This window comes from Eubalaena glacialis, chromosome 1 (assembly GCF_028564815.1).
Source record: "Eubalaena glacialis isolate mEubGla1 chromosome 1, mEubGla1.1.hap2.+ XY, whole genome shotgun sequence".
Classification (NCBI taxonomy): domain Eukaryota; kingdom Metazoa; phylum Chordata; class Mammalia; order Artiodactyla; family Balaenidae; genus Eubalaena; species Eubalaena glacialis.
Genome location: NC_083716.1, coordinates 78,244,026 through 78,388,204, shown reverse-complemented (window position 1 = coordinate 78,388,204; position 144,179 = coordinate 78,244,026). Strand labels below are relative to the sequence as shown.

General features: G+C 41.1%; 1 protein-coding gene across 4 annotated transcripts; it reads right to left on the bottom strand.

Moving 5' to 3' along the window:
* Positions 1-26,399: 26,399 nt before the first annotated feature.
* On the bottom strand, positions 26,400-94,097 carry RHOBTB1 (Rho related BTB domain containing 1). Of its 4 annotated transcripts, none has more exons than XM_061181589.1 (11): positions 94,020-94,090; positions 91,127-91,177; positions 62,131-62,332; positions 61,510-61,613; positions 45,014-45,199; positions 41,433-42,409; positions 39,614-39,732; positions 33,384-33,534; positions 30,147-30,235; positions 27,379-27,484; positions 26,400-26,836 (listed from the first exon to the last, which is right to left on the bottom strand). In XM_061181589.1, exons 3-11 carry the CDS (start codon positions 62,320-62,322, stop codon positions 26,667-26,669), a joined length of 2,094 nt encoding a protein of 697 aa, XP_061037572.1. In that variant the 5' UTR covers positions 62,323-62,332; positions 91,127-91,177; positions 94,020-94,090; the 3' UTR covers positions 26,400-26,666. The 4 variants fall into 4 exon arrangements, with proteins under 4 accessions (XP_061037572.1, XP_061037566.1, XP_061037589.1 ...); XM_061181583.1 differs by lacking the exon at positions 94,020-94,090 and adding an exon at positions 93,274-93,499; XM_061181606.1 differs by lacking the exon at positions 91,127-91,177 and having other exon boundaries at positions 94,020-94,097.
* Positions 94,098-144,179: the final 50,082 nt, after the last annotated feature.

Below are 144,179 nucleotides of genomic sequence, written 5' to 3'. Positions count from 1 at the left end.
CTGATTGCCAAATGCTTTATGTACCAAATGCACTGTAGTCCCAAAGAACGGGAAGAAGGCAGGAGGGTGCTAGTAAATGTTTAGTCACGGGTTCTCCAGAAAAAAAGAAGAAAGTTTCTGATTTATAGTATTTTTCACTTTCTGTGGTATAAATACTTCCACCATGGCTGATTGCAAGCTACCAACTTGTTGTCAGCTGGCTTGCGGAATTCCTGAGACATTAACAGGTGCAGGTCAGCCCCAGCACACCCCTGGAAAGAAGTTTTCATTGTTTCTCTTTGTCATTCAGAGCCCCTGCTTCTTGTGAACAGAATGCATTGTGAGAGCAGACACTGGGTTTCTGCAAGTGGCACCCTTTTCCACGGGGGACCAGTCTGAAGTTCTGGGGCAGGCTTAGGGGTGGCATGCCCTCTTTACTTCTTTTTTTTTTTTTTTAATAAATTTATTTATTTATTTATGGCTGTGTTGGGTCTTCGTTTCTGTGCGAGGGCTTTCTCCAGTTGCGGCGAGCGGGGGCCACTCTTCATCGCGGTGCGCGGGCCTCTCACTGTCGCGGCCTCTCCCGTTGCGGAGCACAGGCTCCAGACGCGCAGGCTCAGTAGTTGTGGCTCACGGGCCCAGTTGCCCCGCGACATGTGGGATCTTCCCGGACCGGGGCACGAACCCGTGTCCCCTGCATTGGCAGGCGGATTCCTAACCACTGCACCACCAGGGAAGCCCTGTAAGTCCGTTCATTTGTATTATTTTTCTAGATTCCACATATGAGTGATATCATATGATATTTGTCTTTCTCTGTCTGGCTTACTTCACTTAGTATGATAATCTCTAGGTGCATCCATGTTGCCACAAATGGCATTATTTCATTCTTTTTGATGGCTGAGTAATATTCCATTGTGTATATGTGCCACATCTTCATTATCCGTTCCTCTGTTGATGGACACTTTAGGTTGCTTCCATGTCTTGGCTATTGTAAATACTGCTGCTATGAACATAGGGGTACCTGTATCTTTTCAAATTATAGTTTTCTCTGGATATATGCCCAGGAGTGGGATTGCAGGATCATATGGCAACTCTATTTTTAGTTTTTTAAAGGAGCATCCATGCTGTTTTCCATAGTGACTGCACCAATTTACATTCCCACCAACAGTGTGGGAGGGTTCCCTTTTCTCCACACCCTCTCCAGCATTTATTATTTGTAGACTTTTTTTTTTTTTTTTAAATATGATGTAATTTCTAGTTCCTTTTTTTAAATTTATTTATTTTTTAAATTTATTTATGGCTGAGTTGGGTCTTCGTTTCTGTGCGAGGGCTTTCTCTAGTTGTGGCAAGCGGGGGCCACCCCTCATCGCGGTGCGCGGGCCTCTCACTATCATGGCCTCTCTTGTTGCGGAGCACAGGCTCCAGACACGCAGGCTCAGTAATTGTGGCTCATGGGCCCAGTTGCTCCGTGGCATGTGGGATCTTCCCAGACCAGGGCTCGAACCCGTGTCCCCTGCATTGGCAGGCAGATTCTCAACCACTGCGCCACCAGCGAAGCCCCTGTAGACTTTTTGATGATGGCCATTCTGACCAGTGTAAGGTGATACCTCATTGTAGTTTTGATTTGCATTTCTCTAATAATTAGAGATGTTGAGCATCTTTTCATGTGCTTCTTGGTCATCTGTATGAACCATGTGTTCCCAGTGACCATCACCCAGTGCCACTGGGCTGTGGCTGGACTTTCCCTCGGGCTCTGCTAACCCTGCCCTCCTCCCTCATCCTTTCTCCCTAAGTCTTCCTCGGCACCTTGCATGCCTGCTGCAAAGCTTGGATACTGCGTTTCTCCACAGGGCAGAGGAGCTTTCTGCTCAGCCTGGCCTAAGAGAGAATGATATCAGACACAGGCAAAGAAGAGAGAAAGGGCAAAAGAACTAAGGGGGCTGTAGTGGGAAGAGACCGGGGTGAGGGGAGGTCTGAAACGTTTCAGAGTCCTCACCCAAAGTGACAACCCAGGCTACAGAGCCTGCTATGAGCAAGATGGGTTAGAACAGCAAGGCCGTTTACAGGAAGAAGGCTGAGGGCTTATGGCTAGGGCTGGGGATAAATCATGAATGAAACCTGGGTAAGACTCTCACTAGCCATCTGCTCTGCATGTGGAACCTCATTCCCTCTGCCTCTGATCTAGTCCTTCTCTGAACTCTAGCACATTCTGTGCTAACACACCAGCGTTGATTACTAGGATTGCCTACTGGGTTCACACTGATGGCCTCCTTAAAGACTAGCTAGCGTTTGGTTTACATGACCTCACAGGTCCCTTCCATCCTCCTAGTTTCCAAATTTGCTGCCAAGACACTTGAGGGCGGGGAATAGGTTTTCTGTGTCATTGTTACCTCTCCCAATGAAGTGTCTCCTAAACAGGGGTTACCGGAGAAATACCGTGTCTAGCTGGCCTCCTACCTCTCCAGAGAACACAGATGCAACTGCAGAGCCCACATCTGCCAGACTCGGGGCTCATCTGTTACCTATAGCTGCAGATTACAGCTCTGGTGAACTTTGGATGACTTCAGAATCCCATCAGAGGTTAAAACTTTAGCCAACTAGTGAGGTGGAAAGGAGATGCACATTTCATTCAAAGGATCCTGGAACCTAACACTGGGTTCTGTGCACATAGTGATAAGAGGGCTTTGTAGGTGTGAGAGACAGTTTGCAGACGTGGCCTCAAGAAGAGAACAGGAGGGTTATGGGCAGTAGGAGAAAGTCACGGGGGACAGCATATGGAAGTACCCAAGAGTGAGGTCAGAGAACCTGGCCTTACCCTCAGGAGCTTACACTAACTCCCTGTGGCCTGGGCGACGTCACTTACATTCTCTGGCTCTCAGGATAGAATTTTGATTTTATATAGGTGACACTATCAGTTGCTTCTTTTATTTCCTAAAGATTTGAATCAGACTCATAAATGTCATCCCACTCTCAGGAAATTCACCCACAGTTTTGTATTAGTTCGCTCTAGTTATATTTGTTTTATTTTTACATTGAGATCTCTAAAGTTAAAAATGATGTGGAAGTATGGATGTGTTTCATTTTTTCTTTGCAAATGGCTATCCAGGTGTCCCAACACCATGTATTAAAAATTCCATATCTTCCCCAGTCCTGTGAAGTACAACTTTAATCATAGGCTAAATATACTCTGCAGGTGTTTATTTCTAGACTTTCTATTGTATTCTATTTTTATGTCTGTTCTTGTGCTGGTATTAACTGTGTTAATTGTAAAGCCTCCTTAGACATTTTCATATCAAATAGGGCTATCCATCTCCTATTTTTTTCTCCTTGTTTTTAGAGCTTTCATGGCGTTTTAGTTGTTTGGGCTGCTATAACAAAAATCATAGACTGCGTGACTTATAAACAACAGAAATTTATTTCTAACAGTTCTGCAGGCTGGGAAGTCCAAGATTAAGGCAGCAGCAGATTCTGTGTCTGGTGAGAGCCCACTACCTGGTTCATAGATGGCTGTCTTTTCTCTGTGTCCTCGCATGGCAGAAGGAGGGAGGGAACTCTCTGAGGTCCCTTTTACAAGGGCACTAATCTCACTCACGAGTGCTCCACCCTCATGACCTAATCGCCTCCCAAATGCCCTACTTCCTAGTACCATCACACTGGAGGGTAGGTTTCAACATATGAATTTGGGGGTGGCACACAAATATTCAGCCTATAGCACGTGGCTATTGTTCTCTGTCTCTAAGAACTTTAGAATAAATTTGTCTAACTCTGATAAAAAAAAGTAAATAAGTAAACAAACAAACGAAGGGTGCAAATGAGGTACTGAAGTGAGTTAAAATCCCTGCTCTGGTACTAAGTGTGGAAACTTGGTGAATTATCCCGCCTCTCTGGGTCTGGTTTCCCATCTGTAAAACAAATAGGAAGATGTATTGCAGAGCACTATAAATTGTTGTGAGGACAGTGTGGACTCTTAGTGAGTGGAAAGAAAAAAAGGTAGTTGTGTGCCTGGGGAGCCATTTAGTCATCTCTTCCTGTCTGCAGGTTCTAAGCACTAGAGGAAAGATATAAGCACCCAGAAGGCGATCATTGTTAGCTACACGGTGTCAAGTATGCAATAATCCTGAATTTCAGGGTTTCCTGGTGAAGTTGGACTGGAGACCAAGCGAGGGCTTCCTGCTGCTTCTCAAACCCAAGCCTTCGTCCCTGTCTGTGGGGAGCGCTGGGTGGCACAGGGGGCTCCAGGCACTCTTACCCAGTGGGCTTCAGCAGGGCGGGAGCCTGCTCACTGCATCCGTTGCTGGCAGAGAAAGGAAGGTCCTTGAGAGAATGGCGGTCCCCAGGCAGCCTCTTGAAGTCCTGACCCAGGTGTTCTCTCCGTTGGGGCAGGGAATAGAAAGAGTCCTTTCCCTTTCTGCACTTCCTGGAGGCAAGGGAGACAGACTGAGACATCCTATCCTCTGCTGCTCTGTGGGGAGGAGCCACAGGGGTACAGAGATGCTCCGGGCAGGACTTTTGCTCCAGGAATCCTCCGCTGTGGAGAGGGCTGTGAAAACTCTGCCGAACCACGGACAGGAGGCTGAGGGTTCCCGTCTAAGATGGTTGTGCCTGTGGTGATGAAAATAACAATTAGACTCTTATGAAGAGCTTGGGCTCAAGGTATTTGCAAGTCTGGCAGTTGGGTGGCACCAGGAAACCTATTGGATGAATACCCTTTCCGCCACCTGTCTTAGACATAATCTGCCATGTGTCCATCCACCTTGCATGGTCTGAATATCAGTTCCTGTTGAAGTTTGTGAAAGCCAAGGGCAGAACAGCTGGAGCTTTAGAGTGCCAGATGCCCAAGAATACATAATGAGTTGGTGATTTTGATAGAAAGAAACAGGATGTCTGTTGTTGGAAAGGGTACCCTGGGGGAAGGGGGACTTTTTCCTCCCCAACATGCCCGTCCTCTGGCCCTCATTGCTATACTAGGGCTTCCTAGCTGGTCTCCCTGCTGGTCATTTCTTCGCCCTCCACTCCTTCTGCACCTGCGTTCAGCCTCCTTAGACCCAGAGGGAGGGGGAAGCCGGAGAGCAGCTGGGGTTGCAGCCAGGCCAGAGGGCTGGCTTGAAGGTAGAACCATGAGTTTACCTAGAAATCATCAGCACTCTTCTCAGGCATGTGGGAGACTGGGTTGCTGCTTCGTTGCACTGATGGTAAAATTGACAAGCGAGCCGTGACGTGTGTAATTACAGAACTTCCAGGCTGAATTCTTTTCAACCCTAAGCTGAGATGGTTTCTTCTAGTTATCACATGAGCCTCTTGGGCCTCCTTGAAGATGGTTATACAAATAGATAGAAACTCAGTGAGGTTTATATGGTGGGACATCCAAGGAGCAAGAGGGGGTGCTTCTTGAAGCTTTATGGTTCTGGCGCAGGTCCTTGAATTGAGGAGTGAGTCGAGCAGATAACCGGGGAAAGAGCATCTGATGGCTGAGGGAACAGCATGTACAAAGATCACAGGACAAGGGCACAGCCTAGTAAAAGCTCGTCAGGAAGACCTGTTTGGGACTTCCCTGGTGGTCCAGTGGTTAAGACTTCACGCTTCAACTGCAGGGGACCCGGGTTTGATCCCTGGTCAGGGTAAGATCAGGACGGCCCCCAAAAAAAAAAAAGAAAAAGGAAAAAAAGATGTGTTTGACTATATATAAAATAGATAACTAATAAGAACCTGCTGTATAGCACAGGGAACTCTACTCAATATTCTGTAATGACCTACATGGGAAAAGAATTTTAAAAAGAGTGGATATATATACATGTATAACTAGCACAGCATTGTAAATCAACTACACTCCAACAAAATTTAATTAAAAAAAAAAGGAGAAGAAGCCCTGTTTGGCTGAAGCACGGTAGGCAGGGGAAGCAGGGTCAGGAAGGGAGTCAGGACACATCAGATGGACAGAGCTACTCAACCTCCATGTACATTAGAATCACCCGGAATGCTTTCAAAACACAGATATCCTGGCACCATCCCCTCAGCAGTCTGAATTGACTTTTGGGCTGTCTGGTTCCTCCACTGAAAAGAATATTGTTGCTGCTATTGTTGTTTGTGAAGAAATATTTGTTCTTTGAACTTTTACTGAACAAAAGGCCGTTAGCTCAAGAAGGTCAGACCCTCTCTGAAGAGTTTGTGTGAGGATAATGAGAGGACATAGCCTTTAAAGAGGTTGTGTCTTTCGTGGGAGATCCAATAGGAAAATAGCTGGGCCTCCAGGTGAATAATTTTCAGACAGTTGAAGCTGCTGAAATACAGTAGCTGCCCCTCTTGGGGAGGTAACCATCTTTTTTTTTTTTTTAATTTTATTGAAGTATAGTTGATTTACAATGTGGTGTTCATTTCTTCTGCACAGCAAAGTGACTTAGTTATACACAGATGTATATATATATATTCTTTTTTATATTCTTTTCCATTATGGTTTGCCACAGAGTATTGAATATAATTCCATGTGCTATACAGTGTGACCTTATTGTTTATCCATCCTATATATAATAGTTTGCCTCTGCTAATCCCAAACTCCCAATCCTTCCCTCCCCCTTGGCAACCACAAGTCTGTTCTCTATGTCTGAGTCTGTTTTTGTTTCATAGATACATTGATTTGTGTCGTATTTTAGATTCCACATATAAGTGATATCGTATGTTATTTGTCTTTCTCTTTCTGACTTACTTCACTTAGTATGATAATCTCTAGGTCCATCCATGTTGCTGCACATGGCATTATTTCATTCTTTTTGATGGCTGAGTAATATTCCATTGTATATATATATACCACATCTTCTTTATCCACTCCTCTGTTGATGGATATTTTGGTTTCCATGTCTTGGCTATTGTAAATAGTGCTGCTGTGAACACAGGGGTGCATGTATCTTTTCTAGTTTTCTCTGGGTATATGCCCAGGAGTGGGATTGCTGGATCATATGGCAACTCTGTTTTGGGGGAGGTAACCATCTTGATGACCAGAAGCTTGGGTGAAGTGGGTGGAGTTCCTGTCACTTAAGTGAACGTGGGTTAATGCAGGAATTGGGCAAGGAAGTACAGAGAGTGGTCCAGGCAGTAGCTTTTCAAGCAAAAGAAGATGTCACATAATAAAGCAAGCAGTGGCAGAGCTTTTCTTCCTTGCTCTGAGCCCTGACTCCACCTCAGGCTCTCCTTTTCTCCCTTTGGGCATAGAGTATTCTTCATGTCTCTCCATCTCCTTTTTCTCTCTCCTCCAATCAAAAGCCAGCTCTGGAAAACCAGTGAACTCTAAGTTATCGTGGCCGAAGACAGCAACAATATCTCCCATTCCACATGTTCTTCTTACAAGTTACCACTCCTCCCATTGAGTGGTAAAGTCTGTGTCCTTTCCCCTTGAATTTGGTGGACCTTTTTGACTGCCTCAAACAATAGAGTATCATAGAAGTGACACCATGTGAGTCCTGACACTGGATCAAAAATATACCATGTACTTCTACTTCTTTCTCTGGGTACTCTCATTCTTAGAACCCAGCTGCCATTCTATAAGAAAGCCCAAACAAGCTCGTGCAGAGAGACCAGATGGAGAGACCCTATAGAGGTGTTGTAGTCAACAGCCCCACTGAGGTCTCCTCCAAGAAACAGCATTAACCACCATATATGTGAGTTAGACACTTGTAGATGATTCCAACCCCTAGCCATTTAGTAACCCCTGACCTCCAATTCTTGGCTAAGGCCCAAACATAGGGAATTAGAGACAAGCTGGCCCTGCTATGGCATCTCTGAATTTCTGACTCATTTAATTTGGGTCTCTTCTCCAGTAATACCTCCTTGGAGAGGACTTCCCTCACCACCTTTGTCTGAAATGGTCTTCTTGATTATTTTCTATCCTCTTCCTTTTTCCTGCATAGCAATTATCTGATAAAAATACATATTGGTTTGCTTTCATTGCATGCCTCCCACAATGGAATGTAAACTCCATAATGATAGGGGCATTGGTACTTAGAAAAGTGGCTGCATGTATTAGGCAGGTATCTGTGCAATAAATATTTGTGGAATGAATAAAACTTGACAATTATACTACCAGCTCATTCTCCCAGTCATGTCAGACACATGATATGTTAAGCTATCCCAGCACTCTTTGCCCTGGAGCCTAGATTATGCTTCAGAGGAACTCACAACATAATCATGCATTACTGAGTATAATTTTGGCATGTTTATTCTTATTGTTGTTATTATTTGGGTGTGTCCAACCAAATTTTATGTGCTCACCCGGGTCATAGACTGAGTCTCATACTATTTTGGGCACATAGTAGAAGTTCAGAAAGTCCTAGGTGAATTGAATTGATTTGTGATAAGCTTTAGATCAACCCTTTGGCAAAGTAGAAGGAGGACTAAATCAACATATAATCATGAGGCTTCCCAAGATAAGGCGTGGATGATTTGCACCACACCAGTAGAAGACATTTCTAAGACTGAATGAAATGAAGCTACCTCCTGGCAAAATATGGTAGATGAGAAAGTCAGTTCTGATGTCAGAGATTTTGGGTTATAAGGTGTTCAGTATGAACCTCTGTAGGATTTGGAAAGTGGACCTTTTTCACCTATCCTGCCACAAGGCATCCAGACCTTTATTTGCATCATCTGTTTGGATATGGTATGATGTTGGTCAAATGGGATTTCTACAGGGCCAGGCCTAGAAGCAGGGTCAGGCTTGGGGCGAGGGAGAGGGTGGGATGGGAACGTGATAGCTATAATGCATGGCTTCAGACTTGAGGATCCAAGGGACCCTGTTAACAGATTTTGCTGGGAATGGGTGGGGTCTGTTTTAGGAGAAATGAGATGTGGAATGATCTTGAACGTGGAAGGCCCTAACTTGCTGGGTGGATTTTGGGTCAAGACACTCTCAATAGAAGCAGGTTTTCATGGCTGTCATCTGAGGGCCTCACTCATACCAAGTGTTTTTAAGAAAGGGGAGATATATCCTAACTGGTTAAGAAGGCAATCATTTCTGTTTTAGGGCATACATAAGTCGAGAAGAACATCCCTGTTGAAAATGAGAGATGAATGCCATTTTCGTTTTGTTTATTTTTTGTTTTTTGTTTTTTTTGTTTTTTATAGTTTTTATTGGAGTATAGTTTCTTTACAATGTTGTGTTAGTTTCTACTGTACAGCAAAGTGAATCAGGAATATATCCCCTCTTATACATATATGCCCTCTTTTTGGGATACATCCTCATATACATATATCCCCTCTTTTTCGGATTTCCTTAAACATTTAGGTCACCACAGAGCATTGAGTAGAGTTCCCTGTGCTATACAGTAGGTTCTCATTAGTTATCTATTTTATACATAGTATCAATAGTGTATATGTGTCAATCCCAATCTCCCAATTCATCCCACGAACCTCTTTCCCCCTTGTATCCATACATAACGTTTGTGAACACCATTTTTGGGAAGAGTTAGTTTCAACAAAGATGATCATCACACATAGAGACATCATTCACCCTTATTGCCAATATATCCATCAATCAGAAACAACCCAAACTCTGAAAACAAAAAGATACCCCATTGGGAAGAGCACAGATATTTACTCCTCCCAGCCTCCCTCAGCAAGTTGCAAGAAGATATATGGACCGATAAAACCGTTCTCTTCCCACAGAATTGTCTGAATGAACAGAAAAATGATCCAAGGGGAGGCATTGCCCTATGGCTGCAGCTGGCAGCATTGCTTAGCGTTTGGGCAGTTGGAGGAATACTCTGTTAACTTCCTAAAATGAGGAGTTAGGTCTAAATTCCACTGTGTAGGCTCTGAGCAGCGACTTGACTTTAGGTCCTATGGTTAGCTCAGTAAAAATCAGGCAGTGAATGCCGTGGAAATCAAGCAGTTGGTATTGAAATAAAAAATTTAAAAGACTTAAAACCTTTAGACTTTGATCATTTCCTCTGGACTGATTCTGGTGTGTGTAGGGAGATGGTGGGTGTGTTGAGGGAGAATCAGAATTGCCATCCTGGGCTTTTTTCCGAAATTGCTGTAAATCTAGAAAACGCTGTGTGGCAGAAATTTGTTGAGGTTCAACTAAATCGTTATTAAATTTGTTTTGCACAATCTAGGGGAAATTCAATGATGCCCTTTCCAATAAGGTCTTGTGTACATTTTGGGGGAGAATGATTATGTTTGAGATTTGGTAATTTTGAAAAGTTAATCCAAGATGAATTTCTCTTCTGATGCTCTTCAAGTTGATTTCTGAAGCGTTTTGACAGGAAGCAAAAGAGGATGCAATGTTTTGTCAGCACACAAGACTTCCATCAGTGTGCCCCATCAAATAGTCCAGGTTGTTTTTCAGAATTTCAAGATAGAGGTTAGTGGCCAGAGTAACCTGACGCCCTTAAGTCCTTTTCACCGGTGTCCCTCCCCGGCTTTTGTGTTCTTCTGCTTACCTTTAACAGCCTACACCCATGACTCACCTCAGAGGATTTCCTACATGCTACTGGAGCCATTTTCTTTTTCTTTTTCTTTTTTATAACTCATTTTAAAAAATTGAAGTATAGTTGATTTCCAATGTTGTGTTAATTTCTGCTGTACAGCAAAGTGATTCAGTTATATATGTTGAATATAGTTCCATCGGCTAGACAGTAGGACCTTGTTGTTTATATATACATAGTAGCTTACATCCGCTCACCCCAACCTTCCACTCTATCCCTCCCCCAACCCCCTCCCCCTTGGCAACCACCAGTCTGTTCTCTATGTCCGTGATTCTGTTTCTGTTTCATAGATAAGTTCATTTGTGTCATATTTTAGATTCCACATATAAGTGATATCATATGATATTTGTCTTTCTCTTTCTGACTTACTTCACTTACGATAATCTCTAGTTGCGTCCATGTTGCCACAAATGGCATTATTTCATTCTTTCTGTTGGCTGAGGAATATTCCATTGTATATATGTACCACATCTTTATCCATTCCTCTGCTGATGGACACTTTAGGTTGCTTCCATACCTTGGTTATTATGAATAGTGCTGCTATGAACATTGAGGTGCATGTATCTTTTTTTTTTTTCCACTCTGTAGCTTTTTACTTGCACCCTGTGTGCATACATCTACGGCACAGAGGGCGACCAACATGCGCCAGTACAGTGTAGGAACCCTGCATTACATCCATTAACTTAAACATATCTTTAAGATCATGCTTTGAACAAAAAAGAAAGCTTAGAAGGCAATGTGTTGAGTGGGAATAAACATTGAAATATAGCAATCATGTCTTCAACTTCTACAATTGTCTTTACGTGCCAACTAACATTTATGCAGCCTCTTACAGATCCTTTACCGTGTAATTTAAGTTTTAGAAGTTTTGATAAAATCGCTAGTAGTATATAACCATGCAGAAAGCACATCACACTGACAGCACAGAGGCAAAGATTTTGCACAGGTATATCAGCTTTCCACATTGTGCAGGTTACACACAATGCAATATCAATCTTATTCCTAACAGATCCTAAAAAGATATTTCAAGGCCTAGCTGTAAACTACAGTACTTTATATCTATATTCTTAATAAAAATAAAATCCACAAATCCTAAAAAGGAATTTTAAATGCACGGCTATATTGAGTTGGTAAACTGCAACATAAACTGGCGCAACAGAGGTAACTGAATACCAGTCTCACTCTATGTGATGCAAGCATGCTACTTCCCCACTAATTTTTTTTTTTATGTAGTTTTTTTTTTTTTTACATTTTTATTGGAGTATAATTGCTTTACAATGGTGTGTTAGTTTCTGCTTTATAACAAAGTGAATCAGTTATACATATACATATGTTCCCATATCTCTTCCCTCTTGCATCTCCCTCCCTCCCACCCTCCCTATCCCACCCCTCTAGGTGGTCACAAAGCACAGAGCTTATCTCCCTGTGCTATGCGGCTGCTTCCCACTAGCTAGCTATTTTACATTTGGTAGTGTATATATGTCCATGCCACTCTCTCACTTCGTCCCAGCTTACCCTTCCCCCTCCCCGTGTCCTCAAGTCCATTCTCTAGTAGGTCTGCGTCTTTGGGGTGCATGTATCTTTTTGAATTATAGTTTTGTCCGGATATATGCCCAGGAGTGGGATTGCTGGATCATATGTAATTCTACTTTTTGTTTTCTGAGGAACCTCCATACTGTTTTCCACAGTGGCTGCACCAACTTACATTCCCACCAACAGTGTAGGAGGGTTCCCTTTTCTCCACACTCTCCCCAGCATTTGTTTTTTGTAGACTTTTAAATGATGGCCATTCTGGCTGGTGCAAGGTGATACCTCATTGTAGTTTTGATTTGTATTTCTCTAATAATTAGTGATGTTGAGCATCTTTTCATGTGCCTGTTGGCCATCTGTATGTCTTCTTTGGTGTAATGTCTATTTAGGTCTTCTGCCCATTTTTGGATAGGGTTGTTTGTTTTTTGTTGTTCAGTTGTATGAGCTGTTTGTATATTTGGAAATTAAGCCCTTGTTGTTTGCATCATTTGCAAATATTTTCTCCCATTCTGTGGGTTGTATTTTCGTTTTGTTTATGGTTTCCTTTGCTGTGCAAAAGCTTGTAAGTTTGATTAGGTCCCATTTGTTTATTTTTGTTTTTATTTCTATTGCCTTGGGAGACTGATCTAAGAAAACCTTGGTACGATTTATGTCAGAGAATATTTTGCCTACGTTCTCTTCTAGGAGTTTTATGATGTCATATCTTTTTTTTTTTTTTTTAGAAGTTGTATTTTATTTATTTGTTTTTTTAACCCCACATTTGTTTATTTTTATTTATTTATTTATTTTTGGCTGTGTTGGGTCTTCGTTTCTGTGTGAGGGCTTTCTCTAGTTGTGGCAAGCGGGGGCCACTCTTCATCGCGGTGCGCGGGCCTCTCACTATCGCGGCCTCTCTTGTTGCGGAGCACAGGCTCCAGACGCGCAGGCTCAGTAGTTGTGGCTCACGGGCCTAGTTGCTCCGCGGCATGTGGGATCTTCCCAGACCAGGGCTCTAACCCGTGTTCCCAGCATTAGCAGGCAGATTCTCAACCACTGCGCCACCAGGGAAGCCCGTGATGTCATATCTTATGTTTAAGTGTTTAAGCCAGTTTGAATTTATTCTTCTGTATGGTTGGAGCCACTTTTTTCAACTCGCCAACACAGGCCTAAAATGCTCAGAAGTTTACACTAACCCCCTCCCCTGCCCAGAGCACTTAGCCTTTGACTATCTGTGCAGGAATAGGAAAGCCAACTCCGAGGTGTAGTTTATACCGCAGGGCACACCTTAAGACCAGGCTGAGAGTGGAATTGTCTGAAACTGTACCCCTGCTTGGCTTCTTACCTTCCTGCTTCCTTCCCCCTCCCATGTTGGTCTCACCTAAGGGCACTTCCTAAATAAATCACTCGCCTGTGACTCTCTGACTCAGGGTTGGCTTCTGGGGAACCCATTACCTTTCCCATAAGACAGTGTTGTGAGAATTAAATGAGGTAAGTGCATGTAAAGCACTTATTGTTTGGCCACAATATGTACTAAAAAATGTTAAATATTATTATCATGGTTCTCATATCTGTGTCTTGGACTCTGATAGATTGGTGCCAAACTTGGAACATCAATCCATCGGGTTGGGCACTGTGAGGAAATACTGGAATAAGACTGGAAGAGCATGTGAAAGTGTATCTTAGCCTCCCAAGGCCTCACCACCCTGGCTACCTATGCAAATGTCAGCAAAATGGGTGCAAGGGTACCAGCAGTACAGAATTTGCTGGGGAGAGAGTCCACCTTATTATTATTATTATTATTATTATTATTTTTTTTTTTTTTTATTTTAGATAGTTCTTCCTATTAACTTTTTTTTTTTTTTTAAACATCTTTATTGAAGTATAATTGCTTTACAATGGTGTGCTAGCTTCTGCTTTACAACAAAGTGAATCAGTTACACATATACATATGTTGCCATATCTCTTCCCTCTTGCATCTCCCTCCCTCCCACCCTCCCTATCCCACCCCTCTAGGTGGTCACAAAGCACCGAGCTGATCTCCCTGTGCTATGCGGCTGCTTCCCACTAGTTATCTATTTTACATTTGGTAGTGTATATATGTCCATGACACTCTCTCACCCTGTCACATCTCACCCCTCCCCCTCCCCATATCCTCAAGTCCATTCTCTAGTAGGTCTGTGTCTTTATTCCCATCTTGCCACTAGGTTCTTCATGACCTCTTTTTTTTTTTTTTTTTTTTTTTCCCTTAGATTCCATATATATGTGTTAGCATACTGTATTTGTTTTTCTCTTTCTGACTTACTTCACTCTGTATGACAGACTCTAACTCCATCCACCTCATTACAAACACCTCCATTTCATTTCTTTTTATGGCTGAGTAATATTCCATTGTATATATGTGCCACATCTTCTTTATCCATTCATCCGATGATGGACACCTAGGTTGCTTCCATGTCCTGGCTATTGTAAACAGAGCTGCAATGAATATTTTGGTACATGACTCTTTCTGAATTATGGTTTTCTCAGGGTATATGCCCAGTAGTGGGATTGCTGGGTCATATGGTAGTTCTATTTTTAGTTTTTTAAGGAACCTCCATACTGTTCTCCATAGTGGCTGTATCAATTTACATTCCCACCAACAGTGCAAGAGTGTTCCCTTTTCTCCACACCCTCTCCAGCATTTATTGTTTCTAGATTTTTTGATGATGGCCATTCTGACCAGTGTGAGATGATACCTCATTGTAGTTTTGATTTGCATTTCTCTAATGATTAATGATGTTGAGCATTCTTTCATGTGTCTGTTGGCAATCTGTATCTCTTCTTTGGAGAAATGTCTATTTAGGTCTTCTGCCCATTTTTGGATTGGGTTGTTTGTTTTTTTGTTATTGAGCTGCATGAGCTGCTTGTAAATCTTGGAGATTAATCCTTTGTCCGTTGCTTCATTTGCAAATATTTTCTCCCATTCTGAGGGTTGTCTTTTGGTCTTGTTTATGGTTTCCTTTGCTGTGCAAAAGCTTTTAAGTTTCATTAGGTCCCATTTGTTTATTTGTGTTTTTATTTCCATTTCTCTAGGACCTGGGTCAAAAAGGATCTTGCTGTGACTTATGTCATACAGTGTTCTGCCTATGTTTTCCTCTAAGAGTTTGATAGTGTCTGGCCTTATACTTAGGTCTTTAATCCATTTTGAGTTTATTTTTGTGTATGGTGTTAGTGAGTGTTCTAATTTCATACTTTTACATGTACCTGTCCAATTTTCCCAGCACCACTTATTGAAGAGGCTGTCTTTACTCCACTGTATATGCTTGCCTCCTTTATCAAAGATAAGGTGACCATATGTGCGTGGGCTTATCTCTGGGCTTTCTATCCTGTTCCATTGATCTATATTTCTGTTTTTGTGCCAGTACCAAACTGTCTTGATTACTGTAGCTTTGTAATATAGTCTGAAGTCAGGGAGCCTGATTCCTCCAGCTCCATTTTTCGTTCTCAAGATTGCTTTGGCTATTCGGGGTCTTTTGTGTTTCCATACAAATTGTGAAATTTTTTGTTCTAGTTCTGTGAAAAATGCCAGTGGTAGTTTGATAGGGATTGCATTGAATCTGTAGATTGCTTTGGGTAGCAGAGTCATTTTCACAATGTTTATTCTTCCAATCCAAGAACATGGTATATCTCTCCATCTATTTGTATCATCCTTAATTTCTTTCATCAGTGTCCTATAATTTTCTGCATACAGGTCTTTTGTCTCCTTAGGTAGGTTTATTCCTAGGTATTTTATTCTTTTTGTTGCAATGGTAAACGGGAGTGTTTTCTTAATTTCACTTTCAGATTTTTCATCATTAGTATACAGGAATGCAAGAGATTTCTGTGCATTAATTTTGTATCCTGCTACTTTACCAAATTCATTGATTAGCTCTAGTAGTTTTCTGGTAGCATCTTTTGGATTCTCTATGTATAGTATCATGTCATCTGCAAACAGTGACAGCTTTACTTCTTCTTTTCCGATTTGGATTCCTTTTATTTCTTTTTCGTCTCTGATTGCTGTGGCTAACACTTCCAAAACTATGTTGAATAATAGTGGTGAGAGTGGGCAACCTTGTCTTGTTCCTGATCTTAGTGGAAATGGTTTCAGTTTTTCACCATTGAGGACAATGTTGGCTGTGGGTTTGTCATATACGGCCTTTATTATGTTGAGGAAAGTTCCCTCTATGCCTACTTTCTGCAGGACTTTTATCATAAATGGGTGTTGAATTTTGTCGAAAGCTTTCTCTGCATCTATTGAGATGATCATATGGTTTTTCTCCTTCAATTTGTTAATATGATGTATCACGTTGATTGATTTGCGTATATTGAAGAATCCTTGCATTCCTGGAATAAACCCCACTTGATCATGGTGTATGATCCTTTTAATGTGCTGTTGGATTCTGTTTGCTAGTATTTTGTTGAGGATTTTTGCATCTATGTTCATCAGTGATATTGGCCTGTAGTTTTCTTTCTTTGTGACATCTTTGCCTGGTTTTGGTATCAGGGTGATGGTGGCCTCGTAGAATGAGTTGGGGAGTGTTCCTCCCTCTGCAATATTTTGGAAGAGTTTGAGAAGGATAGGTGTTAGCTCTTCTCTAAATGTTTGATAGAATTCACCTGTGAAGCCATCTGGTCCTGGGCTTTTGTGTGTTGGAAGATTTTTAATCACAGTTTCAATTTCAGTGCTTGTGATTGGTCTGTTCATATTTTCTATTTCTTCCTGGTTCAGTCTTGGCAGGTTGTGCATTTCTAAGAATCTGTCCATTTCTTCCAGGTTGTCCATTTTATTAGCATAGAGTTGCTTGTAGTAATCTCTTATGATCGTTTGTATTTCTGCAGTGTCAGTGGTTACTTCTCCTTTTTCATTTCTAATTCTATTAATTTGAGTCTTCTCCTTTTTTCTCTTGATGAGTCTGGCTAATGGTTTATCAATTTTGTTTATCTTCTCAAAGAACCAGCTTTTAGTTTCATTGATTTTTGCTATTGTTTCCTTCATTTCTTTTTCATTTATTTCTGATCTGATCTTTATGATTTCTTTCCTTCTGCTAGCTTTGGGGTTTTTTTGTTCTTCTTTCTCTAATTGCTTTAGGTGCAAGGTTAGGTTGTTTATTCGAGATGTTTCCTGTTTCTTGATGTAGGCTTGTATTGCTATAAACTTCCCTCTTAGAACTGCTTTTGCTGCATCCCATAGGTTTTGGATCGTCGTGTCTCCATTGTCATTTGTTTCTAGGTATTTTTTGATTTCCCCTTTGATTTCTTCAGTGATCACTTCGTTATTAAGTAGTGTATTGTGTAGCCTCCATGTGTTTGTATTTTTTACAGATCTTTTCCTGTAATTGATATCTAGTCTCATAGCGTTGTGGTCGGAAAAGATACTTGATACGATTTCAATATTTTTAAATTTACCAAGGCTTGATTTGTGACCCAAGATATGATCTATCCTGGAGAATGTTCCATGAGCACTTGAGAAAAATGTGTATTCTGTTGTTTTTGGGTGGAATGTCCTATAAATATCAATTAAGTCCATCTTGTTTAATGTATCATTTAAAGCTTGTGTTTCCTTATTTATTTTCATTTTGGATGATCTGTCCATTGGTGAAAGTGGGGTGTTAAAGTCCCCTACTATGATTGTGTTACTGTCAATTTCCCCTTTTATGGCTGTTAGTATTTGCCTTATGTATTGAGGTGCTCCTATGTTGGGTGCATAAATATTTACAATTGTTATACCTTCCTCTTGGATCGATCCCTTGATCATTATATAGTGTCCATCTTTGTCTCTTGTAATTGTCTTTATTTTAAAGTCTATTTTGTCTGATATGAGAATTGCTACTCCAGCTTTCTTTTGATTTCCATTTGCATGGAATATCTTTTTCCATCCCCTCACTTTCAGTCTGTATGTGTCTCTAGGTCTGAAGTGGGTCTCTTGTAGACAGCATATATATGGGTCTTGTTTTTGTATCCATTCAGCCAGTCTGTGTCTTTTGGTGGGAGCATTTAATCCATTTACATTTAAGGTAATTATCGATATGTATGTTCCTATTCCCATTTTCTTAAATGTTTTGGGTTTGTTATTGTAGGTGTTTTCCTTCTCTTGTGTTTCTTGCCTAGAGAAGTTCCTTTAGCATTTGTTGTAAAGCTGGTTTGGTGGTGCTGAACTCTCTCAGCTTTTGCTTGTCTGTAAAGGTTTTAATTTCTCCATCAAATCTGAATGAGATCCTTGCTGGGTAGAGTAATCTTGGTTGTAGGTTTTTCTCCTTCATCACTTTAATATATCCTGCCACTCCCTTCTGGCTTGCAGCGTTTCTGCTGAAAGATCAGCTGTTAACCTTATGGGGATGCCCTTGTGTGTTATCTGTTGTTTTTCCCTTGCTGCTTTTAATATGTTTTCTTTATATTTAATTTTTGATAGTTTGATTAATATGTGTCTTGGTGTGTTTCTCCTTGGATTTATCCTGTATGGGACTCTCTGTGCTTCCAGGACTTGATTAACTATTTCCTTTCCCATATTAGGGAAGTTTTCAACTATAATCTCTTCAAATATTTTCTCAGTCCCTTTCTTTTTCTCTTCTTCTTCTGGGACCCCTATAATTCGAATGTTGGTGCGTTTAATGTTGTCCCAGAGGTCTCTGAGACTGTCCTCAGTTCTTTTCATTCTTTTTTCTTTATTCTGGTCTGCAGTAGTTATTTCCACCATTTTATCTTCCAGGTCACTTATCCGTTCTTCTGCCTCAGTTATTCTGCTATTGATCCCATCTAGAGTATTTTTAATTTCATTTATTGTGCTTGTCATCATTTCTTGGTTCCTCTTTAGTTCTTCTACGTCCTTGTTAAATGTTTCTTGCATTTTGTCTATTCTATTTCCAAGACTTTGGATCATCCTTACTATCATTATTCTGAATTCTTTTTCAGGTAGACTACCTATTTCCTCTTCATTTGTTAGGTCTGGTGTGTTTTGACCCTGCTCCTTCATCTGCTGTGTGTTTTTCTGTCTTCTCATTTTGCTTATCTTACTGTGTTTGGGGTCTCCTTTTCACAGGCTGCAGGTTCGTAGTTCCCGTTGTTTTTGGTATCTGTCCCCAGTGGCTAAGGTTGGTTCAGTGGGTTGTGTAGGTTTCCTGGTGGAGGGAACTAGTGCCTGTGTTCTGGTGGATGAGGCTGGATGTTGTCTTTCTGGTGGGTTCGTCCACGTCTGGTGGTGTGTTTTGGGGTGTCTGTGGCCTTATTATGATTTTAGGCAGCCTCTCTGTTAATGGATGGGGCTGTGTTCCTCTCTTGCTAGTTGTTTGGCATAGGGTGTCCAGCACTGTAGCTTGCTGGTCGTTGAGCGAAGCTGGGTCTTGATGTTGAGATGGAGATCTGTGAGAGATTTTCGCCGTTTGGTATTACGTGGAGCTGGGAGGTCTCTTGTGGACCAGTGTCCTGAAGTTGGCTCTCCCACCTCAGAGGCACAGCCCTGATGCCTGGCTGGAGCACCAAGAGCCTTTCATCCACATGGCTCAGAATAAAAGGGAGAAAAAATGGAAAGAAAGAAAAAAAGAGGATAAAATAAAATAAAATAAAGCAATTATAATAAAAAATAAGAAAAAAAAATTATTAAGAGTAAATTTATTAAGAAAAAAAAATTTTTTTTAATTTTTAAAAATAGATTTATTAATTTTTTATACTAAAAATAAGAAAAAAATTATTTAGAAAAAATTTATTAAGAAAAAAAATTTTTTAATTTTTTAAAATAAAAAATATGAAAAAACTTATTAAAAATTTTTTTAAAAATAGAAAATAAGGAAAAAATTATTAAGAAAACATTTATTAGGGAAAAAAAAAATTTTTAAGCCAAAAAAAAAAACAAAAAAAAACGGACGGACCTAACCCTAGGACTAACGGTGAGAGCAAAGCTATACAGACAAAATCTCACCCAGAAGCATACACATCTACACTCACAAAAAAAAGGAAAAGGGGAAAAGTTAATATATCCTGCTCCCAAAGTCCATCTCCTAAATTTGGGATGATTCGTTGTCTATTCAGGTATTCAACAGATGCAGGCACATCAAGTTGTTTGTGGAGCTTTAATCCGCTGCTTCTGAGGCTGCTGGGAGAGATTTCCCTTTCTCTTCTTTGTTCGTACAGCTCCCGGGGTTCAGCTTTGGATTTGGACCCGCCTCTGCATGTAGGTCCCCTGAGGGCGTCTGTTCCCCGCCCAGACAGAACGGGGTTAAAGGAGCAGCTGATTCGGGGGCTCTGGCTCAGTCAGGCCGGGGGGGGGGGGGGGGGGGGGAGCGGTACGGAGGAGGCGGGGCGAGCCTGCGGCGGCAGAAGCCGGCGTGACGTTGCAGCAGCCTGAGGCGCGCCGTGCGCTCTCCCGGGGAAGTTGTCCCTGGATTATGGGAGCCTGGCCGTGGCGGGCTGCACAGGCTCCCGGGAGGGGCGGTGTGGAGAATGACCTGTGCTCGCCCACAGGCTGTTTGGTGGCGGCAGCAGCAGCCTTATCGTCTCATGCCCGTCTCTGGGGTCCGCGCTGATAGCCGCGGCTCGCGCCCGTCTCTGGAGTTCGTTTAAGTGGCGCTCTGAATCCCCTCTCCTTGCACGCCGCGAAACAAAGAGGCAAGAAAAAGTCTCCTGCCTCTTCAGCAGCTGCAGACCTTTTCTCGTGCACCCTCCCGGCTAGTTGTGGTGCGCTAGACCCTTCAAGCTGTGTTCACGCAGCCAACCCCAGTCCTCTCCCTGGGATCCGACCGAAGCCCGCGCCTCAGCTCCCAGCCCCCGCCCGCCCCGGCGGGTGAGCAGACAAGCCTCTCGGGCTGGTGAGTGCTGCTCGGCGCCGAGCCTCTGTGCGGGAATCTCTCCGTTTTTCCCTCTGCGTCCCTGTTGCTGTGGGATCCGCGCTGATAGCCGCGGCTCGCGCCCGTCTCTGGAGCTCGTTTAGGCGGCGCTCTGGATCCCCTCTCCTTGCGCGCTGCGAAACAAAGAGGCAAGAAAAATTCTCTTGCCTCTTTGGCAGCTGCAGTCTTTTTCCCGGACTCCCTCCCGGCTAGCACCGAAGCCCGAGCCCCAGCTCCCAGGCCCCGCCCGCCCTGGCGGCTGAGCAGACAAGCCTCTCGGGCTGGTGAGTGCTGGTCGGCACCGCTCCTCTGTGCGGGAATCTCCGCTTTGCCCTCCGCACCACTGTGGCTGCGCTCTCCTCCGTGGCTCCGAAGCTTCCCCCCTCTGCTACCCGCAGTCTCTGCCCACGAAGGGGCTTCCTAGTGTGTGGAAACCTTTCCTCCTTCACAGCTCCCTCCCACTGGTGCAGGTCCCGTCCCTATTCTTTTGTCTCTGTTATTTCTTTTTTCTTTTGCCCTACCCAAGTACGTGGGGATTTTCTTGCCTTTTGGGAGGTCTGACGTCTTCTGCCAGCGTTCAGTGGGTGTTCTGTAGGAGCAGTTCCACGTGTAGATGTATTTCTCATGTATCTGTGGGGAGGAAGGTGATCTCCGCGTCTTACTCTTCCGCCATCTTGCCCCTCCCTCCTCTATTATTATTTTTTAAAAGATTGGTAAGCCCATTTCTCTAAGAGTTGTAAATTTCAAATGTTTGGCCATTTACTATGACTACTTACTTTTAAAGAATTCTCTCCAATACATAAATTGAAAGATATATTGGTGGTGGTCATGAGGTCCCAGCATCCCAATGGGCGTGAGGCTGGGGGAGAAATCACAGTGGTCTGAACACCCTCCATCTCATGAATTAGGTAGTGTTGCTCTGTGGTTCACCACCCAGAATGGAAAACTAAGTTTTATATTCATGTTGATATGATTCACAGAATTCAAGAGACTCTTTGAAAAATCTGTAGAATTTGTACTGGTAGGTTACTTTTTCTTTAGACTTCATATGTGAAATAAAATTAGAAGGCAACCTTCAATGCATATGCACAAGCTCTCTAGGGATTTATTTTTTGGGAAAGGCTTATTGCAGGGGCAAGCAAGGAGAACAGGTGGCTTGTGCTTAAAAACCCCGAGCTGTTTGACGGTTTGGGGGGGAAAGGTTTTTTATCTCTAGGGGTTTTTTTAAAGGCAGAAAATCAGTAATCTTAGTATTCAAGGGGCTTTTGAGATGTCATCTCAAACTTGGCTCAGCCAAGTTTCACTTTAGGGTGGTCCAGCCCTTATTCCATGGAGAGAAGGGGGGAACAGTGAGGGGCAGTGTCTTCTTGCAAAGAGCCGTACTCTCCTCCATCCTCCTACCACTTGCCTTTTCTCTTTCCATAGCTCTTATTTTCTAACTCTTTAATCACTGTCATGAAGCACTAAGCAGCAAGGCTGGCACACGGCTTCAGAGAAATGCAGGAAAAGACAATACTATTCCATTTTGTAATGTTCAGAGTTGTCCTCTCTCCTGGATTTCTTGCCTGGGTATTTCACATGCTGAGTACACAGGTTTATTTACTGAGTGATAACTATGTGTCAGGCACTGTTCCAAGTGCTTTACGTAAATCATCTCACTTAATCTGCACTAAAAACTCAGTTAACGTTGTTTCCATTTTTTTTTAGACGACTAAAGCTTGGAGAGGTTGTGTATCTTTTCCCACACCAGTTAAACTTAACATTCCATGGGTATTATCCCTCCCGTTGGCACTACCATGAATCATCAAATCAAAAAGATGTTTATTTTTTATCAGATTGGGAGGAAACAAAAAAAAAAAATGCCCAAACTTTGGTTGGCATCCAAGCAGAGAGATATGAATCAAGTTCTTTTCTTATTGATTGCCTGCTACATCTAACCATTCTTGTCTTTGGGATTGAGAATGTATTCAGACTCAAAGAATTTAAGTACTCCTTCCATGGGGCCACACTTGGGAATCACCCATTTCATCTACATTCAGGAAATGCATGTCACTAACATGTTCTGTTCCTGGAGAACTGGTGAACAACAGGAGGGAGTTGCTGGCAAGTCACTTCATGTCTCCTACTGTTGTTTCTAACACTTTCATGTCTGTGGATGTGCAACTGTGTGATTGACTTGTTTCCACCCAAGAGTTATCTGCTCCCAAATTATTTCCATATTTTGTAGACTATAGTCTGTAAATGTCTAACTGATGAGGCACCTGCACATGAACCAGTGAAAGATCCCGCATCTAAATGGCTTAAGTAAAAATACCCAACTTAAAGGCACTAGCAGCACAGGGTGAGATTTTCAAATGCAGCCAAAAGGAAGAGCATGGCTTCTCCTTTGACAGGAGGTCAGCAGTGCTGCCACGCCAGTGCCTTTCAATGGTGCATACATCACCTGCCTCCTGATTGGAAATTTAAGAGAGCAAAGTCTTCATCTGAAAATTAAGTCATGAGATATGGAATAATCTCATCAATTAGCACTTTGGAAGAAAGAGGTGCATCCAAGGCTCACAGTGCTTAATTCAACTTCGGTGGCTCTGGTCAGTGCCCCTTCTCCCTCTTTATTTTTTAAAATTGTGTTTAGCCTTTTTTTTTTTTCTTCCTTGTGTTGTTTCTTGATTACTTACACACATACACACACACACAACACAAACACATTCTCCCTGGCTAACTTTGAACTCTACATCTTTTATGCAATAGTCACATTCTTCTAGAAAAGAGGAATTATTGCTATTTGCCCACTGGCATCCAATTAGGGCATTCAATTAAAGAAATACCACATATATTTCCATAAGAAAAAGTCTGGTAAATCTTTAGCTTGCAGAAAAGCATTCATTTCAGAAATGCTGCACTCGTTAAGTTTCCAAATTCAGAATTCACTTTTTTTTTTCCTCTCACTAGTAGAATTTATTCTACTTAGCCAATGTCACAGTGATGAAAAACTGAATTTTGACAACTGATATACCATACAATGGAAGCAAGTGTGAAAAAAAATCTTAGAAGCATAGAATTCCTGCTTTTGAATGTCTATAATGAAAATACTTGAGTTACCTCTAAACCAGTAGAATTTGTGGTTCCTATAATGCTGATATAGGGTTGTTGAAATCCTTGATGGTTTGCCAGGCATTGCCATAGGAGAGATTTAGACCAAGACTTTCTATATGTAAGACCCCACTGGTATGCGTTATGTAAAAGGTGTCTGATCTGGACCACCCACCTTTAAAAGGTGTGTAAATGTATTGGAAACTCACTGTCTTTTTCCTGCAGTTATTTTTTACAGTTGTCAACTCCTTTCCATGGAGTCATAGGGAATTTGCCACTCAGAAAATCCCCCTTTGTGACCTCACTGGAGACCCTTCTTCCTTCTGATCTTGGGCAAATATTACACTACCTAGAAGTCCAGAAATTTTTTACAGATTTTTCCAAAGGCTTTTCTCAGATGTGCTTCTGAAGAAAAGACAGATCTTCATGAGTCCACCAATGCAAACTTTGACTTAATTGCTGGTAGAATCCCCCCAAATCCGATTATAAGAAGTCCACTAGGGTAAAGACATCATTTTTGTTTTTTCCAGAACTGTACCACGTCTAATGACATAACCATATTAGCCAAGAGCAAAGATCCAGACCCCTCATTTACATCATGGCATTGCACTCTGCTGGCAATACTGAAGACAAAGATGACGGTCATTCAAGCTGCCTGGTTCCTAGAGGACACACAGCCCCCATGACCCAGCACCTTTAAAGTTTTGATAGTTTTTTTAAAAAGCAATGAAAATTACACACATGATAATGACAGCAGTCCTTAAAGAAAAACTGGAAGCATTTTATAGCTAAACGATTTTACTGGCTTTTCGTGAAATAAAAAACACAAAACAAACCACCATGGTTAAAAGGCCATAATCAGCGTCAACCAAATGAACCAGCCACTTGGTTACAGCAGCTGATAACAAACACTAGTGGATATTATTGCTTATACCCAGGTTCATTTATATGTCCATTACATTTTGGCAAGATTACAATCACATGGGAGCTTTGGTTGTATAAATTCAATTCTGACTACTCATCGAAAACTCAACTTCTACCATTTTATGATGGGATATATGCTGATTCTTCCTCTCATTCTGTCTCCTTTCTCCTTCCATTAATGACTTACAACCTATTGACCCAAAACTAAAGTAGGTGCATTTACAATCATCCCATCCTTCCCTACTCTACTGCCCCCTCCTTTGTCATGAGAGGGTGGTAAAGGAGCCTCTTTATTGCTGGGCCTCTCCCAGCTTTCAAATCTGGTGTGTATCCACTGCCAGTAATAAATGTCCATCTGTAATCTGGATAGATTTTCAAATAAATTTGGCTGTCAACATTGGAGTTTGGATTCAACTGTCTCTTTTCCAACTTCAGAAAGCTAGAAAAAAAATCAACAGCTTTTAGCATCAGTAAATTGACTTCCTGATAGAAAAAGTCCCAGCCTCCACCATACAACATCCCATGGCCTTAAAATGCTCTGTGTGAGTGCTGTAACATTTTAATTTACAGAGAAGCAGTGATTGACGGCCTCTCAAAACTCCCCTGCTCAATACTTTCTATTTTAACACTGAAAACTCAGAATGACAAATGGTCAGAACTAACTCACAATAGCACCATTTCCTAGACTCTTGGAGTAAAATTCCCGTCTGTGTTGGAGAATGCAGTGACCCTAGACGACCCAGCCTCCAGCTTCGTGCCTTCACAGGCCCCGCTGAATTTCAGCAGGGGTGGGTGGTCTGCCTTGGTCTACTTCTGCAGCAACGTGAATTTTCCCTGGGAAGAGTTAAAAATCTGGGTCTTACAAAGTGAAGTTGGCCGCAGGTGAGAGACCTGAGGAAGCCTGTTTCCGGTGGGGAGGTGTGACAAGCCTGCAGACGTTGGGACAGAGTCCGGGGACCCTTTCCCTTGCCCATCTCGATTCAAGTCAGCGGAGAATCTGCATGCAGAAACATGGCAAGATCAAGGAACACTGAGAGATGTACATCCTAATACAGCAATCCGAACACCAATGCTCTTACGGTATCTTCTGTATTCAGGTCCACCAGAGAGTTTGCCCTGGATAATGCTGGGATTTATTAAGCCCTTCTAATGATTATAAAGATTATCCTCTTAAATCTAGATGTTTTACACAACAGAGGATGTGATATCACTATATTTTACATGGCACATATAACCATATAATTACTAGCACTTACATGGCAAATATTGTAAATATTACACGTTCTTGGAGTTGACTTTGTAATTATACCGATGCTATTCGGCAGAACAAAGATGAGACACTCCCTAACTTGCACTTTGGGGAATTTCATTCCAACCCTTTACTTCACGACAAAAGGATAACCCTGTAAGTAATGATGCTTGGTGGTCACATGGGCAAAGAGAATCACAGGGCGACTTCATGGTTAATGTGTGGCCTGTAAAATAAAGTAATACACAGTATTTTCATTTACAAGAGACCATATAAAAATATTTTCCAATCTGGAATTCGAAACCTGAAAGCTGGATTTGTTTTCCTTTGTATAAAAAGAAATGAGATAACGGACTAAAGTTTATTAAGCCTTCTAACAAAAAATATACAAGTTTAAGGAATGCAGTGAGCGTCAACTTCCCTTTTTGTCCAGGCTCATGGATGGTGAGCTTGTGCTTTGATCCCAACAAAGATAAATGCATGAAAGTGGAGGAAGATGAGTGCCTGACACCTGAACTACACCTTATCTCTAATAGTAAGACCAATTTTACAGTAGTGCTTTTAAAAGTGGTGTGTCAGATTTCTGATTTTTTTTTTTTCTCTTCTGCCTCAGGCGACCGCTGGAGATGAATTCCAGAAGCACCACTTTCGTCTCGAGTGATGTTTATTTAGTGCAATATCTTCCTTCTCTCTTTCCCTTTTCACACGCTGGTAGTGGTCTTCTTCCTTCAGGTACCACACAGGGGGCCAGCGGTGCCGCTCAAAGTATTCCTGGTTGTCTGGGGAAGGAAAGATGCACATGATGATACCTGCTCTTCATTCATGGCTTCTGTGTGCTAGGTTCTGTGCTTAGGCTTCTCATATAGGACTATCGTGTGCTCATCTTAACAACCCAATGGGCAGAGACTATGAGTAGGGCCAGTGGCAGGCTGTGACACCAAAGTTTTGAGAGGTAGAATCACTTGCCTAAAATCACACAGCTGGACACAGAGAGCCTGAACCCAGGATCCCTTCATTGCAGAGCGTAAGCTCGCTCCCAAGCCTGCCTCCCCGGACAAGGGCGAGCCAACAATCTCTGCTCGCTCCGCAGCAGGGCATCCTGATGCCCCCCTCCGCCCAGATCCCCCCCCCGGCTGCGAAGTTCTCCAGAGACAATTTCCAACCTCCAATTCCTTGGGTCACGTCACATGAATCTGTGACTACCGTACAAGGAATTCTCCGTGAGCTGGGGGCTGCCCGTGTTCCTTCTCGAGGGCAGTGAAGGTGAACCCTTCAGTCACAGGTGATGACAACTGGACAGATGGGGACCGCACGGCCTCACCTGCAGACTTCGATTTGATTTCCTTGCGGAACTTGGAACAAACGCTGTTGTAGTTGGTGCAGATGTGGTGCAAACACCAGGCGGCCAACTGGTGGGCATTGTGAAACTGCAGGGAAGTGACCAAAAGGGGGTCAGACTCTGTTTTCTAAAGTGGGGCTACAAAGAAAGAAAAAGCCACGGTACGGGTCAAAGAAATAAAGGGCCCAGAGGACTAATTCGGAAACCTCTTGTTTTGACTACAGGGCTTTAACTTTGGCCATGGTTCCGACGCCAGCCATGTGTAAGCGTTTGGCACACTCCTACCCTCCCCCCCCCCCCCACTGGGATATGTGCGCTAAAAATGATCACTGTATCAGATCAGGAGTCTAAAGTGTGCCTTGCCCTCCTCCTCTCCCCTTCCACCTGCCCTCTAATGATAAGTGGCCGTGGCCTCTGGAAGGCACCAGCCCACAGGAGAAAGCAGCGATGTCATCTCTGTTTAAGGAAGCCTCGGCAACAGAATCCTCCGTGTTGCATGTCAAAGCTCAGCTGGCTGGGGCCAGAGATCTGAAAGAGGAGCATGAAAGACCAGTGCAGGAGCACTGCAGCATGGGTGACTGTCCTGTACCTGTCCTTTGGTTACATAAGAAGAGCAGGCAGTGCGGGCGGGGAGGGAGGGGTCCAGACACTCGATCCACCCTCTCCTTTCTGAGCAGATGCTCAGGACGGTGGCAGCTGAAGAAGCTGTGACTGCAAAACACCCGATGCTCAAAAATCCACAGTCCACTCCCCATTCCCTCCCCAGGTTTGGCAGGTGCCCCATCCCTCACTCTTTCTGTCCAGGCCCCTTTCAGACATCCACTCTGTTGTCTGTTGCTCTTGAAGTTTCTCTGAGCAGGTGAAACCCTGAAACCTACAGTGCGCTTCCTCCAGGGCCCCCGTCGATGCCCGGAACAGAGGCCAAGAGAAAAGCCAACGTCCTCGGAAACTAACTCAAGAAACTCTCTGCAGATCACAAGCCCAACATGACACACAATTTTAGCAGGTGCTTCCAACGTCTCTTCATAATAGACTTCCTTCTGAAAGTCAGAGTAGAGCAGTGCTGGAGTTGGCTTGTACCTGCTCAGGAGCATCCCTGGGGGCGTCCCTTCTGTACTCTGAGCTCGGTGACTTCAAGTTGTTAACGTTGGCCAGGTAGGGGTATTTACACCCCGGAAACTGGAAAATGCAACCAATCAGGGTCCCACCTGTCCCCAGGCTGACTGTTAAGTACTTACCCCTCGGGTTAGGGTCTAACAAATGAGCTAAGATGTGGGAGACTCTGTCCCAAACTCTTCCTGCCAAGGCTTGTCAGAGCTTAGCAGGAATCATATTATTTCTTTGCAGGGTGTATGTGTGGGCGGGGTCGGGGGAAGGCACGGGGTGGGAACACAAAGCAAACAAATAGACACAACTGTAAATCATTACCTCAAGTGGGCTGGCCCTATATGAAGTTCTGGGTCATTTGATTGTTCTCGAGGAGGAATACTTACTGGAGAGGGCACAAGTCATAAGCTGTCCTCCAGGCCTGTTTCAAAACACCCCCAAATTCCAAATTTGGACAGTCAGTGTTGATGGGGGCTTGCTGATTTTACTTGTGATTGACGTCTGTTCTCAGTTTTAACTGTAACCTCTATGAGGTTGTTTTTCACATTGGATTCTAATAATTTGTGCTTGTGTCTGTTTCCCTCAGTGGCCTAGGATGGCCCCAAGGGCAGAGAATCTACCGAGTTTGTATCTCCATGCCCTCTTGTCTAGGGTGGTGCCTGGTCCCGGGGGAGAAAATAACAAATCCTTGCTGAATGTTAAGTCAGAATGACCAGGTTGCTGTGAAGTCCTGATCCACTGTTTTCCCTTTTGAGAAATCTCGATTGAAACTGCCTGACCTAAGACTTAGTAAACCACTGCCCTGAGAAAGGGAATGAAGAAAGCCAAACCTAATAGGCCACAGAAAAAAACTAAAGAGTTTATTCTTAGTTCCTTCAGAGTGTAAACTCATTGCCCGTAAGTCTAGGTCAGGGACTAGATAACTCTGCATACGTGCCTTGTATTATGAGAGGGCTTCCTCTCTTCGGTGCTCTTTCTGGAACATTCTCTCCCACCTGATTCTCAAAATAATCTGTAAGGTTGACAAGGTGTGAATTACCATCCTTACTTCCTACAGATGAGAAAACTGAGGCAAGAGCTTAGCTTTGTGCCTTAAGTAAGTTATGTAGTGACAAAGCCGAGGCTGGATCTCAGACCCTCTATAGTGGAAGAGGGCAAGTGTGTATGGGGATTATGGAATCACAACGTCAATAGTAACAAGTACTGATGTAAAAAAAAAAACCCAGGAGAGCTGCAGTGAGACGTGAGGCATCCATCACTGGACTTCACGAAATTCTAGAAACTGCCTGATCTCGGCCAATCCGTGTTTGAGAATTCAAAAAAGGAGAGAGAATGCCTTCTCCTCCCATGCCCCGAGTTGTTCTCCCACATGTGAAGCTGGTGCCTCGGGGCAGGGGGAGTGGGGGGGCACAAGGGGGCTGGTGTGTGGGTGGGGTCCTTGTTGTTTTTTTCAAACAAAGCCCAGCAGGGTGAACGGTGCATGAAACGTAAAACTCTCAGATCTTCTCGCTGCACACAGTGGGGGGCCTCTGTGACTCGGTGGTGACATCTTTATTTAGACAGATGCAACAGTGGAATGTTTCATCAGCGTTAAACGAACTGGTTGAACACACTGAAAAGGTGAAAGGCAAATTGCTACAAACCTGGGCCAGTTCCAAATAAGAGAGCACTTCCCCATCAATGCCCACGCCACTCATGGCGGCCTTGGTCAGCTCCTGAACAGCGTGCCGCTCTGGGGAGGAGAGGGGCAGGAGAAAGTTAGTGCCTGGAAGCTGTGGTCCGGGACCAGCCAAGAGGGGAGGAAGTCTGGGTCACAGCTCCACGTGAACTGAATCTAGGGCCCACTCTGATGCGTGGCCTTTCAGTACGGGGAGTCCTGGTCTCCAGCCAGGGCACCAGCGACTCCGGGGATACTTGTTAGCCTTCTGAAATAGCCAGAGTCCTCCAGACCTTCTCTGTCCAATATGGTAACTACTGGCCACCTGAGACTATTAAACTTCAATTAATAATTAAAAGTAAACAAAGTAAAAAATTCAGATCCTCAGCCACGCAAGCCACATTTCATGTGTATCGGCCAATGCGGACACAGAAAGTTTCCCTCACTGCAGACAGTTCTATTGGCGCGTGCTGCTCTGGACAGGCCAGTACCTGCCTAGAATCCTCTAGACTCCGTCATATCTTCCTGCTTGACAGTTTCCCCATTCACATCCCTCCAATTCTCAGTACTCTCTGACCGTGGAGAGACTGAGTAACCGGAATGAGTCCAAATGGGGAATTAAAATTGTGAATGTGTACGTGTGTCTCATCAGCAGCAGACAAGGGACGTGTTCAACCTCTCAGATTCCAAAGACTGGGGGGGAACTTCAGCCAGAAGTCAGACAAGTCTAGATGGGAGAGCCATTTCTGCTTCGAAGCTGTGTTCCAGGCTTCTAAGATGAATTCAAACTGTGGTTCTGAGACTGAGCTGTCTCTTGCCTCTGTTAGGCTGTAGCCCGCCTCTGGCACTGACGTGTGGGTACAGTCTTGGCCCGGCATTTCTGGCTCCTTGATGCTGATGTATTCTTTTTTCATCTCTAGCACTGCATCTATTCTTGTAGTATGTGGTCCGAATCATGCTTACTTTCTGCTCTGGTTCTATTGATACATACTTACTTGTTAGTCAATACGCCCCTATCTGGTCCACAGGGTATCAAGATTGGGATAGTTTCTTGACACAAGCTTCCTCAGCTCGATTGACAAACAAAGAACTATTTGCAACTGAATCTCCCAGAGGAGTCACTGGGTTACAAATTTTAGGGAACTGCAATATTTCTTGATAGTCATTTAACACTTTGCCTTGCAAGGCATTTTCACCCCAGAAACTGATTTTTAAACACTATGGTCTAAACACTCTATACTACACACCAAACACTATATAAAGGATTAAGGAATCACCTTTAGGTAAATAGGATGCTATTTACTAAATAATCATAACAGTTAATAACAGCATTTAATACAAAAAGTAAACATACATAGAAGTCTATAGTTCACACAAGAAGGTTTCTTTGGGTCAGTTTCTTTCATGGAGAAATCAGTCCCATGTTTGCATCACCACACTTAATATTTAAGCAAAAATGGCACTACTTCAAGATTGACTGCAAACCTTGTTCAACAGATTTGCCTCCAAATTACTTTTGACTATTTAAAAAAATTCAATTTATTTTCAAAGGACAAATACTTGTAAAAACTGGATAGTCAAATGGCTTGGGACTCTTACTTCTGAAAAAAAGAATTGCCCATTGCAGCCTCCTAGAGTTAGTATTTAAAAAGCAGCAATACTCATTTGAATCTATGACTTCAGGTATATTGGTTAAAAACAGTTTAAAAAACTGAATAGCAATACTTCAACCATCTCTTGTTATCCAACTGGTGAAGAAGGGAGGTAAGGAGAAAACTTTGATCTCCAGTTGGTTGAGTGTAGTAGAAACCTGGAATACAGAGAAATAAATCTTTTCTCTAAAGACACTGGCAGAAAGTCAAGGGCAGATATGACTGGTTGGTTTGTTCATACATTCATTTTCATTTAATGATTCAACAGATCTTTACTGAGAACCACATATGCTCAGGCACTTTTCTGCGTGCAGGGGATAAGCCAGTGAGCAAAGCAGGTACTATTCTGCTTTCATGGTTAATAGGAGTCAACTAAATGTAGCCATAAACACCCTTATTGCTAATTGACACCTTTGGTGAATGAAGCACAAGGTTTAAATTCAAGAAAAAAAATATTCGAAAGCGTGTATCTTATTTTGACCTGCTTTGGCTTACCAACTGAGAAAATCTAGAAATGATACATAAGAGTCTGTGAAGTTAAACCAAGTCTCCCTTTTTCTCTTTTTCCCAAAATGATCTTGACAATGTCAGAACATTTTCTAAAATAGCTTTAAGAAAACCACTTACATAACGCTTACTAGGTGCCAGACACTGTTCCTAAGGACTCTCTCTCTCTTTATATATATATAATCTCTTAACTCATTTAATCTTCATAACTCTGTAGTAGAATATTATGATCCCCATTTTAAAGAGAGAGAAAGCTGAGACACAGAGCAGTTATATCAAGTAGGAAATCATCCAGCCAGTAAATAGTGGAGCCAGGATTTGAACCCAGGCAATCTGGATCTGTAGCCTATGTTCTTAACCACTGCCTCCTACTGCCTCTTTCTTTTTTTTTTTTTCGTGGCTGCATTGGGTCTTTGTTGCTGTGCGCGGGCTTTCTCTAGTTGCAGCGAGCAGGGGCTACTCTTCATTGCAGTGCGCGGGTTTCTCACTGTGGTGGCTTCTCTTGTTGCGGAGCACGGGCTCTAGGCATGTGGGCTTCAGTAGTTGCAGCACGCAGGCTCAGTAGTTGCGGCACTCAGGCTTAGTTGCTCCGCGGCATGTGGGATCTTCCCGGACCAGGGATCGAACCCGTGTCCCCTGCATTGGCAGGCGGATTCTTAACCACTGTGCCACCGGGGAAGTCCCCTGCCTCTTTCTTAGACACTGTGTCTGAACACACATTATGGGGATAAATGAACACAACAGCTTCATTTCCAATTCTGTGGTCCACCCACAAATGAGGCAGGGGGCATAGAGCATGGGCCTTGGGGGCAGGGGCCATGCATTACTCAGCTTTAAATGTGCATCAGCAGGACCTACTACAAAGTAGGTGCTTAAAAAATAGTTGCTGAATTGAATTGGGCTGTCTGATACATTTGATCAGTTCATATCACCCTGTACCAGACAGTCCTATATTGGGTGATAAAAAATTAATTTTTATTCCCTGGAAATCTTATTTTTGCTTAAATGCGATTTTGATAAATATGACAGTCAGACACCACATGGCCCTGAGTCATCAGCCTTACCTGCAAGTGCAACCAAGTGTGGCAGGCAAAATCTGTTTGCCAAGGCAATTAGTTCCAGTGGGTCCAGGTCCAAGTTAGGTGACAACTGCTTGGTATAAAGATAATCCAGTACCGCCTGCATTGACATCTTGTTTATGTTCGGGAGATATACCTGAAATGTTATTTGAAAAGGTAAGTTCTGCTGAAGAAAGCAGTGGGCACATTTGCAGGCTCTACTGCTTGTAAATATCCCCACTGTGTGATTCATTGTTAGTGAGTCTGGGACACCTTGCTTTGAGGCTGTGCAGAGAAGTCATTTACTATTTATGGCTTTAGACATAACCGTTTGATTTGTAGATGACAAAAGAGTGGGGCTGCCTGACAAAGCCTGATTTGGAATTTTTAAATGGCTGTTTGGGCTTATAAATCAGACAAATGGGCTGTAAATGTATGATGACATTATAGGCCCTCCTTGCCAAGTACCTTATAATACTCTATTGTGGGGAAAGAAATCTCCTAGCAACATGACAGGTGTGGCAGGGGGGGGGAGCTGCAGACTGCACTGTTGCTGACACATGACAGAGCTCAGCCCTCTAAGATGTCAAAACAGAGGACGAGCAGCCACCCTAGTTGCCACAGTGACTGGCTTGATTCCAGCCTTCTTTCACTACATGCTAGCATGGAATCAACTATACGTCAATAAAAATAAATTAAAAAGTGTATGTTAGCATGACATACACACTTTACTTTTCCTATGGCATAGATATAGAACTACTGGAACAGTATCAGGTGTCAGCAGATGCAGAGAATCCAGAGAAACCTGTGCTTGGGGCATCTAGGGAAGTGGCTGGGTGTGGGGAATTGTTCCCTGGAGGATCCCCCTAATCTCCCTCCTGAGTACCCGTACTTGTTGCCCATATTCCTACATGCTAGAGTTTGCTGGGGAGCCAGGGACTGCCTGGGAAGTAGAGTTCTGAATGGCTGGACCTGGATCAACAGGGATATACACGTTATAGCAGGTATTCTTCACTTTAGGTTTCGAACTCCACGAGATGTACCCTGGCATAACACAGACTGGTGCCACTAGTGCTTGCTGTTTGGAATGATGATAAGAGTTAACCTAAGAGAAGGCCTCCTACGCACAAAGTACTGTGCTAATAAGCTTTCCACATGCACTATCTATTTTGATCCTTATATCCTCCCTAGGAGGAAGAGACTATTATTTTTGCCATCTTACAGATAAAGGAACGGAGGTTCAGGGAGGTTAAGTCCGGTGTCCAGGGTCACAGAGCTAGGAGGTTGGGGCTGATATCTGAACCCAGGAAATATGATTCTAAAGTCTATGTTCAGAACTGCTGGGCAGGACTGGAAACCCTTCATGGTAAGGAAGAAAGGTACATTACAGTACCTTATTTCACTAACAGTTTTTTAGAATTAGATTTCTAAGTTCAAAAGGATGAACAGTTATAGACTTCTTAATTCTGGTACTTAATAAACCTCTCTATACAGCATAGGAAAATATATATCTGTATATGATTACATTTATGAATTATATATGATTATATCTGTATATTATATATGATTACATCTATACTATATATCTAATCTCTCTCCATATATTTGTGTGTATGTGTGTGTGGATATATATATACACACACACACACATAAAATGCCTCCACAATCTACAAGGGCCTCGTGGCCATTGCAGTCTTCTAGTGGTGTGGCTGCAGAACTGTTTAAATTATAGCAACCATCTATATAATTTTCCTGCACAGACACCAGCCACTTCAGAGAGGGAATATCCTTTCAGACAGTTAGAGTTTCCCTAAGTGTATCAAAGGGAGGGCCCAGAAAAATTCCTAGAAATATTAAGAAAATTACCCCCTCCCCTCTCAGAGCGAAAACAATTATGATTCTATTAATAAGCTGCATGGGTTACTACCATCAATGACTTGACAAGTGTGATCATTTCAAGTTTCTAGCACAACCTCTACAATAAATAAAACCTGGCAAGTAGAAACCATTACTGATATCATTTTAAAATAAAGAAGCTGTTGTATTGTAATTGCTATTCCAGTGAATCTAACACTGGTTATATTTGTGTGTATATATGTTTATGTACACATGCGTTTATCTTATACAGACATGAATTTATTTATGGCAAATATGGCAAATGACATATGGCAAAATTTCACTTCTCTAGAATGGTGCTTGGATTAGTACACTTTTTAGATAACTGAAGGTTAATTAACTTGTGAAACTTTAAAATTTGGGCCATTGTGATAGTAAAACTATATACATTTTACAAAGTGCTAAGTGCTCTAAAGTGTTAGTGATGATAAATATAAAAAAGTCCCAGAGCTTCCTATGAGCACCTGTTCTCTCAGGGATGGGGATGTCTGCTGTTTCTGAAAATAGTGGCTTGGAGGACAGGGCAGGAGGCTGGGGCAGGCCCAGAGATGTGTTGCTAAAATGCTGTGTGACCTTTGACAAATCATTCACCCTCTCTGAACCTTAGTCTCCTCATTCGTGACATGGGAGAGGTTTGGAATAGATGACATCTAAAGCTTTTCTTCACTGAGATTATGGATTTTGAAGATACCCAGATGACTTCAGCAATTTTTGCTAAGAGTGTGTTCTACGTAGTGGCAAAATGGACATCCTAAATGAAAAGAAATTGTTTCTGGCAGCCGGAGATGACAGTGGATTCCAGCAAGCAGCCCTGGCCCAACACTTCCACTGTCTTCGGAGCATTCTGACATTTGTAATCATCCATGACCTACTGTTTCCTTCTTGCTTAATATAACTAACATTTTTTTTTTAAAGCAATGGCTCTTTTTGGCAAATAATGTTAGGGACCCTCAGAAGTAACCAGCAAATGAGAAAAAACTAAAACACTTTCAGAACACGCATTTTTTTCCCCTCACTGCTGATTCTCTTTAAAAGGCTGTTTCTGTGATTTCAACATTTATAATGAACTGAATAGCAACAGAGCGACCGGTTTTATAGAACTTTAAAAAATAATACAAATAAAAGAAATGGAATTGAAAATGTTGTGCCCTACCTGCTGAATGTAGCTTTAAAAAATATAAGAATATAATGCTACCCTAAACAACGACCCATATTCCAGTTTAGTTGGTTTAAAATTTTAATTGCGAAAATCAGCTCAGACTATCAGGCTTATAATTAGAGATGGTCTCATAGAGAATGAGAAAGTATTCTAGATCCAGAGCATTGCTTCCTACAAGCCGGGCATGCATTTTTAATGAACCACTTGCTGAGTACCTCTGGGGAGAAAATTATGCTTACTGCTACATTAAAAGTAAGGAGAAAAACAGAAGTAAAATACAGTGTCTTCTTAAATATTAAATGACAAAAAAAGTTAAAGGAACATCAGTGGGCATATTTTATTCCTTTCTGGATATGCATGTGAATTCTATTAATGCAAAAAAAAAAAGAGGCTGGATTTTGTGGAGGATGTCAGATTTTCAGAAGACAAAGAGTTAAAAGGTGGCCTAGAAAGAAAAGGCCCTTGTGAACACACGCCTACATTAACCATTAAGCATTTATTGAGCCTTTAACCAAATGCCTCTTCTTACCCCCATAACCATCTCTACTACACTTTGCTAGTTTAGGAAGGGAACTGGGGGCTCGTTACCTGAAGGCTTTTGGGGGGCAAAGATCTTGAGCTCCTCATGGCAACAATTTGACAAGAATCCTCCAGGATAATAGTCACTGACACTCCCTGAGCCTTTGCATGTTCTAGGCACCAAATCTGATGCTTTACACGCGTATCCTCATGCCTTACCTGCCCTTTGAAAAAGGTTCTCTTGGGGTCCCCATTTTAGAGATGAGGACACAGGTCTAAAGAGGGTCAGCCTCTTGCCCAAGGTCAAGCTGAGACTAGAGTTCATAACTACGTAAATTACAGTCTACCCTGGAAATCACGAGAAAGGGCAGGAAAGGCTGGACATACCCACAGCTCATGCCATTCTTCGTATACGAGGTGCCCTGGCACAGACCTTCGGTTGCTTGGTTCCATGGCCTTTGTCTCTTGAGCTGGGTTGAATCTCTACATCCCTATCAGGCTCAGCTGCAGTTCTCAATGGTGAGTGACGTAGTCCTTAGGGGGTGGGGGGCAGGGTGAAGCTAAACAGGTGCCGTCCCTGCGAGAGGCTGTGACGCCACATACACGTGTGGTTCACATCGGCTGCCAAGTTTTTGTTTTGGTCACCTCTCCCGCACATTTTAATCTGGAGACAATTACAGTCCATTCTGGGAAGGGATAAAGGGGATTAGCATTTGTGAGGTCAGCTCCGACAGTGTCCCTTTGTGGGACAATGGGCTCCTGACCTCGATCAACTTCTCTCTGCTGGGTGAAAGCAGGCTGTCTGCGGCACCCTCGGCACACACTTCAGCGAGCTGGAGAAGGAAGGGAGGCGAGCCTATGGACTCTTTATCTCAGGAGATTACTGAAGTCGGCGACGTGCCAGTTGGATGAGGTTTTATGAATTGGTGGCTTCCCCCAATTTTCTTGGAAGTGAGAGGGAAGGAATATCATCAATGCTACCGGCATCCAAATAGGACTGAGGTCATTTTGCATTTAGCGCTTAAGAGGTGCTTTGCAAGTACCAACTCTCACACCTCACAACCACATTACGGGTTACGGGTTACAATCGCGTTTTCCAGATGGGGAGGCTGGAGCTCAGCAAGGTGGTCACTTGCCCAAGGCCACTCAGCTTTTTACGTAGGGGAGTTGGGGATCTGAGCCTCACAGCCCTTTCTTCGCTGGGCGGCCTCTACCAGCTGTTGTCGTCTCAGTAACGATGCTCCCAAACACCTTTGATGGCCCAGGAAAGACTTCATTTAGCTACAGGTAAGGACCGCCTGGTTGACAAAGGCTGGCAGACACCAGAAGAGGTCATCAGGATAATTCTAACATCTTTTCCCCCAACAGCAGACAGTCTTTGGCTGGGGGTCGGTTTAGGAGCAGCTGTAGTTTTTTCTGGAAGCAGGAGGGTGGCCTAGTGACAGCTGGCTATCCTGGCTTGTGATTCTAGGATTCTGTTTCCCTACTTGGGGATGCAAATGCAGGCGTCTGGGTCACAAAGGGAGTGCTCGGATTTCTGGTGTGAGGGCCCCCCTTGGAAAAGTTAGCTATTGTTTTCTGTATTTCTGTTAAAAGTTTGGAGAGATGCTGAGATAAGCATAACAAGCCTCTTAGGACAATAAGCTTGTGTCCCCATGTTTTTTTTTTCTTAAAAATGATAGTTAAGAAACACCTGCAAAACTCGACAAAAAAAAAATGCCTACCTCTAGACTAAAGTTAGAAATGCCTGAAGGGAATTTTTCTGTCTTTTCCAACAGTTTGTAAAAAGGTGGAGATACAGGGTCTTCCAGATACTGCTTCCTCTGCTGTAAGAACATCCCTCTTTTGGAGACAGGGCCAGCGTTTGACAGGTTACCCAGTGGCTTCTACTACATGTAACAAGCACTCCCAGAGGCCTTTCAGAGGAGTCACCCTTTGCTCCATTACTGTTTCCCTAGAGCTGACAAACCCTAGAGTTGAGACAGATCAGGGCAGAGCCTCAGGGAGAGATGCAGCTCTAGGCACCTCGAGCGTGACCTAGTGCATCCCCCGTCTTGCGGATAAGGAGACCGAGGCACAAGGAGGTGGCTTTTTAAGATTCCCCTGTCTGTTACTAGCAGAGCTGAGCCCAGGACCTAAGTGACTAAAGACACTTTTCCGTCTCCACCTTCTGGAAGACAGCCTGCTCCGCTTGGATGTGATTTTGAGAGTACCTTGCATGGTGACATTTGTTAAAAAATATAGCTGAGCATGTTTTCAGGAACAAGGAGAGCCGTGAGGATGGAAGGATACAGGAGCACATAGGGGCTCACACAGAGCAAGTGAACGACAGACAACAGCTCCTCATAACTGCAGAATTAAGAAGACGGTGACCTGACACTGAAGCACTGCCTAAAAAACTATTCCGGATTTCCCTGGCGGTCCAGTGGTTAGGACTCCACTCTTCCACCGCAGGGGACCACGTTTGATCTCTGGTCAGGGAAGTTCTGCGTGCCCGGCAGTGTGGCCAAAAAAAAAAGAAAAATTACAAAAACAAACAAACAAACCTATTCCAAGTTAGCAGTTAAAGAATCGAAGTCCTCTGGCCAGTTAAACACTTTCTAATGTAAATACACACGCACATTCATGAAGATGCCGCTTGGGCTTTTTGGAAGGCACCTACCTCACTGTTGGCGCTTTCGACGAACGACCCCCCGAACATGGCAGCCATCCACTTGCAGCTGCAGATCAGCAGCGGTTTGTGGGCACTGATGGCTCCATCGTCCAACTTAAATGTCACATCTGCCCAAGGATGGAGAAAGCGCAAGCGTGAGCCAACCTCCCCGAGAGACTTCCACCCACGCGCCTCAGCCTACATCTCTCGTCTTCTCTCCTCCATACCTTCAGTCACTGATGCTGTGTCCCCCTCCCCATCCTCCCCGGCACCCCCCGACCCCCCGCCTTGGGCACACCCAATTCTCACCGCGTCCTCTGAGGATTAAGGGGTAAGCAGTTAAAATTACACACAGGGTCACAACACAAATTCTCTGAACCATAAAGTAACGTAAAGGAGAGGAATATTTTTTCATCCTTATTATGAAACATTTCAAACATAGAGAACAGTGGAAAGAATAGTACAACGACAACTTGCTTTTCACGTGCTTAATATTTTGTCATGTTTGCCTTAGCTCTACATATATTTATATATATATTTTATATTTATGTAGACATTTTTTTAACAGCATGATACTTCACTCCTACTTTATTAATAAAGAATTTTCTAAAAATAAGAACATTCTCCTAGATAACCATACCATTATTATTCTTAAGAAAATTAGGAATAATTCCCTAATATCATCCATTATCTAGTTCATATTCAAATTTTTCTAATTACCCCCAATTGTATTTTATAGGTTTTTTTTTTTTTTTAAACAGAATCCAATTAAAGCTCCCACACTGTATTTGGTTAATATACCTCTGTAGTAAGGAAAGGGAGATTTTGTCACTTTCACTTTAAGGTCTATTGTTTACTTTACTGTGGGTTTGTAACATTTCATTAACTTTCAAGACTGCTTCTGTACCATGATGGTCAATGTTTGGAGTAAATATTACTCAAAGCTTCAAAATTAATGAACAGATTCAGCTACCACCTATTACATGTGTATTACTATGACAGGCATTATGAAAGATAAAGAGAAAAATAGACGTATCCCTATAAATAGAAGTCAGGAAGTCAAATTTTTACAATGAAACATACACAGAAAGGACAATTACAGAACAAAAATAGCACAAGCCTGTAAGACAGGACAAGCATGGGCCAGTCATCCGTCTTGGATACAGGCCATCAGGGTGCTTAAGCAATTACATAAGGGCGCTGTGGGCAGCCCTCAGCACAGTTATCAAAGACAACGAAGGGGCAAGAAGGATACAGATGAGCAGGGTAAAGGAGGGTGAGAAGTGAAAGGAGAGGGATTAGAGACAGATGAGGCTTTCCAGATGGGAATGCAGAGGGTCACCGAAATGGCCTCAAGGATTTCAGTGGCCTCGGGAACAAAGGTCACTGATTTTTGTCATGGGTATGTGCTGAAGGGTCAAAACAGACTTGATCAGGGAAGGAATCCTGAAGGGCAATTGTGAGCATCAAAATGACTGGCTGAGGCTCAGGGGTAGCTCGACCTACCCTTGAGAAGCACTGTGACAGCATGGGGTTTTAGGGGGCAGCTTGCATTCAAATCCTGGCTCGATCATTTACTACCTGTATAACCATGGGCCAGTTACCTCACCTCTCTGTCCCTCAGTTTCCCCATCTGCAAAACGGAGCTCATCACATTTAACCCTCAAGTCTGTGAGAATGAAATAAGTAAAATACATGTAACTCAGGTACGTGGAGGAAGAGTACTCATGTATGCTAGCGACGGTTACCCTTCCCCTCCTGGTGTTTGGCTAACGTTTGATAAAAGGCAACCAGAGGTATCGATGACTTTGCCATTGGACCCACTCACCTGAGAAGGTCCCCTTGCTGAGACACTCTTTTATCCGATTGGCTTTCCGGACGTGAAACGCTTTCGTAATCTCCTGGTTCATGAAGGCTTCCTTGTTCATGATGTTTTCCACCATCATCCGCAAATCAAACATCTCTAGGACCTCTGCAATCTGAGCCAGGCCCACCAGATCCTTTTCCTTTTCATCCAGTTGCCCTGTATAGAGAAACTGGAGCAGGGTCCGGAAGGGGCCTGGCTGGACAGAGGGGTCCATCCTGACCACAGTCATGGGGCCCATCCGCTTTGAAACGGGGTTGACCTGCGTTTCCTTGTGCATGCCAACGAAGCCCTTACTCCAGCCCGACAGGGTCTGTGTCTCCGCCGCTGAGCCCTCGGCTTCCAGCCCCGGGGTCTCCTGTTGGGACAGGTTCTGGCTTGAGGACGCCCACTGATCGGCCTGAGGTGTCCTTGGGGTGCCCTCCTCCCTTTCCTCGTCGGGGTCGAGACTCAGGGGCCCCTGGAAACCCCTGCTCTGCTTCTCTTGCTCACAAGCTCCTTCGCTCCAGTGGGGGGTTTCTTCACATTCCATTAAAAAGAGATCATAAAATTTGGAAGAGGAGGTAGCGAGGTAAATTCGGTGTGCAAAGATCCGCTCCTGGTCCTGGAGGATGAACAGGACGTCGGCACACAGAGGACTGTCCAGTAAACAGGCAGCTTCGTTCGTCCCTGTGGAGGGACATTCTGGAACTTTGATGACCGGTGGAGGGGCTTTTGGAGGTAGGAATGGTGCCTGAAGTAAAGGTTTCTGGACTTTCTTTAGGTGGGATTTCCAGAACTGCAGGTGCCGGCGGGAAATGAGGGCGGCTCGGATTGCATTGTCAAACACATCCTTGATTCCAAACTGGTCAAATACGCTTGTTTCGTAGTAGGGTATGCCCAGTTCCTTTGCAACCTCTCGGCCTTTTTCTGGGGGCAAAATATCCCCTCTCTTTATGGGCCTGAAATAGAATATTTTAAAAATTAGAATCAATCTTATTTCAGGAAAGAAAATAGTAACCAGGGCCTATCTAAGCACCTAAATGGATTATACATTTAAAATCCTATTCAGGCTTTTAACCAGACTCTTGAAAAAAATCTACCAACCTTAAGACTTGCAAATATAAAGGACTTATGACTGCGGGGGTGGGGGGGGGTGGGGGGGGGGAGGTGGGGGGAAGGCTTCTGGTAGTAACAACAATAACTCAAGTATCAGCCATTTGCTAGCTATGTGATCCTGGGCAAGTTACTTAACCTCTTTAAGCCTTGGTTTTCCCATCTGTAAAATAGGAAGAATAATAGTGAGTACTTGCATCTTAAAGGACGATTGGAAGGTTTAAATGAGATATTTGCCCAGCATAGTACCTGTTCCACAGTAAGTGCTTGATAAATGTTAGCTATTATCATCATTGCCACCATCATCAGCATCATTTTCATCATTATCCCCTTATGCTTACATTTTGCTTTATACCTTAAAAATCAATCCATATTCATTTTCTCACTTGAGCCTCGCAGTAACTCTATGGGTGTTATATTTGTTCTACATTCTCTAGAAACTGAGGCAGACAGTTTAAAGGGTTTGCCTAAGGTCACATTTGCAAGTTGCTGAGAGACCTTTCCTAAGCACTGAGAGTCTAGAACTCCCTGGTTCTAGACTAAATGGTCCATGTCCAACAGCTCATTAAGTCTCCTCTATTAGGTTTGTGAGCCTTCTTTCACATCTCACCGCTTCCCTTTACTTCCACACTCTTCAGTCAGGCCCTCATCATCTTTTGCCTGGACTAGTACATAAGCCTCTTAACTCATCTATCTTCAGCTTCTCCACATTTTCGCTCTCGGTCCTCACTGCTGCACGAAAATTCCTTACACAATAAAAGTACGACTTAGGCGCAGTTCTTTAAAAAAATTTCCTCTGGTTCCACAGAGCCCATGGAATAAAGTCTACACCCTTTAGACTGGCACACAAGGCCCGTTTACAATCTAATCAAACCCTAGGAAGCCAAATGTTTGGAAGTAGTACTGGCAGAAGAGTGCTGTAATTACGGCATAACCGTGGTCAAGACACAGATGGATTCCAGAATGTAGGCAAGATGGGATCTGTCGTTATACTCTTCACACACACATCCTTGATTCTGAGGGGATCCCCTCTTAGGAGGGGATCTTCCTAAATAAATATTTGGCTTACAAGACCAAGGGTGATGTGTGTGACAGGCACGGGCCTTAGGAGCAATAAGAATACTGGGTAGAATTTGGATTTGAGGACCTAGATGGAAAAGAGGGAAAACTGCAGCTTGTTGTAAAGGCAGAAGGGAAGTGCAGAAAGGAAGAAGGGTTAACTTCATCACTAACTGATGAATCTCTTTAAGGCTTAGCTCAGATACCACCTCCTTCATGAGATCTCAGAACTGTCTATGGAAAGGACGGTCCCCTGGAGCTCTGTAACTCTCCTCCAGGCCTCCGCACATCCATAGTGTGAGGCCCGACTATCCTAACCTTTGAAACAGAAAGTTCCGAGGCCAGGGGCTAATCTCTCATTTGCCAGGAGTCCTCTTTCCCTCTACGTGGCTTATGATATTCAATTCCAAGTCCATGCATTTAAGAATAGAAGGAACATGAATTGTTTTCAGAACATTCATCCAAGATATACCTAGAACATCAGAAATTATCTCAACAAAGTACCATTTGCTTTTGCTGTAAGAGCATAAAAACTTGTATCTGTATAAAATTTTCTAACAACCCTATTAAGGCAAGTACCTACCTGGAAGGAAGGTATTAATATCAACATTTTGGGAAAAGCTATGCTCACCAGCAAAAAATGGAGTTAAGCATAAAACATATAAAATTATTTTTTAAAAGAGAATGTTGAAGGAGCACAGCTTTTTGAAAAACTCTTATTCCACGTCCCCGCCACCAAGATTGGTATCCACATTTTATACAGACTGAAACAAATTCTCCTTCAAGTTGTATTTTAAACGTGTGACACTCTAAACATATCACCACTAGAGCCATTTAAAAAGCAGTGTTGCAGTTTTGCAACCATAGGTCTATATAATTTTTAAAAAACTGGACACTGCCAACTTGGGAATGAAATACTCTCAGAGGTTGGATGGAGGAAAATGAGAAGATTAAAAACACCTGGATATATGTGTTTGCATGAACCTGATGTTCCTGGGGGCAAGAATTATGGCTGATGGCTCTGAATGTCAGTTAACTTTACTATAATATAATTTCCAGAAAGACATTATTATGAGTAGCTAACATTTTGTTTAATACTTTACAAAGTTCAAAGCACTTTTATACACTCCATATCATAATTAGAGAATTCACTTCAATCGCTGGTCAACCACTTTACAAAAATGGGTTCCTGCCTAAGAGGTGATGGTGAGCATGAGAGGGGTCAGGGGCACACACCCCCTCCTCATGATTAACAAGCAAACCTAAAGCGTATGGCTGATTGATGGGGCCCCAGAGCCACTGAAGAACAGAACCCAAGGCCACAGAGACATCTGCTACCTCTAAATTTTAATTTGGCCGGCACAGTGAAACACTTGAGTCCCTCGGCTTACCTTGCTAAAGGGCGTCTGGCTCTATTAACAGCCTCAAGATCAGCATAGCGGAGATCTAGCTGGCAGCCAACTAGAACAACAGGTGTGCGAGGGCAAAAGTGCTTGATTTCTTGATACCACATGGTTTTCACATGATTTAGGGAATTGGGATTAGCGATCGAAAAACAGAGGACCACAACATCGGACCTAAAAGGAAATCACAAAAGAAGCTGTATTGCCTTTTAACTTTCATTTTCTCTTTTATCATTATGGTTCCTCCCCTCCCCCATCCATCTAATGCCATATCATGTCACAGTTAAAAAAAAAACAAACCAGATATTAAAATACATCTTGGTGTCATGCAAACAGCCCAGTAAGCCTCCACATTCCAGCACCACACAGCCTGAGTGCATTTCCATGTTGCACTGCAGGCCTATGCATTGAAAGGTTTCCAATGATGTTATTTTACAGTACAGATGGTTACCCGAACTAGACTCAGGTCTGGAACCACCACATGCTGAACTATTTCTGTTCATCACAAGAAATAGTTTCAAGATAAAAGAAAATAATACCATTTACCACTGTAAACACAAAGGTGATGATGACTCAATGAGATAAAGCAAACAGTTTAAACATTACAAAAAAATGTAACAGGTATTTGCTGTACAGGGTCGGCAAATACGCAGAAGGATTTCTGCCCTTCTTCTCCCTTAAGCACACATGGAGAGAGCACAACCACTTATCTTTTTCTGAAAAGAAAAAGTCCTGAATTTGCAGGAATTTCGACTTTTTGCTAGGTATAAGGCAAGAAGGTAGTACTTAATATAAAACGAGCCAGAGTTAGTCAGACGGCTAACAAGATGGATGAGAAAATGTTGGAAGCAGATTTCTCAAATGTGATATATGACACAGAGCAGATATATGGGAAAAAGGAAAATTGTTTCATAGTCAATTGTGACATAAGGATCTTCCATGTTTTACATAATAACTTATCATTCTAGGAGCCAAAGAACTGTTTTACAAAACAGTTGTCAATGACGGTGTTTGACAGATAACTGCTAAAAGGTATCTTTAATAAGAATTATAAACCATCTTTCTAGGTTCAAATATGCAGAATGATGACTTTGAAAACATGGAGGCAGAAGAATATAAAGAATAGAAAAAGTTATAACCAAGGATTCAAGACTGTTTTGCAGCTACATTCAGAAATAAACTTACAATTTTATTAGATGTTAATTTATTGCCTTTATTGTTTCTATAATGAGAAGAATCAAATCGATGCATCAAAACACCATCTTTTAAAATCATTAATGAGCTTTTCTCCCTACATATCAATGAAGACAAACAAATATATCCAGGCAACCATAAAATTTCTAAAAATAATCATTTGCAGTGCAGCAAACTGCAGGGTGCTTACATTAAATGTAATTCACAAGTTGAGTCTTTAAATTTATATCCAAGAAAAACTGCACCAGACCACAACAAATAGAGGGGAAAATCCTGACATTAAAATATTTACAAATTATAAAAGAGGACCCTAGGACTCAAAGCAGATGAGTGTATTAATCTGCATGTTTAAAATGCCCTTGAAATAAAGATCTTATAAAAGATTCTTGGGTACTGGAAAATATAATGTGTGTAAAAATATGCATAACTATATAAATGAAAGGGAAGCATGTCTTGTCTTTGGGATTCTGATTTAGTTAGCAGAATATTCTGTGCACGGTCTTACTTCTAATCAGCATAAATAATGGTATCCAGTAAAGTCAAGAACGCTTTGAATTTTACATTTTTTAGGAGCTGAGTTTTCTATTATTCATAATCCTATTTATATAGGATGTCTGATGCAGCTCTGCTGTAAGCTTCAGCCTGATCATAAAATAAAGCTGCCAAGAATTCTGCACAGTGAGAATAATATGGCAGTATCTCAGGTTCAAAATCATAGGGAAAGAATTGAGAAAATGTATCCACCACCTAAATGTGGAACAGTACATATTGATACATGTATAAAATTTTTTCTAATTGGTGCCTTCTATTTCCATATTAAGGCACATGGCTATAAAGAAAATCATTCTCAGAGTTTAATTTATATGACAGACATGTAGCAAAATGTCAGTCAATTCTGTTATCTAATTTTATGATACAGCATGTGAGGTTTTGAAATCAGAGCTAGCTCTGTTGCCAAGGTTACCGTGATAACACTCATGCCACTGAACCTATACTAGTTTCTATCCAGATGACCTGTAAACAAGTACAGACAGGACCTTGGGGGCTGGAAAAAATGGCATCTCCTGATGATAGCAGCACAATGCCATTGCACAATACAGGTCCCGAGGGCCCAACTTCTAACTATGTCACATCAATATCTCAGTGCATGAAATGCTGTTGGAAAGCTAGAAAAATAATTCAATGCTCTGTAAATATTTTGCCTCAAAAGGATGATAGTTAAAAAGAGAAGAGGCTGTACTGAGAGCAACACTACCTCTGAAGCGAAAATAACTTGAGTCAAAATTCTATTTGCATCCTTGGAATAAAGTGATTCTTTTTCCTTTTTTGAAATGCACGTTTAGATGCTATGAGAATCTGTCCCCATGATTTTACATTAAGAGTAGTTTAAAAATTAGATCATATTTTATCTACCAACCTGCTTAAATGTCTTTAACCCTTGTTGATTTAAATACAAATTCAAGTTAAGAAACATTATGTACAGAGGCCTGCCATACGAGTGTAGTGTTCTAAACCTGATTTTAAGCAAAAGCCTGAGAATCAATGGCTGTAGGGATAGAGCTATAGAAAGACGCTGCTTTGACATATTCCTTCTCATCCCAGCATTCTTTTCTAATTCCTAATTCTCAACACATCAGGATCCTCTATGATATAAACACCTATATAATCAAGTAGCTATTTTGAGAATGCCATTTATTCCCTCTAGATTTTGAGCCATTTTTCTATCTGGTCAAAGAAGGCACAAGACCTGCAGCTAAGAATATCTCCAGCTTTAGGCAGAATTCCAAGGAGCTAGAGATACTAAATAACTTTTAATCAAAACATTCATTCCTGGGGGGAGACTGCTCAATGTCTGACACAAGCTGGTGTTTAAAAATGCCATTCCTGTGAAAGATAAAAAGAAAAAGGCAAGTTCTAGCATTTCTGCTTCTATGGGCTCTGTTACACTTTTTTACTTTGAAGAGTTGAGTTTAAAAATAATTGGGAGGGGGAGGTGTGATGAGGACATTCTCACAGATTAGGCAGCAGGGTTGGCCTAGAAATGACCTCAGGGCTCCTATTTCAGCTGTAAAAAGAATCTGATGGGATTTAAATGGAGTCCTACAGCTATTTGGAGTAGAAAGCAGGAGAATTCGAGAATGCAGAGGCAAAGCACATAGGAGACAAAACTCTAAACTCCAGAACTTGAATATTGAGAAGGGTAGGAAAGGTTTGGATTTTTTTTTTTTTTGGACTCGGCTAAGTGGCTTTATTAAAGAAAGCCAGGATTACAAAGGATTTTAGAATGTTGCTTGCCTATGAATGTTTATTTTTTGGAGAAAAATGTGATTTATTGTTTCTAAGGGGAAAATACCAATATAAAAGTTTCACTAGGGTACTGACACATCAAAAAATGCCCATGAAATAATGTTTTGATTAGACAAGTGAAAAACAATGCAAAGTAAATCTATGTGTTGAAACAATTGCCGATCTCTAGTTTCATGGAGGAGGGTGGGACCAGAGAGAGACCTGGTCATCCCCAAAATGCTTGAGCTGATAAAGCCAACCTCAGTTGTAGCAGTTCTTCTTCAGATATTAAACAAACAGAAAAGCATATTTTTTTCAGCTATCTTTCAAGGAGAACACTGGCCAAAGATAGCATGTGAAAGATTGGCAGAGATATTTGGATAACATAAGGCGTGCATGCAAAGTTGGGACCAATCTTTGTTGGAGGATTAAAGAAAACAAAATCTGAAAATAGTGCATCATACCCACATATCTTGGCCCAGGATAGACTTTTTAAAAAGTGTACTTTATTCATTACACTCTTTATTATATACAGCTATGGGTGTAGAGTGAAATTTTTTTATGTGAAGTCTTTAAAAAATAGATTGAAATTAAATACATGGCGGATTTTCCTTTTAAGGTAATAATATGTGTATATATCCTTTTTTTTTTTCTTTTTCAAGCTAGACTTTAAACATTAAATGCCACACGTTTTCATGGCCTGTCTTTATAATATCTACAGTCAAATTAGCAAACTTGGTGGGAAAAGATCAGGGAAGCAAACAGAAGCTAAGTTTATCCTTTGAAGAAGTGATTGAAAAGGGTAGATAATCAATATCAAAAATTTGCTGTTAGGAATAAATTTTCTATGTTCTTTCCTATCACAAAAATGCTTTCCATCTTTTTTAGTTTGTCTTCCCTTTTCTACTTTGCCATCATTGTCCAGCTAAGGAGCCATGGGCCTTGGGTTTTCTTATCTGCTTAGGTGAAAAAAATAATTGCTAAGTTATCCTTTATCTAAGTAAGACCAGGCCAATGTGGGCGATATGAAGGATAGTGGATCCCATCCAGTCCTCCAGATAGCTGTGAGCAGGACATCCAAGGGCCCTTCTCCAGTGTGCCAATTTTGGTTGGGTCTCTTGCTGATGAATACTTGGTAACCAAGAGTAAGCTACCAATTCTATTTACCTGAGTCTTCCTTGGAAGTATCTCCTTTTTAACATATACTTTTAAGCCTTTCTATGTCACTACTGCCTATTATTGTTTCTTTAGTAGAGACTACCATATCCTTTATATATTGGTAGAGATCATGATCACATTTCAATGGGTTTCTTTGTCAATGTACACAAGTCCTCTTCTGGCAAAGATTCAAATAGGAGTCCCTGACCTCCTTCTCCCCACTGATAACCGAGGTAGCCTCTACAGAAACGTTTTCAAAACCATTCATGTCAGCAATACACCTTTCATGCATATAATCTGACAGTGCTGTGCAAACAGACAGATCAAAACAGCACAAAACAGCTGGGAGCATGGCAGAGAAAAGGAATGTGTAACATGTGGCTTTGGAAAATTTTAGTAGGGGAGCAGCCCGGTGTGTATGAGATGCGGAGGGAGTTGTCAGTGATGGTGAACATAACCACCTCGAGATGAATGGCTGTGTAAGCTCATACTCATGGAAGATGGAGACGCCTGTAGGGGAGTGCCTTGCAGGGGATCTAGGGAGAGCAGGGCCGTACCATGCAGTGCCCTGGATGTGAGCAGAGAAATCAAGTCAATACTTTACCAATAGCAGTGAGGCTTCTTAAGTACAGATGTTATGTGGGGAAAACTGTGAAAACACCCTGAAATATATCCAGATTTGGGAGTGATTAGCATGCGTAACTATTTCTTCCAAGCCCATAACTGCATGTTTAGTAGGAAGCAACATTTTAAACCAGTCTTCCTCCACCCTCCAAAAATGGGACCAAGCGATGCACACTCTCAAGTACAGGGAAGCCATCTCAACATCCCACCAATGCCACCAAATCCTAAAATAGATAATACGCAAGTCTTAAAAATGGTTGGTTCTGCCATCATAGTGCAAATATCACAGAAGGCAATGGCCTGACCATATAGAAGGTTGTGGGTTATCATCTGATGGAAACCAGCTATTTTTTTAACTTGATATCCCATTTTTCTATCTATGCTCCCTTTAGTGTACAAATCTTCTCTGACTTATAATGGGGTTATGTCCTGATAAACCCATCTAAATTGAAAATATCATAAATCAAAAATTCATTTAATATACTTAACTTACCAAACATCATAGCTTAGTCTCGCCTACCCTAAATGTGCTCAGAACACTTACATTAGCATACAGCTGGGCAACATCTAACAAAAAGCCTATTTTATAATAAAGTATTACATATCTCATGTAACTTATTGAATACTGTACTGAATGTGCAGAATGGTTGTCTGGGTACAGAGTGGTTGTAAATGTATCAGTTGTTTACCCTGGTGACTGCGTGGCTGACTGGGAGTGTGGCTCCCTGCCAATGCGCAGCAGCATGAGAGCGTATAGTACCACATATCGCTAGCCTGGGGAAAGATCAAAATTCAAAGTATGTTTGCTACTGAATGTGTATCACTTTTGCACCATCGTAAAGTAGAAAAATTGTAAATAGGACTATTATAAGTCAGAGACTGTCTGTATTCTTACACCTCACACAATCATCGGAAAAAGTGGAGTGCATGTGAAATTGGGTGAAGCACAAGTAATTAATTAAAAGAAATAGCTTAAGCAATCTCATTTAACTCCTGATCAATGAAAGCAGGAAACACTGATACAGAGAAGGCTTCCTTAACAGGAGAAAGTGAAATTGTGGTAATAAATTCTCTGCCTAAACTCCACCTCATCCTCATTTCTCTTCGGCTTGCCCTGAAGCTACATGACTGAGGAACTGCCTTCCTGCACCGTTTTCTCCTAAGAGCAAGACTAGCTGCACATGTAAAAATGCCTACATGTCAGCTAGACGGCCAGCTGGGAGGGCTCCGGGATTAACCTCCCTGACTCTTCTGAAACGAAACGGTGTGAACCAGCAAGGTCATCCCACCACTTTTACCCAGGCCTCTCCCCAATCCTCTGTGAATCAATAAAGGTCCAAGGACTTGCCAAGTCACTTATCCGGTATCAATAAGCAATCATTCAATCATTTCTCCCAGGAATATTAACTGATAACCTACTATGTGCCAGGCGCTCTTCCAGACATTTGTGTCTTTAACAAGTTAAAGACACAAATCACCCTCCTCATTGTGCTTACCCTTGTCATGCTTATATTCAACTGGAGAACAGAGACAATAAGCAAGAAAAATAGGTAAACTATTTAGTATGCAAGGTGGTGGCAAGCGCTAAGGAGGAAATATAGTGGGGAAGGGGGACAGAAATGTTGGGGAGCAGAAGCTGCTGTTGAAATGAGGTGGCCGTGGAGGGCCGTACTGAGAATGTGACATTTCAGGAGAGACCCGAAGGAAGTGAAGGAGCTGACACGTTGATATTGGCGGGGAGAACACTGTGGAAGAGGGAATGGCTAGTGCAAAGGTCCTGAGGCAGGAGCATTCCTGGGGTGTTTTCCTGAGGGCGAGGGGGAAAACAGCAGGAGCTGAGCTCAGAGAGGCAATGCTGGGCTGAGGTACGGAGGGCCTAATGGGTGTCTGGCTCTTACTCGGAGTCAACTGGTAGACGATTAGGGGTTTTTGAGCAGAATGATTTAATTTATGTGTTAACAGGATCACCCCACTGCCATCATGAGAACTGACTAAATGGTGGTGGGGCGTGGGTTGTCAGGAGGGATAAGACAGAAGGAGAGGCCAGTTAAAAAATAATAATCCAGAGGGAGATGGTGGTGACTTCGGCCTGGGAGTGGTGCAGGTGGTGAGAAGTGGCTGCATTCTTTATACATGTGGAAGCTAGAGCCACCGGGGTTTGCTGATGGAGCAGGTGTCCGATATGACCAAAAAGAGTCAAGAATGATGCTGGAATTTTTGCTCAGAGCAATTCTTTCTTCCCTGTTCCTGGCACTGACATCTTTAGCTCAGCATTTTAACACTGAATTGTAACTCTTTATGTTGCTGTCTTTCCCCACTACTCCTGAGTTTCATTTTTAGGGATTTTGTTCTGTTCCTACTAGTTTCTCTCCCACTGTGCACAACACAGTGTTTGTAACAAAAGAGGCCCTCAATGACTGTTTATCAAATAAAATGGCCTTATAGATACTGCAGGATGTAGATGCAAATACGTCTGCAGACTCAAAATCGAAAAGAAATAAATTTAGGCCTAAAATAAGTCAGTTAGGGGATATGCTTAAAGTTTTAATGAAAAAATGATATGTGAGCTATTACATTTCTTCAGACAATTATGGCTGAAAGATAGCTATATAATATCTCTGGTATATAGCAGAGATTATCCACTAAATATATATCTTTAAATTATTTGAATTTATCTTAAAAATCTATTTACCCATCTAATTGGATACTTTCATAATGCCAGAATAAAAATGGATTAATGATCTCTTCTAGGAATTAGATTGTAACCAGAAGCAAAGGAAATATAAAGAAATGGGCAGGTTACTTTCAGGATTAATTCTGCCTTAGTTTCACAGAATTAAGGCTTAAGATAACACCCTCTATTTCACAGACCATCTTGTTTTTTAAAAAACATGCCAACTCTCCCGCCCCACCCAAAAAGCACTAAAATAGAAAGATAACCAAGGTGATAAGTTTAAAAGAGATTTTTGCTTATTTGTTTTATCTTTTGGTAATTCAGTACTTTGTCTTTCTAACTATATTTTCTAGGCTGGGAGGCAGAGGAGTTCTGGGGAGAGAACAAAGTAGTGGAATAATTTTGGAAATCTAATAAATGGTCAAAATTAAAAGTTATTGATACGATTATTGTTAAGATTCACTAAGAAAAATATCTGTGAAAGTGGTCTGTAAACCATATGGTACCAATTATTGTCAGACAAATACGATTATGGGTTCAAAAGTCACCAAAGACATATCTTGTATATTGCAGCTAATAAGAATGGCAGGACATTCTCATCAAGAGATCTTTCCCTTTTGGCTGACTAGCTCATTGATACGGAATTGCTGAAAGATGGTAATAGAATTATCCTCTGAGGACACTGCAGAATTACCCAGCCGTCTCTTTCTGCTTACCACCTAATTTATAAGGGAAAACTGTACGGGCTGAAATACATATTTCTTCATCAGATGATTCCAGTATAGAAACATCACAAACTGATGTTTTCTCTTTGTCCAAGGATGAAAAGTCAACAAACTTAGCTGTTTTTGACCCAACTTGTCACGCTTGCAGTTATTAAGTAGGAACAGCAAAAAGGTAAAAAGAAGGCAGAACACACGATGTTAATGTATTGAACAGTATATATGTTCCTTATTCTCCTTACCCATCTCAGTGGCCTCATTATTCATATGTCTGCGGCATCTTTTGGGTCCACAAATGCTTTTCTGGGCTCAACCATAATGGACCGTCTTTCCCAGTCATGTGACCAGTGTTTGGGCAGCAGCCAGCATCCTTCCAGGTCCCGGAACATGACTGACCCCAGTCATCAACCAAGCCCTGTTCCTGTCTCATTGGGCACCACTGCTTCCCAAGGACAATTTCATCCCGGGAACAGGGCTGGGTTGGGCACAGGAATCCCAGCTCTTCTGATATTGTGTCTTCTGGTTACAATACAAGACGTACCAGTTCAGAGCAGGAAGGACAGTGGAGGACAGTAGGCTGAGGGTGACACAGAGCACGGCACAGACATATTTTCTCTGTGTCAGATGATTTGGCATCACTGCAATCCTATGCTTGAGTACTTTAGTACAGAATCCATAAATTTCCAGTACATTAAAAATTTTTAATTACTTGTATGCATTTAGTCTAACATATTTTTGTTTTGGATTAGCACAAAGCAGTAATAATCCACTTTCAACTGTTTTACTTAATGCCCTCATCTATGGGTAAATGGATTACCATAAGTAATAATTATTTTTTTAAATGATTCTTGTAAAGATCTTGGAAATGATACCCAGAGGAGAAACAAACTATAGCTGGAATAACATTAGTGCTAATACATGTAATTCTGTTTAAGAATACTCATTCAAACAAGGCATTTCCCCACCCCCCCGCCCCAATTTATAAATTCAAAAATTTGGCAAAAAAAGGGGAGGTTTGGGGTGGTGTGGCTTACTATGCCTCTCTCCTTTTTCTCTTGGCCTCGCACCATTCTCTAGTTCCAGAAAGAACCGACTACGAAAGACAAAATTGTTACTATTTGATGGAGAAATGGAAAACTTTCAGGGATGTGGTGTCCTTTATTCAGTTATCACCGGGTACCTGCTCAGATGTATCTTCTCAGAAAAAGATACAAACAGAACCACAGCCAAAGACACAGGCCACTTGGGTGAATTATGATCCACACAGCTGAGGGCGCTGTCTCTGGGAAAAGGGATCCAGCATGATTTGGGGACAATTTGATAGTGTCCCATCATTAGCTTTGAGATGCCAGAACCATCTCATTTCCCATGTTCAGCTATTAAGGATCTCGTCTTATTTTTTTCGCCCCTAAGTTCATACAAATGATTTCTATTGATATTCTCAATGAGAACTAAGTTTAAGTTCTATAAATAATCAAAACATATATTGTCAGCCACGAAAATTTCCTCACATATCATAGACTACTTAGATTGCCCATAAAAATATTTTATTTAAAAAATTATTGAGCTACAATTGAAATACACTAAACTTTGTATACTTAAAGTGGTCAATGTGATTAGCTTTGACATAGGTATACACTCTCCATACTGTCATCCCAATCAATAAAACAAATATTTCCATCATCCTGAAAGTGTCCTTGTGTCCCTTGGTAATTCCTCCTTCCCTCCATCCTCTTTCCCAGGCAGCGAGTGTTTTCCTTTCTGTCAGTATAGATTACACTGCATTTTCTAGAATTTTACAGCAAGGGATTCACACACAGTATGTGCTCTTTTTTCCCTGGTTTCCCTCACTCAAAAGCTCTCTCCAGTCTTCATGAGATTCTTCCCGTTTGGCTGAGGTTCAGTAAAGAGTATTGTGATGTTTCCGTGACAGTGTTTACCAAAGCGTGGCCTGAGGACTAGCTGCTTTCGGATCATCCAGGTACTGGCTAAGACATGCTGATTCACCTCTCCCCAGATCTCTGACATCAGATAACCAGCAGCTTCGGCATAATCAAGTATGAGAACTAGCAGTTTTAATCAAACCTCTTAGGGAACAACTATTCCTGCCCCTTGGTCCAACCAGCTGCTCTTCTAATGTCTTTCTACTGTCTTCTATAACTTGGGCAAGTCTTAGTCCTTTATGCCACAGCAGGACTAAATATCTTTAGGAAACAAGCTGCAGTAATCTTCCTAGATCCCTCTGGACCACACATTTAGAAGTGTGGTTTGGATGACTTTTCCATAAAGTACCCGCATTGGGAACTTTCCTCCCTTTGCTGCTTTGTTATCCATTGATAAAGTCCACCTTCAGGGCCAGGACTTGGGTGAAGAGTGAAGCACTGGCCTCAGGTGCAAAATTTAAAGAGGTCCCCAAAACCTCAGTAATCCAGATGAACACTAGTTTTTCAAAAATCAAAATTAAGGTAAAAAAAAAAAAAATCCATGATGAGCAAAATACCAAAATTTTAAATAAGGTCGGGGCCAGTAACATTTGCCATGCTGAGCCTGAGACAGAAAGAAAAGATCAGTTAACAGTGATCCTATCTTTTAAAAATTATTATTATTTACATTTTACACCCAAGGTGAGTGCCTTACTTGCCTCACCCTCATCCTGGCCCTGGTCCACTTCCACCTGATATGTTTCTCTGTCTGACAGGCTGTTTGCCGTCCCGAAATCATCATCAGAATGTTAGTTCTGGCCAAGTGTTTAGAAAGTGCCATGGATGAGAACTACTTCAAAATACTTTATCGAGGCACATTAGTTGTTTCTTGCTTTTTTCCCATGCCATTAACCACAAGTTCAGCCAATCCCAGACAAAGACATAAACACTGGTCACCCACAGTCCTGAATTTTTTAAAGGGCCTCAACCAAGCATTCAAGATGAGATGTATTCATGCTGTATCTGATTACATGTGCCTTCAACGTGAAACTAGAGCTGTCTTATCTAAACAGATACACAGAAACCATGGCTCTGATTGATGTTATCATTTAAAACATGTAGTGTACTTCTCATTGGACGTAAAAACACTTGAGAAAAATCAGTGTGTAAGAGTAATCTATATAATAAGAGTTCCAACTGTACTGAAAATATGCCTAGAAACTCTTTGGTGTAAGGGTAAATACAGTGATTCTGCATGCTTACGTAAAATTGGGGGGAGAAAACATGCCATACAGAGTACCCAAGCATCCCACTCACTCTCAGAAAGTTCGCTTGGTTGTAACATTTTTACTGGAAATGAAAGGACTCATGTTTACTCACTCATGGATGTTCTCTTGGTTGTAACATTTTTACTGGAAATGAAAGGACTCATGTTTAGTCACTCATGGATGCATATAGAGAATTAAGTCATTTGCTACGTATTAAAGAACTTAAGAGGAACAACGGAATATTAGTTAGAGCGGGTGATAGATGGTGAACGCTGGTCTTCCATGTCCACACAGAATAGTGTAAGAATTAGACTGGACTGAGAATAAATGTAAAGTAAGTTGGCCATCAATCATCATCATCAGCCACAAAAGCCTGGGGGGAAGGGAAGAAGCAGGGTTTGGAGCCAGACAGAACTACCAGGAAAAGTTCAGTACCACTCTCTCCTAGCCATCTGACCTTGGCCCCTTTCTGTGCATGCTTGCTCAAGTGTGAAATGAGCCTAGTTTACAGGGTCACCACAAGAATGACGTGGCGACAAGATACGTAGAGCCGTGAGCACAGGCCTGGCTCATGGGGAGCCCTGATTAAATTGTAGCTGCTGTTATCACCACCTCCAGCCCCATAGGCTTTATGTGTTTGAAGGTTATGTGACCCCGAGACACAGCAATGGTGAAGGTTTTCAAGGAAAGTGAACAATAAAATGGGTAATTATTTATGTGTGGTGTGACTGTAGGATGGCGGCAGAGGGGCCCAGGTATTCTGTTGAAGGCAGAGCCCATCCTACTTGCCTACATTTTCAGAGCCAGGTACCTAAGTGTATACACTTCCTTCTTTTAATAGTTCTAGGGGAAAACTCTTGAGTGATATCCCTTTAAAAAGAAGCTATTTTTTTTTCTTGCCAAAAAAGAGCAGCTGATCTCAGTCATGGCTACTATGTACAGTTTTGTTCTTGACATTTTAAAAGATCCAGGAAAGAGCTTCAAAAGTTCATGCGAAAATGGATAGAAAGTAGGTGGTAGAAATTTTGATATCTTTAACCAGTGTTTCTGTAAGGGGTATGGCTGCCACACAATCCTTGATAACTTTGTAAAACCCCTGTTCTGTACATGTACATAAAACTGAAGCATTGGGGAAGAATGCTTCATCTTTAGAGCATCTTGATTTGGTGATGATTTTCAGTTGCTACTTTTATTGGTAGTTATATATTAGTTGAATTACTATTAAGTGTGTCTTTTAAAACTTTCATTTTTTCTGCTATTTTGCTATCAAAAAAAAAAAAAAAAAAGAAAGTAGGTGGTAGGAAGAAGAAAGGCTACTAAAAGTTGGAGTCATTCGCTCCAGACAAAAGAGGGTTTGAAGTATTTCAAATGTGTTAGGTAAGTGTTAGGATGCTAATGCTACTCTGCTACCTTTCATGTCCATCGTCGAACAGAAGGACTCCTATCACTACTTTTTCTTGGGTGGATGATCTCCCTTTCTGGAGAAAAGGGGTTGACCAGATGACTCTTTGAGATCTCTTCTCATTCTAAGCCACCACACAACTATGGAAGAGCAAATGGATACCCAGCTCATCAATGTGGGGTGGTGGTTTCAGTTGCATTCTGTTTAATATGAGGTCAAGGTAGCTTGTCACAATGGAAAGAGTGGGAGCCAGGAGTCAGGCAGAGCTGGGTTTGAATCTATTTTTGAAACTCACTATTGGGCAGGTTATGGTAGTAAAAGAACTCAACTCTCTACTCAACTGCGGCATGGAGATAATCTCTGCCTCCTAGGGTTCCTGGAAGGATTAACTAAACTAGTGTTGGCAAAGCACCTAATATTTTGATTGACACACTGTAGGGCTTTGATGAATTGGAGCTATTAATCTAGTTGGCTAAAAAAATGGGTTGAATAATTACCTTTAAATTATAACAAGAGCTTTGACATTCTGGTTGTAGTTATACCACATGAGGAAAATTGCAAATTCAAGTCAGCAGACTGACACCACCCTGGCCCATTCTGCAAACTAGAACGTGCCTATGCCAAAGAAGGTTTGAGGGGGTAACTTGTTAACTAGCTTGGTGCTAAGAAGCCGAGGAAACTGAAGGTGAGGTCTAAGGCATCTTGGTATGAATCTGGTTTCTCTCACTGTCACCATAAGAATCAAATGAATTATTTTAAAAAGGTTCCAAATACATTTCCAAGTCTCAGGAATATATCACATCTCACTGACTTGTAATTCATACCAAGTATAGTAAAAACATCAGTGAAAAAACAGGTTTGCAAACCAAACTGAATGTCAGAAACTGTAATTATGATTTTTCTCCGTAACGAATGATAGGGAGCTAAAAATGGAAGTTACACAGAAATTTAACAGCTCTCGCATAGCAATGAGATCCAGTGGTTGGAGCCCTACACTGAGTAAAAGAAACTTCTACTACTACCAGACTTTTCCATACAATGTAACTTTTTGGTGCCATAGCAATGCGGTCTGACATATTTCGCGTTTATAGACAGAGGCTGGAATCCGAGACAGAACAGCCCTGGTTTTTGTTCTTTACCAGTGGTGGGGTCTGTGGCAGGAAGCCTGGAGGCTGCGGAGAATCAGAAAAGACAGAGGAAATGCAAGGCCAGACATGCACATAAAGTGAGGCCCACAGAGAGCTCGGTCAGAAACACGGGAGGGCTTCCTGAGCCCCTCTTTGTTGCTCAGGGAGTCAGACTTGGCTTGGAAAGCGCGTCCTGTTTCCACCAAAGGGGTGGGGGATGGCTACAGTTGACAGAGCCAAACACTACAGACAAGGGAACAGAACACTGCACTTTGAACTGATACGAGTCACATGAGAGACCAGCTTATTTCTGTTAGGAGGGACCAAGCACAGGCATGACATACATCAAGAAGCTGGATGAGGCCCAGTGTAGATGCCTGTCAGTATCAGATCTATGAAGGTCATTGTGCCATTAAATCAACCCTAAGCAGGAACCTCACATGACAATGAAGCAGCCTTTCTGTTACCACAAAACAAGTTTTACATGGTGGAGCCAAGTTAAAATTCATCATCCCAAATACATAAATTTCAAGTGGCAATAAACCACTGACCTGTTGAGACAGCATGTAGAAGCTAAACTCAATATCTCAGTAAGCTCATCTTTATTCACCACACCTTTTTAGAAGTTGGGGTACAAACAGTCCTTTGAAATCTATTGTGTTGTTCTTACTTTGCTTCCAGTCATCATTTTATTATGCTTCCTTAAAACCACAGGTATGACAAAATCTGACTGCATAGTACTTACAAGCAGGTTCACTGATTATTATTTTTGTGCGTGTGTAATAATGAGACAACAGAAAAAAACCCAAATGGCAACTAAGATAAGAATCAAGAACATCATGGAAAGGGAAAAAAAAAACAAAAAAAAACCCAGGAAACTCAAGAAGAAACATATCTGTAATGCTGGATATTAAGTTCAACAGTTCTCGTTGTTCAAGGGGACATTAAAATCACAGTTTTATTTCTACATGCCTCTTTCTGAGACCCCCTTGAACAAACTGGCCTAAATTGCAGATTCTTTCAGTGTGTGAACGACTTCTCAGGACTAGGGCAAACCCTTTCAGCAGTTTATTCACTATTTTAGACCACTTGGATAAATGCCAATAGAAGTTCAGAGGCTTAAGAGGGCTACTGGCTTGAAGAAAAGAGAGGTCCTTTCAGAAAAGCTTATCTCAATACAAAGGAGTAACTCGTTTGGAGTATCTAATCCAATCCTGTGAGGTAGCATGATGTTTGATGTTAACAGAGACCTAAATTCTAAACTTAAAAGGAAATGTCTTCATTTACTATTAAGGAGTAAGGAAATCTCCTCCTTATCTGGATTTTGATAGTTATAACAGATTCACTGAGAGGGACTTTAAGACAGCTGGAGTCCCAGAGACTCCTTTGGAGTTATGGTGACAAAGAGAAGTTGCTAAATATTTTACGGTACTTTGACCTTGTTCCCACTCACATTAATGTCCTAGATTTATCTTCCCTTTACTGGATTTTTCCTCCTCCTCCTTTTTTTTTTTAAATGAAAAGCAGACATGAATGCTTCAGTTCATTTTGGAAAAGTGCCTTTGTGAAGGACTTCAGAGATATTTTTCTTTCTTTTTTAAAAATGACCTTCAAATAAAAATAATAGACTTTTCAGACAACAAAGCCCAAAGCAAGTAACTTCAGACTGCAGTATGGTCACAAAAAGACCAAAGAGACCTTCTGAAGTGGGGTGTCCAAGTGCTAAAAAAACTTAAAACATTCTAAGAGAAGGTAAATTAAGTATCATTCAGGAAGACAACAATCAAAGCAGCCCAAGGTTGGAGAGCAAAACAGAATCCGCGTCCAGCAAACGTCCAGTTTAACTAGCACTGGTTGTTTTAAATAAAGTACTTCCTGGGAGGGACCAAGTGGCCACGCAGAACGCTTTTCTTGACATCAGGAAACGGTGCTGTTTTGGGTGGTTTTTTTTTTTTTTTTTTTTGTCTTGTCTTTTCTTAGACACAGTGCAGAACCCAACACATCTCAAGGCCATATTATGTGGTTTTTGTTGATTTACGAAGCAGAGATGGGTTTGGGAAAGGAAATTGTACTGAAGTTGAACTGAACTGCACTAGTCTTGGTTTACCTGCCATAGGCAAAACGCCTGTCTTTGTGATGATCGCCAAAAGTATCCCAAAGCCTGAGAGAAACGCTCACTTCATCAACGACATCCCGGGAACGCTCCAAGACCTGCAGGAGAGAGAGAACCCATGCTGTCAGTCAGAGGCTCCCCCTCAGAGCCCCCGAGACCCACTTGCATTGAGTCTTCTCCTTCTATCTAACAGGAGTTAGCTAAGCCCTAATTCTGTTCCTGGAACCACGTGCCTCAAAAGCCCTCCCTCAGGATACCATAGCCATACTCCAAGTCGGCCTTCTGCTTTTGTTTTCTCTTGTGACACTAAAAAGGTGAGTTTTGTCTCAAACATACAAGTTAACCCCTTCCCCCGCTTTTTAAAAATCAGACTGGCTGTATTCAATAGCCTGTGGTAAACCGTAATGGAAAAGAATACAAAAGAATGTATACATAGGTATACCTGAATCACTCTGCTGTACAGCAGAAACTAACACAACCTTGTAAAGCAACTAGACTTCAATTAAAAAAAAAAAATCAAGTAAATAGAAATCCAAAAAAATAAACAAATAAAAATCAGACTGGCAACAGCAATGATGTACCCTTAGGATTCTAAAGAAACGCCATCTGTCTTACCTCCTGGCAGACCCGGTACTGGTCAATGGCCCACACCGTGGGTACGTGGGTGGCCAGCAGCTGGTACTGCGTCAGCGTCGTATTACACGCTCTGGCGCAGATCAAGCGCGTCTTCCCCACGGCGTTGTCTCCCACGACCACGCACTTGATGGTTTCCACGTTGGGTCTTTCGTAGTCCATGTCAGTGTCCATTTATAAAACTCTAGAAGAAGAGAGCGGACACCACATTCAAGACACTGGTGCTTTCCAGAGCAGTCAGAGATGGGAGGGGGCCAGGTGGTTTTCCCTTGGTCCAGGCACTTCTTTGGAGGTACCCAGGCAGAAGCCAGAAGTGTGGAAGTTCCTACTAAGCCAAACTGAAACTCAACTTTTCTTTTTATATCTCACACAAGTACAAAAACACCGGATTGTTATTTTGACCCCAAACGGTTGATTCCGGTTAACATGTTATTTTCTCCTTGGTTTTCTCTAAACACAACCTGTCTACTGGAGCTCCATCCAGGCAAGTCGGGGCTGCTGGCACACATTTCTAGCTCACTAGCTACTCATGTTGACCCGCTAAAGAGACTGGGCACCTGCAGGTTTAACCTTACACATTCGGGCATAAGCAGCCTTTGCAATATGAATGTCCATTACAATCTTCCAGTGATCCAAGATCTCACTAAAAAGCAATTTCCTATAGGTTCTAAACTATCCTGGTGACTTAGGGGAAAATCCAAAGTGTGAGCAGAAAGGGACTACTTGACTTTAAAGAAGAGTGAACTGTAAGTGTGAAATTGGATACATTATTATTATTATTTTAATTATTTATTTTGGCTGAGTTGGGTCTTCGTTGCTGTGCGCGGGCTTTCTCTAGTTGCGGCGAGTGGGGGCTACTCTTCGTTGCGGTGCGCAGGCTTCTCATTGCAGTGGCTTCTCTTGTTGCGGAGCACGGGCTCTAGGCGTGCGGGCTCAGTAGTTGTGGCACACGGGCTCTAGAGCACAGGCTCAGTAGTTGTGGCTCACAGGCTCTAGAGCGCAGCCTCAGTAGTTGTGGCGCACAGGCTTAGCTGCTCCATGGCATGTGGGATCTTCCCGGACCAGGGATTGAACCCGTGTCCCCTGCATTGGCAGGCGGATTCTTAACCACTGCGCCACCAGGGAAGTCCCTTGATACATTATTAAAATTAATTTATACTTATATTCATTCATTAATTTTTATTAATCAAATTCATTAAAAGATATTCTTAAGAGGAGCACTATAAAGAAAGATTTTGAAAAAAATTCCCTTCCTCTCTGTGTTTCCAGAGAAGAAATCTGGAGCATGTGGTAGAGAATGATTTTACCAGAATGAGAGCTACTTTGGAATCTTCCTGAAACCATCAAAAAAGGTTAAAAGAGGGTTACTGGGTGAGGGGTGAAGAGGCAGAGGAAAGCTGCTGGCAGCTCTGCTTCCCCAAAACAGGAACCCCACAAGTTGCAGAGCGGACTGCTTCCCGGTAGCAGCTGGATGGGTGGCCGCAGCTGGATGGGTGGCCAACCATGCAAGATTTTAAGATTTTAATGTATTATGATTGCTCTTCTGAGGAAGTCTATTGTTATACTGAGAAACCTGTTGGATGGTCATTTTCTTAAAAAGAGTCCATAATGGTCTTAACAGACATGGTAAAAAAAAAAAAAAAAAAAAAAGCTCAGAGTAGGGCCTAATACATAATTGGGAATCAAAACATGTTTAAAAAAAATTTTTTTTAAATAAATTTATTTATTTATTTTTGGCTGCGTTAGGTCTTTGTTGCTGCACGCAGGCTTTCTCTAGTTGCAGCGAATGGGGGCTACTCTTCCTTGCGGTGCGCAGGCTTCTCACTGCGGTGGCTTCTCTTGTTGCGGAGCACGGGCTCTAGGCACGCGGGCTTCAGTAGCTGTGGCGTGCGGGCTCAGTAGTTGTGGCTCGCGGGCTCTAGAGCGCAGGCTCAGTAGTTGTGGCGCACGGGCTTAGTTGCTCCACGGCATGTGGGATTTTCCCAGACCAGGGCTCGAACCCATGTCCCCTGCATTGGCAGGCGGATTCTTAACCACTGTGCCACCAGGGAAGTCCCTCAATACATGTTTAATTCAATTGACTTAAGAAAAATGATAATTTGGATAATATGAGATTAAGGGTATAGAGGGAGAGACAGAAGAAGAATGTTAAAGATGAATGCTTTTGCACAGTTAGGACCATCTGAACATGGATAACACCATCACAGGAGGTGTTAAACCCGAGGCTGGAGAACTATCTGGCAGGAATGGAGTGGAGTGATCCAAGGGACAGATGTGTGGTGAGGTTAAGATCTGATCCTACACCCGTGAAGAGGCTTAAAATAGATACCTGTCCCCCACCTGGTAAATGCTGATTTTGAAGGTCTTGGGTGGGAAAAGAGTCTTTAAATATCTCCAATTCTAGTGATTAGCCAGGTGTGGTGATTCCAAAAATCAACCTCTTTAAAATCCAGCCTTAAAATTCTATGATTGTATTAGTTCTCGATTTAATAGTATAATGTGGCAAAAGCATTACTTTGGCATTAGATCGGTGGTTCTTAAATTCTAGAACATTTGGCAATGTCTGGAGGCATTTGGCAATGTCTGGAGGCATTTTTGGTTGTCACAGTGGGGTGTGGGGAAGGGCTACTGGCTTCAGGTAGGCAGAGGCCAGAGATGCTGCTAAACATACTACAATGTACAGGGCAGCTCCCACAACAAAGAATTATCTGGCCCCAGATACCATAGTGCGAGGTTGGGAAACCCTGCCTTGGATGGATGAGAGTTTGAATCCTGGTCTCCCTGCTTTCTGGTCATTTATTTGACTTTAGGCAAGCCAGCTGCACTGTCTGAGCCCCAGCTTCCTCATCTGTTAAGTGGGAATATTCGTACCCATCTCCTAATGTGGTCAGGATTAGGTGAACTGATGTTTACAGTTCCCAGTGCCGTACCTGACGCACCGATGGCTTCAAAATTATAATCATCATGCTGAAATGAATACTTTTAGATGACAACAAAATTGAGTCAGGTGGAAGACCAGGATTAGATGCAAAAATCATAAACTTAATAATCATAAAGATCTATAAAAAGGATACATTTTAGTAGAGCAATTAAAGGGTAATTCATTGAAAATCGAAGCACATAAATGCAGGATGGAGCACAGCTGACCTGATGCAAAGAAGGCAGAGAAAGTTCTGGGTGGTGAGGGGGAGAGAGGAGTTCACAGTTCACTGAAGGATAATAGAGTTGGAAAGGTAGGTTAAAAATATTTTTATGGGGCACTTCTAGATTCTAGAACAAAAGTGGTAGCACTTCACAACAGTCTTTGACAAGATTCTGGTGATATTACCATGGGGTAGCCTATGTCAGGAAGAAACAGGTTCCATTTGGAGTCTCACAACTCTGGAACCCCTGAGGTCTATTATTTTGAATGTCCTAAGTGACATTCAAACTTTATACTTTTGAGTGAATTTTATTTTATTTTTTTAGATAGATAAAAGTCAAAGAGAACCAATCCATAAAATTTGGGAGAATGTTTGGATTTAGTAAAAATTCAGACATGACACAAAAACCGTAACATTGGTTTTCTCGTTGGCTTGCAAACTTACTCTGATAGCATCCCCCCAAAGAGGAGTCCCCCAAATAATTTGAATAGTGGCAGCTCAGGTGGAATAGCTGTGTAGCTTTTACAGAAGATGACTTTGAGGGGGATAAAAGCCCTTCTGGTTTTATATTAAGGCCATGATTACAAAAATATCATCACTTTACTTATTTATAGACACATCTCATGCACAGTCCTGAAAAGAATTTCTGTATCAAAGGTGAGAATAACATCCGTTGGTCCTCTAATCTCTAGCAATCTGCGCAAAACTGAAGTGACTGCCAAAGGTGCTGAACTTTGTGCAAAGGGGACAGCATATAAGGGAAGTGAAAGGCAGGCAGAATTAAATTCTCATAGCCCGGATCATGCACTCTTCATGGGGCACTTCCAGGAAGAGTTTGCTGGGTTACCAAAATCCGAGGCTCCAAATCTTTCCTTTTGGGTAGAAATTTACTTAGTGGTAGTCTAAAAAGTACTTTAAGAGTATGAAGTCACAGCCAAGGATGTAAACTCATGCTATTCTTGTACTGTAAACCAATTATTCATCTGTTACACATAAACAAATAAACATTATATTATGGTCTAATTATAAAAATATGTAATTGTATCCTTCTTTGCTTGTTATGGGCTCAAATTTATCCATATCTAGCACTCTTATGGTTGAATGAGTGCTTACGACCATCTGGATGATGACTCTCTGGTTTCTGATTTTTATTTACCCGGAAAGAGAGTAATAAATATTCCTTTAACACTGTTAATAAATTTCACCACCATAAATCCTGCTGATCTATGAAGATACCCTTTTGCCTTTAGATCCATATCTGAGGAGACAAGGAAGGTATAAAAGGGAAAGAATAGCTAGGCAGAACTGATACTGGTAACCTGATACTGTGGCAGCTCTGTAATCGGCTCACTCAAAACCGACTTGAACTTTATTTCATACTTTCACTGAATCTTCAGGACATGGATGCTGATAGTTAAAATGCTACCTGAAAAATCTACTTGTACACTCTCTGGAAGTCAGAAATTTATTTAAAAACAAGTAAGTGATAAAAATAAGAAATGAAAGAGGAGAAATAATATCTGATACTGCAGAAATAAAAAAAAAACCATAAGAGAATACTATGCCAACAAATTGGAGAACCTAGAAGAAACTGACAAGTTTATAGAAACATACAGCTCACCAAAACTGAATCAAGAAGATATAAATAATCTGAACAGACCAACCACTAAAAATGAAATAGAGTCTGTAATAAAAGAAAAAATTCCTTGCAAACAAAAGTCCAGGGTGGGATGGCTTCACTGAAGAATTCTACCAAATATATAAAGGAGAACTTATACCAATCCTTCTCAAACTCTTCCAAAAAACTGAAGAGGAGGGAACACTCCCAAATTCATTCTATGAAGCCACCATCACCCTGATACCAAAACCAGACAAAGACACTACCAAAAAAATTATAGGCCAATATCCTTGACGAATATAGATGCAAAAATCTTCAACAAAATATTAGCAAATTGAACCCAACCCCACATAAAAAGGATCATAGACCATGATCAAGTTGGATTCATCCTAGGGTCACAAGGCTGGTTCAACATACGTAAAATCCATGTGATACGGCATATCAACAACAGAAAAGACAAAAACCACATGATCATCTCAACAGATGCAGAAAAAGCATCTGATAAAATTCTACATCCATTCATGATAAAAACTCTCAGCAAAGTGTGTATAGAGGGAACATATCTCAACATAATAAAAGCTATTTATGACAAACCCACAGTCAACATAATACTCAACAGTGAAAAGCTGAAAGCCTTCCCACTAAAATCTGCAACAAGACAAGGATGCCCAGTCTCACCACTTTTATTTAACATAGCATTGGAAGTCCAAGCTACAGCAATCAGAGAAAAAAAAAAAGAAATGTGTCCAAATTGGAAGGGAAGATGTAAAATTGTCTTTACATGCAGATAACATGGTATTCTATATGAAAACCCTAAAGACTCCACACAAAAACTATTAGAACTGCTAAACAAATTCAGCAAGGCAGGAGGATACAAGATTAACATACAGAAATCTGTTGCATTTCTTTACACTAACAATGAAATATCAGAAAGAGAAAGTAAAAAAAAAAAAAAAAAAAAAAAAAAAAATCCCTTTTAAAATCATGTCCAAAAAAAAGATACCTAGGAATAAACCTGACCAAGGAGGTGAAAGACTTATATACTGAGAACTATAAAACATTGATAAAGGAAATTGAAGATGACTGAAAGAAATGGAAAGATATTCCATGCTCTGGGATTGGAAGAATTAATATACATATATTTTTTTACCTTCATTTTTTAATTGGAGTATAATTGCTTTACAATGTGATGTTAGTTTCTTCTGTACAATGAAATGAATCAGCTATATACATAGCTATATCCCCTCCCTCTTGCACCTCCTTCCCCACCTCCCATCCCACCCATCTAGTTCATCACGTAGCACCAAGCTGAGCTTCCTGTGCTTTATAGCATGTTCCCGCTAGCTATTTTATGCATGGTAGTGTATATATGTCAATCCTAATCTCCCAATTCATCCCACCCTCCCCTTCCCTCCTTGTGTCCACATGTCCGTTCTGTACATCTACGTCTCTATTCCTACCCTGCAAATAGGTTCACCTGTACCATTTTTCTAGATTTCACATGTATGTGTTAATACACGATATTTGTTTTTCTCTTTCTGGCTTACTTCATTCTGTATGACAGACTCTGGGTCCATCCACATCTCTACAAATGACCCAATTTCGTTCCCTTTTACAGATGAGTAATATTCCATTGTGTATATGTATCACATCTTCTTTAGCCATTCATCTGTTGTTGGACATTTAGGTAGTTTCCATGTCCTGGCTCTTGTAAATGGTGCTGCAGTGAACACTGGGGTACATGTGTCCTTTTGAATTATGGTTTTCTCAGAGTATATGCCCAGTAGTGGGATTGCTGGGTCATATGGTAGTTGGCAGAATTAATATTGTTAAAATGGCCATACTACCCAAAGCAATCTACAAATTTTATGGAATCCATATCAAATTTTTCACAGAACTAGAACAAATAATCCTAAAATTTATATGGAGTCACAAAAGACCCAGAATTGCCAAAACAATCCTGAGGAAAAAGAACAAAGCTGGAGGCATAACCTTCTCAGACTTCAGAATCAAAGCAGCATGGTATTGGCACAAAACCAGACATATGGATCAATGGAACAGAATAGAGAGCCCAAAAATAAACCCACACACTTATGCTCAGTTAATCTATGACAACGCAGGCAAGAATATACAATGGACAAAAGACAGTCTCTTTGACAAGTGGTGTTGGGAAAGCTGGAGAGCCGCATGTAAATCAATGAAGTTAGAACACTCCCTCACATGGTACACAAAAATAAACTCAAAACGGCTTAAAGACTTAAATATAAGACATGACACCATAAAACTCCTAGAAGAGAACATAGGCAAAACATTCTCTGACATAAATCGTAGCAATGTTTTCTTAGGTCAGTTTCCCAAGGCAAAAGAAATAAAAGCAAAAATAAACAAAAGGGACCTAAACTAACTTATAAGCTTTTGCACAGCAACGGAAACCATAAACAAAACAGAAAGACAACCTACGGAATGGGAGAAAATATTTGCAAACGATGCAACTGACAAGGGACTAATTTCCAAAATATACAAACAGCTCATACAACTCAATATCAAAAAAAAACAAACAACCCAATCAAAAAATGGGCAGAAGACCTAAACAGACATTTCTCTAAAGAAGACATACAGATGGCCAACAGGCACATGAAAAGATGCTCAACATCACTAATTATTAGAAAAATGCAAATCAAAACTACAATGAGGTATCACCTCACACTGGTCAGAGTGGCCATCATCAAAAAGTCTACAAACAATAAATGCTGGAGAAGGTGTGAAGAAAAGGGAACCCTCCTACACTGTTGGTGGGAATGTAAATTGGTGCAGCCACTAGGGAGAGCAGTATGGAGGTTCCTTAAAAAACTAAAAAGAGAGTTACCATATGATCCAGCAATCCCTATTCTGGGCATATATCTCGAAAAGATGAAAACTGTAATTTGAAAAGATACATGCATCCCAGTGTTCATAGCAGCACTGTTTACAATAGCCAAGACATGGGAGCAACCTGAATGTCTACTAACAGAGGAATGGATAAAGAAGATGTGGTATATATATATACAATGGAATATTACTAAGCCATAAAAAATGAATGAAATAATGCCATTTGCAGCAACATGGATGGACCTAGAGATTATCTTACTAAGTGAAGTCAGAGAAAGACAAATTTCATATGACATCATTTATATGCAGAATCTAAAAAAATGTTACAAATGAACTTATTTACAAAACAGAAACAGACTCACAGACATAGAAAACAAACTTATGGTTACCAAAGGAGAAAGGGAGGGGGAGGGATAAATTAGGAGTTTGGGATTAACAGATACACACTACTGTATATAAAAGAAACAGCAAGGTCCTAGTGTATAGCACAGGGAACTATATTCAATATCTTGTAATAACCTATAATGGAAGAGAATCTGAAAAAGAACATATATGTATGCATAACTGAATCACTGTGCTGTATACCTGAAACTAACACAGCAGTGTAAATCAGCTATACTTCAATTAAAGAAAAAAAAAACGGGTAAGTGAACAAGATACTGTGGAGGTTGGGAAGTGAAGGACTTGGTGAGGTGGTGCAGGGAGGCCACCACTCTGGGTACCGGTGCCCTCCACAAGGCTGGCTTAGAACAGCGTGGTCCTGATCTTCTAGCTCTCAGGTTACCCCATCGGCTTGGTTATCCCATATCTGCCCCCGCCATTATTACTGCCATCTACTGGACTTCACGTCACTCCTCCACATCCACCACCAACTCAGTCTTCTTGCTGCGTCCACAGGATGATGCACCCCACACCCAAGCCTCAGAGCTTTTTTGCCTCTTCAGTGCCAGTGACATTCACCACACTGTCCTGGAGCCATTCGTACCTTTTGGCCGTGTGCTGGATATTGCTGTCCTTCAGAAACATTTTACCTCTGAAATCTCCAATTTCAAAATCCTACTCTAAGAGCAAAAAAGCCTGTGCGGGGTGAAATATGGCCACGGCAGCAACTCCCATCAGGAGATGGAATCTGTTTCCCTTCCTCTTGAATGTGAGTGACTTCCTGGCCCAACCCAAAAGAATGTGGTGAATGTGACGCTGTATGAGTTCCGGAATGAAGGCCTCCACAGGCCCTGCAGCTCCACCTTCATGCTACTGGAGCAACGTCAAGGCCGTCATCTTAGGCCCGCCTGGCAGAAGATGAGGATTCAGTGAGGAAAACCGAGGCAGTCTGGCCGATGGCCATCACCAAATGCCACATAATGTGAGGCCATCTTGAATCTTCTAGGCCGGTCAACCCTCCAGCTGAAAGTTGTTTTATGAGTGAACCGGCTGAAACCAGCTGAGGAATCACCTAGCCAACCTACAGAATCGTAAGAAATAATAAACTGTTGCTTTAAGCCACCAAGTTTTGGGATGGTTTGTTACACAGCGATAGCTAACTGAAACATACACATTATTCTTTAGGAAAATCTCCAGAACCTCGACTCCTCCATTAAAAAATATATACATTTCCATGTCAGATTATAGGCCCCTCTTGGATGATCTTTTCTACCTAGGGTTGATGAATCATGCCAACTCTTATCTACACTGTCACCCTCAACTTCTTGTACTGCATTGTGCAGTAGGCAAAATAATGGTCCCTCAAAGATGTCCATGTTCTAATCTCTGGGACCTGTGAATATGTTCTGTTACATGGCATGCAGGAATTAGGTAGCAAGTGGGACTGAGGTTGCTAACCAGCTGACTTTACTATAAAGAGATTATCCCGGATTATCTGAGTAGGCCCAGTGTAATCACAAGAGTCCTTTACATGTGGAAGAAGGAGGCAGAAGGGCAGAGTCGGAGAGAAATAAAGGACGACTTTGAAGACAGAGGGAAGGGCCCTAAACCAAGAAATGAAGGTAACCTCTGGGAGCTGGGACAGGTAGGAAAGCAGATTCTCCCCTGGGGCCTCCAGCAGGAACACAGCCTGCCAACACCTTGATTTTTACCCCGGTGAGACCCGTTTCAGACTTCTGACCTCCAGAACTGTAAGATAATAAATCTGTTGGTTTAAGACATTTAACTTTGGGTAACTTGTTACAGCAGCAGTAGGAAACTAACACAGCTTGCTTTAGCCACACAAAATGGCATTCAAAATTCTAAACACTGGGGACTTCCCTGGCGGCCCAGGGATTAAGACTCCGCACTCCCCATGCATGGGGCGCGCGTTCCATCCCTGGTCAGGGAGCTAAGATCCCACGTGCTGCACGGCGTGGCCAAAAAAAAAAAAAAATTCTAAATGCTATGTGTACCTCCACAATTCTTCATCTGCCTGGTGAATTCTATCATTCCCTAAAATCTTATTCAGATAATACCTCCTCTAAAAAGCTTTCCTAATTGTCCCACCTCCCCACAGACTAAATTACTTGCTCCTCTGTACCAATAAACGGTTTTAGGAGAAGCAATCGAAAACATAAATACTCTCTTTCTCTTCCTCTCTCTCACACTCATTTTTTCTTATATTAGCAAATCACTGAATGGTGGTCTGTGACCTTTTAATTTTTTTCCCTGTGGCTGTAACTTCAAAGTGCCCGTCTTGTGCACTGAATGAATCATTAGCTGTTTCTGGGGTACTACTATATACAGAAGTGCTTGGAATATATGAGCATACAATGCCCCTCTTCTATAAAGCTCTGTCATGGGTCCCTAATATACTCGTGGGCAAACCATGGGCAAAACAATGATGGAGCCTAACATGACCCTAGCTGCCCTAGGCTCCTTTTCAAAGCATTTTCCTTCCTGTGATGGTTCCCCACACCCACCTTCCGTCCTTGAGATGATGGCCTTTGTGCTGTCCTGTTCTTCTCTTAAGAAACAGGTTCTCAGGACGTCTCAGGCACGTTCGCTTCCTCAGTCACACGACAGCTAGGTGACCATCAGAGTCTTGTCTCCATAACTGAATAATTCAGAGGCACTGTGGCTTATAAAACTCTAGATGTTCCTGCTTGTGCCAGGCGGGTGCACATTAGGATAGGGCCACTATCTGAATTCAGGTAAGGGTGCAAATCTCTTCTAACACTAGAAATTCAGATATTAGAGAGGGTGAGCAAGGGAAGATTTATCACTTGTCTAAGATGCCTCACTAAGCATCTCCTAATTCCTCCGCATCACCCCACTCTCGGAATATGCCGCCTCTTACTGTCACTTTTTCCGTATCTTTTGTTATATTTGCTACTGCAGTCAAGACCGGGCGAGCAGTCTGCTTAAAGACAGAAATCTAAGGCCCATAGAGGGGCCTTTGTACTTTAAGCTCCATTCAGCTGTTATTCACAGTTTGAACAGGGCTATTGCACAGCCACTAAACTTTCTTGTCCTTTAGAAAAGCATATACTCTGAACTTTAAGAAATAATTTAACTTGGTCATTAAAAATACTAGTGGAACAAATTTCAGCGTCTTTGAAGAGTTAACTTTGAAAGAAAAACTGAGAATTTTATATTATTGGCAGGAACAAAAGGGAAATGTTAAGAGTTGCATAATAACTATAGCCAACAGCCAAGTTTCAACTGTGCAGATTTCATTATCCTGAGCTCTTAATCACCAGTCCTAGTCAGGCAGGAGCTGCCTTATGCATTATATAAACATCTCAGCTGGAATGGAGAATGGGTCCAGACCTGGGAAAAGAGACAGTCAGGGCTGGGCTGGGCTGGGCTGGGCTGGGCTTCCCTAAATCAAAACTTCACCGAAATATATCTCCAGGATAAAACTGCCTTTCATCATTGAAAGCAACAATATTTTTTCAAATGAAAGTTGTGATCAAAACAAAAAAGAGATTAAGTAACAGAAAGAGCACTGCAGAGAAGTCCAGGAATACAGATAATACAGAGACACATTTAGAAACATTCACTCATTCTCAGCAGAGCCCTGTAAAGACCTACACCAGATCACGTTCCTTCATTTTTTAAAACTCAGTGTCAGTGGGGAAGGTGGGCCAGGATTAGAAATAGACTTCTTCTTCTATCTATCCACTGCCCTTAATAAATGCTGTCTCAGGGCTTCCCTGGTGGTGCAGTGGTTAAGAATCTGCCTGCCAATGCAAAGGACACGGGTTCGAGCCCTGGCCCGGGAAGATCCCACATGCCGCAGAGCAACTAAGCCCGTGCGCCATGACTACTAAGCCTGCACTCTAGAGCCCGCAAGCCACAACTATTGAGCCCACGTGCCACAACTACTGAAGCCTGCGTGCCTAGAGCCCGTGCTCCGCAACAAGAGAAGCCACCGCAGTGAGAAGCCCACAAACCGCAACGAAGAGTAACCCCTGCTCACCACAACTAGAGAAAGCTGGCACACAGCAACGACGACCCAACACAGCCAAAAATAAAAAACAAACAAATAAATTAATTAATTTAAAAAAATGCTGTCTCAGTGAAAAAATAAGCAACAAATCGCAAACAGCTTAAAAGGTGCATACAAATTCCAGGGTAGGTTTCAAAACCACCATAAGTAAAGTGTGTGCTACATGCCTACAAATATGCCATGTAACCTCGCCTTTGATGTTGATTATGCCATTATTTCTGCTCAAATGCCCTCTCTCGTGCCCCTGGTCCATCCGCTGAAATAGTTCTTAGGACTCGGGCTGTCATAGTTACAGAAATAGAGGCTGCACTTAGTGAGTGCCAGGCCTACAGGTGGACAGCAGCAGACAGGCCAGGGGTGGTGCTGGCCCTCAGGGACCCTCACAGTCAGGTGGGGAGAGACCACTAAACCTGGGGACATAACTGTACATTTGATAAGCTCCCTGAGGAAGAACGAAAGGGGTTATGAGAGGAAATGATGGGTGGGAGGTCTCCACGAGGAGGCTCCATTTCCCTGCTCTCTGAAGAATGAGAAGGGCCCCGTCACGAGATGGGAACGAAGCAGGTGGGAAAAAGCTCAAGTGTAGGGAACTGGGGCAAGAGAGGGCTGCAAGGCAGGCAGGGGCCAGGTCATACACGGCCTTTTAGGCCACGGTCAGGAGTTTGGATTTTATTCTCAATGAAGTGAGAAGCCACTGAGGCATTTTCAGCAGAGAAGTAACAGGTTCTGATTTGCTTTTTTTAAAGGATCATTGGTTTCACCGAGACTGCCGTGTGGAGAACATGTGGGGGGGATTCTGAGCGCTGGCCGAGGCCCAGCTAGGAAGCTCCTAAGTTCTCCAGGAGGGAAAGGGTGGCGGCTGGGACCAGGGTGGAATCAGCAGAGATGGAGCAAAGCAGACAGATTCAAGTTCATTTTGGAACGAGATGCACTTAGCACATTCTCCCTTTATCCTGTCTCCTAGGGTATTTATCAAATTCTTGTTTTGTAATATTCACAGTTAGGCTTATATGTATCTCATTTCCACCTCATCAAGATTATGCACTTTTGACAACAGAGACTGTTATTCACCTTTAAATCCTCAGATCTTTTCATGGTGCCTTGGCGGTATGTGGCTTGCCGTAAATATCTGTTCAGTTGCATATACAAGCACAGTCATTCCACCTTCCTTAGGAAACCTTCCACCTGGGGCTGGCAGAGACCTGGCACTTGGCTGTCTCTGGTGACTGATCATTAAGCCCATGGCCTCGAAAGCTGCGGCATGTTGCCAAGCCTGCAGAGGAACACGTTGAGGGACATCTGTGTGGCCCATCGTGAGAGCTCTCTCTGACAGATGGCAGTGCACCAGCCATGGCTCCCCCAGCAGGAAGAGCATCAGTAACCATGGGAACCACCACGGACCAAGGTCCAGGCCCCTCCACCAAACGGGAAGGCAGGGGGCAGGGAGGAGCCCCGATACAGGCAGATAAGGGTGGCTTCGGGCTGGATCTGATTTAGAAAAATAAAGGAATGTGGTCTTTCACTGTGCTCTGGTGCCTATAGCCAATTTATGAATCTTGATAATATTTATGTATAAGGGACGTATAAAGTTCTCATCCACTTTTAGACTTTGACATCCTAATTCAAGGGATTCCCAACTCTATTCACTGCTTGGCTGAAAAAGAAGAGGAAAAGGGAGGCATATGTATCCACTACATAGGGAGAAAGATTCATAACTGATATGAACATGAGTCTGGAAGACAGAGTTCAGTCTATGCCTAAAAGAGCCACATCACAAAAGGCAATTAGCTGGACTTAAGGCAAGTTAGCCATGAAAGCACAGATGCCTTGGATCCCCCCTCTACCCATGTCTCACTAAAATTAACCTTATTCTGTACAGATAGCAGACTCCAAAACAGTACCAGAAACTAAGAATAAGAAGTATCCATTCACCAGAAACTGAAAAGATCTCCGCCCGATTCACTTCTACGGAGCCAAATGAGAAGGTCACTCTTTTCCACAGGGAAAAGAGTTGGCCTGGAGGGAAGCAGGAGGCTCTTTGCCACAGATGCCTGTGATCTGGAGTGATGCGAGCTGGACCCACTGGGACAGGGTAGAAAGAGGAGATTGTGGAGCCGCTGGGGAGCCATCATGAAACCTGCAGGCTGCCGTCATTGCCCCTTCCTGAGGCTGGGCCGGGCAGACAGCACCGTGCATGGGGGAGACTGGTTTTCGCTTCCTTCGGCCGGCTCCACCAGGCTGTTTCAGCTTTGACACTGCAAACAGAAGTGACTGAGCTTGTGGTGTTGACGCCAGAGGGAGTGGGCTGAGGGGGTACGAGGCTGGACGTCGGTATATCCTCCGTGGTGATACTCCTCACGTTAGTCCTTATCTCACCCTCCTAAGTTCTCTCAACCCGAACCAAACTGAGTAGCTTTGCTTGTCCGCTGGGGACCGGGTGGGTTCCTGGATCTCTACAGAGCCCTGCCTTGGTCCCTGAAAGCCTAAGGTGATTCCAAGCATTTGGAATGTAAATATACTTCAATCCTTGGCCAGCATAAATCCTTTTTTATATGGATGGACTAAACAGTGACCATTCAACATATGGTCTATTAAAAACCCGGACACAAAAAAATACATGCACCCCAATGTTCACTGCAGCACTATTTACAATAGCCAGGACATGGAAGCAACCTAAATGTCCATCAATGGAGGAATGGATAAAGAAGATGTGGTACATATACACAACGGAATACTACTCAGCCATAGAAAAAAATGAAATAATGACATTTCCAGCGACATGGATGGACCTAGAGATTCTCATACTGAATGAAGTAAGTCAAACAGAGAAAGACAAATATCATATGATATTGCTTATATGTGGAATCTAAAAAAATGGTACAAATGAACCTATTTACAAAACAGAAATAGAGTCCCAGATGTAGAAAATAAACTTATGGTTACCAAAGGGGAAAGTGGGGGGAAGGATAAATTGGGAGATTGGGATTGACATATACACACTACTATATACAAAATAGATAACTAATAAGAACCTACTGTATAGCACAGGGAACTCTACTCAATACTCTGTAAGGACCTATATGGGAAAAGAATCTAAAAAAGAGTGGAGGGACTTCCCTGGTGGCGCAGTGGTTAAGAATCTGCCTGCCAATGCAGGGGACACAGGTTCGATCCCTGGTCCGGGAAGATCCCACATGCCATGGAGCAACTAAGCCCGTGTGCCACAACTTCTGAGCCTGCGCTCTAGAGCCCGCGAGCCACAGCTACTGAGCCCACATGCTGCAACTACTGAAGCCCGTGCGCCTAGAGCCTGTGCTCCGCAACAAGAGAAGCCACTGCAATGAGAAGCCCGGGCACTGCAAATAGAGAAAGCCTGCGCACAGCAAAGAAGACCCAATGCAGCCAAAAAAAAAAAAAAAAAGAGTGGATATAGGTATGTGGATAACTGATTCACTTTTCTATACAGCAGAAACTAACACAACATTGTAAATCAACTATACTCCAATTAAAATTAATTAAAAAAAGAAAAGTACAAGCAATTAGCTAAAGACATAGAGAAAATTCTTCTACTGAAGTAGATATGCTCTAAGAAACATAAGAAAAAAAATCCTATCCATGTACTTGATCACGCAAAAGAAGATAATGCAGGTATACTAACAGCAGATGAGGCTGTAAGTAGGCAACAGAACATGGTAAGTAAAGGCCATGTATAAATGGAATATGAGTCAGCCAAATTCAAAACCATACTGGCAACAGTCAATAGCAGCCTTGAAAATTTAGTAAAATGAATTCGTGAGGTAGAGGCCAAACATGAGAAACTCTAAATATAGAAGGCAGGCCATCTGAAAATGATGTAACGGAAGATATCAGGTAAGAGGCTAACTGTTGAAAAGCAGTCCCATAGATAGTAGGGCTCTTGAAGAAATAAGGTTGCAAAATGTGATTTAATAGAACAAATTTTTCCCAGTACTAAAGGGAGGATGTAGTGGGGAGAAAAAGAAGGAGAAGAAGATAAGAAGACTCCAAAGCTATACATTTTTCAGCAAAAAATAGTTGTATAATAATCCTGTAAGTATCTTAGCAAAACATCTTCTAAAACTAATGGCGAAAACGTTTCTATCAAGAAATAGTAATACAGATGACCATATACTTCACCAATACATTATTTTAATGCAATAGAAACCACAGAGCTTTCAAAGAAAAAGGATATAATAACAAATTTGTGAATCAGGTCAAATTAATATTGGTGTGACAACCAATATTGTCAGGCAATATTGTCAGGCAACATAAAGCTATTTTTGGATATTAAAGACTCAGGGGGTGGGACTTCCCTGGTGGTCTAGTGGTAAAGAATCCGCCTTCCAATGCAGGGGACATGGGTTCGATCCCTGGTCGGGGAACTAAGATCCCACATGCCACATGCCGCGGGACAACTAAGCCCACGCGCCACAACTACTGAGCCCGCGTGCCTCAACTAGAGAGAGAAAACCCACACGCCACAACTAGAGAGAAGACTGCACGCTGCAACGAAAGATCCCGCGTACCGTAACTAAGACCCAACGCAGACCAAAAAAAAAAGTCATCTGCATTACTAAAAAAAAAAAAAAAAAAAAAAAGACTCAGGGGGCAAAAACTCAAATGTCTTTAAGGAATTAAACTGCTCAAAGATACTTGCCAAAACACCCAGAGATAATTAAAAATGAAAAAAATGGGCATTTCAGTTTCAAAGAACTGTGGAAACCAAAACCAGTCGAGAATATAAGACCAACCTACAGTTACTTAGCCTTTGGTTTCAAATTTATATAGAAAAATTATCTGTAAAAGATAATTAGAAGGTTAAAAAGGGCAATTCATAGTAGAAGCATAGCAGTAATAATGACCCTTCATAGATTAAAAGGCATGTAATAAAAAGGAAGCAAATTTTATAAGTAAAAAGAGAAGTTAATGCAAATAACTGACATGAGATGAATAATCAGAATCGCCATCAGATGAAGAAAGCAAAAATGAAATACAACACATGGATGGCTTGAATAGCATAAAAAGTGGGATTAAGTTAATAGGTAACCCACATTTTAAAAAAATCTATAAGAGAGTGCTTTCTTTTGAAGTGTTCTTGGCACATTTATAAAAGTTGACTATATATGGACTGATCATAAAGACAAATATCCTTCAAAACATAAGTTATAGCAACCAAATTCTCTAGCCACAAAGAAATAAATGAAAAAGTTAAGAGGAAAGGTTTTATGACAGCAACCAAGAAACTCAACCACTTGGAAATTTGAAAAATACCCATCTAAGGAAATAACTTTATAAATGGAAAATGTTTTAAAAGCAAATATATTTATCACATCTTTATTAAGAGTAAGGAAAAATTGCAAACCACCTGTCTATGATAAGTCAGGGGATAATTATTTAAGGTACTTGGTATGTGATCTTGGGCAAATTACTTAATCTTTCTAAGCCTCTATTTCCTTATCTGTAAACTGGGGATAATGACTTCCCTCAATGGTTGTTGTGAAGATGAAATTAGATAATGCTTGTAAAATATTTTAATCACTATGCCAGCCATCAAGAGAACATTCAGTAAGTCTGATCTGTTAAGATTATCATTATTTAAAATTATGTTTACATTGAGTCTGCAGTAACTGAGAGAAGTGCTAATGTATCACTACGGAGGGGAAAGTGCAGGAGAGTCATCTGAAATATAGTTGACGAAAACTACATAAAATGAATATGTGTAACTCGAATAAAATCAAGCCTCCTTGTTCTCTCCCTCTAAGTACCACCTTACCACTGTGACACATCTAAGAGGGACAAAAATGTGACTCTTAGAAAGCCTTGAAAACAATACAGGTATTGAAGAATAGAGAGATGTGGTTCACATAATGTATCAGGCATCTTGCAGCGAAACTTCTAAAAAGTCTCTTTGGGATGTTTCCCTGAAGAGTTCTGCCTCCATGGCAACTGCTCAAACCTGTCTTTTTGCCTCTCGGGACCCTAGAGCTTTTCCCTTCAGGTGTTGCTTCATCCCCTCTCACAAGGCTGGCCATTGCTCTCTGCCTCTCTCACGTGCATTCCCCTCATCCAACGAATGGTTCTTCCTTGGGGACCCGCCCTTTGTTTGGAGCGGAAGAGATGGGTGGGTTTTGATAAGTGAATACTTAAAATTTAATAAATTGTGCCCTTGCCATCTGAAGGGCAACAATACCAGTCTCCCCCTCCTGCAACAACACATGGAAAATAAATTGGAAGGAAGTACACTAAACAGATGCCAGTGATTGTGGCTGGATCATGGGGCTGTAACTTGTTGCCAGTTTTCTACTTTCCTGTAGTTTCCAAATTTTCTACAGTGAAAATATATTACCTCTTTTTGGTAAACTGAGATAAAATTCACATGCCATAAAACTCACCCTTTTAAAGTGTGCATTTCAGGGTTTTTTTTTTAATTACATTCACAAAGTTGTACACCTATTCCCACTATCTAATTCTAGAACATTTTCATCATCCCTAAAAGAAACCTTGTGCCCATTAGCAGACATTCTCATTCCCTCCTCCCTCCAGCTCTGGAAACCATTAATTTACTTTCTGTTGCTATGGATTTTCCTACTCTGGACATTTCTTATACATGGAACCATACAAGAGATGGCCTTTTGTGTCTGTCTTCTTCTACTTAGCATAATGTTTTCAAGTTCATCCATGTTGTAGCATGTATTAGTACTTCATTCCTTTTTATTGGCTGAATAATATTCTTAGATGTATTACTTCTATAATGGGAAAACTATTTTTAAAAAAGTAATGAGTACATAAGCATAACCCTTGATTGTTAATTCTACTAAGAGTACACTGGTGCACTCCAGTAATAATAGAAAATGATTTTTGATGATACGTAAATTGTTTTTCAAAACCATGTATTTAAAAAGCATAGTGAGCCTATTAAACCTGTTTTTTTCTGACTCAACCTCTCAACTAAAAAGAACATAGGAACCTAAATGATATCTTGCTGAATATCAGACATAGCAATTGAGCCAAAAGAGACAGCTGTGGACAACCAGGATACTTAATATACGATTCTATCTCAAAGAGATGAAAAATTCTTGGCTTTTAAATTTTGAGTGTTTAAAGGGAATACTTATGGTAACGAAAATGAGCAATTTTAAGAAATTGTTGGGAACTTAGCCCATGAACTATTCTGTGGCAATCAATTGTAGTTAAGATTTTTTTAAGTTGGATAAATGTAGTACAATCAGCTTTATATTCAGTAAGAAAAAAAGTTCCAAATTCGTTTGTATGCCTGTTGTGTATTTGTATACCTGCAAATCACAAACACATAAATATTGTTGCACACTCAGTGCATGAATTTAATGTTATAATCTTTACTTGGAAAGGCAGATTCTACATATTCTCAGTTACAAGGGAGATAGTTCGATCAAAGCTGACTGCACCTAGCTCATATTAAGGAAGGGTTCAGTCAAAAATCAAATTCTGTAAATGAGTGACTTACCCAGGACATAAAATTTGAAGCGGTTCAGACATACTGAGGGTGCAGTGGGGTGGTGACCAGAAGTGGGGTTCTTGATCTAGGTGTTGGTTACAGACGTATGTTCCGTTTGCAAAAATTCATCAAACTGTATGCTTGTGATCTAGACACATTTCTCTATGCATGTTATACTTCAATATCCTTTTTTAAAGTCAAAAATATATATAAAGCAACAAAGGACACTATACATTGTTTTCGGAGGGCCTTTAGTCCTCATGTGGGTGAGCCTTAGCTAAGGGCTGGATCAGGAAGCTTTGTCAAGAATTGATAATTAAAATATTGGTCAAGTCTTTAAAGAGATGTCAAAGTGCTCGTTTGAGAAAGCTCATATCAAGTCTGCAGACTAGATGCCCTTAAAAATCCGTCCTTGTATAGAGAAGTCTCTATAGTCCTCTGTCATAAATTGTTCATTCCAAGTATTCTCTAAAGATGTCACTTGGGTTAGCGTCTGTAGCACCAGAAAGACCACCTGCTGCGAAACCTTCAGATATGATGACAATCAAACAATTGCATTTAATCATTTATGAGACTGTAACATGTCGGTTAGGATTAGCTTATGCTCTCATTCAGGCAAATGAAGAAAACCATTCCCCCACCACCACCTGCCCCCCCAGGATTTCTTAGCAACGTTAGACCATAAACCCAAAAATGCTGGTGGACAAACACCTTAAAAATCTCTTATTTTATTTGAGGTTATTGGCTGCCAGCAATGTGTGGATTCTAGCTAGTATTTTCAGGCCATGTTCTTATACCCTCCAACTCTAGGTAGGAATTATAACATGAAAGATTGTACATTATTCAAAAGCAGGATGAGGCACTGTTTGTGGGAGTGGAAGATGGTATCATTATTTTGGAGTGCCACTGGCACTCAAAAGACTTTAAAATGTCCATAACTTTCATCCAATTATAAGACTTTACTCCTAAAAAAATATTGAGGATTACAAAAAGATTCCATTAAAGGAGTGTTCATCATATTACAGTGGAAACAAAATGTTGGAAACAATTTTAGAAATCCTACCACAGGGGAGGGATTTTTACAAAGTGTCCATATAATGGGAGAGTATATAGCAGTTAAAAATATGTTATAGGAGTACATTTATTGTTTTCGTTAGAGGTTCATGAGTAACACCATTCCTTAAAAATCATGTACCTAAAAAACATTATGTACCTAAATATACACAAAAATATTTGGGATAGAGATACATTAAAATATTAATGCCAACTGGGATTATAACTCATTTAATTTTTCTTTTTTTCTTATCTACATACATATTCCATCTTTTCTATAATGAACATGTGTTATTTTATAACAAAGACGTTTTACAAAAAAGTGAGGGTGGGGAGGTAGGAAAACCAGGGACTCTGGTATTTATGTGTGTGGGAATACATTCTTCTTTCATTATGTGGAATTAGTGTCTATTCTTCACTTTTTCTCTGCATATCATGAAAGCGGTAAGTGACGTGCCTTTCATATGGCAGGAAACAGCCTTGCTGCTGTTGGCACCTTTCTTTCCATTCTGAGCACCCATCCTACTCCATCAACAGCATCATCTTGGAGCTCCTGGTCATTCAGCTCCCTTGACTTCTATCAAAGGAACTAATATCTCAATAGGCCCAAAGACACAAATTACACAGCCACTCAGCCTAGAACAATGCAACAAGGCTACACCGGCTGCACACTAGGTGTAGAACAAGCCCACGGGAACACCGCCTTCTGTACTCTTTCCAGATCAAGTCATGAGACTTTGAGAGATGTCAGTTCTCGTGTCAGAAGAGAGTCCCTGGTCTACTTCAAATAAATCAATTTTTAAAAAATTTAGAATCGGAAATATTCCAAAGGCTTGCTGTTGATTTTTGTTTGATACACACAAAGGGAAACAATTTCCCTTCCTTGAAGCCTCTTTCCAGGAGCCTTAACGATCGGCTGCCAAATTTAGCCTTGGCTCCATCTCCACCATGTCTAATATTCCTCCATGCTATTGATGTGAGGCCAAATCTCATCCCTATTTAGAGTGCACAAGAGCAGATGTCTTGATGAAAGGGGGTGTTGGTGAACCTAAATTGAAAAGAGCCAGGAGAACATGCTGTAATGAATGGAAGCACACAGCTTCATGGCTTAAGGTGTTAAAAGTACATTCACACGAAAGAAGCAATAGCTTTGGTCACATCACATGAGAAATAAAAGACAGGAGGGGAAATTATAGAGAAGGCAGTCAAGAAATCAGCTGCTCATTCGAATCACTGGGGGAATTTGTTTTGTTTCAAATACTGCTGCCTGCACAAGAATGTCCTTGGTAGCACTATTCGTAATAGCCAACAACTGGAAACAAACCATCGACAGTATGATGGATATAGAAATAATAAATTGAGGCCTGTTCACACAATGGAATATTATACAGCACTAAAAATGGATGAACTGGGACTTCCCTGCTGGTCCAGTGGGTAAGACTCCACGTTCCCAATGCAGGGGCCCGGGCTCGATCCCTGGATGGGGAACTAGATCCCACATGCATGCTGCAACTAAGAGCCCGCATGCCGCAACAAAGATCCCACGTGCCGCAACTAAGATCTGGTGCAGCCAAATAAATAAATAAAATAAAAATTAAAAAAAAGATAAAATTGAAGAGTTTCTTTAAAAAACAATGGATGAACTACTGCTGCATACATTATAATGAATCTTCCAAACATAATATTGAGGGGAAGAGGCCAGACACAAAAGAGATTGCATTTATATAAAAGTTCACAACCAGGCAAAACTAATCCCTGGTATTAGAAGTCAAGGCAGTGGTTGCCTCGATTGGGTAGTGATTGAATAGGGGCTTAAGAAGGGATTCTGGGTGCTGGTGATGTTCTGTTTCTATATTTAGGTGTTGGTTAGATTAGGTGAAGGTGTGTGGTCAGTTTGTGATAATTCTTTAAGTTATATACTTATGATTTGTGTATTTTTCTTTAAATAAGATACAGTTCAATAAAAATGGTTTAAAAATTCAGATTCCTGGGCCCTAACATGAATTTACTAAAACCGTAGGTTATAAATTCCTGGGGGTATTCCAGTGTATAGCAAAGGTTGAGAATCACTGGGACCAGATGGTCCATATCCAGTGGTGTGCTGGAGCCAGCCTCTACTAGCCCACGAACTAACTGTTAAGTTTTCAGGACTTTTGCAAGCCTGTTAAAATAGGGTCAGTATTGAAAATTAAAGTAGATAAAGTTTCAATTAAATAAGTATACTAAAAACAAAGGTACTAAATACCCAGAACTCACCACTTTGTATTTATTTTACTGTTATCTATATTTTGAGGTTATTTATGCAAATTTTATCTGTATGGTGGAAATGCTATATAACGGTGTGCTACTGTACCCTCTCCAACTCCAGCTCAATCACAGTGGTGGCTTCAAATTGGCCATGATGGGAGTATTTATGCCAGTGAAATTGGCAACCGCTTCACATCAGGGCTTGCTTTATTGTTCTGTTGATTGTCTTGACTTAAGAAAATGATTTTAAAATGTTAATAATGCAGATTAAGCTTAAAAGTGTGTAATATGTTTAGCTGTTACATTATGAATAGTACATTTAAGGAAATATCTTTATAGTATTTAAAAGCTATTATCTGGTTCAGCAAAGAAGTCATTCATATCTTTGATGAATGCGTACAGTTCTGACATATGTCTTTGTTATTTCACTTTTATCTTACTCATTAACATAAGGGAAAATATCAGCCAATGTTTATATGGGAATTACACTCATCAGTTGTACCATAGGTGAGTTCTCAAAAACCAACAAGTGTTTTGTGAGACCCAATTAGCTAGATGGCGTTCACAACAAAGAGTATTCTTTATTTTATTTTTATTTATAAATTGTATGCTACACACATCCTTTGTCAGTAAAATTTATAATCAACTTATGTATGCACATAAATGCATTCCTTTTTTCCCCAGAGTGCTGGTTGATTTACCAGCATATCCCTTTCATGACTTTCATAAGATTCCATGACTCTCTATTATAATTTAAGAAAGAAGCAAACAAAATAAGATGGGAGCCTTACAGCCTCCAAGGCATAAGTTTCAGCATAAGATAGAGTAATGACTATATTTTAGAGAGTATAGTATATTTCACTACTCAAAATGTGGTCCTCGGACCAGTAGCACTGGCATCATTGAGGAGCCCCTGGGAAACGCATCATCTCAGGTCTCATCCTAGAACTTCTGAATCAGAATCTGCTTTTTATCGAGATGCCCAGGTGATGTGTATGTACATTAAAGTTTGAGAAGCACTGCTTTAAAAATAAACTTCTTAGTATGAACTGAAACTTATATAACCGATTTGAGACTAGTAACAGTCTAGCAGGTGGTGATCTGTAAGCATCTCGCACCAGCTGAGCCATAGCACTGGGGAAAACAACTCATTGCTACACCTAAGCCTGAAGAAAAGGACATACATCTTGCCATTTGTCACATTTGTCAAATACTGAAAAGGGAAACTGAGCCACTAGGAAAATAAAGGCTATTCTAGGCCACTTGGATTATTAATGTCAAAAAGGGGGGAAAAGTACAAGTAAGAAAATAATCGTATCAGTAGCTTTCCTGCATGTATAGGATGAATAGGACACATTGCCAAAGGCTTGGTTCCTAAAACCCAAAGCAGGGCAGCAAGTGCCACATGACAAAGCATGGCAGCTGGAGAGAGGAGTGTGATGAAACACTTCCCAGAGATGTAATTTAGGCCAGGGTAGCTATCAAGTGCTGCGGGTGAAAGGGGGAAATTGTAGTGCTTATGTTTTTCCCAATCAATAAAGCAGTCAGCAACCCAGGGCAAAGAGAAAAGACAGGGCCAATGCACAGGAAAGATTCAATACTAGAGTTAATTGAAATGATGGGAGGAAACTCTCACATGTTTTGAAATTGAAAGCAAAAATGTTTTACTGGCAACACTATTCTCTGGAAATATTTCTTAGTTATCTGGCTGAAAACATAGTGGATGCTTTGAGATGCAAAGGTCTATGTGGAAAACACATTAGATACTTAAACAGTGTCTGGAAGGAAATGAGAGCCACAAATCTCCAAGAAGAGCTTGGTATTAGTCTGAGGCAGAAACCGAAGCAATAAAATAATTCAAGTAAACCCTGGCAACCCTAGAGCATGAAGAAGACAAATGTAATTGTACCCAGGTGTGCCCACGCCACTGGTACTCAGAGACGCCACTGGTACTGAGACACGACTGGGCCCATTTTCACCCAAGAAAAAAGGTCACTATAATCATCCCTTGCAATATCAGACTTCAAATGACTGAAGAACATTTAGCAGCAAAATGACACGAATGCCCTTATGTGTTATAACATCTTCCCTTAAGATACGTTAGCAAGGCTAGGAAGAGAACTCACCCTTACTGAGCACCTACTATCTGTTTTACATGTGTGATTTCATAGCACCCGCATAATCCTCTGACAGAGGTGATACTGTTAGCATTTTACAGACGAGCAAAATAAGGTTCGAAGAAGTATGTCACCCACATCACATAGTTAATAAAAAGCCAGTACTCCACAGACAAAATTAAAAAGCTCCATACTTGATGAAAACAGGTATCTCAACAAAGACAGCTTGGAAGGGATCAAGAGTATGGAGCTGTTATGTTTTGAATACAAGGCAAGACTGGTCTATACTGGTGTCAGTGAAGATAAGTGAGGCTTCTCCTAGTACCCACCTTATCTTTACATTGCTGGAATCCTCTTATCACCCATTTCTGGATGTATATTAGGTTTCAGATGTGTTTCAAACTTGATAGCTGTAATTTGGGCTAAGTTGGAGGCTTCAGAAGACTTGGCACATTTCAGGCAGTGTTATGTAATAGAATTGAGCCCTGGGCTGGGCCTTGGAAACCTGGGTTCAGTTCCAGCTGTGCCACTTATGAACTGTAAGAATGGTGAGTTACATTGCTTCTCTGGGTGGCCGATTTTTTTCACCTACATGAGGTTGGATTAAGTATCCTTAAGAACCTTTCTGGGTCCATGATTCAACCCTCCATGACTCAACTGCTTAACAACTGTGACTTCCATCAAAATATATTAGAAATGACCTGAAGAGTTAACAAGTCTGTCCAGACAAGACTGCTGTGTGGTTCAAGTTACCAAATATAAAACAAAAAAAAAAACAACAAAAAAAACAAAATTCAAAAAACCCTACAAGAATAATTACTTAACTCCTGTACTCTAGCATCTGCAAGAATAACCTGGAATTTAATGTTTTTAAAGTGTTTTCCCCCCCAGGATATATTTAAAACAAATATATATTCAAGTTCTTAGACAGATCTGGGTACAAATCCAAGCTCTACCTCCAGTTAGTTCTCTGACTTAACATATCTGAGTTTCCCTTAGGCTTCTGTAAAATTGGAATTAATAATGAATATTAGCTGTAATGCAGTAAAGTGTCTGGCATCTAGTAGGAGCATACTAAGTACTGGTTATTGTTATTCCAGGGATCATTAGGGGTCTGGACTACCACTGGGTAACAATTCAAAGGAAATTTCTCCACGGAGGGATGGAGCCTGAGACTGTACCTCATTAGCACTGGGAACTTGCCATTAATCTGTGTCTATGCAATAACAAACTCAGGTGCAGAGTGGAGAAATGTAATCATGCTTCTTCTGGACCTACTGGCATCTATCTCTTTCTTTCTTTGTAAAACCTTCTAATTCACCCTTAGTGGATAAAACCTTATAAGAGAAATGCTGATGTATTTGACAGGACAGCTGGAGGGAGTGTCTGAAGACAGGAGTGTCCTGGGACATCTGGAAAGAGTGCCTGTCAGACCCACATTTCATTTTAGTGGCTTTTTTTTTTTTGCCTATTTCCCAGTTTCTGCCCAATACGCACAAAGAACAAAAGATTCTAGGAGGAGGTGACTTTACTTTGTTTATAAGCCCCACCAAAAAAAACAAACAATTTTGATGCTGACATATCAATAATCAATCCATACACATCCCATCCGTTTGAGTGACTGCTTCTTGCCCTTCCTGCCAAAGCTCTCCCTTTCCCCATCCCCTCCCCCAGCACTCAAACACTCTCCCACCCCCTCCCCCTTTCTACATGCACCACACTTTTTGTGACTTATTTTTCCTTCCCTGTCCAAATTTTGTTTTGGTGTTGCCAGGTTGGTGGGAAGACTGGGTGAACAAAAGAAGATGAACACAAGAACCAGATTCAAATCGCCTGTACTCTTTGAACCCTAGCCTTCACATAATGAGGTTGAACTGCCTGTTTTCTAAAAGGAAGACCAATAGAAAAGGTTAAAGAAAAAATTCCTGTTTTCTACAGGTAAATTTCCTGAGCAAAAAAACATAGTAAAGTGTCAAATATTTCCAGGCATGTTTTAAGATACGTCAAGCGTATTAACCAAAGCCTCTGAAGTTCAAAAAAGCAAACAAATGATTGCTAATTAACTTACTACTAGAGATACCATGTTCATTCTGAAGCTTCTTTTGGTGCTAACATTATATGATTCAGAGTATAATTTTACTCTTTAAGTAATTATATGTTTATAGTTGTTATATGGATAATTTATGACATACCATTGTCATAGCTAAGCAAATATCAGTTGATAATGAGGCCTTAACCTGTAATGGGATCTTCCCAGTCTAACAGTGCTCTTATGATCTATTTTGTAATGATACACTGTATAACAACTTTTACAGGACAAAGGTGTAATAGGACAGCTTATAACAACCCCTTACATGCTTAAAAGTATCCCTTAACTAAGCTTTTAGGGTTATTAGCTTGAGTTGGGGTTTTTCAGTACATTAAAAAAGATGATATAGTAAAGCTTTCTCTAGTAATGTATTCCCCATTTTATTTTTTATTATCCCTTTATATAATACTCTCTGAGAAGGATTAACAACTGTTACAAATTATTCTACAAAAGTAGAATTCTACAAAAAGTAGGAGGGGAGTATGAAAGGGGGGAAGGAGACGGTTGTCAACCCCGGCAAAAACTGAAAATGTCCTGCTTAATCTTTAAATACTGGCCATTTTCAGGACTTTAGTTGGTATTTAACTATTAGGTATCCAAATCTATCTACGTGGCACATATCAGACAAACTGAGGTTTCAGAAGGAATCCAGTATGCCAAATTGTAATGCTTTCTCGTTGATGCTGTGAAGATTCAGACAGCTCACAATTTTGTTGCAATGCTTTTGAAACAATAACACCTTGAGTTTGAGATACTGTAATTTAGCAGTTCTAAACGAATGCATGTCTCCCTCTTGGTTTGAAATTCTACATTCTGTCTTTCTTCAATCTCTCACCCTTTTATTATCTATCCTGACAAAAATGTGCTTGGAAATTTTTTTCCATGCATACATGGAATTGCAAAGTAGTCCCACAGGGTGGAAAATGCTGAACTTCTCGTAAATGTACCATTGACCCTCAGTTCAAACTTCTGGCGTGTATGATCTTGATTTATTTTCTCACTTTTACTACATGAATGTTTAATATCTTGTCTTTTAAATCTGTTTGTGAGATCCTTAAAACCAGAGACCCCATGGTAAAAACTTTCTTAAATTTTTGACAGGGCCATGCCAGAAAGTACATATGAATACTTAATATTTTGCTGTTTTACAATACTTAAGAGAATGGAATTTATTCTTTTGTAACAGCTGTGCCACTGAATGTTACTACATAAGCTGTAATTACCAAGTTATCTTAGGCAAGTCGCTTAACCTTTCGTGGTCCCAGTTTCTCTACTGGAGATAAGATTTTTCCAATTGGAGAATTTAGGTTTTGGAGTAAGACAGCACTTGAAAAAAAATATTATTTCCTCCATTTACTAGAGAAGCAGGAATTGAACCTATTACCTAACCTCTCTGAACTTTCAATTCCTCACCTGTCCTTTGGTGACCAAGGGAGTAGTTACACCTAACAGGGATTTTTTTGATGCAGATTGAGAACATAGTATAAAGAATGCGGCACGTTACCTGAACTTTGGTTCATGCTCAAAAATGTCAGGTATTATTGTATCAATTTTCTTTCAGCTTTAGAGCGCTAAGATTAGCATAGATGTAAAATCTTAGTTATCAAGCACCCAAATCCCCAGTATCTTCAGCTATTTTGGCACCACTTGGATCCCCCCAAAGTGAAAATGAAAAGTCTTATAAAGAACAAACTGATTCAAGGCCCATTTTAGTACCATTTTGCTCACAGGGTAAATAGAATAATTTTAATAATCATTGAAATTGTGATATTCATAATTGAGTCAATAAAAACAAGACAAAGACAAACCGTTTTAAGACAAATGACTAAGAAACTTGTTCTGAATTGCATGCTCAGAATTAGACACAGGATGTCAGCAATTTATGGTCATGGGTTTGCTCAAAGAACACTGACCTGGCTTGCTGGAAGTGAAGAACAGAACACCCCGCTCACAGCTGGACTTACCTACACAAAAGAGAGAAATACTTTATAAATCCTGCTGCTTGCTAGGAGCACATGGGGAGCCACTGACATTCTTAACATACATTGTTTTCCTTTTTTCCCCCCCAAAGGGCAGAATCTGCTTTACTTTTGCCAAGTGTCAGTGTTAAAATGGCATTTCTTGGGGTCATATACATCCTGAAATAGCTAGGTTGACTTTTTGCAGCATTTCTGAAAGTCTGTTTCTGAGCCTTTGGGGATGATACAGAGAAAAGCACTTAACCACAAACTCAGGAATAGGAACAAGGAAAACCTTACAGGCATTTAACAAAATGGAAGTCAACGAAGTGGACATGCTATTCCTCCAAAATAGCATTTTTTTGACCATATTATCATAAGTGAAAGTCCAAATGATTCTGGTTTTTACTATTTGATTACATTTGTATAGTTAATAAGTTACGCTGTTGTGCCAGTGACATCGAACTACCTATGTTTCTATTTCCACCTCTTTGATCACACATAGCCCCTATGTACTTAAATTTACGCTCCTCTCAAAACAACAATCAACGGGGCAAGCTTAGAGTACTATGATTTCATTGCTTCCGACTGAGTTTTCAAAGTCTTCCACGCTGGGATGAACAAGTTAAATCCCCTTCCCACGAATACGTCCAAATACAATCCAGGCATCTCAGAGGAAACTCAGTTGAATAATAATTTGCTGCCCACTTCACCTGCGGAGCGGTGTGTAGACATTATTTACATTGAAAAGAGCTTGTGTTTCTTTTCTAGCAATCAGTGACCCTCTTGGGCATCTACAAAGTTACCGGAAATGAAATATAATTCCAAATTTCTGAAGAGTGTTTTTAAACAAACTTATCTGTATGTTTAGAAAAGCCTAGCGTTTGCTGAAATCAAACACACACAGCCTATTGGCTATTTATATCTGCTGATAGTGAGAGCGCAGTTATACAGAGATGAAAACTACTGATAACATACTTCTGCAGCTTAGAGAGGATCCACAGTACGGTGTAGAATATGCAGCACTGCCCCGGTTGGTGGTGGGGAGCCCCAAACTAGTGAAACCTCAAGCTGAGCGTCTGGCTGGGGTTCAACAGAGCTGCGTGAACAGCACGGGTTGGGGGAAGTTCAAAGTCAAGGCGACTCCTCTGGTCTTAACTTCCTAGGTCTTCCTAGGTCTGGGTGCCTTTGTGTATATACCGATCTTCGTGCCTTTCCCCGCCCCCAACCCCAGCAAACGCGTGCAGTCAGCTCGAAAGGCACAGCTCGTGTGCTGACGTGCAAAACCAAGTCAGAACCCTGCGCCTGGCGCTCCCCTCTAACTTTCTGGCTTGTCCAAGCCTAAATATTGACAGTGCACCTCAGTTGAGATGTTTGCTACTGCTGAGGGTAGAAACGGCAGAGCGAACACTAGGATCGGGTGGTCCATTTTTACACAGTTGGGCCTTCCTTCCACTTCGTCTTCTGTCGTAGGGGTTGGATTCCCTGTCTGCACATCCCCACCCCCCGTTTTTCTCCCCGAAAGCTGAGCGCGCAGAGACAAGGTAAGGTGTTTTGCCAGCCCCTCATGGCAGCTCCTACTGTTGTCACAGCAACTCACAACAGACTCCGTGGACACCGGCTGGTGGTGGGGAGCGCCGAACTCTGGGCTGACCGGTCGGGGGGCGTGCAAGCGCCCAAGGGGCTCGGGTATCCCCCTCTGCAGTTCCTCCGGCTCCCCACCACCGTCCTTCCAAGGAAAAGAGCCCTCTGTTCTGCGCGGCCCCCCGCCCCCCGCGCCGTCCCGGCGCAGCCCGCCTGCTAAGGGTGCCTGTTGTGCATTTTCTCAGCCCGAAGTTAGGGGTGCGGCTGGACGGGCGCTCCTAGGAATCTCTTCTGCTTGCCTCTGATGGCGGGGCTCCCGGCCTCGCGAGAGAGGCGAGGGCGGCTCCCAGAGCAGCTCGGTGCCACGACTCTCGCTCGGGACGCTGCCCGCCGCGTGGCGCGCGGCCCGGGGCTCCTACAGGCCACCCGCCGGGGCCTGGGCGGGTGGAGCGGGGCTCCGCGGCGGCCGCTCGGAGAAGAAGTTTCACAGCATAGCGCACTCACGACACAGAACCTACCCTGAAGCCGAGCGAGACGCCAGCTCTCTCCGCCTTCAAGGGCTGGGGGAGCGGGGGCCGGGGGGGGGCGCTGGCCCCCGCCACTCAGCAGCAGCCACGGCTGCGCGCGGTCGCGGGTGTGCGGGGCCCCTGCGCGCGGCGCGCCGCCCGCCGCCCAACTTTGCACAAAGGCAGCATGGCACTGCCTCGCCTCCCGGGCTCGCCCGGCGCCGCGGCCGCTCTTCCCGGTGCCGGGCCGGAGGGGCTCGCCCCTTTCCGCCGCCGCCCCCCCGCCCTCCCCTTTTCCTCCCGCCCCCACCCGGCTCTCAGGCTGGCTGGCCGGCCGGGCGGAATAGAGCGCTCGGCACCCAGCTCCGCCGCCTTGGCGGCCGCCGCTCGCTCCGTGACGTTAGCAGCCTTCGTGGCTATTTATAGCCACACGGTTGGATTTCATTCATGAAACCGGGGCCTGGTGTGCCTGTGCGCTGGGGCGCGGGTTGCAAAGGTGCCTCCGCTTGACGCGGACCCGGGGGGCCCCGGGCTCGGAGGCAGACTGCCCGGGGGCTGGCGTGCGCAGTGCCTGGCAGACCCCAGCCCCGCTCGCTAGCGGCCGGGCGGGGAGGGGCAGGACGACCAGGGCCCCCCACCCCCACTCCACCCCACCCCACCCCACCCCACCCCGTCCTCTGTCCCCAGCACTCCACCCATTCCCTTACAACTGCTGGCCCTTTGTCCCAGGCTCCGGAAAAGTAAGTTGGGCCACTAACCGGCTGGGCAGCATGGTTTTCTTCCCCCCAGGAGCTGACCGGCCGCGGACTCCGAGGGAGGACATGGGCTTTTGTTTCAAAACCGAGCCCAGCTGCTGACTAAGGGCTGCGTTAGCCCAGCCTCCTCCTCCTCTGGGCGCTGCACGTGTTGGCCGGCTCCCCGCTCTGGGTTACCTTCCTCTGTGACTTGGCTCGTGGGGGTCCCCGCAGGGGGCGGTAAGGTCACACGGGCTGCCCCCGCACCCCCCCGACCCGAGTAAGTAGGCGATTTACAACCGCCTACAAATGGCTGAGGAAGTGAAATTGACTTCTGGCCGCTCGTGGGTTGTCAGAATTCTTGGATGCCCACGACAGCCCATCCCTTCCTCGTGAACTCTTTCTTACTCTTCTAGGCCGAGTTTGAGCTTTTTTTTTTTTTTTTAAATTATTTATTTATTTATTTATTTATTTATTTTTGGCTGTGTTGGGTCTTCGTTTCTGTGCGAGGGCTTTCTCCAGTTGCGGCAAGCGGGGGCCACTCTTCATCGCGGTGCGCGGGCCTCTCACTATCGCGGCCTCTCTTGTTGCGGAGCACAGGCTCCAGACGCGCAGGCTCAGTAGTTGTGGCTCACGGGCCTAGTCGCTCCGCGGCATGTGGGATCTTCCCAGACCAGGGCTCGAACCCGTGTCCCTTGCATCGGCAGGCAGATTCTCAACCACTGCGCCACCAGGGAAGCCCCGACTTTGAGCTTTGAGGACAGGACCAGGGGCAGTTTTCATGCACGCACGTAAAAGGTACTTATTTAGTGTCTACATACAGTGTGTCAGGTACGCTGTCAAGCTCTAAGGAGGTGACAGGGAACACAACCAACCTGGTGCCGGCCCTCAACGTGCTTTCAGTCAGCCTATTAAAATTACTGTTTTAAACCTCCTTATTCCCAGCTTATTATAAAGAGGCAGTTAGGAGATAAAGGTATTGATGTGTTCAGCTACCTTAAGGGGCTTGTTCATTTAATACACCTTCACCGAGGAGGCTGTGTACTAAGGGCTGGGGATACAAAGGTGGCAACAATGTGTCCTTAGTCCTCAAGGAGTTCTCAGCTAATGGGTTCCTGAAGGTTTGCAGGGCTGGGAAAGAGGGACCCACATTCTATTGCAAAGGCTGTCTCTTTGTGTTACCCCTCAAGAAACAGATTAGAAAAAATTATACATGGAAACATACCCTTCTGTCCCTCAGTTTCTTCCAAGAAACCATCTTCAGATTCCCAGATGAAACACTTGCTCTCCCTTCCTAGGCTCCCCAGATGAGTTTTACTACATTGGACATTCCTACTCTTCCTCACTAGTTTATATTCCCTTTGGAGACCAAGTCTTGCCTGGTGCTCTCTGAATTTCCCAGAAACCCCAGAATATAGTGAAATTCAGTGTTTTTACAAGGAAAGTTATTAAGGGCAACCTGCTTTGTTTAAGCCATCCTCACTGAACTGTCTGTTGGGAATGGAATTATTAGTCCCTGATCTTTGATACCCAGAGGTGAGGATAATGAAAAGTCAAGTACAGGCATCTACTCTAAGAACTTCAACACAGATACATGGGGGGGGTGATCATTTACTTGGCACAAAACAGACTTTGCTTAGTCTATTTAAAAGTGACTCCATTTTGAAAGGTTTAATCAATATATTATACATTTTTTTCAGGAACACATTTCTTTCTTGGGAAAAGTTAATTAACCCTGTTCACTCCTAGCAATCAGTTCTCTTTATTGCAAGCCATTTCTCTTCAAACTGCCCTGAGGGGCTAAGAAATAGTGTAAAACTTCAAAAGAAATAGGAATCAACATGTATTATGGCCTTCACATGTGGCAGGCAATAGGTTAGGCTAGGAGATTTCAAACACATTGTCTCAATTAAGCCTCACAACAGCGGATGAGGTAGATGCCATTGTTAACATAACCATTTTATAGATGAGAAAACTGAGGCACACAGAGGCAATTTCCTGAGAGTTTGACAGTTGCATTTGCACCTGGGTCAGCCTGTGCTAAGGCCTTATTTTACCACTAATTGGCTTTTTGACATCCTGCCTCTTCTCAATTTCTTTCATTTCCTCAGTTATAAATTAAAAAGAATTAAATGCCTTGTTTAAGCAGCAGGTAGGTCGTAGGACCAGAAGGACACCTATACAAAGACCCCAGTTGGTAGGCAACTGTTCAGACGTTGCCCTCCACTCCTAGGGGGCACCAAGGCTCAGATAGGCCTTCCAAAGGATGCTTCTTCTCCAGGGGGCAAAGAATTAACAATCATTATGGAATTACCCAGTTGGATGGCCTACATCTGAGGGAAAATGACCGGAAGAATGTCCAGGAAAATAAATTGGTGTAAACAATAATTCAGGTGTGGCAGAGGAAAGGTCATGGTTTTAGGAAGTCCTTCCCAACCAGGGCAGTGATCTGAGAAAGAGGTTGCCACAATGGTGCTATGTAGCCCCCAAATTTTACACATGAAACTCAGGATTCTAGAAAAGTTGGACAAAATGAGTACAGACTATATTTTGCAAACAGTAAAGCAAAAGAACAATAGCAACTAATCCTCTGAAGCACTGTCATGAATCTTGTTATTGCCCTGTTCTTGTTATTACCACAAAATAATCCACATGTGTATACTAAAATTGTGGCTTGCTAATAAAATCAATACCATTCACTTTTAATAAATATAAAAATTGGTGGGACTTCCCTGGTGGTGCAGCCGTTAAGAATCCGCCTGCCACTGCAGGGAACACGGGTTCGATCCCTGGTCCGGGAAGATCCCCCACGCCACGGAGCAACTAAGCCCGTGCGCCACAACTACAGAGCCTGCGCTCTAGAGCCCAAGAGCCAAATCTACTGAGCCTACGTGCTGCAACTACTGAAGCCCGTGCACCACAACTGCTGAGCCCGTGTGCTGCAGCTACTGAAGCCATGCGTCTAGAGCCCGTGCTCCACAACAAGAGAAGCCACCGCGATGAGAAGCCTGTGCACTGCAATGACGAGTAGCCCCGCTCACCCCAACTAGAGAAAGCCCAAGCGCAGCAACAAAGACCCAACGCAGCCAAAAATAAAAGAAAAATTTGGTACTTAAGCTTAATTAAACCAACACTGTGTATTTAAACACTCAGGATTGTACTGCACAAAAGTGGGGTAAAAACTTTTGACTACCTTTTACGGTAATTATTTACTGAAGTCACAGGATTAATAAAAATTCTCACAATCAAGATGCAGAACAGTTTCATCATCATAACAGTTTCTTCATGCTAAATCTTGGTATTTGCATCCCCCCACCAACCATTAATCTTTTCTCCAGCTCTAGAATTTTGACATTTTGAGGCTTATGTTAATAAGAGCATATAGTATGTAACGTTTTGAGATTGAATGAAAAATTTTTTTTACTAGTCAGAATGCTCTTGAGGTTTATCCAGGGTGTTGCATATATCAGTAGTTCATTTCTTTTTATTGATAAGTAAATTTCTATTTGATGGCTATACCAGAATTTGTTCATCCATTTTCCCATTGAGGGACTTTTGAGTGGCTTCCAGTATTTTGCCATTAAGAATAATACTTCTTTGTGGTATATATATACAATGGAATATTACTCAGCCATAAAAAGGAACGAAATTGAGTCATTTGTTGAGACGTGGACGGACCTAGAGACTGTCATACAGAGTGAAGTAAGTCAGAAAGAGAAAAACAAATATCGTATATTAACGCATGTAGGTGGAACCTAGAAAAATGGTACAGATGAGCCGGTTTGCAGGGCAGAAGTTGAGACACAGATGTAGAGAACAGACATATGGACACCAAGGGGAGAAAACTGCAGTGGGGTGGGGATGGTGGTGTGCTGAATTGGGCAATTGGGATTGACATGTATACACTGATGTGTATAAAATGGATGACTAATAAGAACCTGCAATATAAAAAAACAAACAAAACAACTAATACTAAACTTTCATTGGGTTATTTGTATGGAAATATGTTAATATAAATGTTTCAGACATTACATGAAATTTCTAAAAATCTTATATGTTCTGGTATAATGTTATAAGTCATAATTCTAGTTATTACTTTAAAATGTATATCTCAGAAATAACTAAATTTCCTTGTCAATTGCATTATTATGAACTTTCATCAAATCTTTAACCATGGTCATTTTTAAGTCTTTTGTCATTTACAGACAGTTCTGGGTGTACTCTGATGCTTTTGCAAATATGTTCCTGTAAAAGTGTTTCATCTTCAAGGAATTCATGGAAAAGACTGACAAGTACAGGTTTCTGGTAACTGTACTGCTGAACTGAATGAATAAGCATTTTCAGAACGCTAATAAAAAACTGATGAACTCATAAAAGTGCTAACAAAAGATCAAGATAAAAAAAAATTAATTACATGGGACTGAGTGAACTGATGAGGTTGATTATAATTTTTGTGACTTTCTGTTTGAATTAAAAAAAAAAAATCCCACAAGGACTCAGAGGCAAAGAATATACAAATCAATTTTCACTGCAAAGTAAAGGAGCTGTTACAGTGGAGGATTACTGGACTGAATGTCAATATTATGACATAGTATGAGTGTGTTTCGTGTTTGGTAAATGCAATCATTGTTGCTTTTGTTGTGGTCATCCATTTACAATGCTTGGTGTCAGTCTATCTCTTGTAAAAATAAAATACAGTGTGTGTGTGTGAAAAAAATGTACATGTAAGTACATACATATAAAATATAAGAGTTACTGTCTATGTGTTATAGTGATGCTGGTTTTCTATTCTGAGTAGAGATGTCACGTTTCATATTTAAATAAATTTATTGCAGTAATAAAATAAAAAAAAAAGAATAATACTTCTGTAAACATTGTATTGTAGGTATTTGTGTGAACTTAAGTTTTTTATTTCTGTGGGATGAATGCCCAAGAATGCCATTGCTGGGTCATATGCTAAGAAACTGTCAAACTATGTTCCAGAGTGGCTGTACCATTTTACATTCCCACCAGTAATGTATGAGAAATCTAGTTTCTCCAAGTTCTCACCAGCATTTGGTATTATCAGTATTAAAAAAAATTTGTTTTCAATTGTTCAGTAGCTTTGTAGGGACAAGTCATTGTGGTTTTAATCTGGATTTCCCTAATGACTAATGATGTTGAACATCTCATGTCCCATGTCTCTTTTTGCTGAAATATCTGTTCATCTCTTTGGCCTACTTTGTAATTGGATTTTTTTAACTACTGAGTTTTGAGATTTTTTTTTTTTTTCCTTCAAAAATATATCTTGGAGCAGAAGCAAGAAGAACTACAATCCTGCAGCCTGTGGAACAAAAAACACATTTACAGAAAGATAGACAAGATGAAAAGGCTGAGGGCTATGTACCTGATGAAGGAACAAGATAAAACCCCAGAAAAACAACTAAATGAAATGGAGATAGGCAATCTTCCAGAAAAAGAATTCAGAATAATGATAGTGAAGATGATCTAGGACCTCAGAAAAAGAATGGAGGCAAAGATGGAGAAGATGCAAGAAATGTTTAACAAAGATCTAGAAGAATTAAAGAACAAACAAACAGAGAGGAACAATACAGTAACTGAAATGAAAATATGCTAGAAGGAATCAATAGCAGAATAACTGAGGCAGAAGAACAGATAAGTGACCTGGAAGACAGAATGGTGGAATTCACTGCTGCGGAACAGAATAAAGAAAAAAGAATGAAAAGAAATGAAGACAGCCTAAGAGACCTCTGGGACAACATTAAACGCAACAACATTCGCATTATAGGGGTCCCAGAAGGAGAAGAGAGAGAGAAAGAACCCAAGAAAATATATGAAGAGATTATAATCGAAAACTTCCCTAACATGGGAAAGGAAATAGCCACCCAAGTCCAGGAAGCACAGAGAGTCCCATACAGGATAAACCCAAGGAGAAACATGCCGAGACACATAGTAATCAAACTGGCAAAAATTACAGACAAAGAAAAATTATGGAAAGCAGCAAGGGAAAAATGACAAATAACATACAAGGGAACTCCCATAAGGTTAACAGCTGATTTCTCAGCAGAAACTCTACAAGCCAAAAGGGCGTGGCATGATATAATTAAAGTGATGAAAGGGAAGAACCTACAACCAAGATTACTGTACCCGGCAAGGATCTCATTCAGATTCGATGGAGAAATCAAAAGCTTTACATACAGACAAGCAAAAGCTAAGAGAATTCAGTACCACCAAACCAGCTCTACAACAAATGCTAAAGGAACTTCTCTAAGTGGGCAAACACAAGAGAAGAAAAGGGCCTACAAAAACAAACCCAAAACAATTAAGAAAATGGTAATAGGAACATACATATCGATAATTACCTTAAACGTGAATGGATTAAATGCTCCAACCAAAAGACACAGGCTTGCTGAATGGATACAAAAGCAAGACCCATATATATACTGTCTACAAGAGACCCACTTCAGACCTAGGGACACATACAGACTGAAAGTGAGGGGATGGAAAAAGATATTCCATGCAAATGGAAATCAAAAGAAAGCTGGAGTAGCAATCCTCATATCAGATAAAATAGACTTTAAAATAAAGAATGTTACAAGAGACAAGGAAGGACACTACGTAACGATCAAGGGATCAATCCAAGAAGATCTAACAATTATAAATATATATGCACCCAACATAGGAGCACCTCAATACATAAGGCAACGGCTAACAGCTCTAAAAGAGGAAAACGACAGTAACACAATAATAGTGGGGGACTTTAACACCTCACTTACACCAATGGACAGATCATCCAAACAGAAAATTAATAAGGAAACAAAAGCTTTAAATGACACAACAGACCAGATAGGTTTAATTGATATTTATAGGACATTCCATCCAAAAACAGCACATTACACTTTCTTCTCAAGTGCGCACGGAACATTCTCCAGGATAGGTCACATCTTGGGTCACAAATCAAGCCTCAGTAAATTTAAGAAAATTGAAATCATATCAAGCATCTTTTCTGACCACAATGCTATGAGATTAGAAATCAGTTACAGGGGAAAAAACGTAAAAAACACAAACACATGGAGGCTAAACAATACGTTACTAAATAACCAAGAGATCACTGAAGAAATCAAAGAGGAAATCAAAAAACACCTAGAGACAAATGACAATGAAAACACGATGATCCAAAACCTATGGGATGCAGCAAAAGCAGTTCTAAGCGGGAAGTATATAGCTATACAATCCTACCTCAAGAAACAAGAAAAATCTCAAGTAAACAATCTAACCTTACACCTAAAGGAACTAGAGAAAGAAGAACAAACAAAACCCAAAGTTAGCAGAAGGAAAGAAATCATAAAGATCAGAGCAGAACTAAATGAAATAGAAACAAAGAAAACAACAGCAAAGATCAATAAAACTAAAAGCTGGTTCTTTGAGAAGATAAACAAAATTGATAAACCATTAGCGAGACTCATCAAGAAAAAGCGGGAGAGGACTCAAATCAATAAAATGAGAAATGAAAAAGGAGAAGTTACAACAGACACCACAGAAATACAAACCATCCTAAGAGGCTACTACAAGCAACTCTATGCCAATAAAATGGACAACCTGGAAGAAATGGACAAATTCTTAGAAAGGTATAACCTTCCAAGACTGAACCAGGAAGAAATAGAAAATATGAACAGACCAATCACAAGGAATGAAATTGAAACTGTGATTAAAAATCTTCCAACAAACAAAAGTCCAGGACCAGACGGCTTCACAGGTGAATTCTATCAAACATTTAGAGAAGAGCTAACACCCATCCTTCTCAAACTCTTCCAAAAAATTGCAGAGGAAGGAACACTCCCAAACTCATTCTATGAGGCCACCATCACCCTGATACCAAAACCAGACAAAGATACTACAAAAAAATAAAATTACAGACCAATATCACTGATGAATATAGATGCAAAAATCCTCAACAAAATACTAGCAAACAGAATCCAACAACACATGAAAAGGATCATACACCATTATCAAATGGGATTTATCCCAGAGATGCAGGATTCTTCAATATACACAAATCAATCAATGTGATACACCATATTAACAAATTGAAGGAGAAAAACCATATGATCATCTCAATAGATGCAGAGAAAGCTTTTGACAAAATCCAACACCCATTTATGATAAAAACTCTCCAGAAAGTGGGAATAGAGGGAACGTGCTTCAACATAATAAAGGCCATATACAACAAACCCACAGCAAACATCATTCTCAATGGTGAAAAACTGAAAGCATTTCCTCTAAGATCAGGAACAAGTCAAGGATGTCCACTCTCGCCACTATTATTCAACATAGTTTTGGAAGTCCTAGCCACGACAATCAGAGAAGAAAAAGAAATAAAAGGAATCCAAATTGGAAAAGAAGAAGTAAAACTGTCACTGTTTGCAGATGACATGATACTATACATAGAGAATCCTAAAGATGCCACCAGAAAACTACTAGAGCTAATCAATGAATTTGGTAATGTTGCAGGATACAAAATTAATGTACTGAAATCCCTTGCATTCCTCTACACTAGTGATGAAAAATCTGAAAGAGAAATTATGGAAACACTCCCATTTACCATTGCAACAAAAAGAATAAAATACCTAGGAATAAACCTACCTAGGGAGACAGAAGACCTGTATGCAGAAAACTATAAGACACTGATGAAAGAAGTTAAAGATGATACCAACAGATGGAGAGATATACCATGTTCTTGGATTGGAAGAATCAATATTGTGAAAATGACTCTACTACCCAAAGCAATCTACAGATTCAATGCAATCCCTATCAAATTACCAATGGCATTTTTTACAGAACTAGAACAAAAAGTCTTAAAATTTGTATGGAGACACAAAAGACCCTGAATAGCCAACGCAGTCTTGAGGGAAAAAAACGGAGCTGGAGGAATCAGACTCCCTGACTTCAGACTATACTACAAAGCTACAGTAATCAAGACAATATGGTACTGGCACAAAAACAGAAATATAGATCAGTGGAACAGGATAGAAAGCCCAGAGATAAACCCATGCCCCTATGGTCAACTAATCCATGACAAAGGACGCAAGGATATACAATGGAGAAAAGACAGTCTCTTCAATAAGTGGTGCTGGGAAAACTGGACAGCTACATGGAAAAGAATGAAATTAGAACACTCCCTAACACCAGACACAAAAATAAACTCAAAAGGGATTCGAGACCTAAATGTAAGACCGGGCACTATAAAACTCTTAGAGGAAAACATAGGAAGAACTCTCTTTGACATAAACCACGGCAAGATATTTTTTGATCCACCTTCTAGAGTAATGGAAATAAAAACAAAAATAAACAAATGGGACCTAATGAAACTTCAAAGCTTTTGCACAGCAAAGGAAACCATAAAAAAGACGCAAAGACAACCCTCAGAATGGAAGAAAATATTTGCAAATGAATCATCAAAGGATTAATCTCCAAAATATATAAACAGCTCATGCAGCTCAATATCAAAAAAACAAACAACCCAATCCAAAAATGGGCAGAAGACCTAAATCGACATTCCTCCAAAGAAGACATACAGATGGCCAAGAAGCACATGAAAAGCTGCTCAACATCACTAATTATTAGAGAAATGCAAATCAAAACTACAATGAGTTATCACCTCACACCAGTTAGAATGGGCATCATGAGAAAATCTACAAACAACAAATGCTGGAGAGGGTGTGGAGAAAAGGGAACCCTCTTGCACTGTTGGTGGTGATGTAAATTGATACAGCCACTATGGAGAACAGTATGGAGGCTCCTTAAAGAACTAAAAATAGAACTACCATATGACCCAGCAATCCCACTACTGGGCATATACACAGAGAAAACCATAATTCAAAAAGACACATGCACCCCAATGTTCATTGCAGCACTATTTACAATAGCCAGGACATGGAAGCAACCTAAATGCCCATCGACAGACAAATGGATAAAGAAGAGGTGGTACATATATACAATGGAATATTACTCAGCCATAAAAAGGAAAGAAATTAGGTCATTCGTAGAGATGTGGTTGGATCTAGAGACTGTCATACAGAGTGAAGTAAGTCAGAAAGAGAAAAACAAATATCGTAGATTAACGCATATATGTGGAACCTAGAAAATGGTACAGATGAACCGGTTTGCCTAGAAGAAATTGAGACAGAGAAGTAGAGAAAAAACATATGGGGGAAAGCGGCAGGGGGTGGCAGTGCTGGTGTGATGAATTGGAAGATTGGGATTGACATGTATACACTGATGTGTATAAAATGGATGACTAATAAGAAAAAATAAAAAATAAACATAAAAAAATATTCTGGGATCACAGAATTTGCAAATTGCAAATTAAATGCTACCTTAAGATAACTCCGTTTTCAGTTCAGTCACTATCGTTCAACACTTCAATTGCCATCTGTTTTATAGAGAATATTCTCACGTATTTACATTAAGTATTCTCAAGTATTTACATAAAACTCCTATAGAGAGGATCTTTCAGGATTATTTAATGAACTTGGTTTTCAGCTGTCGGTAACCAACACGCAGATCTCGGCCCGCACGTGGCCGCAGCGCAAGTAGTGGAAGTCTGGTCTCCGCGCAGTCGCAGACGCCTCTTCCGGCGACGTGTGGGCGTGCTCAACGCAGCTTCGCCTGCAGCACAAGGCCTGAGTGCGGCCGGCCTTGCTTCATCTGTCTCCTTCTCCTTGGATGCCCGGTAGGATGCTGTACTTGGCTGTTGAGAGGATGTTATCCTGGGTGGCGAGTTCCAGGTGTTACGGAGAAATTTCACGGACAAGCACTACCGGCGTTTGAAGACATGCCCCTGTTTTAAGGAGAGACGTGTTTGGTAGAACGATGTTGAAAAACAGCTATTGGAGCAGATTCCTGGTGTTAATGTGGAACAGCCAACAACTTTGCGGTACTCTGAAGAGATGGTGGCTGGAGACCTAGTGAGTGGCATGCTGTCTCATGTTTTCGGGTTTTCTGGCTTTTGAAGAAATGCTTCTGGACCAGAGAACAGAGTGAGGCCCGTGGGCACCGGACTTAAGCATTGCCTGAGGGGCGACCTCCTCGTCCCGTACAAATCGTCTTGCACGCTGGCTGCCCGGGAGGACCGGGGCTCTGGCTCCCACCTGCAGGCAGTGGCGTCTGTCTGGACCCAGCTGGCAGGAGGGGCTGTCTGCGGCTCCAGCGAACGGTGGCAGGAAGGTAAGACAGCCCCTGTTCGGGGCTCTAGGTTAATGCAAAGTATTGCGGGATCTAAAAGAAAATGACCTGATCCGCCGGGGCCCTCTGTGTCTCCTGAAACTCTTTCTTGTATTCAGGACCTTTAGTACTTCTGCCGGAGTAGGTGCTTCGCCCAGATGTCGGACTGCTCTGGGGCCCCCTCGCCAGCTCTCGTGTCATTATAGCCACATGGAATTACGTACCATCACGAACCCTTTCTGTCCCAAATACCACAGGCAGGCTTTGCCCAAATCGCTTTCACTTGGGTAGAGTGAAGACCCTTTAGCCCCAGGAGCCCAGCTGTGTGGGGTTTTGACTACTTGAGGATTTATCTCAGGTGTTACTCAAACCAGCCCTTGTGGTCTCTGAAGTTCCTATTTTCTGGGGAAATCCGAGCTAGTCTTGGCTGTGGGAATCAACTGAAGGAGATTATCCTTTACCTAAAAGCTGCAAGTGTAAATTAACTAGTCCTTGATGGGGCTTCTAGGAGAAGCTTTTTTTTTTTGAAAGTATGATTGAAAAAATATATGTATTTTTATAGGAGAACACTCAGGGTAATCTGGTGGATCCAGTCTTGGCATTTCCTTGGTTACCCATTTAAAGATAGAAGCGTTAAATATAGTGTGCTTTTTAGTTGTCAGTTCTATGAAGGTGAAAATGCTTTTTACATTAGAGTTCCTGTATTACTGGGCACCAGTGGATATAAGCCATGTGTTGGAAATAGACAAAAAGGTATCCTTTGATTATAGTATGTTAAATGTATTTGTGCAGGTTTGCATAAAATCCTTTCTGTATGGATCCCTTCATTAGGTTTTCTGTTACGGTGGGGCAAGTTTGGTAAAAATGTGGTTTTGCGGGCTGGGCAATTCTAACTACATTCATCTTCCTGTCAGAATCTCTCTTACCAAGGTGGTGTTCCACTGGTCTGGCTCAGCATGTGTAAGAGGAGGTAGCAAACAGCTTTTATGGGCCTCTGTCTGGCTTTGTTTAGTATGGCGTTGCTAATCGTAACCCCGGTATGTCACACCTCTAGAAAGAAGAAAAACACAGTAGTCTAATGCACATTATCTTTCCTTTTTAATAAAAAGTAAAAATGGGCTTCTGTACTGGGAAAAAAATCTGCATTTGAAAGGGACATTTGTTCAAAATAAGCTATGTTCCTAATATTACAAAAGTGTTATATTAGGCTTCAACTTTACCTAATTACAAATAAATGACAAGATTTATGTGTCATAGCATGTTTAAGGCTATCTTGCCCGACCAACTGTTTCATACAAAAAATACAAAACTGTATTTCTCTTTATGACATAAGTTAAAAAACAAAAAACAAAAAAACCCGAAAAACCCCAAACGGAAATACATTAAAGGGAGCATAGAGTAGTGGAAAGAGTAGGCAAATGGAATTGTGTTTTAGCCATCCCACTAACTAGTCATGTAATTCTGTGCTGGTTCCTTCATCCATTGCATTTCAAATTTCCATATGCAAGATGAAGATGAGAATAATAACTTTCTAAAAAGTTGTTAAGACTAAATGAAATTATGTTTGTGGAAAATGTCTTGTAAAATGTGAAGCTTTATACACACTGGTAAGTGTAAAATGACTCATCCTGAAGCCATTTAAAAATCTTGTACAGCACAGGGTATCCTTGGATTTGGGAGTAGCAAAGATCAGTCTTATAGGAACTATATCATTCCCACAACTCAGCCCCAAATGCTGACTGTAAGTGTTATACAGAATAGCCTACACCAAATTCTATCCATAAGGTAGAAGGTTTAGTTTTTGAGATTTGAGGTTTTTCTCTGCCAGTGACTTGTAATTGCTGCATTTCCCTAGAAGTGAGCTAAACTACATGCAGAAACTAGAAAAATAAATGGACTACACACACACACACACAGCTTATTTCAGAAAACTAATTCCACCTATATTCATATCACATTTTTCTGCTTACCAAGCATCTCTAATATACATGTGACTTAATCTTCATGACAACCTTGAGCATTATTATCTCAAAATTCAGAGATGGGGAACTGAAGTTTACTAGAGGGTAAGTGACTTGCTGTGTGTTAGCAGACGAGGAACCTGAATTCTGTCTAACCCAGAATTCTAACCCTGATCTTCTGGCCACATGAAAGTAAATATTCTGAAGTAATTGAGTGCATAGTACACTAATTTATGTATAGATACCACCTTAAAAGGAATACAAATTTTTTTAGAAACGCCAATGACCTGGAAGGAGACCTACCAGTCAGTCCCCAGAAAAAAGCTGAATTGTGAGGCTTTTTCTAAATTGTCATCACTTCTGCTTTCATCATGGTTCCTTGTCTAAAAGCGCTGAGGACCTGACTCCTTGCTCTGGAGTCAAGACCATGTCTCGTGCACACAACTGCAATCGCTCCTTAGCTCTGTAAATATTATATTTATCTTAATATTTCACAGGACCTCTGATTTACTACTTGGTAAACTTCCCGCTTTATGAACAAGTAGTTAACTGAATCACATGTGAGTGACATAAGCAGTTAAACACGTCGTGATAACATTGCAGGAGTCTAGTCCTTTAGCTTGTAAACATAAGCCGATAACTCCTGGGGCCAGGGACAAAATCTCACTTCCCATCACAGATCAACTTTAGAGGCGCCTGGAGTTTTGGTGAAAGTGTCATGTCTCTGTGGGCGAGAAAGCCCAAAGTAAATGGTTTATAATAAAGGTGAGTGATAAAACTTTCACAAGGTTCCTTAGTTATAATTTCTTTTAGTTACTCATATATACAAGGCCACCTATGTGACTTAAGACAGAGCTGCAGTTTTAAGGGAAAATTATCCTTTATGGCTTTATTTGTTCCACTGTAACCACTGCCAACATTACATTGACCATCCATGAAAGGGCACTTTGAGATCATGAAAATATTCTGCAAAGAATAAAGTATAATAAACAGGTAAGGTACTAGTGTGCATGAATAATAGTAATAAATACCATGATCACTACCTTTTTTTTTGAGATATTGATAATTATTTTAATTTATTTTTATTGAAGTACAGTTAAATTACAGTGTTATATATTCTTTTTCGTATTCTTTTTCATTATGGTTTATCACAGGATAATGAATATAGTTCCCTGTGCTATACAGTAGGACCTTGTTGTTTGTCCATCCTATATATAATAGTTTGCATCTGCTAATCCCAAACTCCCAGCCCATCCCTCCCCCACCCCCCTCCCCCTTGGCAACCCCCAGTCTATATCTATTCTCTATGTCCCTGATTCTACTTCTGTTTCATAGATAGGTTCATTTGTGTCATATTTTAGATTTCACATATGAGTGATATCATATGGTATTTGTCTTTCTCTTTCTGACTTACTTCACTTAGTATGATAAACTCCAGTTGAATCCATGACCACCTGACTTTTAAAAAAATTTTAATTAATTTATTTATGGCTGTGTTGGGTCTTCGTTGCTGCACGCGGGCTTTCTCTAGCTGCAGTGGGCGGGAGCTACTCTTTGTTGCAGTGCGCGGGCTTCTCATTGCAGTACCTTCTCTTGTTGCGGAGCTCGGGCTCTAGGCGCACAGGCTTCGGTAGTTGTGGCTTGCGGGCTCTAGAGCGCAGGCTCATTAGTTGTGGCGCACGGGCTTAGCTGCTCTGAGGCATGTGGGATCTTCCCGGACCAAGGCTGGAACCCATGTCCCCTGCATTTGCAGGTGGATTCTTAACCACTGTGCCACCAGGGAAGCCCCCACCTGACTTTTTAATCTGTAATTATACTAGTTAATATTTAGGTAGCATCCACTATGTGTTGGGCATGGTGCAGCATGTTTTCGATACCTCAGTCCAAATAATACCTCTTTTTAATAGTAAAGATGATACACCATCTGTGCGTGTAAATAGTTCTTCCGCTTTCTATGGAAAGGAACCCATCACAACTGTTGTTCTTATAAGCCTGACTTTTGTACTGTTTGATTGTTGCTGGGCTTGATGTTTCTTCCCAGTAACACGTTTGAGGTGGCGAATGGATGGGAAAAAAGTGTACACATCCTGAACAATAGTTTACGAATAGAAACACATAGGCACCCGAAAGATACCTGGAATTCTCTTTAAATTTGTACTCTTGCATACTGTACAAAAATGGGGGACTGGGATACTGGGACATACTCATGTGCCTTATGAATGATAAAAATTTAAGTTATGTTCAGTATAATTTAAGCTTTAAATGTATTTTAATGTATTCAATTTTATTGTGATTTTATCAATTAAAATGGTAAACTTAGCTAACTCTGTTATTCAGAACATTTATTAACCTGTTCGTCACCTTTTTTTTTTAATTGGTATTTTCTGGCTCTACCAAATACAGTGTACAACAATGAAGACAGCCCGGTTGGGGGTTTAGACCATTGGCTGGAGAGTTAGGTAACGAGAACTCAAGACTGGCCGTTATCAACTCCTTGTGGGAGAATTTCCTTGGGCAAGTCGTCACTTCTCTCAGGGCCCAGTTTCCTCATCTCTAAAATGAAAGTGCTCAGACTGGAGTACCAGAGTTCATGGCAGTCCAGAGTGAATACACTTTTCATGTTGAAATTATGATAAAGAGACCAAAGACTTTGTGATCTCCAAAAGCGCTTCACACTTTTGTTATGAAAGATTCAAAAAACATATTCAACAAACATTGAATGAATTCTTTCCATGTACTTGTTACTAAATTAAGCTGACAGTTTCATTAATTACTGATGGCTGTCATTCGGCTTGGGGTCAGGGTTGCTAGATAAAATACGGGACCCCCAATTACATTCAGCTGTCCCATGCAATGTTTGGGACATACATTAAAAAAGTTATTCATTGTTTTTCTGAAATTCAGATCTAACTGGGGATCCTGTATTTTCATTTGCTAAATCTGGCGATTTAGTGGGTCAGAAAGGGTGAGGAGAGGGGAGCAAAACTGAATTGAAGGAAAGTAGACCGAAGAATTTTTGGAATTATCTAGTAGTGAATTTACTAATTAACAGAAGGAGATAAAATAGTCAAGTAGCATTTCCCAAAGTTGATTCTGTTGGACCAGCGCTGGGTGAAACTCTGTTAATGAAGGGGAAAAGTCCTTCTTTATAAACGGTAAAGTCAGTTGGAGAAATACTTTACATTTTATCCTCTTCTTAAGCAAAGTTATTTTTCTTACTACAAGACTTCTCAGGGCATTTATAGGTGAAAGTTAATTGTGCATTTCTCAGTGGGAAATAGTCTATGTTGAGCTGCCCGTGCTTATTTGACCAGGATCCCTTCTTTGTGGTCTTAGAATACCTATCAACAATCCACAGTGTTCCTCAAACACACTTTGTGAACATCAACGTTAATAATACCACAACAGGGTACCGCACGGATCAGTCGTTCCAAACAGCATGGAGGCTCCTCCCTGATTGGGCGGACATGTGGGTCATTGTGGTCAGTTATTCAAGGAGTAACTGTCCTGGGTTACTCCAGACCACAGATAACTGCCAGCCATCATTACACAGCACAAATATATTCATTTAAAATGCCAGTTCAGTATATACCAGCAATGCTGATTATAAAATACTGTAAGTAGTTAAGGTGGCATGGTAGCAGCAGACCCAGTATTGGAAAGCATTCTCAGTCTAAATTTGTCATCTATAACCTGTTAATGATAGATACTCAAAAGGGTCCAGCGTTTGATTGCAAAGGAAACAAAAACCCATGTGTACACCAAGCCTGTTTGTTTTTTGAAGAAAGAATGTCACTACTTTGAAAATTAATATGTACTATCATGGTAGATGAGGTATTTTTTGTTTAAACATGTTATTAAATTCATAACCATTTTTAGCCATTAATTTTTATCAGTGAACACACTGAAATACTGTCATGTGGACCTCATCTGATAATAGGCTGGTAATCGTCTTCGGAGTGACTACAACTGTTCCCAAACAATTTGGTGCCGTGGCGTAACTGCCACTAAGCCTTAGAAGTCAGTTCACCTTCCCTCCTTCTCCCATCCTCAAAACCAATCTGAATCAAATGCTAGTTGATAATGAGAATGCTAAAGAGTAAGGCCACAGAGTAAGTAAGGGGGTGGAACCCAAGGTTTTAGGATAATCACAAACTTAGTAATCTATTTCTGAAAAACTGAAAGAGTATTCTCAGCAGTTTGGCCACTGGTAATAGTAATAACAACAACAACACGTACTGAATGTTTTTTCCGTGCCTGACACACTCTATTCAGTGCTTGGCAAGCTTTATCAAATCATGTAATCCTCATGGCAGCCCTCTGAGGTACTAGTCTCCTCTCCACTGTACAGATGGGAAAGCTGAGGTATAGAGAGCTAAGTCATTTGTGCAAGATCATATCCCTAGAAGGGGCAGTTCAAGGATTAAAATTCTAAGTCTAGATCAAACCCAAATTCATAACCACTATACAATACCTCTGCAAAGTGGAAGGACTTACTGGGAGCAGACATCACTTGTGAGTGTATTTTCTCTGCCAGGACAGACACAGACCCCACCGTTAATCGGATTACAAAGTCAGTAATTGGGTCCTCAGAACATGTGGTTAAAAGACTGAGTACAGGGCACAAGAAGGCTAATGCCAAATTTAGGGAGGTGGGAAAGTCAACACCTCTAAATGAGGAAATCACAGGGAACTTGATACCATTTTTATAAGCATACAGTCGAAGCCTGAAAACACTGAATTTTGAGCACAGTGTGTTGTAAAGAACACTAATGTGATTGTAAATTTTCTTAAGATTTGTCCAGTATAAAATTGCTAAACTCTCATTTCCTTTAGAAATCAACATTTCTGAGCTGGTCTCTTGCAAAAGAAACCCAACAGGTTTTAGTTTTTAAAGGGTTTGGGACCTTGATATTGCACAGGTCGGGGGAGCTAAATTTTTTCTTTTTATCTGATGAGTAAGCATAACTGGATCTATAAGGCAAAACTTGGAATTAAACGATTGTGTAGATATGAACTTCTAAATTTTTTTTCAAAAACATATCACAAAATATCAACCATCAACGGAGAGGAAAGAGTAGGAGTTTGAAGTAAAAATGACTTCATTTTTACAGTTTATATGGTGATGTCCTCATTGTGGTAGCATGTTACTTTGGTGGTCCCCAGTGGACCCCGCCTCTCAGTATTTCTGCCTGGGGGAGGTCCCTCGTGGAAGGCTGGCCCTGGGATCTGCGTTAGCCAGTAGAGTGTGGTTGAACTTCTGGGCCTAAGCCTTAAGAAGGCCTGGCAGCTTCTGCTTGCAGACTTCGTAGGAAACTACTTACAATGTAAGAAGTTGGACTGCGCTGGGACTGCCGTTCTTAAAAAGCCTAGCCTAGCCTAGCCGCGTGGAGAGGCCCCATGTATCCATAAATAGGCAGGCCCTAGAAGACAACCTCAGCTGAGCTCCCAGCTGACAACCAGCACCAAATTGCCAGCCAGCTGAATGAAGCTGTCTTGGAAGTGGCTCCTCCAGCCCCAGCTGAGGCACCCCAAAACGATGCCATGTGGAGCAGGTACCCCTACAGAGCCCCACCTAAGCTGCAGAATGGGAAGCAAATAAGTGAAATAGTTGTTGTGTTAAGCCTCCAAGTTTTGAGTTAATTTTTTTTTTTTTTTGGCTGCGCTGCACGGCATGTGGGACTTAGCTCCCTGATCAGGGATTCAACCCGGGCCCCCTGCAGTGGAAGCACAGAGTCTTAACCACTGGACTGCCAGGGAAGTCCCTTGAGTTAATTTTTAATGCAACAATACATAGACATAATTATACCAGATCTTTTCCCCTCCTCCCAAAATTGTTTTGGAGGAGACATTCATCTGTTTGTTTATTGGTTTTATAAAGTGGTAACAACTTTACCATATTATACTCTTTCCCTTCCCCCAGCTTTGTATTGGAGGAAGCATTCATTCTTTCAGTGTTTCCAAGTCCTCCTGTTGCATGCTGTTGGGCCCTAGATACCCAAAGATGAGAAGGAGACTCAGAAAATCATTTAGCCTAACAGAGGAGACAGAAACATTCACACACAGCATCTGTTCTGTGTGCTAGAACGCTGTGTGCCTAGTGCAATGGCAGCACGGAGAAGGGATCGACTCATCTGCCAGTGGCTGGGCTGGAGGGGGGGTGGTGTCAGCATCTTCCAGGAAATGTCCTAGAAGGAACGGCATTTGTGTTAAGCCTTGAAAGATGAAAGGAATTCTCCCAGGTGGAGAAAGAGTGGTATGGGGGAGTCATTCTGTGCCAAAGGAAGAGTAGTAGCAAAGTTCTGAGAGCGTGAAGTAATGTGATGGTTAGAGTAACTAAGCGAAGTCTTCTGCGGCCACAGTGTAAGGTGCAGGAACAGTGGTTACCCAGCTGTCCAAGCAGACAGACGCCTTGAAGGCCATTCTCATCAATTTGGCTTGAGGACAAGGTAAAGCCATGTGAACGATTTTTTTAAATTGTACTTAAATGAAGTGCAATTTACACACAGTAAAATGTCTAACATCTTAAGTTCAATGACTTTTAATGTATGCAAATACCTATGTGACCACCACTCGGACCAAGGTGAGGCCAGCGTAATATGAGAAACCCTGACAAGGATGTCAGGAGCATAGAGCCATATGTCCCGAACAAAATATTAGAAAATCCAGCAACTGAACAAAGGATGATACATCAAGACCAAGTGATCAAGAATGCAAGGTTGGTTTACTATTAAGGAAATCAATAATGTAAATCACCACATTAGTAGAACAGAAAACCACATGATCTCGATAGATGCAGATAAAACAATTGATAAAATTCAACACTCATTCATGATAAAAATTTCCATCCGAGTTATTTAATGCAAGGAAAAGCCATGACCACATATGTGCTGTTCAGAGTAGAAGGCTCTTTATGAAGCAGTCACAGTTCTTGGTCCTTGAACAGGGAGCTACAGTATGACGTTCTCTGGGAAAAGTTTCCAGGGGTATGGGAGGAAGCAAAATCCACAGACATCCAACTCTACCATTGGAGGAACTATGCCAAGTGCTGACTCCAAGTGAGCAATAAATTAACTCCAGACCTCTTTAAGAGCTATGCAGGCAAGGAAGGACTCAGACAGAGTCCATTAAAAATGTGATTGCTCTACACATCACAGGCAGCAGTGCTAATGGATATTGCTTACATGTCTCTGAGCCTGGCTGCTCTATGCTGAAATAGAAATGAAACAAAATTAAAAGTTGAGTAGCTCAGGTCTTTAGTGATGGCTCATGGCAATAAAGGTAACAGATGGAAGCCTGAATCCTAGTTTTGTATGCCACTCTCCAGCTGTGTGCCCTTTGGAAAGACAGGTTACCCCCCGGGCTTGTTGCTGGATCTGTGAAATAAGTGGGTTAGATTAGATGGGCCTTGGTATGAGTCACATCTGGATTTCAGTCCTTTACCATCTATGTGACTGGTGCCTCAGTTTCTACATCTGTATAATGGACAGAAACCTCAATGTGTTCCTCTGAAGGTTAAGTAAGATCATGTAAGTGGAGCACTTAACACATTCACTGCACATATTGAACACTAAATAAAGGTAGATGTTATTAATGTTCTTAAGAATTAGCTATTAGGGTCTAAAATGCCATAATGATAAATAGTAGACTGGAAATACTAATTTTTTCTGACATGGAGATTGGTAAGTGTTGTGGAAAGCTTTGAAATTCTGCATGTCCCGCCTATCACAGGTGGTGCTGTAAGAAGCTTGAATAATTTTAGCAGGAAGGAAAACAGAAGGGTAGATATTCTTTCATGATTTAATCTTGGTAATGTACCAGTGATTTCATTACTATGTGCAAAGAAACTATGATGACATTTCCTATACTCTGATAAGTACTAAGTGAAAAATCTGATTAAATCATGCATCCATAGAATTTCCATAGAATGTAATTAATGAGACAGCCAGAACCCCTATTGATTACGCTGGTGAATTTAATCAAATAGTATGTTTATCTAAGTAATCCAACAAGAGTCTGACATCCACAGTCAGGCATGTGGTTTTGCCAGTTGTAAATAAGCTGCCCACAGGAACAAAGTACCCCCTTAGAGAATGGGAAATTTAATAATCTGTGTTTGCAACATAGCACGTTGTATCAAATAAATGACTGCTTTTTCCGAAAGTCATATTCATACTATCTGAGAGTTTGAACTATTCAGTTGGACCAAATATTTAAACTGGAAATATTCATGAGAGAGTTTTAAATGATATTACTTTTGGACCATGTCCTCACCATCCATCCGACACGTTCTTACTTACGGGCAATCACAGCCCAAGTCATGAAGCACTTGTAATGACTACAGTGGGACTGCATTTTCTGTGGCCTTTCGGGCAGTGCTGGAAGCTTAGCTAGCCCCCGTCCCCCCACTGGCCTGCTGCATTGCTTACCACCTCTAATACCCTTGAACTTGTTATTACCGCTTCAGGAAGATGCTGTCCCCATCACGGCCACAGTGGTGAGAGCAGGCTTGTGGAGTCTTTTTCAAACTTCTTTCTACAGCTCTTCTTTATCTTTCGTGACTTGGGGTTGGGTTTGTGGGTAGGGGAGAGTCACTAACTCTGTTCTGTACTCAGAACAGAGCCAAGTGTGCTTTACTCAGACCCTCCTTTTCTTCTAACCCTTCAGCTAACCACAGGAACGGGAGGGGTGGCTGTCCCTTTTAGAGGGCTAGGCTTCCGGGATTACTTCAGTTGGTCCTCTGTTGATGTTTGGGAGGTGCCATGCCTTGCAAGTTACACTTTAAACAGAGGGCCCACACCAACATCATTTGGAACATGTAGAAAACCTCGGATTCAATGAAAATGTACAACATCGAGGTACAAGTCAGCACAGAACCGCCGACAGTTTTAGAATAGAACAACTAGGGGAGTGTGAAAGCCCGGTCTAGAATAATAGCCGCCCTGGAAAGAGTGCTTTTCTGGCAGGCAGTGTGGCTTTGGAGTTGGACTCACCTGGGTGTCCCTGGCTCCACGGCTCACTAGCTGTGTGATTCTGGATGCGTTTAGACTTGCTGGGGCTCTGCTTCCTCCTCTCTAAAAAGGAGACCTGTGCTTTGAGTCTGCTGCCCGCCACATGATAATAGCACTACGTTACGTCAGCTATAAGTAGGCTGCCTTGTATGATAAAATGAATGCAATGATTGTAAATACAGACTCACTAGAATGTCACTTAGATCTAGACTCAAAGTGGGGAGACCTTGCCCGAGAATGAACTCAGCCATTTCCTAGCTGTGCGACCTTGGGAAAGTCCCCTAAGTTCTCTACTTCTTAGAAATTTCTGGAATGGATTTAACTACACCCACCTAGGATCAGCGTGAAGTTTAAATGAGTTGCCATATGTGGAAGTGCTTTTAATAAAGCTATAAATTTAAGCTTTAAAAAAAAAAAGCTATAAAAGTAAGATAGGTTATTCTATTAATATGTTATTGCAGTGCTATTAAATGTAGTGATTGTTTATAATATTTTTAAAGGAACTGGTCATTTTTCTGCACCTGAGATCCAGTGGTAGGACAGTTATGAGCAGAAACTTTCAAAATGAGCCACATGGTAGAAAATGTCTGCTGATGAATTATTTGCAGTTAGTGATCTGTAGTTTTTGTTGAAACCGACATTAAAATCATCTGGCTATCTCTGACCTCCAATATAACCCTTTTGAACAGGAAAAGAGACACTTTTCTACAACAGATAATTCATCAAAATACACACAATGGTTCTATTTTCCTTTTAAATATAGCACTCAGAAATGGTAGTGGAGAGAGAAATGATTAATGTCTAAGAGTAGCTGTTTTATAGGCTCATCTCAAACTACAAATGCAAAATAAAGTCAGGAGGGCAAATTAGCTCTTATACCTACTCTTTCTACAAACGATTTTTTTTTTTTTACCTTTTAGGGGAAATTTCCACATCTTCAGGAAGAAGCAAATTATATAGTGTTTTTTTTTCCCCCTCATAAAATGTCTAGAGTAAATGTTTAAGTCTTTCTCAAACAGTCCTCATTTTCTGTTTTCTTCTAAAGAAGTTTTACACTTGACAAGTACTTAGACACTCACCCGTCCTTTGATAAAGATTTAAGATTATTTACTGCAGCCCTGGAAATAAAATTTGGCTTAGTCAATTTTGGCCAAATAGAAATAATTTAAAAAATGCTATGGTTTCTTGTCCAGTTGTAACAATTTTGTCCCCTTGCTGGGTTGGTCCTGGATTCCTAAACATAACCTGTACATAACTGACAACGCTATGATTCTGCTACTTGCTCTCTTCAAAGCAATATCACTTAAGCTATCCACAGGTTTCAATGTACTTAAACAAATATGTCATTCCTAATCTAGAGTTGGGCCATCATAAATGGTTAGTTAGACCATCTGCTGTATCGTTAGGACTGGAAGTCCATTCTCTAATGTCTCAAAGTCTTCGATTGTAGTGCACACCATGGATTCAGATGTGATGGCAGAAGTCCCCCAGGAAGTATTGCAAATATGTGTAACTTCCAGCCAAAGCAGTCTGCCTAAACAAGCAATCACACAAACCATGTCATTTGGTTTGACCCAAAGTTATGGCAGGAATGTCCTCAGAGCCACTCATTGGCGTACAGGTAGACCGTTTTCATTACCCTCTGCTCATACAGAAAACCCAAATGGCTCAGCAAATATTGACTGAATTATAATTCTGACATCGTTAATCTTTTTCTTCACAGACTTGAGGTTTGCATCTTGCTCCCAGTTTCATAAAATGAAAGTGAATAAAGAAGTTTAATCAGCAAATAATCCGAATACAATAAAAAAGATCCCGGAAGATAAATTCCACAAGCATGATAAGAGGCTTTTAGGGCAGCCTTGCAAAAAGTCTCTTTTGAAAGTTGCACCCTTTGCATAAAAATATCTATGAGCAGAATAAAATATTTAAACAAGCAATATTAACTAAAAAAGAAAACCTCGGCATTAGAAAAGCTCACACTCAGGCTCTCCCTTCCCATTTAGGAAGCTTCCTGTGTTTCGTCATCACTTTTTAAATAGAAAGTTTTGTGCTCTGTTGGACTGGGCAAGGATTTCAGACCCATGGGCCTCCAAAAGAAATCCACACCATGTGTTAGAGGAGCAAAGATTTTTATGGCGCATTGCTGCTAGTCGGGTACACTCCTGTGTCATCTTTCTCTGTATCATGTGATTTAGCATCGCTTTCTTATTTATAAGCTCCCTGCTGTAGTTGCTTTATTTCACACATTACCAAGTGTAGCATCAAATATGATGGTTCTTACACGTAGGTAACTCCTGAGTGAATGAATGAATGAATAGGCATTCAGTAATAACTATGGATTGTTTCAAGCCAACTAAAGGAAAAAAACTTTGATTTCTTTGTCTTGACCCATCTTATTTTTCGCCCCAAATGTTTAACACCATTCTCTACTCCAAAATGCATGAAAATGCATAAAAAGGACCAACTAGGGTATGTGTGTGTGTGAAGTGATATACACAAACATAAAATAACAATCTTCATATAATGTTCTTTCCTTCCAGTCTCTGTAAAAATATACTCCATGCAACGTTCTTTTCTAGTATTTAATGATTTTACTAGTTAGGTACTCAGAAATAAACATAGCACTGCCAGCTTTCTTGCAGAAGGCAGACCAGTGAGAGATGCTAAAGGGACTGGAGTGGAGGTTGTCACCAGAGGATGAGACTGACAGAAAATCCTTTCCTGTGTTTTGGGCCACCGCTGCCCTCTAGGGGACACATGGAAAATAAGCAAAGTCTCTCATGCTTCTGCTAGAAATTTAAGACCTTGGAAAGTCATCTTGTCTGCCTAACTTTTATTAAGGAAAGCTTAATGAAAAGCTAATTAAAATTACTTCAAGGATAGCTGTATCATCCTAATAAATCTTTACATCACATGCTTTTCTAGGGTCACCTAATTTAGAGTCACTCTCAGCTGATAAAAAGTTCTTCATTCTGTCTATCCTGACTTTCCTGCAGAATTTTAAACATGTTATTTCTTGTCCTGTTAAGGAACAGCTGCTTGTTATGACTAACATGTTAGTCACTGTTTATACTTTTAGCTTTCAGGGCTCCAAAAACCAGAAACCCCGGCTCCTTCAGTCTTTCTTTATAAAGTCATTTTGTACCGAGGAAAATATGCAAACATTTCCGAAGTTGCCAAATTGTTACTTATTTCTAGACAAAAGAATTTGAAGTGAAGAGCAGAAATCAACTTGTGGTTTTCACATGGGAGATACAACTTAAAATACCCTCGGGGCCTTCAACCTTCTTTATATAAAACTTGAAAAATTAGGGACAGTATCTATTGTAATCCTACTGTAGAGGCAGAAATTAATCTGCTTTCATTTCTAAATCTTAAAGGAGAATTTAAATAATTAATACTAAAGTGAGGTTTCTGGAAGTAAATATTCTGCCTTAAGAGAAAATTTCATGACTTTAGGGTGATATTGTGGAAGAGTCACTTATAAAATGTCTACTTGTTCATCCGTTTAACATTTGTTGAGTATTCCATTACTCAAAAGATACTATGTTAGGGGTTCTAGGTGTGCAAAGAAACTTACCATTCAGTAGAAAAGATAATTAGTATTATAGTATCACATTTTGTCCTGTATTAGATTTGATTTTATTCAATAAGTATTATCGAAATGCTTAGTTTTTATGTATATTATCTACTAGACTTCAAGCATCTTGAGAAAAGGGAATTTATTTTGCTCATCTTTATATCACCAGTACCTTGGATGATTTAACTTCTCAAGCCTAACAGTAGTCCTTTAAGTATGTGTTGTTATGCTTAGTTTCTAGATAAAGTAAATTATTCAGCAAGTTATAAGCTAGAATGTAATTGAGATTTAAATCCAGGTGTGTCTGATCATTGATATTATGATTCCTCCCTGCTTATATGCCTAGCATAGTGCCTGGCACATAGTAGGTGCTCAATAAATATTTGTAGAAGAATTATTGGTGTGCTTTTCCCAAGTAGTATATTCTTTGCTTTCATTTTGGTATCTCAAGGGCTTCAAACAGGTCCCCAATAATTAAGTGTTGAATGAATGAATATAGATTTCTTAGGAAGTCTCTTTTGAGCATTTTTCCATTGCCTTCATTCTTATGGTATATCCTTAATGGTAGAATAAAGTCTGAAGACTAAATGAGACAAGTATTTTATGACATATGGTATCGATGGTGGTCTTTAACCAGCTATCCTGGAATTCATTTTCAGCTAAATTCAGGACATCAGATAGGTCATTGACCTACCTTCTTGGCAATTTCATTGTCCAAAAATTAGAGGAAATGAATGGAGGAACTGATAGTTCAAAAAAATCAAATTCTGACTCATAAGGGAGAGCTGGTTGAGCAGGTGGAAGTAACAGGAATCTTAAAGAACGATAAAAATAGAGTTTTAAAAACTGTGATGGGGATAGAAGTTCTGAAAAATATCAGAGAAGTATGGTAAATTTACGAGAACAGATTTTTAAAAGTTCAGGGAACAGATTAGAAGAATTCTATAGCATATAAATTTCAAAAGGAAAAATGCCTTGAAAAGATTGAGGCGCTTGCAAAAATTCTAAACATGCCCTAAAGCTCTTAACGTCATTTTTTTCGGTATTAGGATGATGAGTAATTTCTTTAAAATTTTACCTCTCCACATTTTTAACTTGTCTATGAAGTGGTTTTCAGATGGTCAGAGCAATTCTGATTATATTATCATCTAAAAAAATAACACAAAAGTTACTTTAAAACAAACAATTTCTGCCATGTAGCTGCACATCGTTCTGCTGTGGTGGTTTTTATATGACCTTCTTTCCAATGTCTCTGCATCTCTGCTTTAAATAATCCATTTATTGCTTCATTCATTAAGCACGTGTTTACTGAGAAACTTTCATGTAGCAGCAGTGTTCCAGGCCCTGGGACTCTGGTACGAACAAGGTCACATCCTTGTTCTTAGAGGGCTGATATTCTAGTAGGGGAGAAAGACAGCAAACAAATAGAGCATGTCTTTAATTCTAGGCAGCAATCGTGCTTTTAAGAAAAATGAAGCAAGGTCAGAGGAGAGGGAGCAACGTGGTGTCGTGGTTTCAGACGTGCTGGTTAAGGAAGTCAGTCCTCTTGAGAAGGGAGTGACTCTTTTTTTTTTTTTTTTTTTAATATTTATTTTTTTATTTGAACGTGCCGGGTCTTAGTTGTGGCATGTAGGATCTTAGTTGCGGCATGCGGGATTTAGTTCCCTGACCAGGATCGAACCCGGGTCCCCTGCAGTAGGAGCGCGGAGTCTTAGCCGCCAGACCACCAGGGAACTCCTTAGGGAGCGACTCTTGATGGGAGGCTTGAATGGTATGACTCGGCCTTGGGAAAAGCCAGGTGAAGAGTTGTGCAGACAAGGGAATAGCAGATATAAAGGAAAACCCCCAAATGATCTGAGACCAGTTTAAAAAAAAAAAAAAAACCCTCAGGATACACATGTTTTTCTTTGTCTGCTCATTAAGTTCAAGGAACACATTGTTCCCATAAAAGATGGGCCTGCAGCTTAGAGGGGATGGTAACATGGGTAGATGAGAAAGAGAACAGATTTGTAAGATTTCTCTTTTCTTTGTGTCTTTGGAATGGAAATGATAGACTACTTTGCTAAGAGGGAAGAGAAGATGAAGAAAGAGGATGCCTACGTTCTAGATGCTTTCAAGGATTCTGCTTGGTGGGAACTTTGTCCCATTTTTTTTTTTTTTTCCATCCCTTAGAAATGATTGCCATCTTGGGGCAAAGAGATGATGTTAGCATTCCTATAATTCTTTTGAATAATCTCAGTGGCCAGGGCTTTACTGAAATCTGAGGTTTGGTCATCATCATCTACTTGTTGTTTTTAGAAGCTGTTTCTCCTGAAATTCTCTCTTCCTTCTGGCTTGAATTTCCCTTAAGGGGTTGATGAAGGGAGAGGTGCAGGTTAGATTATACTAGTAGAAGAGGGGCCAGGTCCTAAGAGAATTTGTCCCTAGAGGAAAAAAAGAGAGGACAGAGGGACTCCAGTTGTGTGGGGCACAGAAGGGTGAGGCTTCAAGGGACCGAACTGGAAACCTCCATCCCTTTCTTCTCCTCCAGACCCCGACTTCACCTTCCTCTTGTGTCCTTTAATGCCCCCGCCCTTTGCTCTCCCTCCCAGCAAACAATTCAAATTTGGCTCCATCTTAGCCTCAGCAGGAAAACTAGTGCCCCAAATGTTTCTGGAAACCCGGGAAATGCCATTTACAAGCACAAGAAGAGAACTCAGAAGGGCATTCAGTAGGTGTGCCACGTGGTCAGGTGTGGGAGTGTTGCTTTGTCCAATTCAAAATTCTAATGTAGTGTAAAATGGATTTTATCTTCAGACAGTTATATATACGGTTATTGCAGAGTTTTAAAGCATGAATCTAACAACCAAAATTCCAGAATTTTTTAAAATTAATTTTCGCTTTACAATGTTGTGTTAGTTTCTGCTGTACAGCAAAATAAGTCAGCTATGCATATACATATATCCCCTCTTTTTTGGATTTCCTTCCCATTTAGGTCAAAATACCAAATCTTGAGTGCTTAGATTCTTAAAAAGAGCAGGACGCCTCTGAAGTTCTAGACACTGTGGTAGGTTCTAGGGACTTTGTGTGAGCTGAGGTCTCTGCTGCAGATGAAACCTGCTGAACCACTGCTGACCATCCTTGAGGAACTGTGGGAAGCAGGAGAGGTAGACACAGCGAAGGACCGGCACACGGGGACCTGATTTTCAAAAGGGGGAGGGAGGCGGTTTCTCAAAACCTACGTATCACTGAGCCTGAAATCAGTGTGGTGAGGCTCCCAGCTGCGCTCCCAAAGCTTCACCAAGGAAGAGATCATGTAGATAAGCATCCTTTCCTTCTCTGAAGGGGTGACTGGACTGACCAGTGGGGGTAATTCAGTGCACCTGGATTTCTACAGGATGTGTGCCAAGGCGGCACACAACATCCTTGTGGCTAAGAGGAGGAGGTAGGAGCGAGAAGTCAAGGGTGTTGGCAACTTGTTGAATAGCCCCACGCAGAGGATAACAGTGAAATGATCAGTGTCTGTCTGGAAGGACAGTCAGATGGTGAGGCCCCTGGTCTCAGTATTGTCAACACTTTAAAAAACCAGGTATTATAGTAAATAGAAAGTATGCTAGTCAGATTTGCCAATGACACACGTTAAGATTTCACTTAGTGAGATGACAGAATTAGAATATACTCCCCATTCCAAGTGGAAGAAAAAAAATTGAAGTTGGTAGGATGGAACAAATTTGCTGAGGTGACATTAATGGAAATAAATGTGAAGTCCGTTATAGGGGACCAGAACAGAAAGACGAAAAGCCAACTACGCAGATACAGTATAGGGTGACTTGGCTTAGATATTTGAGTAGCACTTAGGAATTTAAAGTGTCACTTGGTTATAGTTGCCACAAAAGCAGTTCCGTGTTTACAGAAAGACAGTGCTTAGAATAAAGCTATTGCTAAGTGTGTTTCATCCTGTGCAGGTCAGATTATACTCCACGGCTGCAAAATGTTTCAAAAAATTGGAGCAAGTGCAGAGGAAAGTGACGAGGACTTTGAAGGAAGGAAACCCAAGAGAATGAGGAAGTATTGGAAAGGAGCTTGTCAGGATATCAAAGGGGAAGTAAACATTTCATTAGTGCTAAAGGTTACATCTAGGACCAGTAAGGGAAATTTACAGAGAGACACATCATAGTTTGATTTAAGGACTTTCTATCAACTAGAACAGTCTGAAGTTGGGAGGCCAAGAGATTCCCATAGTCAGTGGTGTTTGAACGTCACTTCAGTCATCAGAAGAGTGTAGGATAGTCATTCATGACCTTTAAGGTCCCCCTCAACCTTGAGAGTCTTTAGTTCTTTAGTTAGTAAACAACTAACCATTTATTACACAGTGACACAGATGTAGCTTTTTGGGTCACTTTTCAGCTGCAGTCTTAGGAGTTGTGGAAATGGAATAATAGAGACCTTATAATCCCTCCTGCCATCCCAAGGTGAAAGCCTAGAGAGCAGGCTACAGGCCTTCAAACATTTTTAACCATCTGAGTTCTGATGTCAGCAAGGAGAGAACTGGCAAACTGAGGCAACTGCTTGATTGATACGTATAAGGCCAACTGGGTAAAACCATCACCTGGAAACTGCATTTCAGTGTGGTCTCAGGTGTTATCTGGCAGAGGGCTCATTCAAGGCTATGGATTGTGGTCTGTCATTTAGCAGAATGTCATTGTGATCAGTGATCCTTTGCCTATTATAATTAATATCAACCTTTCTCTCAGTGCTGTAATTAAAAAAAATAGGTTTTGTTGGTCCAGTCAGGCTCATTGCATAGAAAATGCTTCCCAGTTTCAGATACAGTGGGGCTTAGGTGATGTGAGTGGTATACACAACTAAATGCTACCTTCTTTAGGTGTATAAACCCCCGATTCCATCCACAAGACGTGTGTTTATTCAAGGGACAGGAATATTAATGATAACATATATTTTTTTCTTTTACTGCCTTATATAAAATATATGCTGATCAATACAATTCAGACCTGTATTGAATATTAATTTTATATTTCATGGATCTTGGTAATTAAATTCAGTGCTGCACATTTACCTGAGAAATGGGTAAAATTTTCATAAAAATAGTTTACCGTAAAAGTTCATAATCATTTTTGACCCTAGCATAATTCTCTTTTGCACTGACAGGACACACCAAACAACATAAGAGTTAAATATTTTCTAACAATACTAAGCTCAGAAAAGAGCTTACTTAGTGTTTTTTTCTGCTTGCCTTACATTTATATTTGTGTCACAATACAAATAGGGCTTTTACAGTTCAAGATTAAGGCTACGGTTTTCTCTGTTCATTCTATATCATCCAAACTGCAGTTGGACCAAACAACAACAAAAAATAATGAACCGAATGCTGAACAACTCATTGTAAAAATATTCATGGACACACAAAGTCAATATCTGAAAAAAGATCCCAGAATATATGAGTAACTCCCCACTTTTATTTTGGCAAAACTTCAAAGAACTGTTGTCACAAGTCAATAAAAATATGTAAAGCCCAGCCAGAGATTAGCTCAGCGTAGAGAGTTTTTATGGAGCAGTCCTACCGTCCTCATTATTAGTGGTAATAATGTAATAAATAATACCAATAGCACCTGAATCCAGAGTCAAGCAGGTCATCCATCTGATACGTAAGAGGTCTGTTTTTCACTTTTCATTGGTAGGAATTATTTTTAAAGTTTTCTGCTGGTTCACAAATAGCTGATTACAAAGTAATGAGAACTAGTAATCTAATTGTGCTTCCAAGTAGCATCATTGGCTTAGTGCGCAAAAGCAGTGGATTGAACGGCAGGCTCAAGGATTGCTTAATCTAACTGCTGCTCATCTTCCCCAAACAGCCTTGTCAGATGTAATTTGCTCTATGGCAACCCCTGCTCAGAAGGCAGCCTTGGAAGTAAAATGTCCACTGGTGTTCACAAAGCTCTCCTGTTTAACAATCATCGTGGTGTAGAAAGCAAGGACGATTTTTAGGTTTAACAAAGTAGAGTTCATGAATCCTTTAACCACACCTGTAGGAGTAAATGTTTCTAATGAAGAGCAACAAAGGGAAAAGTCAAGAAATAAATTGCGTATCGTTACATAGTATGTCTGCTAATTTTTCTTGTATGACTTTCTTTGGATTTAATGATTAGAGATGGGCTGCCTTGAATATAAATGTAAGCAATTGTTAAGGAAATTACTTCCAAGAAAACAGGCAGAATCTTTCCTCCATTAAAATGTTTTCATCAGTTAAACACTCTCATATCTTAGGGCAGATTAGATTTTAGTTTTTGGAGAAAATGAGGTGCTGGAAGGTAAGATGATCACGAAATCATAGGGCTGGGGGATCATCAAGAGGTCATTTAGTTCATCTTCCTGTCTCCATTCAAAATAGCATCCAGGAAAGAAAAGTGTTCACCCTCTTCTTGAAGCTTAGACCTCTTTTTGAAGATAGCCCTCTTTTGTTTGTTTTTGTTTTTAATGAGTGCCTCATTTCTGAAGGAATACTGAACGAATTATTTGGGGGTTGTATCACAGAAACACTGGAACTATCAATACAGTGAGGAGGGCAGCGCCCTTTGGGTCTTCTCTTCAAAAGAAACAACCCTGGCAACTGAAATGATGCTGTCAGTAACACAGAGGACACTAATTTCTTAATAGAAATACTGGCCTGGAGGAAACCCGAGGCCTGGGAGAATGCAAAAAGAATACAGATTCAAACCAAGCATTAAAAGGATGAAAAATCCAGATGAAGGAAGATGATTTAGTATTACATTGCTTGCAGAGGACATTTTGGGAGAGAACTGAGTTAGATATTAGGAAGAATTTATTCAAAGTGGGGAGGTATGGTTAACACTGAAATGAGTTCCTGTTTAGGTTATACAATTTCAGTCTTCCGTGATGATCTTTTTTTTAAAGAGAAGTTTCTAATATTTGAACTAGTTTAGGCAAAATTATTGGACGATGGAAAGGTGACCTCATTAAATTAAATCAGAATGATGTAATAAATGACATTTGATACCTATTATTTTCTAAGATGAAAAAATGATCTCCAAAATTTTACATCTATCTCCATAACGTGAAATACAGTTGTCCCTCAGTATTAGCAAGGGGATTGATTCCAGGACCCCACAGATACCAAACTCCAAGAATGCTCAAGTCCTTTATATAAAATGGTATAGTATTTGCATATAAGCTCTGCCCATCCTCCTGTGTACTTTAAATCATCTCTAGATTACTTATAATACGTAATACAGTGTAAATGCTGTGTAAATAGTTGTAAGTACAATGTAGACGTTATGAAAATAGTTGCTGGCATGGCAAATTCCAGTTTTGTTTTTTGGAACTTTCTGGAATTCTTTTTTCCTGAATATTTTCGATATGCGGTTGGTTGAATCATCTGGGGATGCAGGGTCTGTGGATTCGGAACCTGCGGATACAGAGGGCTGACTATAAGACTCCTAATACCTAACATGCATGGTCAAAATCCAGAATATTTTATCTGTGCATCAGTAAGCTTATAATTAGTTAGTAGTACCCTCACTCCTACCAGCTCCAATTAAACAGATTTAAGACCTTTTTTCGGATTAGTTTTAGGTAAATAATATAAATGTATACTTGGAAGCAAACAAATGTGATCAATTAACAAAATGTGATCACTGGAATTGGACTCATAACTAATTCTATAGCCAGACCAAATAATGAGATATGAATAGACAATGAAAGACAGCTGTGAAACTGCTTGGTATAATAACTATTGTTTCTCTTTGCTTTTCCAATTCCCTGATAAGGAGTGTACAATAAATTCTTAAGTTCACTATGAACACATGTCGTTGTGTTCATAGTGTTCAGTTTAAAATCAGATTCCAGGGACTTCCCTGGTGGCGCAGTGGTTAAGAATCCACCTGCCAATGCAGGGGACACAGGTTCGATCCCTGGTCCGGGAAGATCCCACATGCCACGGAGCAACTAAGCCCGTGCACCACAACTACTGAGCCCATGTGTCACAACTACTGAAGCCCGCGCACCTAGAGCCTGTGCTCTGCAACAAGAGAAGCCACTGCAACGAGAAGCCCGCGCACCGCAACGAAGAGTAGCCCCCGCTCGCCGCAACTAGAGAAAGCCTGCGCACAGCAATGAAGACCCAATGCAGCCAAAAATAAATAAATAAATAAATAAATCAGATTCCAAAATATACATACAAGTGAATGATCAGACAGGGTTTCTCCAAACGTCCACGGAGATAAGAGTACTACTTACAGCAGTGGTCCCCAACCTTTTTGGCGCCAGGGACTGGTTGTGTGGAAGACAATTTTTCCATGGACTGGGGTCGGGGGATGGTTTCTGGATGATTCAAGTGCATTGCATTTATTGTACACTTTGTTATTATTACATTGTAATATATAATGAAGTAATTATACAACTCACCCTAATGCAGAATAAGTGGGAGCCCTGAGCTTGTCCTCCGGCAACTAGATGGTCTCGCCTGGCGGTGACGGGAGACAGTGACAACCGACGTGTGTTGCTTACGTCCAGTCTACTCTGTAATCTCGTTTTGGTCGCTGTCACTGCAGAAAGCCCTGCTTCACGGAGATAGCATGTTGGAAATGGAAGCAGGCTTTTCAGTGCTTTTGTGGCCATCTCAGGAAATCCTGCCTTGACTTTAATCCAGAATGTGTAGAGATCTGAAGTTGTCTCAGACAAACTTTTAAGGCCACCGTCATTTGCGATTTCAAGCAGTTGATCCTCGTCTAGCACGGACAAAGTCGATTCACCTGGCTTATTCACAAATGGGTCGTGGATCCATTCCTTCCCAGTTAGGGGTCTTTTGTGGTTGGGAAGTAATGCTCAAACTCTTTTGAAAGTTGAGATGGGTGATCATGCACCAGCTGGGAGAAAGAAGGCCCTGGCTCAGTCTCTTTCAAAATCTCTGCTAATGTTTCAAACGTGTCAAAAATCCCAACGTTCACTCATCACCCTCATAGTTCCAGTTTGGCTTTGAATTCAGCGACTTTATCTGCGGACTTGAACACAGTTGTCGTTCTCCCCTGAAGTGACAGTTGAGTTCACTGAGCAGGTTGAATATGTCACGCAAGTAAGCAAGTTTTGTGACCCATCCTGTGTCACTGAAATGTGCTGCCAGTGGTGACTGTTTTTCTAAAAGAAATCTCTGGAGCGGCTCTCATAACTCAAAAACCCTGGCCAGTGATCTACCTTTAGAAAGCCATCTCACTCTTGTGTATAAGAGAGGACATGTATGCTCTGCGTCCGTCTCCTCACAGAGCTGCACGAACAGACGTGAGTTAAGGGCGTGTATTTTAACATGGTTGATAATTTTAATCACATCCTCCAAAACGTTAAGTTCAGGGGACATTTTTCGGCTAGCCAGCATTTCTCTATGGATGACACAGTGCGTAGACTCACATTCAGAAGTGACCTCTTTGACCCAAGTAATGAAACCAGAAAGCCCTCCAGTCATGGCAGCCGCTCTCTCCGTGCATATACCTACACAAAATGACCAGTTTGGTTTTCCTGATATGTAATCATTCAAAGACTTGACTAGTTCTGCAGCTGTGGTGTTGGTTGGCAACCAAAGTGCACATAGCATATCCTCATGCACATCCTCCAGAAAAATATATCGCACAAAATGAAGCATTGTTGCCTTGTTGTCAACATCGGTAGACTCGTCAACCTGGATTGCGTACCACAGTGACTCATTAATCCTCTCTAACAATTGTGTCTCAGTATCCTCTGCAGCTGTTGCATCAATTCGTCTAGTTATGGTGCTAGCCGAAAGAGGAACACGTGCCGCCTTTTGAACTGCAGCCTCTCCTGAAAGTTCATGACAAATGTCCTTAGCAGCAGGCAGGATCATCTATTCACAAATAGTAAAGGGCTTCTTAGCTTTAGCAATGCGGTTAGCCACTAAGAATGATGCTCTCAGTGCAGACACATTTGATGAAGTGGTGGCCTTCAATAATTGCTCCTGTTCTTTGTGTTCACGTTATTTTCTTTTGAAAAACTCCAAAGGCTTGTCGTTTAACACAGGGTGCTTGGTCTCCATGTGGAGAAGCAGTTTTGAAGGTTTCGTGGCTTCCTTGGGTAGCCGGTCACCACATATTATATAAGGCAGGCTTGGAGAATGTGAATCACCTGTTGCAGTGAACCCGTAATTTAAGTAGGACTCTTGGTATTTTCTTTTAAATGCGGCTTTCTTTTTGTTGGCAGTCTTAGAGTCTTCTGCTGTCTCATCATTGGGTCTTTCCCCCTTTACAAAGAAGCTCTCCAGCGACGTTTGTTTTTTATTCATTTTGGCTAGGGTTAGCTTGTTGGCTTACCATAACTGTGGCTGAGACAGTGCTCATTGCGGGAAAAAGGTGCAGACGGAAGTGGTAAATAAAATAATGGGCAGACTAAAATAAGTGTCAGATTCTGACTTAAAGCCTGCCACCAGATGCAGCTGTACAATTGAAGTACATCATCTCACTTGCCACTATAAAGCCTGCCACCAGATGCTGCTTAATTGCCACTTGCCACTCACTGATAGGGTGTTGATATGAGTCTGCAAGCAATTGATTTATTATGGTCTCTGTGCAGTCAAACCTCTCTGCTAATGATAATCTGTATTTGCAGCTGCTCCCCAGTGCTAGTGTCACCGCCTCAGCTCCACCTCAGATCATCAGGCATTAGATTCTCATAAGGAGCACGCAACCTAGATCCCTCGCATGCGCAGTTCACAGTAGGGTTCGTGCTCCTATGAGAATCTAATGCCACCACTGATCTGACAGGAGACTGAGCTCAGGTGGTAATGCGAGCGATGGGGAGTGGCTGTAAATACAGATGGAGCTTCGCTCACTCGCCCATCACTCACCACCTGCTGTGCGGCCTGGTTCCTAACAGGCCAGTACCGGTCCATGGCCCGGGGGCTGGGGACCCCTGACTTACAGAACACCCACTTCTTGGGTGAGATCTGGGTTTAGAGTTGTTTAGAAGAAATAGCCCATAGGACCAGTGTTCATTCTCCAGCAGACAGGGAACTTGTTGCTAGTAGTAGAAGGTAAGTAAAGACATAAGTTTAGTTAAAAGGACATCTGTCAGACCCGAGTTGGTTTTTTTTTTTTTGGCTGCGTTGGGTCTTCATTGCTGCGCACGGGCTTTCTCTAGTTGCGGCGAGCGGGGGCTACTCTTCGTTGCGGTGCGCATGCTTCTCATTGCGGTGGCTTCTCTTGTGGAGCACGGGCCCTGGGCGTGTGGGCTTCAGTAGTTGTGGCACGCAGGCTCAGTAGTTGTGGCTCACAGGCTCTAGAGTGCAGGCTCAGTAGTTGTGGCGCACGGGCTTAGTTGCCCCGCGGCATCTTCCCAGACCAGGGCTCGAACCCGTGTCCCCTACATTGGCAGGCGGATTCTTAACCACTGCGCCACCAGGGAAGTCCCAGACCCGAGTTTTATTCTCACCTCTATTACCTACTGCCTGGGTGAACCTGCACGAGGAACTTTATTTCTCTAAGGACAGCATTAGACTCACTGTTATTTCTTACAAGCATTAGTTCCCTTTCCTGTGTGGTGGGGAAGGCATTGTGATAGTATGTGTAGGAGTGGCTGTATTTTATAAACAAATATATGAGATGGGAAATGTCTATCTCCCTCTAGCCTCAAGTTCCAGAAGTGGAACTTCTACTTCCGTATGTGTGGCCAAGAGTTACATGACTTTAAAATGAGGTCATTGACAATACTCACATTAATTAAAAAGCTTTTTACAGCAGAATGTCAATATATTACTTTACAGTAAGAAATATATCTATCAAGCTAATGAGTTATATTGACTGCTGTATTTTCTCCCTGTAGGTACAGATATAGATGTAGATATAAATATATGTGAAGAAGAATTATAATCAATGAACTGGCTACCAAGTGAATCTGAGTTCAGAACCAGGGGAATAAGTTGGAAGGTGTACATGGCTGATGATTCAAAGCCATGGAAACCTAATGGATTTTTCTCTCTCTAGGGATACATTTGCCACATGGTCTAGAGACCCATGTTCTTGGGCCGAGATCTTCTTGCCCTATTGGTGCTGGAAAGGCCCTGCCCATATTTGCTGCTTTGAATTTCCTTTTTCAGTACCAACTTCTGATGGACAAGAATGGTTCCTTGTAAGAGTTTTTAAGTTCAGCGTACACCAAAGCTGAAATTTTAGGCTGAAATACCGTTTACTGGTTTGCATGGAAATGCTAGGTAATAAGTGTATAAATGCTGGGCTGACTTTATCTGGAACCAAGGTTAAGTTTCAGCAACTTCTCCGAATGCACTTCCAAAAAATCATGAATACTTGGTAAGTTCTCTTTTTGAAAAGGAACACAGTGTTTTTACTCAGCATGAACATTATTTTTCAGTTTTTCCATATAAGAATCCTTCCTCGAAATGGTTCTTTTTCACAGAAGCTAACAGCATTATATAAAAAGATGACAATCAGTGAAAACAGAAATACCATAATAGTGGGTCCTGGGGTTACAAGACTGAGAACCTGGGAATCCAGCCCAGTTCAACATTGACAATAATGGGGCGCACATTCGTGTCTCATGTTCTGTGAGGGGTGGTGGAGATGAGCAAGTGTAAGGGAGTCTTCCCTGGCTCTCTGCCCATTTAGTCCATTGTTGAACCAGAAAGTGGGGTAAATTCCCGGTTCTCCTGCAAGGCTGTGTAAGGACATGCAGTTCTCAAAGGAAAATGATACGTCCAATTTAGAAGTGGCAATATGGGTCAAATAAATGTAAATGGGAAGAATAACTGCTGTCGAAAAAGTCTTGGAGGCTTCCCTGGTGGCACAGTGGTTAAGAATCCGCCTGCCAATGCAGGGGACACGGGTTCGAGCCCTGGTCAGGGAAGATCCCACATGCCGCGGAGCAGCTAAGCCCGTGCACCACAACTACTGAGCCTGAGCTCTAGAGCCCACGAGCCACAACTACTGAGCCCACGTGCCACAACTACTGAAGCCTGCGTGCCCAGAGCCCGTGCTCCACAACAAGAGAAGCCACCGCAATGAGAAGCTCACGCACTGCAGCAAAGAGTAGCCCCCGCTCACTGCAACTAGAGAGAAAGCCTGTGTGCAGCAACGAAGATCCAACACAGCCAAAAATAAATAAATAAATAAATAAATAAATAAATAAAAAATAAAAAGCCTTGGACTGGAAAAAGCCTTGTGGTATTAGGTATTGGAACTGCAGTATATGAGGGAAGCTATAATGGCATTTCATTTGGGTATTTTATTAGTTGGAGGGATTTTTAGAAGCTTGAAATTTGTATACTCCGTATATTGCTCCCATATTTTGAAATGTTTCTTTTAATTATATGCGTATTTTTTCCATTTTTATAGCAGAGTAAGATGGCTAAAACCTCCCGATTTCTGTCTCTGTCTTCATTATATGAAAGTAATCCACAGTGTCCATTTAAAGGTCAACTATATCTAAGTCTGAGTTAGAAACCTGCACACTGAGGTGCTGATTCCTTTTGTAACTGATCTCTAAGCAAGTAGCATGGGGATAATATTTCAATGACATTCCTCTGTAGTAATGCTCCTGTTTTTTTTTAAAAAAAAATCATTTTCAAAACTTCTATGCCTTGATTAAATAGGTACTGTACGATAGATCCCATAACGAATGACACAAATTAAAAAATATTACTTCAGGGCTTCCCTGGTGGTGCAGTGGTTGAGAATCCGCCTGCCAATGCAGGGGACACGGGTTCGGGCCCTGGTCTGGGAGGATCCCACATGCCGCGGAGCGACTGGGCCCGTGAGCCACAACTACTGAGCCTGCGCGTCTGGAGCCCGTGCTCCGCGACAAGAGAAGCCGCGATAGTGAGAGGCCCGTGCACCGCGATGAAGAGTGGCCCCCGCTCGCCGCAACTAGAGAAAGCCCTCGCACAGAAATGAAGACCCAACACAGCCAAAATAAATAAATAAATGAATAAATTTATAAAAAAAAAAAAATTACTTCATAATACATTGTCTTACTGGTAGATCTGATGTAATGGAGTTTATATTTCAGTAGGTACAACATTTTTAATAATAAAAATACTTGCATAAAATTCATATCATAGCACTTCCTGAATCTTCAGGTGCTCTCTTAGTTTCAAAAATACATTTTAGGGACTTCCCTGGTGGCGCAGTGGTTGAGAATCCGCCTGCCAATGCAGGGGACACGGGTTCGAGCCCTGGTCTGGGAAGATCCCACATGCTGCGGAGCAGCTAAGCCCATGCACCACAACTACTGAGCCTGCGTGCCGCAACTACTGAAGCCCGCGCGCCTAGAGCCCGTGCTCCGCAATGAGAAGCCACCACAATGAGAAGCCACCACAATGAGAAGCCTGCGCACCGCAACAAAGAGTAGCCCCGCTCGCCGCAACTAGAGAAAGCCCGCACGCAGTAGCGAAGACCCAGCGCAGCCAAAAACAAATAAATAAAATAAATAAATTTATTTAAAAAAATACATTTTAATTTTGAAAGAGACAATTTCTGGGAAGAGTTTAAATACCCAGCACACACAATGTGTTGTGAATCATCTGCCTTTGACAGCTAACATGCCAGTAGTTACACTTTATCAGAAACTTTTGCATGTGAAATTAGGGCAGGGACCCTCTGCAAGGAATTTTTTAGACTCTTAGTTTTATTGGCTAAATATAAGAGTCCTGAGATCAATAAGTGAAGGAGAATTACATACTATAAATTATCATGAGAAGAAAGCACATTTCTAATTAATTAATTTTTGACTTACGATCAAATGACTGAACTTTGTGGTGCTTTGTCCTCTAAATTATAAGATAAGCACGGCGAAATGATAGTAGAGGGGTCTAGCTGAGTCAGTGCTTAGGAAGCTTTTTGAGAACCTTGGACTGTAAGTGCTGCACACATTGAGGGGGCAGTTACAGGGATAGCATAGTAGAGTGCATTATGGAGAAATAATGCAAACGATAGTGTTGCCAGAGATGTTTCCCTTTTTATTAAACCTTTAATATATCACTTAGGTGTGATTAGTTTCTTCTCCATACAAGCAGCCACAACAGTCATTGCACTGATGGAAAAAATTGATAAAGAAGAGGAAAGGAAGAAATGAAGGCAGAAAAATAAAGAAGGCAGAAAGAAGAGAGCCAGATAGAAGCCACACAGTCACACTTATTCCGTGGGCAGAAGTCACTGATCAGATCTGCTTGCTCTTCCACTCTTGCCAGATGTAGTTATAAGCCTTTAGGTTCTTTATTTTACAGTTAAGATTTTAAACTGAAAATCTCAGCATATCCTTTCGCCGTCACTGGACAGGTGCCACGTGGTCATTTTGTAGAAGGACCATTTATGACCCACACGGACCAGAGAGGGGAGAAAGGGGGATGGTTGATTTAAATACCCTAATGCAGAATTTACTGTGGATTTAAAGTCTCTGACTTAATGTTGCATTAACTACTGGTGGCTGCTTTACTGCCTTTAAAACATGCATATATAACTGGATACTGTAATGCTTTGAGGGTAAAATATATACCAACTCACACTAAAATAAATACTCTGCACGGTGAAGTTCATGTAGACATAAATTAATCATTTACCAGTTAATCAATATGCACAGGAAAGAAATAGATCACTTATTAAAGGTTGCCTCATCTATAAAATGGGGAAAAAAACTGCTGATATATTTTACAGTGGTGCTGTGAGGGAAAATATATGAAATTATTGCTAAGCAGTCTATAAACCATAAAATACAGTATGAACATTAAATTAATAATATTTGTACTAATTCAGATTCAACACCCTCTGCCTTAAATATATCTCTTTGCCTATCGAAGTATACACATAATCAAGCTGAGGCTTTTTATTTAATTTTTATTGGTGTCTTTGGAATTCTGCAGAGCATTGCAGAAGTTACTGGTTATGTTAGAAACTTTTCAGTCCCAACATTTCTGAGACAAAGTTCTTGACTGTTCACATCCCCAATCCCATTTTTAAAGTTCTTTCCCGAAGGGTCTTAGGTCTTTCACTTGCATAGACATAGCAGTTACGAAGGGGACATCGGTGTGAATTTTTCAATCAGGTGGAAGTGATGAACATGCTCTGTGGCTTGGTTTATTCTAAATTATGGACTGAAATCGGGAAGCAATGTTAAATTAGCAGGGGGGGTACATCGGGTCTCTGCATATTGCATCGAACTCATCTGAGTTGTAAACGTTCTGTGCTTCAGCAGCATGGCCTGAAGCAGCAGGGTTTCAAGGATATCATGCTGCTCAAAACGTTACAGCCTTGAGAGATAAATCAAGCTCCTGTTTCTCAGCTCAAGTTCAGAAATGTTGTTCAAGGGCACAAGGGAGAACTAAGCAATATAAAACATATTTCCCTCACTCTTCTACCTTTTCTTCTTCTTTTTTAATGGAATCTTATTATTTAGAAGAGCAACTTGTACAAAACCTGTAATCCATTCAGCACATTTTTAACATTGTCAAGTGTCGCTTTGACTCTCAATGATAAAACACATCAGGCATTTCTTCAATCACCTCCTTTTTATAGCGGCCGTTAATACAGAAATACCTCCTCATCTTCCACTATGAAATGACAAATGGCTGACTGGAGAAATCTGAAATAGTGCCATATCTCCCCTATGTATCATGTGTCATCAGCAATGATACACAGCGACTAATCTTTGGTCATGAACTATATTTATGGCTTTCTTGTCATCAGGAGGTATGTATTTGCCCGAATCAGGTTTAAGGCTCTAATATTTATGCTAGGAATGTGTGTGCTAGAAAAAGTCTACCTAGATCCAAAGGAAAATAACCCTCACATTTTCTTTCATTTAACTATTTTTAGCACTTGGCATTTCATCAGTATCTCTTTTTTGCATCAGGATTCACCCAGGAGTGTTCTGATTAGGAATCTAATCTATCCCAGTCAGTTTACCCTTTTGCTGATAACAGTCTCCTTGTCTAATAGGAAAAGTAACAGGGAAAGGAACATGGCTAAAATGCATACTTATCCCAGTTGAAGCTTATCAGAGATCAAAAGGAAACACAGTGAAACCGTTTCCTCCATTTCCTAAATCCAACTCGGGGTTAGGGGCATTGAAGTTTTCCTAAAGGAACTATCATAAGGGCAGAGCACCAGAGTAAAAAACCAGGGAGGCAAAATTAAGGCTTTGAGGGAAACAAAATAAGGTCAGTAAGGCAACAGTTCTACTTCAGTTCAAGTTAACTAATATCAAGTGCCTGATACCAGCCAAAACTAACCAAAATCACTGCCCGCATAGAGCTTACATTCTAGTGGAGGGAGACAGACAATAAATAAATGAGCAATAAATGAGTCAGTTATATAATTTATCAGATGGTGGCGATTATCATGGTGAGAAACACATCAGGGGAGGAAAATAGGAATTGGTGGGAAGGGGTTGCGTTTTTAGAAGGGTGGTTAGTGAAGATCTTACTGAGAAGTTGACATTTGAGGGAAGACTTGAAGGAGATAAGAGAGCAGGTCATGTGGATTCCCTGGGAAGAGTGTCCCACATGGGACATAGCATGTGCAAAGGCCCTGAGGCAGGAACATGCCTGCTGTGCTGGCAGAACTGTAGCGAGCTGTAGTGATTGGAGTGGAGTAAGTGTGGGGATGGGGGCAGGAGGAGAGAGTGGTCAGGGTGGGCTGAAACATAGATGGCCTGAGGACCATTGTTAGGCTCTAGCTTTTACTCTGATTGTAACAGGGAACCACTGGAGAGTTTTGAGTCAGGGAACAAAATGACCTGACTTATACTTTATTGATGGATTGGGAGTTTGGGATTGGCATATACAGACTGCTATACTTAAAAAATAGATAACCAACAAGGGCCTACTGTATAGCACAGGGAACGCTGCTCAATATTCTGTAATAACCTAAATGGGAAAAGAATTTGAAAAAGAATAGATACATGTATATGTATAACTCAATCACTTTGCAGTACACCTGAAACTAACACAACACTGTTAATCAGCTCTGCTCCAATATAAAATAAAAATTAAGAAAGAAAAGAAAAGAAAAGAAAATAGATGGTAGGGTGCAAGGGTGGAAGCAAGGAGATAATTAAAATGAAAAGTTCAGCTCTCCTCTCTGCATAACTTTAATGAATATGAGCCAGGAATTGGGAGACAGTAGTTCAGAGTTATATGCAAAGACCCTGAAGTTGTAACTACACAAAGCTAAAACTGGTTGGAAGAGAGAGTTCAATAAAGCAATCCATTTCCTCAGCACCAAATGTTAAGTCTGAAAACATTTTAAACTAAGTTGATGAATAACCAATGATAAAATTTTAAGGCTTGGGAACTTTGAATATCTATTGCTAAGGAATAGATTAAAAAAAAAAATCTCCTTCCTTAACACAGGGTCTGGGTTGTGGAATCAAACAGATGCCGATTATGATGTTGAAATTGTCTCCTCAAGTACCTTTTGGTCCTGGAAACCCAAAAAAAGAAAAAAACGAAAAAAATCAAGACATTTCAGTTGGAAGCTGTGGAAACTTGAAGAGTTAAGGAGAATGCAAACCGCAAGAAAAATGAAGGAAGCCATAATTTGGATTAATTTTGTTTTTATTTTCAAATTTAAAACATACGAATGATGGGAAGAAAACAAATAGTTGAGTCTCCTTCAGGGAACAAAGAAATGGAGACATAAAAATACTGACGAAAGGTGAATTCAGCCTTATAGTCACCCTTCCTGGCAGTCTGAATTATTAGGTTATGCAGCAGAGCTCTCCCCATTTCTCCTGGGTGGTTTGGGTTTGGAACAAATTGGACCTGAAAAAGTGTCAAAATTCACAGTAGGATCACCTACTCACATCACCATTTCTCTCTCTGAAGTAGGTTACTACATTCACCTAGGGAAATTTCTATTGAATTATAATTAGGTGGCTAATTAAAAAGTGGATTATCAACTGTATTAAAATATGAGAGAAAGATGTGCACATCATTTGTTCTTTAATTTAGGAAATCCACTGTTTCCTTAAAAATATTCTCACTGGAAAATTCCATGTATAATATGTATGTTTTCTTTTTTCATCTTAAATCAGTTTTATTGAAGCAAGTCTAAGATTTTGTTTATTGAGGTAATGGAAATAATTTGAGCTTCCTCTGTTAATTAAAAAAAGTACCTATATATCATAGTTATCATTCTTTAGAATGAGAACTGATGGCCATGCAAAGCAATGCAAGGTTCCCAGAAGAAATAATAATAATGAAAATAATAACTGCTACCATTTATTCACTGCTAATATATGTCAAATGCTGGCTCTTATTTAATTCCCTCAACAATCCTATGAGGTAATTTTATGCCTATTAAACAGATGAGGAAACTGAGCTCAGAGAAGTTAGGCAAATTATTCAAAGTCACACAGCTTGATGGTTATAAAGCTGAAATTTAAACTCAAGTCTTTTTGACCTAAGTAATCTTGCATTAAGCAAGAGTTCCCCCGCCCTCAAAGCTAAAGCTATATGGTTGCATTCAGCTGGTTTTGAAATTGATAATGTTCATGTAACATATAAACAGTTAATCAGGATCTTATATTAATCAGAAGACCATATTTCCTAGCCATTTGTCCAAACATCAGTTTATTTTATAAAGTAAATGATCGTCAGGAGACTTCTGAGCCATTCCTAACAGCAGAAGTTAAAAAATAAAAGTCACCTGTTACTGTAAGTTATTATTTGTCTTTCCCATTTCCTTCGAATTTCTAAGAAGGTAAAAATTAAATGATAGCCCTTGAACTTTGGTATGATCCTATTTATGAGCCTGCTACACTAGTCAAGTATTAAGTGGGTCAGTCTGTCCCTAAAAATTGGCCACCCCAAGTAGATGACGTAGCTGACAGGCACGACTGACTGTGCTGGGATGGGCTTCCCGAATTGCTTATTCAGTCCTGATACCAGGCAGGTTACTTGGAGTTTCTTCTCAAATAAATAATGACAACAATAATAATGTAACGATACTAATATTTACTGTGGGCCTGTTGTGTGTCACACGCTGTGCTCATTGCGTACACCACTTCAGTTTGCTCCGGGCTTTCTCAGTCTTGGTACTACCGACCTTTTGGGCTGGATGACTTTTTGGAGTGGGGAGGGTTGTCCTGTGCATCTTAAGAAGAACTGAAACATCCCTGGCCTCTACTCCCCAGCTGCCAGTGGCGCACCCACCCCCTCCAGTTGTCACAGCCCAAACTATCTCCAGACATTGCCGAACGTCTCCTGGGAGGGCAAAATCACCCCCAGTTGAGAGAGAACCTCTGTTTTACTTCCTCAACAACTCGAGGGAGGTCAGTACTATTAGATTAGTAATATTACTGTTGAGGAAACTGTGGCTCCAGGAGGGTGAAGTAAATGCCTGAGGTCTCACAGTTAGTAAATTACAGAGATGGAATGCACATAGATCACCTGCCTCTTGAATGCTGTTATTCCATGGTTGAAACTCAAAAGTGAAGGAGTGCCCTCTTTCCCACCCTCTTCACTCTTATATTTCATCATGGGGTGGAGCAGTGGGAAGGAAGAGAGGGTGCGCAAGACATAGTACACAGAATTTCTATTGTATCATGGTCTTTTATTTGACAGATTAATTCCATTTTAATTGGAATTCTGAAAACTAATGAAAAAAAATTACAAGTGTTAGATGGTCTGTTCTCAGGATTTTTGAATCTGTCTGATTTAATTCTAACCAATTAGCATGCCATTATGGAGGAGTATTACGTTGAGAATCAATATTACACTAAACACTAATATTTTATTCAGTATTCAAAATCTATACAAATGGTAATACAAGTGCTTTATTCCTACTTTCTCTAAATGAGAAGAAGTGCTTCCTTAGGGCAATTCCAGCTACAAAGAAAATGTTATCTTCTGAGGAGACTATTGGTATTAAACTTAACATAGATCATTGCTTAAATAAATCAGTAAGATTTAATTGAATGAAATTTGTTTATTTTATTGTAAAGTGTATAAGTTTTTCAGGGTATCAAAAATTGTTTTCCTTTTAATACCTATAGTATAATCCCATGTTAAGATGACAACAAAATTACATTATTGACCAATACTGCTAAACAGGACAAAATAACTGTCATATTCTGATTGTAGGATATCATTTCTTTCTTCCTTTTTTCTACAATATTTCTACCCATTTTTTTATTCAGATATAATCTTAGGCTGGAATTGGAACCTATATCCAGATTCTGCATTTTACGTCTTCTTTGCAAAGAGGAATTAATAAACCTAGATAAACAGTAAACTAGATGAACATCTAATAAGCACCTAGAAATAGGTCACTGAGGCAAGATTTAACACCAGGATTTTAGGAATTCCCTGGCAGTCCGGTGGTTAGGACTCTGCGCTTTCACTGCTGAGGGATTGTGAGGGCATGGGTTCGACCCCTCGTTGGGGAACTAAGATCCCACAAACCGTGAGGCGCGGCCAAAAACAAACAAATAAAACTGGGATTTCAAGTCTGCTTTCCATATTGTGCCCCTTTTTGCCTTTCCCAGCATCTGACCTTGCCATGTTCTTTAATTTTAGACCTTGGGTCCACTGTGTGCGTCCTGTGGCTCTTCCTGGTCCCTCCCTTCATCTCGCCTGTTCTTCTTTTGCTTCTCCTTTCCTAACTTCAGTAGCTTTTTCAAGGTTCCAAGCTAGGGTAGCACGGCGAGATTACTATAGTTTGGATCTAATGAAGGCATTTACAATTTTTTTTTTTTAGCACTTGTGTACTTTAATTCCCAACTTCTCAAATATTTGAAAACCTTAAGCAAACTGTGCCTTTTAAAACGTACCTAACTTTGTGAATTACTATACTTTGTTCTTCAGTATTAGAAAAGTTTTTCTCCATACTTTAGTGATCTCCCAGTTGGGTTGGCAAGATCAGTCAGTTAATATGCACATACTTTGAAAAAGCGACTCTTTAGGAAAGGGATGCGTATAATCCCATGGCATTATTAGAAGTTAAAAACTGCCATGCAGAACGAAAGCAGGAAAAAAAAAATTGAATAAATGAAACTAACCGAAAAATTAGAAATTGAAGGTATATTCAGCATGGCAATCACCATTACAAATAGGAAAATTTAAACTAAGAAAACAACATTTAATTGGTTGACTCCTCTAAAATATTGATTGGATTTCATTAATAAACATTTTATGCATATGGCTATTCTGAAAGTTCCTTTAAAAATGAAAGACTAATGCCTTAATGAGAGGTATTATCACATGAACATATTTGAATCTGGCTTATGAAAAACGGGACTTGAGAATTTAAAATGTGTGCATAAAATGCAAATGGATTTAATTAACTGAAAGCCCATAAGACAGAACTTCTTCAAATAAGCAATTACTTTGGGGACTAATCGTGTAAATAGGATCCTGATTCATTAGCACAAATACCCATATGAGAGAAGGATCAGCAAATTTTATTCTTTAGATTACTTATGCACACATGGTAATATCTCATTAATTTAGGACTTCAGTAAATTTAAAATCTTTTGATAATTTGATCATGAGCTGGGCTGACGTTTACCTTTCTTTTGCAAACATTTTATTTATAGGTAGATAACATATGGTGTTTTAAACATTTATTTCCAGTCTTATGTACACTTTTAGACACAGAATAAGCTATTTTCAGTGAACCTCGGGCACTTTACAAGCTCCTACATACACCCAATCTATATGCTAATAACAAAATGTTCATATGATTTATTATAACAGGTCTCCTTAAGGATTTCTGTTTTATAATGTTTTGTTGAAGTTGCTATATGTAGTTTAAAAATAAAACCACATTTGTTTAAAAGTTATCTATAATTCATCCTTCCCACAAATTCAAATATGCCCACATCCCTAATTCATTAGAATAAATGTAATTTTGCAATATTCACATCTCTACATATAGAGAGAATTTTTCTTTTCAATATGCATTAGATCCTATAAAGAAAAATAAAATACAACGAAGAGTGAAAATAAATGATTTTGTGAGTGTGGACAGAGGAGAGTGAACTGTTTCAAATCATTTTAAGTCCTTTAGGCACAATGCACTGGTGAAAACTCAATAATATAGCCCTTTCCTCAAAAGCCAATTTCGCTCGCTTCAGATGACTCAGTTCTAATGACTTGCGAAGTGATAATAAGTTTTTCCAATTAAAGACAGTCAGTGTCCAGGCCCAAAGGGGTGGATGCTCCAAACTAGGGCATCTGGGATGAAGAGGAGTGCCACTGCACAGCAATCTGGCATTTGGAAATCTTTCTTACATGTGGCCATGACTTTCCAGAGTCCACATGTCAGTTTTCTGCACAGATGCCACTCACTAAGGAATCTCAAAAATGTTTATAAAGTGAGTAGAAGAATTACGTTAATTTAATGATCAAAACTCATACGTAGGTCTACATATGAGTAGATCAAAATGACTAAAATTCTAAACCATGTAAAACATATTTAGCATTGATAAAAACCACAACTGAACTAAAAAATTGAAATTCCTCTCTTTTATGAAACATTCTGAAGACAGATCTAGATACTGGAAGTTATGCCATGTTCACACAAGAAGTATTTCCATTTCTTTTTGAATATTGTGAGAGGATTAGAACTACCCATAGGAGTAGTTACTTACCACATGAAGGGGAAGAATGAGCTTCAATTCCATTTTCATGACTTAATCAAGAATACTTGCTGAAAGAGGCCTCTTTCATGTGCTTCTGGGTAGTTATAAAACCTGGGTAGGAGATACTAGCATGGAATGTTTTATCATCAAGAAGAAAAATTTACAAGGAATAATAGTTTGTTATGTCAGTGATTGTTTCCTGTCTGAACAAGAGCTATCCCAGCCAACCATGTGCTATTTACAGATCAACTCGGTGCCCACAAAAGTTGGAGCAAGAAAGGCTGAAATGACTACCGCCATTAAAGAAAGGAGACCGGGGGCCGTCCACATCTCATTTGGTATTTGTCTGGGTGAAGTGAAGGTCCTTAACTTCACCCAGGCTCAGTTCCTTCATCTCTCTTGTGGGAGTACTCATGCCAGCTATTCAATGGACTGCTCTGATGAGCAGATGGGACAATGTGTAGAAGGACATTTAGTTAACAGTAAAACTATTTCACTTATTTCTGCTCTGACTCTATCGTAAGGATTTGAGGTGGCTTTCAAAAAGAAAAATGAAGAAATATGAATAAACATAAGAAAATAGGGTTGAGAGTAAAAAAGGAAGAAGTGTATATACTACCTACGTTGGTCAACACTTGAGATGATTGAAGTTACAATTTGGATTTGAATTTCTTGGTAATTTAGGAAAAAGGAAAACATAATTTCTTTTTAATCTCCTATTATTAGAAAGGAGAAAATACATCACTTCCCCCAAAGAAGCCAAGTATTTTATCCTCTTGATGCGAAATTCATAGAA

What these genes read in the sequence shown, in the direction of transcription:
- RHOBTB1 (XM_061181606.1), bottom strand. Translation starts at nt 62,322, where the DNA reads ATGGACACTGACATGGACTACGAAAGACCCAACGTGGAAACCATCAAG. An exon ending in CAGCAAGGGGACCTTCTCAG is followed by an intron (nt 39,733 to 41,432) that starts GTGAGTGGGTCC and finishes ATCCTTGGGCAG; the next exon opens with ATGTGACATTTAAGTTGGAC. An exon ending in TCGAAAGCGCCAACAGTGAG is followed by an intron (nt 33,535 to 39,613) that starts GTAGGTGCCTTC and finishes ATAACATTTCAG; the next exon opens with GTATATCTCCCGAACATAAA.